General features: G+C 39.3%; 1 protein-coding gene across 1 annotated transcript; it reads right to left on the bottom strand.

Moving 5' to 3' along the window:
- Window positions 1–3438: 3438 nt before the first annotated feature.
- Window positions 3439–83551, bottom strand: BEGAIN (brain enriched guanylate kinase associated). The gene is given in 7 exon segments (XM_065636424.1): window positions 3439–5119; window positions 8327–8410; window positions 11887–11994; window positions 58150–58216; window positions 64481–64642; window positions 77621–77713; window positions 83502–83551. Coding segments are annotated over 7 exon segments (1932 nt in total). The 3' UTR covers window positions 3439–3751.
- Between the last annotated feature and the right edge of the window lie 38345 nt (window positions 83552–121896).

The raw sequence follows: 121896 nt of genomic DNA, 5'->3' as shown, positions 1-121896 counted from the left end.
TACAAACCCCTTCAGATGTCACTTGGAAAAGTGAGGTTTTGTGCCAGTGTGGAGGCACTTTGGCATTTTTATAATGTTTAAGAGAAAACTGGGCATTTATGTCATTGGGAAAAGGTATTTCAAGGCAAATTCTCAGTCAGTGGAGTGGAGGGGTCTGTGGCATATTTCTTTGTCTGAAGATCTGTTGTTTTGCATTTTTGGAGTCGCTTGTTGCTAAATGAACCCAAGAGTAGTGTCAAGTTCATCAAACCACACCTGTTTGAATGAAATACAAGTAAGCTGTTCTGAGGACAATGTTTCAGGTGCTGCCTTCCATCAGAAATGTCCTACAGAAGGTAAGAGCTCTGAGGAATACCACAGCAGACAGGCCTACCACTCCTTTCACCTGGGTCAAACTAGATCTTCTCCTTCTGAACAAGGTATTATTGATTTGCTTTCTCTCTACTACTTTGTCTATTTCTAACCAGGTTCAACCTCCTAAAAGCTCCATGACTATTAAATCTCTACTTGGGCCAAACATGTTATCTGGAGGCCCAGCAGAGCCCTTCTAAATTCACAGCACACAACGGTGAGTCTGGACACAACAAACGAAGAAAGGTAGTCACTTTTAAATATCACCAATGACACACTCCAAAAATCTTCTCCATGAAAGGATTCTTTGGATGATTTTCTCCCACTGTGAAAACTGAAGGTATGCAAAAGATTAAAACACTACAAGGAAAATGTAAATCTATAGTGAAAACACTTAATGTATTTCTAGTCTTATGTCAAAACAATCAGAACAGAACATGCCAAAAAAGAAGGAATATCTTATTATAATCTTTCAAAGGTCTTTTTGTTTTGAAAAATTAAACCAAACCATAGCTAAACTTGTAAACCTGAGAAGATTTTTGTGATTTTTTTTTTCTCATGTTCATAGAATTTTTGCAAATTTACTGTCAGTTTTTCTGATTAGGGAGAAATTAAAATTGAAGTTGAATAACTTTTCTAGCCATTTTGATTGATTCAGTTGAAATTCATTACAGGGCCACATATTGTTGCATAAAAGGATTTATTACAGAAAAACACTGCGAAGTGATAAGCTATATTTCAAGGAAAACCGCGTACTAATTCCATGTAAAGGCTGGTTTCGATCTGCATATCAGTGCACATAAACTAGGAAAAAAAGTCAAGTGAAGCATAGAAGCTGAATTTGAAACTGCAGTGGTATGAAAGAATATAATAGAACAGGATATTAAATAATCAGACATATAATATCTAGTAGAAACTTAATTTTGTGTAATTGCCAAAATAGCAGTTTAGTGTCAAATAATGAATGGTATTATAAAAGGGTTAGTCTGATACTGTGTTCTAGTTCATAAAAGTAATGATTTATTGTTCCACAGCTTACATGTTTTCTTAGGTTAGATAACAGTTAATTTTAACTTCTTGCATACAAATCCTTGTATTCATTGATCAAAGAAGTGAATGTCCTGCCTTAGAGATAGTCTAAGTTTTATATACCTGAATGAGTGAACAGTGAGATTTTTTTTGCTTCTGCTTTCTATCTTAGTGTTTTGGAGGTGAAATAACAACTTTTTTGGATCTCCAAGTCTATTTACTGCAGATCAGATTCTGCCATAAGAAGCATTTGGCCTTGGGGAACTTTATTCCATGTGGTTTCTATGGACTTAATGGAATTATTTGTGGCATGACCTGCCACTCACACTCTCTGTGAGCAAGTACGGGAGCATAAAAGCACAAGGTGTGTTACAGCTTTTGTACTGAAATAAGCCTCACTTTAGAGTTATGTTGTGCCTTATCTGTGTGATATTATTACCTAGCATTATTTTCCACAGTGTCAGTAGAGATCTCAGAGGTGCTGTAGGGACTGGATGCCAGATCTTCTAAACAGCGCAGCAAGTGCTTACACACATCCATTATGGTCAAATTTTTATATTATCCATGAAGAATACAGAAAGCAGTAGGAACTGTTGATATCAAATGCACTGAATCTTGATTTAAGATACTTATGTGGGAAATAAGCAGTTCTGTATTCCTGCTTCACAGTTACTTACCAGGTACTTATCAATTACTTACCAATTTTCTTTCATAGAATCAGCAGAAAATATATGGGGTTTTTTTAATAGATATTGAATGGTAGGTTATTATTTTAGCTTTATAAGGAACTATTTTAGACAGCCACAGTGATCTCACTGATTACTACCACATATTGAGCTAAATAAGGTCTTGCCCTATGCATGAGCTGGTAAGAGTCGATATTTCAAGTATAGAATACACGTACAATGAACATGACTTAAAATAATTGTTAAATATTTATTACTGTATTCTGCTTGTCACCAAGTAGCAATACTGAAGCCAGGAAGAAAATCCACAGGATTCTCCTTCTCTTTTTTGTTTTTCTCCTTTTGCTCATTCCTTTCTGCTGCTGTCCAAGTTGTGTACTCCTTAGAGGTGACATGGTGAGAAATAGAAAATTCTGTGGTGGAAATGCAAAAACTACAGGTAAAACTACAGCTCCTCAGAGCCAGAGGAGACATTCCATTAGGCTACAGAAGGCCCAATTTACCTTAAGTTTTAGAAAAATCTCTTTGTTAGAAATACCAAGCTACATATGAAAAAAGGCAGCTGTACAAGGTAGCAGCCCTAAAGACCTAAAAGATTGTGTCAAGTATGTATGAAATAGAGGAGGAGGTTAAGTCACAAGTTTTCAGTTTTCTGTGTGCAGAGCCCTGCTTAGTGAATTCAGACTTCTTGATAAAAAGCTTGTTTTCCCTGTTTACTTTCCCCAGGCTGATGAGAAGCAGTCCTTCCACATCCAGGGTTGTGGACTGAGAGCCAGTGCTCTGGAGCTTACAGAGAAAGAGAGGCTCCTTTAGAAAAAAATCTAAACCAGGAGCTTTACACATTAACTTCCGCTGGACTGATGCCACCCAGAGCAATGCCATGTTCTATTAACCAGAGTGTATTTTAATGAAGGAAAAAACCCCAAACCAATACAACAAACCCCAAACCAAATATATCCACTGGTGTATTTTATTAAGTAATGCAAAATACAGTATTAATTATGACACTGCATGCATTTTAGACAATATAAATGCAAGCCTACAGAAAATGTGACAAAGAAACCCTCAATTACTTTTGAGGTAGTATACAAGGAAAAATAGGAAAGCAGAAACACAGTGGATTAAAAGAACAAAATATTAGTATCACTTTGTGCATACATTAGTCACTCATAAATACATTTGTATGAAATAATTTAAGATACAATTCCATTCTTGTTAAAAAATATACTTATTCAAATTCACCATTCTTTTTTGTTTTGTTTTCACATGACATTTTATGGTATTTTATCGGGTGGATTTATTTTTTATCACCGCCGTCATGATTTTACCCTCTTCCTCCAAGAGTTTAGGCACAGATGGCCTCATGCACAAAAATAAATAAGAAAGCTGCTTGAGGGGAAAAGAGTTCTGCTCAAATAGCTTAGGATAGTCTAATAAATACCATTTTGTTTATAAAAATATTTCAGGTTTATAAAAGAGGGGAGGGGACAGTCTCCCATGTGGAAAGGATGTTAAGTGAAAAGTGCTGTATAACATTTTTGAAGAGATTTTTTTTAAACATATAGTACCATTATGAATATATATTTTATAATAATCCTGTTTCTTAGAACCTTATTGTTCACCAGAAGTATCAAATGCTGTTTGCTTCCTTTTGTTTGTTGTCTTATTGCCGTTTTGGAAGATGCCTAGTTCAGAAGGGTTCCGTATAATTGTGCTTTTGTAAGGCTGTCCTTCCGACTCAAACCAGTACTCCCAGTCCGTTGAAACTGCTGCTGTTTGCTGTGCATACCTGAATGGCTTCCTTGCTCCATGGAAGACTGGTGGATTTCTGAAGCCTCCACTGAACTCTGGTTGAGGGACTCTGCTGAGCTGTTGGGGCTCACGTCCACGTATTCTCTTTTCAATACCGGGCTATTTTCGATGTTTTTGCTACTGCATAACTGGACGGTGATCCTTTCATTTTTTTGGTCTCTTGATTCTTTTGTTTTGTAAGTGGGCAATTTGTCCTGTTTACAGCTAGTGCTGATGTCAATATTCAGACCACTGTCTGTTCTCAGGAAGCAAGAATCCACAAGTCTGCTTTGGCAGATATCGTCTCCTTCTGAGCAGCTATCTGCTTTGTAACTAGCATAGATGGGGCTTGTGCAACTGTCTCCCTTCTTAATTGGGCTGCTGTAGTACTGCTCCGAAAAGCTACAGGGCGACAGCCTACCAGTGTTCCTATAAGAGTATGCACCAATGTCCTCCACGCTCAATTGCCTCCATCGCCCAGGCAAGTCTTCTTCTGACAGGTGGGTGCCCCTGCATTCATTCCTCATTTTCTGATTTGCTAAAGCCTGCTGTGGTGTTATGGCTGAGAAATGAAAAGGTTCGTTCGCATAAGGAGACAGAGTCCTAGTAAAAGTGGGCGAGTTCTCATTGTCATCAGCAAGCTCCATGTGCTGTGCAGGTTTGGACTTGGCAAACCTAGGACTTCCCTGATGCTCGTAACCTGCAGGTGACTTTCTTTCAAACAGTTCGTCTCGGCTGCTCATGTAGATCGCTTGCTGAGAGGCTGTCAGAGTGTTGGCTTGGGCGTTCTCCTTCTCCTCGGAGGTGACGCTGAAGCTGGAATAGGAGCTGGAGGTTGGCAGAGAGGTAATGTACTCTGGGAAGGCTTCATGAGAGAAGCTGGAATGGAAACCGTCTTCTTCGACGGTGCTGTCTGTGGAGTTCTGAGACCTCAGGAATCCCACATCTTTCACCTGTGTGTCCACACTCTGTCTCCTCTCCCTCCTCCTCTCCTCTGGGCAGTAAAGGGCAGTGTCACTGCAGTAGATGTCTGACTTGTACTGGGGCCTTTGTCCAAGTTTTCCAGTAGAGTCCTGAAAATCCCTTGTAGATGGGCTCGACAAGTGTGAAGACAAGCTGTTCGGATCTGGTTTTTCCAGTACTTTGGCAATGACACAAGTGGGTATGGTATCAGCGTATGATGTGTGGCACAAGGGGACAGAAAGGCTGCAGCCATGTTTTTCCAGATGGATGCTGACTCTTTCCTGAAAGTCGGATGGCAGCTGTAACATAAAGAGATGGCAAAGGGGACAGGAAAAAGGAGTGAACAACAGTGCTGGTGTCTGCTTGGGCCTATACAACATCGATAGATGAGTGCTCTTTACAGTATATAGCTCACTATACATGGTTCTTTGACTAATGTGGTGGCCACCATCTTTGTGCATTTCTGAAAACAAATGTAATCAAATTACTTTCACTTATTAACATTTGGAAATCTTCATCTTCTTCCCCTCATGAAAAACATTGTGAAATTGAAATGTTTCCTGCCAAGTTAATTCAGGTTGGATAGGAATCATGTAAAGAATGTATTAAACAACAATTTTAAAAAGGCAGGTAGGGAATTACAGCCTACAGCAACACTTTCCAGACTGTATGCATATATCTGATTTGCAGTTGGAGTGGAGGTGTGCAGAGGTCTCTGCTAAGGTGAGGAAAGAGGAGGAAGATATCACATCTATTCTGTTCTTCTTTTGCCTTTTTTTGAGCTCATCTTGCCTCCAACCTGGTGCCAAATTGGCTCCTGCCCTCAAGCATTGCATTTGATAAACAATGCTCTTTGAAGAGGCAGGAAAATTGGATTCACTGACACTTAAAGCCATGGTACTGACTGCTACGACAGGAGCTTTCCTGTGCTGGGTAAGACCAAATCAATCTGACTGCCTTGCCCCAGTACTCGGACACTGCTTGTCAGATCACCCATCTATATAAGCCTCAACATCTTCCTTTCCAGCAGCTGCTAGCTGACTGCTTTTCTGGTTTCTTACTACACTGACAGAAACAAGAGCTGAAACCTGAATATACATTATGATTCCTGGGGCAAACTATTCTGAATTAATCAATAAGTCTGTTATGCATCATAACTCGTATAGTTTTTGGAGAAAGTCAGGATCAGGTCTGTGGACAGTGGTTCCACCTGCCGTTCTGTCATGTGGACCAGAAGAGACTGAGACCCTGCGTTCCTCGTTGTAGCTCAAAATCCTGGTAGGTGATGCCTAGGCAGGTTTCGCCAGGCATGCTTGCCTGTCCAGTATTATCTGCCTTGCTCTTTTGGATCTCTATTGATGATCAGACAGGGATATGAGAGAGTGCTGCATGGTGGCTGTCTCTCAGTATTTCTTGCTGGAAATCAAGAGAACTCATATTTGCACTAGGTTTTGAGTTTGTGACTGTGATAAGTCTTTTGATAGTGACGTTGATCTACACTACTTAGGAGTTTTGCCCTTAAATGCTTGGCTGAACTCTGATTTACTGCGCACTTGTGTTTTATAACTAGAAATCACTTTCCTCTTTACCAAATATTCGGTGGTTACCCTTATAACCCTAATGGCCCACTCCCTCCTTTGTTTCTCTAGAGAGAGAACCCAACAAATACTGAAATGGTGTCCTCCTGTCACTGTTTCAAGAAAGAGAAATTTAAGATGCCTACTCCTTGTAATGATCTTACATTGTATAAGGTTTGGAGCTCCTCTTTTAGCTTCTTTGGGAAGTTTTTAAAATGGGTTTAGCCCCCCAACTCAATGTATTCAAAATATGGCATGTTTTGAAATGGCACTATTAATGTGAAATAGGATGAATGTTTTTTTAACCAACAGACCTTCCAGGATATTTTGGATTAATCATTGTGTTGTTAATGAGCTCATATGTCTTCCATTGGAAATAAAGAGTGTGATATTGCCAGTCTGCTGGCAGACAGCAATATTAGTCATAGTAGGTACAGATGCAGTGAAGATTGAATAAACAGGTTGTAAAATAGGGCTGCTGTAAATTGCCACAGAAATGAGGAAAAAAATACAGTTCATTTAATATGAAACTGCTGTATGGGGCAGCTATTATTTTAGTATCCTGTAACACTACTGTTTGATTTATTTTTTATACATTATTTAGATTATGAAATGTGTTAAGAAAAAGAACATTATTTTTTGGGTATTGCACTGGAAACTGGGAATTACTATAATGATATTGCTGTCACATTACTGTATTGTACTATAGTTTAGGCTTTTGGATAATCTACAATACTTTGTCAGGCAATATTTGCATTTGTAAGGAATTTATTTGCTGTGACAGCACATTCATACTTGCTAAATTAATAAATACTTGGACTTAAGAGTGGAGGCCTTGCCTATTCAATTGAGTGTATGACAGGCTGAGAAATGGTGGGGAGATCCCACAGTTGTGATAGTTTTCTACAAGTGAACCACTACTTTTGAGGTCCTAATTCTTGCTAACAGATAGGGTGCTTTCAAGTGTCAGTAAAGTCCTGCTAACTCCTGGATATGAATTGCTAAGCAAAGTCAGTTATTAGGAAAAAAATAACATGACCAGGATAATGGTTAGTTTGGAAGTTCTGTCTCAGTTCCAGAAAATCATTGCCCTTTTGACAGAACTTTTGCTCTATCCTTATTTACCAAAGTTGTTTAGTGCTCTGGAGCAGTCTACTGGCTCAGAAATGGTTTATACATTCGACATTCAATTTTGCATTATTCCACCACAGAATTGCACAAGAGAGACCATTTTGGGGGGACATTAACCTGATGGGATTAATAAAGGGAAGACTTTTATCTGTGACCTTCAACAAAGCAATACACATGAGGAAGGTGCTATTGCTTTGTGTAGGGCTTGCATCCCTAAAGACGGTCTTGTTCACTGAGATAATATTTGCCTCCCCTTCAAGGAGTCTGTTCTCAAGCCCAGTTTCCTTGGAAGCGAGGACTACTAATTAAAGTCTACACCTTGGAAATCAATCATTCAGTGCTCTGGTTGCTTTAGAGAAAGATATTTGTTCTGTCAGTCCATTTTAAAATTCAGGTTTAGAAATTAGCTGGACTGGAAAATAGCTTCAGGAGGAAAATTGATTATATCAGAATCTCTGATGCCTGTAGATTGTCATTTCCCTACTCTCACCCCCCCGCTTGCCCCCTGCATTTTGCAGTCTAGTGTTCTCAACACTTTGGTTTTGCTAAAATGTTTTTCATGTGATCAGGGCAGGCCCATTCTACCGGACAGCCTAGGTTCTGAGGAAGAGTGTACCTTCCAGTTCCATCACTTGCTGTGGTTTTGTCAGCACAGAGCACCAGCAAATGCACAAGCCCAAGGGTGGGTGGAATCTAAGCCTTAAGGGCAAACAAGTTCTGGAATTGATACATGTAAAATAACCTGTTTTCCATAAAATATTTATTTATTTGAATATTCACCAAGTTCAGTCACATTACCTCCGAAAGCTTATGTGCCCTGTCGTAATTCTTGCTGCATTGGAGCAACTGAGCAGCTAAATTGCAGTCCTTCCTATAGAGCTCCTAGAAAAACAAAAAATAGCCTGTTTTTTAAAGTCTGCAAGTAGCTTGTGGCTTTCAGCCGTTGTTTCATGCCTGAGCAATCTTTCAAAAATTGACTTTGGGGAAATTTGGAGCATACTTCAACTTTTAAATACATTAAGATTCTGTGTTTCTTGCACAGTCCTGAGATGTTTGCCCCTCTTACTCCTTGAGAGCAGACAAAATTACTAAAAAGAGAATTGTGAGAACTGTTACTACAGAACAGTAATCTGAATTTCAAAAGATGGATACTTACCATTAGGAACTGGACTTTGTATTGTTAACATGCATGGCTCTATGAAGGCTAAAATAAATCTGATCTTTTAAACAAAAAGAAAATGTAAGAACAGACAACTTTTACTGAATTTTATCCAGATCAGCACTAAGACACTACTTTAGAAAATGCTTAAATAGTTTTATGAGACTGTGGGAGAAATTCATTGCAGAAATACACATTGTATTGTTTTTTAAAAAGATGGCCTTCGTCTTATGAAACTTTCTTGCTGGTTCCTGGCTCCTTTCATGTCTTGCAGAATGCAGCTACACAAACATATTAAATCTCACTGCAAATATTTGATACTGCAGAACAGGGTATTTTTACTGAGTAAGGAATTACCATGAGTATTCCACACAGGGAAAAAGAGAATTTAAACAAGCCTCTTATACTATTTTTGTATTGAATGGCTCCCACAGCCTATTTAATGGGAAAATTCAGTACATAGATTTGCCCTTCAGCTAAAGTTAATTTAGCACACATGACTATAACTGTATCCTTCAACCAGTATCTTTGGGTCCCTGGAGGTAAGAGTTGTATGTTGCTTCTAATCAAGGTGCCATTAAAAACCAAGTTGGCTTCAGAAGTTGACTCTATGGGTGGGCATAGATAAGACAGACAAAGCACAAAGGTACTATGGACACGAGGCTGGGTTAACCTGCAAAAATTAGAAAATGCTTATAGAAAAAAGGTGTTGAATACTGAAATGATTTGAATTTTCTTTGGTGCTAGTATTTTAATTTTATCATATGCAGATTTTTACTGTTCTACTTGTTCTTTGCAGAACTGATAAAGAAATTTTCTATGAAAAGGAAAGGTGGAAATTCTCCTTGTTTCAAACACAATTTTAAACCTATTCTGTAATAACAGATACAATGAGATATTCCTGGGAGTCTGTGAGGCATGAAGGTAGTAAAAGTGTTTTTTCTATGATCATTAGTTCATTGTATCTTCATATTCAAGGGTCTTTAGATACTCTTTTGTCTGTGTGTGTCTATATGAGCTTTTATACATGCCACTTCTGCCTTAAATGTACTGGGGAGATACATTCATTTATGCAGGTCTTAGAATTTATATTTGTACACACTATTTTTATTCCTGAAAACAGGTGCAAACAGTAGGAATCCAATAATTTAGAAGCAAAATCTGTTGCATGTGCAAGTGATTCTGACATGTTACATGCACATTAAACACATAATATATTGCTGCACAATATACAGCACAAACAAGTACTCCAAGTTCCATATGGCATTAACAGGCACACAAAAAATTAAATCACTCCAAAATCTAATCCTTTCTTCAAAAGCTGTGAGGCTCTGTTTCTGTGAAGCAGTTGTCATGGAGAGCACAAAAAGTATTTCTGGCACTTTATTTTTAGCAGCTTTAAAAATTGCAACAGAAAAATTATATGTGGGTTGAATGTACCGTGTGTACTTTGCCCTCAACATGCTGGGACATGCCATGGGACTGGGGTGACTTTCTGTCCTTTAATGTTTATCAGAATGGAAACTAGCCATATCTGTGGCAACTAGAAAAATAATTGGCAATTAATGCCAAAAGTGTTCTTCATAGTCTAAGACATGTTTTTGCATCAAAATAATCATTTTACATATCTGTCAGAAGAAGAAGGGGAAATATAATCAAAAGAAGAAATATTGTCAAGACAAAAACCTGTTCTCCCCATGTAGGATTCTTCAGTTTAACACTGTCTCTACTTATTAGGCATAATATTATTTTTTTTCATAGTTCTTTATTTTAGAATTCAGAATTTAACCTTTAACTCGTCATGCTGCACAACTAAGGGTAGAATTTTGTTTCTGAATCAACCTTGATTATGAAGAAGTGGTACTGTTATTTGAGGCTTCTCGACTGTACTCTAATGTTCAGTGTAGTTCAGAATAAATCTTGAAAGAAAAATACTCTGTAGTTCAGTCCAGTCTAAGCTGCCTTTTAAAAGCTATGATTATTGAAAACACTTCTTCAAATCTAGGCTCAGTCCTGACTCAGAGAAGTAGTGTAAATGCATGAATACTTGTTGGGAGAGTGTTACAATATTTTCCCTTCCATTTTAAGCCTGAAATAACTCCACTGATTTCAGACGAATTATTCTGGATTTATACCTGTGTTTCTAAAACCTAAATTTAGTCCACTTCATTTGCCAGGTTCCTTTAGTTACAGCTATTAGAGTTATGAACTAACCATTGTTTCAGCACAATTTCTATAAAAAATAAATGGCCAGATTGTGAACTCTTTGTTTCCGCTGGAAAGCTATTAATCACATAGGCACAATTCACATCAACAGTCATATTAATGGGATCAAATGCTCCCTGCCATGATTAAGAGTTCATATGAAATATGGGAAGATCAAATGTAAGATGCTGAAAAATAAGTGCTAAGAGAAACATGTCTTCTGTAGATGAATTTTATATTAGGTGTCTAAGGAATGGCACAATCATGAACTAAATGCCTGCAGTGTTCCTTTCTTTGCTGTCTGTTTTAGGTTTGTTCCTGGAAGGTTTTCATGAGCTGGATTGCCAGCTGCAGTGTACGTACCAGTTTTCAGCAGTGTTTAATGAGATGCAGAGTGACAATTGCCAGAGATGTTCCCTGTTTTGTTCTACACAGAAATCGTTATATTGTTACACATGAACCACAGCTGGGAAAAACCTGGCTCCTGATTCCCGAATAATTGGAGTGACCAGGTTGGGTTAATTGTGTCTTCTGCTAGTAGAACTCACTTGTGCTGAGTATCCCATTTCCAGAGGAACTGCAGGAAATGTCAGGCTCTACCCTGTACCTAAAATCCTTATGATGAATCCTCACCCCATACATGTGTCCACGCAATAGCTCTGAGCATGTACTTCCACCAGTTTGCTCTACTACACTGGAACCAATGGCAAAATCAATGTGGCAATATTGCCATTTCTTGGAATATTGTTTTCATCTGTTTTAGGTTAGACGTAAGGAAAAAAATATTAGTGAAAAACCTCACCACAACACCATATCATAAAGAGAACTGAATTTACAAAATTATGTGAACAATCAAACATGAATTTTAGCTGTCAAGGTGACAAGTTACATTTTACATAAACAATAAGAAATTATTCTATAGTTTCCTGGAAAGTGCATGGCCTAATTTATTTCTGAATATAATCTCAAGACGTATCCATAATTAAATACTTACATTGTCTTCTGACAACTTATCTATTGTCACCTTGGCCTCTATTAAGTGATTATTGAGTGCAATTATTTCATGGCTCAAAGCCCGTTTTTCCTCTTCGTAACGTTGACCCTGTATAGAAAATGGAGTAGTCAGTATTTTTGCTGCTGTCAGAATATTTCAGAAAAAGGTCCAAAGGTTGATGTCATTCTCAAATCCAGGGAAAAGCACAACAGATTAATATATTTTTTTTCTATTTTTGCTATTTTCTATCAGTAGATTCGGCAACGTATTTCGAAAATGTGGAGGTCAAATCGAACTCACGTTAGAAACCTTCACAAGTCTTTAGCTAGTCCATGCAAAAATGTTAGCTTGAGCATCAGCTATTCCTTATTCACTACAGGGCAGGTTTCTAACCTGGAATCGACTTGGGCTGCTCTTGGCTTTTGCCTGAAGAATATTTCACTTATGCCATTAGCTCCCATTCTCGTAAGCGAAAAAGAACGATACTTAAAAAGGAAAGTAGCTGCGTTCGAACCAATTTCATTTTGGTGGTTGACTGTTCTGGCTGCTTTAAAAACCCTGAATGAGGTTGTTCATTTCTCAAGATGAATGTTTGCCTGATTGCAGGGTTAACGCTCATTAGCAGAGTGTGACCCACTGTGGGATAACAGGAAAATAGTCTTCAAAATTCTCACTGCCCGCTAATTTAATCTTGTTACCAGTAGGCTGTAACTCTGCATTATTAACACAAAGAAATCAGTGTAAAAAGAAAAGTGCCACTGGCCCTTCACGTACTGTGTTCCATTTTCGTGTTGCAGTGTATATTGCACCACCTCATATATCAAAAATTGGTTTGTAGCATTTATAACCCTCTCTCCAGTCTTATATTAGTATTAAAAAGTATGATAGCTTCTGAATGCTCTAGCTGAGATCAAGGCATCTTCCTTGTGCTCAGAACTGTACATGACCAGGTAATGAGAAGGTCTGAGAATTATCTGAAGGGATATTTTAGAAAGCAGCGTTGCAGTAGGAACAGAAAGTAGGGTAAACTTTAATACACATCTGTTTTGTTTGCAAACTCATTCCAGTGACAAATTCACAAACTCACTTCCCATTCTAAAATTGTGAGAGTCATTTGTGAAGGACTTTCTCCAGCAGGATGATTGTATTAGCTACTGAAATTTCCCAAATGCCATATTGCCAGGGTCACACAAAAATCTTCCATCAACACACAGTCAGCACTGTCAGCTAATTGACAGCAATGGGAGTTGTGTGTTTTGAAGTCCAAATGAATATCAAGGTTAATTATCCAGCTGCAAAACACCAGGCTATATTAAGGAAGGGTGATTAAATTGAAAGTGGCAACTCTCATCCCACGTTGCTATTTAAAGAAAAACACCTTCTCAAATGGTCTAAGCAAACCCGTGGCTTGCTTTAAACAGTGCAGATATGATTAAGGTGTCTTTGTGAAGGTCTGGACTGGCCTGTTTTAATGTCAGCTTTTCTACGGGCCATCTGTTCCCTGCTGTTGCAAGACCTCTGTTCTGACAGCCCAGCTCTGGTTCAGGCTTGACACCTCTCCCGTCCTGGTTCCCACTGATCAGGTCCTCCTCCCAGCTGCCTGGAGACTATATCATGGAAAGCCAAAGCGTAGTTTTGAGAGCTTCCAAGAGCTCCAACCTCACTGATCTTAGGGGCTGTGTTTTTTAATTAGGTGGATCGATGTGGTTTTATATGAGGCCTTTAACTTGCATTGATTTTATTGTGAACTAAAAAAACTAGGCAATTTGTAAACCTCCTGTACATCTGTGCACCTCTAGAAATCTGTCTCCTTTGAGAGTATGACTGAAGATTACATTTTCAAAGGTATTTAGCTGTGTAATGAGGTAGACAAGTGCTATATTGGGATCTCCAGCTACCTAAGTACCTGAGAAAGATGTGTCCCCTCAATTTGCCAAGTCATTTCATGCTTCCATAGGGTCTAGGCCCACTGAGCACAGACTTATTCTTCCAAATAACCATTTATGTTGAACAATTTATTAATCCTTGTATGAAAATCTGTTGTCAATGCCAGGGCAGCTGATTCGTAGGAAGCCCTTTTGCTCTCTCTCTGATTTCAATAAGTGTTGCTCTTGCCTAACTAAATTGAACTTGGCTCAATATATTCTATAGTTCAGGAAGATCACCTGATCAAGGATTTATAGTCTTCAGCGTAGAAAGTAGCTCATAAAAGGACATCAGATTCAGGCTTTGGAAGCAGTATTTTCCATTGCAGAGTAATGCTGAATCTCACAGAATTATGCTTTCATTTTATTTCAGTTACTGATGACTTTTGGGCTGATGTTTCGCAGGCTTTTTACCTGACCAACTCTGACTTCAACAAATATTGTCCACCAGTAGATGCTGGCATCTTTCTCTTGAAATCGCTGCTGTTGACATGAGCAAAAAGTCTGTCACACTGTGACAAAATGAGAGAGCCTAAGGGTGGACAGGAACCTGAAAGATTTTGACATATTGACCACATACTATGTGTCCATCTTACAAAGTTCAGGGCCTCAGCCAGATGTTATTGTGGTCCAGTGGCGGCAGCAACAGAGCAGAGGCTTAATCCTGACATCACTCTAGGGAAAATGGTGCAGCCGGAAGAGAGAGCATTGTAGTGCTGGATCACTGAATTAAAAGCGTTGCTGGTTACTAGGGACTGCAACTTTGAGCCCTCCAGTTGCACTTGGACAATCATATTTTCAGCTTTGGGTACAAAAGACAGAAGGGGATGAATCGAGGACAGAAATAATGATATCAATGCTATGACTGCAAGTTACAAATAGAAATGCTTATTTTATTTAAACTACTTTTGAACGGACCTCTCCATGGTTACTGGATTTTAGGTGTTTGGTCCTCCTGCTCTTCCATAAGGCCGGTGACCTCACATGTCTCCTTTTGACATTGATTTCTGCTCTGCAGGTGCTGACAAATTGTCTCTCAAATGCTGTTATTGATATGCCAATAGCTTGCAGCTGGGCTGAAGGCTCCTAAAGTCCACTCCAAAATGCCATAGCTATAGCCTGCAATGGACTGAGCTTCTGGTGGATCTTTGTTCAGAAGTCTTTGTTGAGTCAGCTCAGTGTATTTTGCCCCTGCCCTCTTGCCCAGTACAGAGCAAGCCTAAAAGAATGCAGCTCCTTAGTGTCTGACTAACTTGACAGAACTGCAGTCATGTGCCCATGTCTGAGTCAGATCAAATCATACTGCGGGTGACTTCAGCAGTGTACAGCACTGATATTGATGTTGGGAGAACCAAGCATTTGGAGCCCTTGCTCCTACCCGGGATTTGACATGAGCCTCATTGCTGCCTTCTCGGATCTGATGAAGGAATTGAGTATCTGCTCTTCACAATGTGATCAAATTTTATATCTGTATCTATATCTATATATATATCTCTATATATGTATATAAGATATTGCCTCTGCCTAGAACCTTGTTTTTCTTATACTTGGTATCTATCACAGTGACAATATCCATTATACCTTCACAGATCCATAAAAATATCAGGTGTGACTTTCAAAAGTGTTCGGTATCATCTAGTCCCTGCACCAGTTATTTGTGGTTTAAGTGGGCTGAAAAGGGTTTTGGTAGGTGGGTATAGCATGAAATAATTAGCAGATCAGTGTGATTTGGAAAGTTACAAAAGCCGGACGAAAAGGTCTGCTTTTCTTGTGTATTAGTGGATCCACAAAGGTTCCTGCTCTAGTACTTCAGCAGAAATGGAGCAGCCTAAAAGTTGGCTGTCTCTCTGGTCATGTTTCAGTCTCCACTCAATGCTTTCCAGCAACTGGAGAGTGTCCTACTGTAAAGCAGTGTCAGACTATTAGTCATGGCTAGGATGATTACTGTCATCTCTGCTGTCCTGTGGGAGCCTTCACTAAAGGTCTTTTGAAATCAGTCTCAATTTTGCAAATGAGCAGTGCTTGTCTATGTAAATGTCAGCCTTTTCAAACATGGCAAAGTAGATCTGTTCTTTATGTTCCTGTATGGAACATTTCAATAGATGGCATGTAAATGCTAGTGTGAGAATCATACAGTGGTAGTAGCGACCATCAAGGCAGGCCAGCAGTGTTCCATGGGAAACACCCCTGAATGACAAACAGAAAGAGAGACTTGTTCTGTTACAAATGTCACCAAAGTGGCAGTGGTATCCCACCTTGAATGCCTGGACAGCGGTTTACTGCAAGGTCTTTTGATGTGGAATACAGGCAGAACTTTGTTCCCTTTTTTCTTTAATACTGTGCTTGTTCAGAAGGAATATAGCACTTCCACAGGAGAAATTCCCTACCTTTTTGGTTGAGTGTAACACTATTAACTCAGTACTTTTCTCACAGAGCACCAGTCATGATCTTTTCATTGCAGATATTGATAGGTGCTGTAAGGTACCTGCTAAGTAACTGCAATGTGTTTACTGTTGTTCTGTGGATGGTAGTTGGCAAAGAAGTGCTTGTGGGAGCATACTTTCAAAACAAAGTCTGTATATTTTTAGGTGGTATTTTATAATCTCATTGAAATCATCCTATGAAGGATAAAATAATAACTGAAGATGACACAAAACTGGGAGGAGTAGCTAGTACACCAAAGAGTTGTTCTGCCACCCAGAGGGACCTCTACAGGATGGAGAAATGGGCTGAAGTTCAACAAAGAGAAGTGTGAGATCCTGCACCTGGGGAGGAAGAACACCGTGCACCAGTATAGGCTAGGGGCCACATAATTGGAAAGCAGCTTTGCAGAAAATGACTTGGAGGTCCTCGTGGACTCCAAGTTGAACATGAGCCAGCAATGTGCCCTTATGGCAAAGAAGGTAACAAGAGCTGTGCTGGGAAGTGTTACCAGCAAGTTGAAGGAGGTGGTCCTTCCCCTCTATTCAATATTGGGAAGGTCACATCTGGAACATTGTGTCCAGTTACGAGATAGATATAGACATACTAGAGACAGAGTCCAAAAAATGTCTGGGAAGATTATTAAGGAATTGGAGAATCTCTCATGAGAAAAAGCTGAGAGAGCTGGGACTGTTTAGACTGGAGAAGAGAAGGCTCTGGTGGGACATCATCAATGTATATAAATATCTGAAGGGAAGGTGAAAAGAAGAGAGAGCCAGGCTCTTTTCAGTGCTGCCCAGTGACAGGACAAGAGGTAATGGGCACAAACTGAAACATAAATGGTGAGATCTCAACATCAGGAAACACTTTTACTGTGAGAGTGACTGAGCACTTGAAAAGGTTGCCCAAAAATGTTGTGGAGTTTCCATCCTTGGAGATACTCAAAAGCTGCCTGGACATGGTCCTGGGCAACCTGCTCTAGGCACCTGAGCATGGGTGTTGGACCAGATGACCTCCAAAGGTCCCTTCAAACCTCAACCATCCTGCAGTTCTGTGATATCTGTAACTGATTATGACTACCACACTTCACTTAACTGCTGTGATAACTGGTAAGTGGCATTTGGGGTTGTTATTATATAGGGTATTTTAAAATCCTTCTATTAGCAAACATGTCTGCCATGGATGTTCTGCAAAGATGACAATATATAATTAATACAGGTCCTGATAAAATAGGTCCTGATAAAACACGAAAAAGGTATGCATTGGATATGGTATAAGTTCATTTATGTTTCTCCCTGGTATTCCGTCAAGACTTCAGACAGACCTCAAGTTATATTTGATGCATGTGAACGCCTGTCTTTTGGAGTCAGTGAAGCATTGCCTAATTATTAGTGAAAATTACACTAAGAATGGAGGATGAGGGTGTGTTATCTATCACAAAGAAAAGGCACCCAGATGCTCCATGCATTCTCAATGACAGTACTTCAACAATGAGTGAGGATGAATTTGTTTTATAGCATCTGTCACTGCATATCTTATATCCTCATGAGAAATACGTAAAATAGTCATCCCTTGTGGAACTGAATGTTGTGAAAGTATGCAATAGTCTCTCCCACAAGGTGTGGATACTTTTAACTGTTGCAGAGAGTAATAACGTAGCTTAGTTCAAGCTTATGTGAACTCTTCTTCCCACCCAAGTGTGTCATGGTCCCTGCTGAGCAAGACACAGGTTTGACATACAGTGACTGAACCAAGGGACCTCTTAGCTTGCTGGTGGAGTCTTAAATAGATACCAGGGTGGTGGAGGGGATGACTAGGCCAGGGGCATATCTAACAATGTAAAGAAAACAAGAATGAGAAAACTTGTGGTGGAAACAAGACCTTTTTTCTATTGTAACTCTTAAAGTTAACAGTTCTTCTATTTACAGTACTTCCCTATAGACCATATGCATAACATATGTTTTATCAATTGGCTCATAAAAAAGCAAAATATGGTTTAGATTTGCAGATATCACTGGGTATTCTCTGCAGTAATTCATGATTTTAAGCATTACCGCATGTTAGTTTCTGCTCTGCAGATCTTCACGTTGTTATGACAAATTATGCGTTTGTGTCTGTGCATGTTTATGGATGCTTTGGAGCTATGTGAGTTTTTCTGACAGTTTAGAGCCTCGCTATGGATATCTCCTACTCACACTTGCTTGCACCCATGGGCAGAAACTGTAATAAAACCAGTGAACTGACAGGATGAGAACAAGAAGTAAGAATAATGAAAGACATTTCAATGAATAATGAAACTGTATCAACTGATACCAGGTCATGACATGATCCTTGGGGTGCAGGATTTTATTCTGATCATTGCCTAAGAGCATTATTCAGTACGTATTTAATTTTTGGATTTACTTCTTTGTATAACAGTCTTATTTTCGTTTAACAGCAAAATGAGTATCCAAAGGAGCTCTTCACTTAGAGACTCACTGGCCCCACAAGTCTGTTAAGAATGTGCATCTTTACAAGTAACTAGAGAAAAAGAGTCAAATGTTTAGCTAATCTGTTAGGTAATTCTTTGTCAAGTTGCAAACAAATCTGCAGGAACCTATAGGGATGTACGTAGAATCTGTGGCAGTACCCTGGTTGCACTCGGTGATGCACCATTGTCTCATCTTTGCTTCTCACTGTGGTAATCCCCAGGACACCCATCCTTGTCGCAACACCTCTTCATAATGCTATAGGCCCTGGCTTTCAGGAATGATATTACATTACCATAAAGAGTAACAGTTAATTAATTTTATTTATTCTATGGTATGTTAGATATTTATTTAAAGGGATTTTCTGTTTCCCAGCTGCTGGTATGTTAGATATTTATTTAAAGGGATTTTCTGTTTCCCAGCTGCCAAGGGCACAGGCAAGGCTGCATTCTTCTGAGACAAATGTATGGCATTAAGGTTTTAAAATGCTCACTTTTCTGAGGCCTTACCTACTCCAAAAACTTATATCATGTTGGAGTTCTCCCACATAAAGACAATAGTGGCAAGACCATTATTCCAGTGCGACAGGCCTTTCTTATGATGAACACATGGGATAAAAGGAAGTGACAGTTGTATGAGCCGTGGGTTGGCTCAGGAAGAGACTTGATTATCTGCTCTTGCCATGGCTTAAGTTTTTTGCATTTTCTAACTTTATCTAGGAATTCATCAAAATAATTTAAAAGAGTTATGTGGTAATAGTGAAATGAAAGCAATATAGGCTTCAACTGAACTACTGGTAAGAAGCGAAATGTTTTGCAAAAAGAAAAAGAAGTTAGGTCAATAAGTAGCAAAGTAGAAATACCATTACTTCACGGCACACTAGGTGGGTTTGTCAGGCTTGCAGCTTGAAACTGTCATTCTAATGACTGATGGTTTAATGCTGAAATTTTCTAGCCGTGTAGGTTTGTCTCTGGAAATGAAGAAATTAGTGGAGAGAGGATATTGCTTAGAGTCTACTTAAATGGACTGGGAAGGGAAAGTTTCATTAATTTCTCTGAGTAAAGCAGTAAAATGGCCTAGGAAGGAAAATGTGGAATTGCAAAATTTGGAATCTCAAAATTTGGAATCTTATATTAGTGCACAATAATTTCAGATCTTTGTAATGTGCAAGTGAATTCTAATTAGAGTTGACTACTTAAGCAAGGGCGATTTCCCAACCAAACAACAAAACTAAGGTTAGACTATTTACAGTACTTTGCTCTTTAATACTTTGTTCTGCTCTAGGAATTTTTAAATACACATTTCCTGTCACCTCTTGACTTTTTTTTTCTAATAATTAGTTGTGTAGAAGAAAAATGAAACTCCCCTCCCCTTCCCTCTGTAATTGCTGTCTTAAAATAACTATTTAGCTAGATGCCCTCTCTTGGGAGTTAAGATATTTGTGTCTCAGAAATGTTTGCTCTGATTTATCACGCTCCTGTGGCAAGGCTGACTTTTCCTCTCTAGGTACATATTAGAACTCAAGTGTACAAGATCTGTTCTTGCAGCAGAGACTTGTGCTGAGCCAGATTTGTGCCCAAGCCCTGCCCAGTGGTGCCTGGCCAGCCCGGAACCAGCCACAGCAGCTCTGCTCTCCCTGCAGTGCTTGTCACGGTAGGAGCCCTGGTATTACTCTTATTGCTGTATTATTGTCATTCTGCCTCCTGACCACCCCAGCTCACATCTAGGGCTCTTCCTCTTCTTGAAATGAATCCTTAAAAACATGTCCACATCCAATGTGTATGCCTTTATATTCTGCTCTTTTCATCTGTTAAATCTAATATACATTGAAACATCAACTGGGATATTGATTGTAAAGATTTTGTAAGCTGGCTGCAAAATTGAGGGTGTAGTACAGGGAATAAGCACAATGCACTTGTGTGTTTTCTGTGTGAATCAGTCCATCCTTTTTTATTAAAAATATGTATATATATCTGCTATTTACTCTGTAAAATCTCATGTTGGGTAAAGCTGCTTAAGGTTTGGTGGTTTCCCCACACCTCAAAGCAACCCCAGCTCCTTGAGAACATTACGAGAAAATCCCTATAAGCTCTTTTCAAGTCAGATCAGGGGAAGTTCATTAAAGTAAAATATTCTGTTCAAATATCCAACCCTTCAGACTCTGCTAAATTGTGTATTTTTGGCAGCATCCCAATTCAAACTGCTATAACCAAGTACAATGACTATATTAAATAACTAGTGCCAAAAGGTAAAAAAAAAAAAAAAAAAAAATCATTACATAAATTGCTTAAACAAAGAGAGAATTTTACTTCCAGTCCTCCTAATATGTTACTCAAGTCTCCTCTGCCTCCTAACGCAGCCCTCTGCAGAGCTGTTTTGGTGGTTGCTGTTGTAGTGCTTTTTTATATGGGCTTAATTGTAACTCTTTGGAATTGCTGAGAAAGCCTGGGTGGAGGGACAGGCAGGAGTGTGCTGGAGAGCTGGAGTGAAGTTTGCTGTGTGGTTGTGGTCACATGAGGCTTTGCAATAATAGATATAGTCACACTTGACCCTTATATGACGGCCACTGTTTCTGCTGACTAGTGTTCGAGGAGTAAACTCTCCCGGTATAAGGAAAAGCTGCAGAATGGATGTCTCAGAGTACTGGTTAAGCTTTACTATAAAGGAAGTGCAACATTTCCTCCCCATCTGACTGCTGAGATCAAATCCAAAGAAAATAAAACACAGATATATCTTTATGAAAGGATTTGCTCCTACAAGCAGATAGGAAGCTCGCTGCTGTATGCTCCTTACATCGCTAGTGAGAGTGGTCACTTAAACTGTTGTCTCTGGAGTTTGTACAGATAGAATCATAGAACCATTTTGGTTAGAATCTGCCTTTTGGTCAAGAGAAATGTCATAACCTTTCTTCCGTGTCAGAAGATGATTGCTATATGGGTCGACTGTCTTACTTGAATCAGCTCTACTCTTCTCTGTGCCATTTCAGAGCTATTCTGGAATTTCATTTGTCTTCTTAACTGCTCTGCATTATGCTGTAACTTCACAGTCTTTTTTTTCAGGGGTGAATCTGGTTTAAGAGACCTTTGCTGACACACAGCAGTCCATGGCCCCATCAGCTGTGTTGGCACAACTTCGTTGCCATCCTGAAAGCCTGGCAGGTGAAAAATAAGCCCTTAAAATGGAAAAAATCCTTTGTTTGGGAAAGAGGTCTTTTAAGCTGTCTTTGCCATAAAAGAAAGTGTACACGGATTCAATACCCTCAGTATTTCTTCGTGGCGTTCAGAAATCTGGCTCCCAGTCTAAATATTTTCTGGTATCTCAAGATTCAGTTTCTTTGACCCTAGAGCTTTGCAAAAATTTGAACACTGTGATTTCTTGATGCCATTTATCATAGCTATTAATATATCTCCTAATAATATTAAGTCTTTAAGGTATTATTTTCACAGCAGCTTATAAATATTAATATCCTCTTCAGCAGAGGCTAAGGCAGACCTTCCCTTATTTATATGTCTAGAGTGGTGTTGTCCAAGTCTAAGCCAGTCACTTTCCTGCCTTCCTTCAATCAGCATAGAGATTTCTTCAAAGCATGAAATTCCTGATTGTATAGTGGTTTTTTGAGCATTATTGGAGAAACAGTTCTCCAACAGTGCCTGCTTCTTTCCACTGGCTAATTGAGATGCTGAGGATATAAATGCTTCAGACATCTACATGCTAAAGAGATATTTAGCTTTTAGATGCCTAAAACTAGGTAAAATGAAGCTTATTTTAAGCAACTAGCTCAATGTCATACAAATAATTTTCGGCATAGGCAAGGACTGAATCCGTGTCTCTCAAGATGTAAATCCTGTAATTCATGAGAAGCTCACTTGTCTGGGTCTGTAAGTGTCCCTAGGGAAGAGGAGCATGAAGGGATTTTGCAAATAGCTGAGACAGGCTTTCAGTAAGTTGATTGCGAATGGCCTATTGCCAGTTTTGATGGGAAAACCTCAAGAAATGGACAATATGCTACTTCCCTGGGTAACAAGACCTCTGTGCCTCTGCATTTGCAAACATTTTTCCCCATTTGAATAGGTCTGGTTCCTGACTGTAGTCATCATTCTTCTTTTGTCTGATTAAAAAGCTCTCTGATATTTAGCATTTTCTCCCTGTGAAGAAATGTATTTGAGTCAGTTGCTTTTCTTTGCTACACTAAACAAGTGATCTCCCTGAGTCTCTTGCTGAGGCAATTTCTTTACTTCTCAGTCTTACTTTTTAAGTTGTCAGCCAGCTTGAGTGATTTTCCACACCCTTTTAAAAAATGTGAATATCAGAACTTCATCCACTGTACTCAAACTGGATTTTCCCTTGTCTGAAACTCTGGCAAAATCATCATTCTAGTCTATTCACTTTTTCCATGGCTATAAAAATACTATGTTTGTCGTCTTTGTCATGGCACGCTGCTGGGAGCTCATGTTGAATTGTGCAGTCAGTGTGACTTTCAGAGTCACTGACCTTTCCTGAGTTACTCTTTTCCAGATTACGGCCCCCACCCTCCACTTCCCACTCCCTGTTTTTTTGATACGATCTGCAAAGTATCTCTGTAGATTTTATGCTTCTAGTTGTCTGTGGGAAAAGATATTTTGATTGAATGGGCACTCATCACCAGTTAACAATGTTACTAGCCCTTTTATCTCATTTTATCAGCAATAATTTTATGTTTACTTTTAGGACACTGTTGAAAACAGTGATTAATGCTGAGAACTGTACCGGTCACTGAGCGGTCCTGATCCAGCCCTCTGAAAAGACTCTTTTATAATGGAAATACTCCGGTGTCTACTACTTTTTTGAGATGGCTTTCAGTCACTTTGCAACTCATCTACTAACTGCTTTGGATACTTTACCACTGTGGCTTTTTAATCAGAATCCTATGAAGGGACACATGCCATGTCTTACTATCCAAGTATCTGTACTTGATTGCCTTTGCTACAGAAACCATGGTTTATTTAAAAATTTTTCATAAAAATGTGTTGACTTCCATTATTTATACTCCTGTGATTTAATTTTCCAGTAACTGACCTTCATGAACAACCATTTTGTTTTGTACAACTTCTATTTACCTCATTCTATGCTTGAGCTCTTGGATGTTGGTGCAGATGAGAATTTTTTTCAACCTCTCAGCATTATCCCGACATTCAGAGACTTATTTAAAATAAACATCAGCTAAACTTTAGTATGTGCTTTTAATTTAGCTTGGAGCTGGAAGTTCTTTTAGGACTCTTAGGTGGAAGTTTATGTAGGCTGCTGGTTTTTGTATTTAATAAGACATATTGGTCAACATCGTCTGTAGTTTCCATTGAATTTGGAAGTTGGATTGCCAACAATAGTAAAAAATTTTCTGGCTTAAAGCAAAATGTGGCACAAGAGCTCTGCCTCCTGCTAACAACAATTCAGTGAAGAGGGAAAGATGCTCTTGTGTTTTTTGGCCCACGTGATAAGGCAAGGACTTGAAATGGCATGAAATGCCCCAGTTACGTGAGATGGAGATGTTTTCCAGCACAGGCAGTCTGAGATATAGGCTTTGCAAAGCTGATGTAAGAAGCACATGACAGATACACTATAGTGAGGAGGGAGCTGCTTCATATTTAGACAACTCAGGGACACAGAGACAAGGTGGGAGGACTTTACTTAGCATTATTGTCCCTGAGCTTTGAGGTAGCCCAGCAGCAGAAGCGTTTAGTATATCTCTGGGTGCTACACCAACTGATTTTGAAAAACTCTTCTGCAAAGCATCGGAAACTCTGTCTGTAATGAACCTTTCAGTTCAACCTTAACACACTTGATTTATTTTTTTAACTGTGCTATTTGTTGAGTGACATTGCTTTGAAAGTTAATTACTGCTTATAACTATTTCATTTACTTTCAGACGCAGCTCTCTGGGAAAAACTGAAACCAAAACCCAATACTCAAAGCCAAACCAAAATACAAAACTTCCTGGTAAACAGACAATGTTAAAATGAATTGGTTTTAATTCGCACTTTTAGTATTTTTTTCACCTTCTCTAAGGGGTGATCCTTCAGTCATGGATGCTGAAATCATTTAACAGCTACTTCCTTCCTGCCAAGTGAAAACAAAAGGCCCTAGGAACCTGGCATGTAAAATATTGTCTGGCATTTAGAAGATTAGAACTTAGGAAGAAACATTATGGGGACACTCTTTTTAATCATAAAGTCTGGGAAAGAATGGAAAATATTTGTCAGAGAATACTGCCACAAAATTAAAGGTTGTAGGCCAGACCCAAAGGCATTGCTTTGGAAAAGTCCATATCCTTCTCCTCCTGTTGCTTGCCTTCTGATTCCTTCCACTCTCCATCTCACTGTTGTTAAAAAGTATTCCTAGGAACATAGTTTTAAATTCAGGAAACTTTTCATCTCATTAGTAAGACTTTGTCTTCAACTTTTGTTTTACTACTTTTGTTTATTACTTGGTTTACTGGCTTTTGTTTTCCTTTTATTTCCACATCATTCTGTTTGAAAGTGTCCTCCACACAATGTGGTACATTGCATTTACTAGTCATCTTCAGAACTGAAATCTAATTTACTGGTCTTTTTCTAAGGCTTCCTGTCATAACATTTTGTGTTTTAGGAGTAGATACATAATTTGCTTTTCAGCTATTGAGGTCTGTTTATGTGGAAGGACACTAAAGATGATTCTTATTAGTGATAAGAAATTTATATCAAGTTGTTAGACAAATTCTCTGATTGCCAAAACGGCTCTTTTATCCTAATTTCTAGCTATAGCTTTGAATCTTAACAAACAATCTTTCCATTTTGAGAAGAGAATGAGAGAATGAATACTCTTCCCATGCATTAATATATTTGAGGTGATTAAGACACTAACCTTCAGACAACCTGACTGCTGAAAACTAATGTTGGATGCCCATGCACTAGTCTCAAGGTTTAGCAGAAGACACAGGTGTCATTCTTAGAGGGGAGAAGGTCAAGCACATTCTGCATCAAAACTTGTTTAAATTCCCTTCTCTAACCTGCTGTGCTAGAGAAAAGTATTGGTGTGCTCCAGAATATAGCTCTAGTAAATGGCTTTAAGTCATCAGAAAAACTAAAGCTTGGCTTCCTCTCAATTTACTTGCTATAGCTCTAGGAAAAAAAAATCTAATATAGATATTTTAAAATATGTTAAAGTAGAATTTAATTCAGGCAAGTAGGAGGAAAAAACCCAACTTTCATTGCAGGAAATGGGAGATCTATACTATTTAAACTTCATCAGAGCCTAACTGCTCGTGGTGATAAAACTAGGCACTATTGGAAGGTACAGAAACACTTCCTACCAGTCTCACATGATTTCAAAGTCCATATTTTCCAGCAGATTAGATACAGAAGGTTGATTCTAAGCAATGTCCTAGTTGCTATTTGATTGCTAACAAAAATGCAACATAAGAGCTGGCATGAGGTGCCATGTAAGGTTTTAGATTCTCTAGATCTGTCTTGTGTGAAAATGCAGGCATTCATAAATAATTTAGCGAACCCAGTCAAAGCAGCATATTTTTTTAATAGGCTTTCTAGGCCAGAAAGAAGACCACTGTGATCAGCTCATCTGATCCATCTAGTTCATGCCATAAACATTTCAATCAGGAAATCCTGTTTTTGAAAAATCCATTTTTTTTTTCTCTATTGTTGAGTACCTGCCTGAAGATCCTGCAGAAAGGTGGCCAACATTTCATGAGATGCTTCTTGCCTAGTTGAAGAAGGCTGAGTCCATACATGTCCCCAGTGTGCCCCATTGCAGTAAGAACCACCCTCAAAGTGGCTCACTGCTCCACATAGTTGAAGGTCAGTACCAGATCAGCACTTTGAGTTTGGCACTTTGTGAAAGCTTTGAGCTGTGGCAGGCTGCTCTGAACGGCCATATGAATCTGTCCAGTCTTCCCTGTGAAACCCTCAGGAGGGCTCACCCCAGATCAGCTTCAGTGAGAAGAAAGGCTGCATTGAATAAGGCCTAGAATCAGGTCGTTGACATGAGGGTGATTGGGAGTGTGAGGACTGTAGGAGAGATCAAAGGGAAAAATGAAAGTCAAACAGTGAGATCTTTGAACTCTACAACATGTTAATTGTCACTATGTATCACTGTCAAGTGACCACAGACCGGTTAGAAGTTTAGAATTGAAAACCTGAATGTATACTTTATAGGAACAAAAGCTCCTGAATTATGCAGCAGCCTAAAGTGTTCCTACTACACGTGACTCAGCTTCTCTATGCATTATTTAGAGAGTCCTATGATATCAGTCTGCCGCTATGTAGCTGCAATCTCTACCACCCATTTTCACTGTCATTTTTTTTACAAATCCCTAACTCTGATTGCAATCATTGGAAACAGTCCTACTAATGGACTTCTGCAGTATGCACTCATCTTCATCCAGCTTTGTGGCTGTCTCCAGCACCACTTTAAATATATAGTAGAACTGATGGTGACTCCTTTCTAATTTTGCAGAATGAAAGCTGGAATCATATTTGCATTTTTAGTCTAAGAAAAGGCTTCAAGAATTTATAAGCTCTGTGCTAGGGGATTATCTGGAAGATGTGGAGCAGCATAAGAACAGTAGGTTAAGATACTCAAGTCCTCTGTGAATAGGAATGAAGAGGTGGAAACAGCACCTTGCAAATGTTTAAACTACCTGTGAAGATAGAGCAGTATACCTTGACTCAGGTTGGCATTTTAATGTTAATGTGATGCAGACGCAGGAAAAAAGCTTGAGTTATTATTTCTTTCCAAGTTTCAATCAGAAAATCACTGACCAGAAACCACACATCTTGTACAACTTCAACAACTTCTGCATGTCTTGAAGATGTGTATTTCTTTTGTTGTTGTTGTAGTTGTGGTGTTGCTTAAATATAGTGGCCTGAACATTTAAAAATATTAAGGGATTTCCTCTAAGGTTCATTTTCCATTGTTCATATGTTGCTAAAAAATTTTCTTCAAATTATTACTAAAAAAGGTCTCTTCTGCATTTCAAAACACAAAGGACAAAACAGAACTTTAAAATAGAATTTGCTTTCCAGGCTTAAAACTGTAAAGCATTACTGTGCTCATAATACAAGTGAGATGCACAACATTTCTTTTAAAAGAGGATTACATATACAATAATCTCATCGGGAAATACTGTGGTGTCAAAACAGAGTTGATGAGAGAACCATCATACTTATGAGGATGAACAGGAATTTCCAAATTAAAGAACCAAGTGTGTGTGTGTGTACAATCCATCCAGCCTGAACCTTTTCATGTTGCTGATGTTAATTTCTCTCCTCTCCCCAATCTCGTTTTTAAAGGCACTTTTCAATTCTTCTGAAAGTGGGGGAAAAAATATGATTGCTTGTTTCCGTAGTGATTACAGAGGCAGACACTTCTTGACTACTGGGAAGAACTGCTGGATAAGAGTCAGAACTGAAAATAAGAGTCAGAATAGAAAATGTGTTTATTTTTTAGCTCTTCAATTACGTGCAATAATACTTCTCGATGACAATTACTATCAGGACCCATTCTCAAAGTTACTCTAAGTTACTTTATATATTAACCTGTGCAGGACTCTGAAAGTCTAACTATGAAAAACCAAGGGTTAACAATTACTGAATATGCTCCTGCTCCCTCAGGTTGAGCACAAAGGAACTTTAGTGATTAAATCTGGAAAATGAATGGCCTGAGAGTGCTGAGGAGCTACTTAATTCTCCTACCTTCAAATGCCTCCTGAGATCAGAATAAGTGAAATGTATTTTACCCTTTAGGAAAAATTAAAAATAATGTCAATTATCACAGTAATACTGGAAGAAAAACATGCAGGTGCCATATGGTGTTACAGCATATGCAAGCACTGCAAGGATGATCACTCACTGAAATGAACAGAAATTTTCTGCTGGGATGTTATTGCATTACCTAGTATTGCAGTAGTGCCTGGGAGACTTATTCATGGACCAGGATCCCAGTCAACAGCAAAATGCCATGCAGAGGAGAAAAATGAAGAGATCTCAACATCAGCAGGATCATTGTAGGTCTCAACTGCCTAAACATATCTGAGCTAAATCTCATGTTCTTGAATAAAGGAGCCTAGTTTTGTTTGTTAAAAGAACCCTTTAAGACTCATGCTATTCCATCTGCATCATCACTTTGTATTCATTCTTAAAAGATGACTCTTGCCCAAGACACACAATTCTCAATCTTCTTCAGCTGGTAGAAAATCTGGCAGGTTTCAAATATGTCATCTAATATACACACATTTTCTATAAACAATGCTCAAAGAGTGATGGATGGGGGCTGCTGCCTTGCACAGGCAATGCTGCCACAGAGATGCTGATGATCATCTAAAAATGTGGTTACATGGTGGTATTCAGAAGAATAGAAATTACCTTTTATATTCTATTTTAGGTACTGTTTCTACGTTTTTGTCTGGATATAATAGTTCTATATAAAAATAGAGTATGTTGGTAAGTCCTTCACTTTCTCTGTCCCCACTACCTCCTCTTTGCAAACAACCACCCCTGTCACTTTTGCATTAGCCAGACTGCAGCCAGATGGCTTGCAGCTGACTCCCTGACTTCTGTGAACTATCAAGGAAACAAGGACCTTTTTCTTCTGGCCTAGATTATTTTGGTTGTAAACCCCTGGTAGCCTTTATTTTCATTTATGGCACAAAACATGGCCCCTGAAAGAGTATATGATAAGAAAGAAAATTCGTCATCTGCTGAAGAGTAAACACATTCAAGTAGGTGTATCCAAGGAGAGTAGCCCTATCACTGCAGGCCTCTTCTGAAAATTTGGCCTTTTTTTCTGTGAGGCATGAAGGGCTTTGAAAATCTGGCGCTACACATATAAATGCATTGAATACAGAGCAACGCTGAGAAAATGCTCTGTTCATAACCAGGAATGCTTGAGGCCAAAGGTGCATTTGACCCTGTGAGTTGATGAGTCCCACTCCTTGCTATGGCAGGCAGCTGTGCTGTAAATCCTGACTGTAAAGTGATCACACTTCAGCATCAATGTAACTAAGCAGTGGAGATGCCCCTAATAAAAGTTGTTCTAGTCCTCTGGGGTTGTGCAACCTTTGTCTAATATCCAGCCTAAATTTATTAATGGCTAGTGTCTATCCATTTGTTATTGTAGCAGCAGTGTCCTTTAGTTTAAATAGCTTTTAGCCTCTGCCAAGTTTATAGAAACTTAGACTGATAAGTTTATAGAAAGCAGCCAAAATCCCCACAACTTTATTCTCTTAGGGTAAACAAGCCAGCATCTTTTACTCTCATTTCAGATGAGAAAGTCTTCATTTTCTTGATTATTGTAGTCTTGCTACAGACTGAATTAATCTTCCAGGCATCTGGGTGCCCAGGACTGCGTATTAGATTCCAGATGGCCTCATCATGGCCTGGTTCTCTAAAAATGCCCCACAAGGGACATCTCAAACCAAATTATTTTTACAGCTATGATTGACTAATCAAACCAGAATATTCTTTCTTTCTGGCAGCTCCAGTGGGCGATTCCTAATTTATAACAGATTTTTTGCACTAGTTTGAGGGCATAGCTTTGTCCTGCCTATGGGTGGGGGGCATGTACCTGAGCACACTGTTGTAGCTCATGTACTCAGTGGAGTAACACAGCCAATTCCTCCAGGAGACTGGTTCATGTTCTAACTGATGCTGGAAGTGCTTGTCTTTCCCTGTTGACTATAAAAGGAACACAGGAACTCCATGTTCCTAAATTGGGTTACTTAGTAGGGTGGGCTGAATCTGGCCAAAGATGTGCAGCACACACCTTTTAGTGTGTGCTACAAAATTTCGTCTTGTTCCTATGACTCAGGGGCATCCATTCTCTTGTATGCTTCCCAGTTGCCACCCTGGCAGCACAATTGCTGGGACTAATGTAGGACAACTGATCACTGATTGTAGAAAGGCCTTATACTGGCTTTCTCTGACCATAAAATGGCATGCTTCATTCCCTAGAATGTCAGTGGTTCAGCTGCCTTTTCCCCTAGCAAGATCATGTCCTGCTGCTCTGTGGTAATTTTCTATTTTATATCTGAATTTGTATGAGTTACTCTTTTTGCTTTGCTCCACGTGTCTGCTTCACTTCTTTTTGGGCTGTCCTAAGCACCAAATTCTCCACTCTCCTTTTAGATAGCTTCTTTTTTCTTGTCCCACTACTATTTACACAGACAAAGTTCCTTTTACTATATATTTTACTTTCCCTTGTGAAGTCCAGTTCACCTTGAGTTTTGGCATTTGTGACTTCATTTCTACGCTTCACGGCATACAAGTTTCTCCTTCCATGCCTTTCAGATGCTCTCTTTATTAAAAAATATTACCTGGGAGGCAAGTCCTCATTCAGCTAATCCCAGAACTGCTGTATACAATTTCCCCCTCTAATTTTCAATGCATAATCCCGTATCTTTGATTTCAAGAGCATTCCGGTCTTTTTCACATTCTAAGTTCTTGAATTATTTAGTCCATTTAAACAGTTCTTTTACTTCCTCTGAATTCTGTTAGTCCAGAGAAATATTCATCTTACTTTTTCTGAATTATTCTGTAAAATCTAAAGTCAGAGCTGCACATGCAAATCTGACATTACTCTGTCTCTAATGTATTTCTCAACAAAGTGTTTTTCTAAACATTAATTCTTTAATGGCAACCATTTGAGTGTTCCTGCAAGCTAGCAGTAGTTGAACTTCTCAAATTACCTTTACTTAGTGCGGATTATATCCCATTTACAACTGCGTGGACCTTTTCTGTGCACTGATCTCATGGTGCCATTGTAGTGACTAAGCAATCTCCTTTAATTGCACGCTGTGCTCTGTGTAGAAAGCACCATCAATAGACATTCTGATAAAAATTAGTACCAAATAAGGAAGAAAAGAAATGAACTTGTGTTCTGTCACACTTCTAACATAACTGTGGCTGTAGCTGTTCCCATGACAATCAGTGAACTAGTTTCAACCTAACCAGTACCCCACATTTCTATTTACTGGATTTTAGTTACTTTTTCTATTTTTGGGGGAGAATTATAAAAGAAAACACTTATGAAAGCTGTTCTTGCAGGCCATTCACATCACTATGGGATGAACAACTTCTCAACTTTTCCTCTAAGTTTATAAATATGGCTCAAAGTTATCTCTCTTAGCTTTGTGGGGAGGGAATGAAATAAAAAATTGGTACTCTTTACCCAGATCTCAGCCATCTAACTGGCTCACTTTCAAGCAGATTAAACTTATTGCATTGTAATTGTAAAGTGCATAACAGCAAAAGACCTTAGAAAAATTAGTGATTCATGTGTTAGATTTACAGTGCTATCCACAGCAAATAACTATTGCAGTTCCATTATTTCTTACAATTTCTTACCCAATTAAGCCCATTCCTTAGGCATATCTGTTTGTTCTAATACACCAGAGACTGAGCAGAGGATCTTTAAAACTCCAGATTTGAGCTAAAAATCCTCCTGGACAGGTAAGGCCTGGAGCAGACTGGTGACATACAGCACATGCTGACCACTGTGCTCGTCTAAAATAAAACATGGGTTAAGGACGCTGGTCAACAGGTTCTTTGGTTGACAGTTTGATTTCTCTAGTGTGCTCAACCATGTCTCCTCTCCTCTCCTCTCCTCTCCTCACCTCTCCTCTCCACTGGAATTAAAGCTAGCACCTTGGAGATCCATTTCTGATCATCCAGACAAACTTCGGTGAGATGTGTTTGATTTCTTTCACAGTCTGTATCTTGGGATGTTTGGCTTAAGATAATTTTAGCTCCTTGAACTGTGTTAAAGCAGGGCTGGGATTTCAACTATCCTTGTAGGAACTAATTAATAGGTCATAAACATGTCACTGGAAGAAAATATTTACCCTAAATTTTGAAAAGAAAGTAAATGTGGAGATTTTTTTCATCCTCATAGGAGGGAAAAACTCTGCTACAACACCAGTTCTGTGTACCTTTTAATTAGGTTATTTAATCAAGATGCTTTTGATCTGAACATTATTGTTCTGTATTGCAGTCTGGAGGGACTGATCAGTCTGAGATTCAGCTTCCCATAGATAACCAGCAGCACTTTGTTCCAACTACCTGGAAAAGCACTGCCTTAGAACATGGGGATTAATCTTGACTGTGTATTTCCGTTTCATTTCAATTATTTAACTGTTTGCTCACTGGAAAAGAAAATAAAACTTTACTGCCATTCTGAAAGGCTTTTATGTAGGCACCTGTGCATTTCAAGCACTTGGTAACTTATGTAGAATATAGGCTGGTGATTTAAATGGGAATAGCACTGGGAAAAGCTGAACAAATAAAATGGAACTAGTTCATTCATCATTTTAATAGCATTTAGCTTGCCTCATAAAGAAAGTGGCAGCTTTTATTGCTCACACAAGGACTTATGTCACTATTAAAGAACAATGCTTCAGCTACTTCTGCTCTAAACTGCAGTGTGAAAAACCCCAGTGGACTGAATTCTATTTATTACTTAGCACCTAAACAACAATTGCAATATTTAAAACCTGGTGGTAGGGAGAAGAATAATACCTTAAACAAAAACATTTGTCTCAGCATGTTGAGATGTTAAATGTTTCCAGATTCAAATCTGTTGATTTTTACGACTTCATGTTGCATTAACACAGCAGAGTGTAGTAGGATTAAAGCTTCATTGAAACATCACTTTGCTTTAAAAAGCTTAGGTGGTACTATTCTCAGTCACTGTAGAGAAATCTTGCTAGATACACTCCAATCTCTTCCTATGCCTGCCACTGATTTTTACCCAATTTTTGCATTCAAAGTTTTAAAGAAAAGTCTGTCACCACTAACAAAACATTTTGGACCCCACGGATTCAGGACTTGTGCTGCAAAAGTGATGGATAAGGGAGAGAACTGAACTTTAGTTTTGGCCAAAAACGTCATTTCAGAAGTGTTCCCTCCAGAGAACCGAAGAGTAGATAGCTCCTGCACGCTTCTGTTTTGTGAAATGGGATCCCTGGGCTTCTGATGTATTCTGTAGTCTATTTTTGCTCTGAATCACTGCTGTATCTCATGGGAACAGTTGTTCATTCAAAACAGATGGTGCATAGAAGTCAGTGAGACTAGGACCCAAATGACAAATTCCTGAGACACTTTGGTGCCATTTCTGACACAGAGTGTTCAGTTGAGTTTGCAGTCACAAGCTGAACACCTTTTGATTACTTTCTAAATGAAAAGCTGAAATTTGACCTTAAAAATTTGACACTGTCTGAGAAAAAAATCCAGCATCATCATTTTAGAGATGAAACATCAGACTGGGTAAATTTCCACCGAAAAAGAGTTAAAACAAAACTCTTCTACCAGCCTTATAGAAGCCCTTCTAGGCTTTTACTCTCTGTTTCTACTAAGCTAAAGTTATCCACTCCCACAGAGAGCATTGTGGCTGTCTGTCTGCCCTGGATGTTTCTAAATTATATGCAAACTCTGATCATTCTTTACCTTTACACATTTACTCTTTTACACCTTTACTGCTTTACGCCTTCACACCTTTGCTCATGTATTCCCCCCTTGCAAACAGTTGGGGATAGATTCTGACAGAATGCTGAGCCTCTCGGTATGAATAGGCTAGCAATTTGCTACTGGGCTAGGTAGAAAAAGATGGAGCAGGAAAAGTTGTGAGAGGTGGATATAAAAATATCCTGGTAAGGTATCTAACTAAGAAGGAATGAAACAGAAGCTGTTTAATTTTCATGATTTACCCTTCTGGCCTATATGTTGCATCAGCTTGCATTTCCCAAGTTAAATATTATATTGAGACCAATAAAAGGTCTAAACAACAGAAGAATTGTACTAGTGAGGCCAGAGGTGCATCTACCCTATTACCTGTCTGAGAGCAGAGGTGCCCAGAGAAGTCTGTAGGGACAGAACAAGCATAGAGTCATAATTTCTCAGAATATCCTCCCAGCCTCTGTTAATTTGCAATTTAAGGGCTTCTTTACTTACAGGTTATACTATATGAAAATAGTATTGTCTTATAACTTCCTTAATCCAGATGTGATTTCATCATCCATAATATCCTGTGGCAGGAAGACTGACTGTTTAACTAGGTGATGTGTGGATAAGTGTCTCCCCTTTTTGTTTTGAATCAGTCACTTTCTCCTGTCACTTGATGGCCTCTGGTTCTTTTATCGACTGTGATGAGAAATCATGCCTGTTTACTTTTTCCTTGCTCTTCCATTGCTTTTTAGGTGTTTTTTCTGGGATCTTCCTCTCTCTGCTGTTTCTTTTACAAGCCAAAGGGTCCTGTCTGTGTATTTGTACTTTGCATGAAACATGCTCCATAATAGTCTCATCTTGTTGCTCTTTGCTGTATTTTTTCCATTTCTCCTATATAATTTTTGAGATGGAGAAACCTAAGCTGCATACAATAGTCAGCTTATGGATGCACCATTGACTTGTACTATGGCATGATGATGTTTCTGTTCTTTTCTTTAATCCTTTATAATAGAATCACAGAATCATAGGATTGTTTCAGTTGGAAGAGACCCTCAGGATCATCAAGTCCAACCATAACCTAATTCTAACACTAAACCATGTCCCTAAGAACCTCATCTAAACCCTTTTAAACACCTGCAGGGATGGTGACTCCACCACTTCCCTGGGCAGCCTGTTCCAGTGCCTGATAACCCTTTTGATGAAGAATTTTTTTCCTAATAACCAATCTAAACCTCCTCTGGTGCAACTTGAGGCTGTTTGCTCTTGTGCTGTCACTTGTGACTTGGGAGAAGAGATCAACACCCTCCATGCTACACACACCTTTCAGGTAATTGTAGAGAGTGATAAGGTCTCCCCTCAGCCTCCTTTTCTCCAGACTAAACAGCCCCTGTTCCCTCAACTGCTCCTCATAAGACTTGTGCTCCAGACCCCTCACCAGCTTCATCACCTTCCTCTGCACTCTCTCTAGTACCTCAATATCTTTCTTATGATGAGGGGCCCAAAACCGAACACAGTATTCAAAGTGGGGGCTCACCAGTGCTGAGTACACTGGCATGATCACTTCCCTAGTCCTGCTGGCCACACTATTCCTGATACAAGCCAGGATGCCGTTGGCCTTTTTGGCCACGTGGGCACACTGCTGGCTCATACTCAGCTGGCTATCAACCAACACCCCCAGATCCTTTTCTGCTGGGCAGCTTTCCAGCCACTCTTCCGCAAGCCTGTAGCGCTGCTTGGGGTTGTTATGACCCAAGTGCAGAACCTAGCACCTCATACAATTGGCCTCAGCCCAACAATCCAGCTGGTCCAGATCCCTCTGTATGGCCTTCCTACTCTTGAGCAGAAAAACGCTCCCACCCAATTTGTTGTTGCCTGTAAATTTACTAAGGGTGCACTCAATCCCCTCATCCAGATTATTGATAAAGAGATTAAATAGAATTGGCCCCCAATACTGAGCCCTGGGGAACACCACTCATGACTGGCCGCCAACTGGATTTGTGTCTGTTCATCACAAGTTTTTGGGCCTGGTCATCCAGCCAGTTCTTTATCCATCGCAGAGTACACCCATCCAGGCCATGAGCTGCCAGCTTCTCCAGGAGAATGCTGTGGGATATGGTGTCAAAGGCTTTACTCAAGTCTAAGTACACAACATCCACAGCCTTTCCCTCATCTACTAGGTGGGTCACCTTGTCGTAGAAAGAGCCCAGGTGGGTCAAACAGGACCTGCCTTTCATAAACCCATGTTGACTGGGCCTGATTACATGGTTTTCTTGTATGTGCCGTGTGATGCCACTCAGGGTGATCTGCTCCAGGACCTTCCCTGGCACTAAGGTTAGATTGACAGGTCTGTAGTTCCCCAGATCCTTCTTCCGGCCCTTCTTGTAGATGAGCATCATGTTAGCCAACTTCCAGTCAACTGGGACCTCCCCAGTTAGCCAAGATTGCTGACAGATAATGGAAAGTGGCTTAGTGATCACCTCTGCCAGTTTCCTCAGCACCCTTGGATGTATCCCATCTGGCCCCAGATGGGATAATATACAGAAAATATATAGAATAGATTTAAAATGGTGTTTTATTAGAAGTATCTATTATAACTAAACCCCCTGAGTGGTAATAGCTAGTTCTGAATCTTTTAGGGCATGTGTGAGGTTGGAACTGGATTTCCAACACACTGTCAGCCACTCTGCTCAGAAATCCTTCTGCAGATTGTCACAATCTCCTTTTACCCTCACTGCCTTCAGAGAATGCTCTCATTGCACTGGCCATCTTCCTTTTACAGGACATCTCTAAACATGCACAAGCCTAAGATCAGATCTGCCCCTCATTTTGATTCATTGACAAAATGGACCACTTACATTTACTTTTCCAACTTTTACTATCTTTTAATAGTAGGAAAATACTAATTTATATCCAGCATTATCAGTTATACCATAATTTAAATATAACCACTTGTCTTCTGTACCTTTTCTACATGTAAAATGTTTAAGGTACAGCAAGTTTATAACAATAACAACTTCGATGCCTTTTTTTCTGGTTGCCAGAATACAATCACTACAAGGAACACACCTTGATTTCCACATCATGTATTTCTAGTGCAGGCAATTAGAAATAATGCGTGTGAAGATATGAATCTGGAGTTGGCTGGTTTGCTTAGACATATAATCATTGTTCCCCTTCCCCTACCCTCATTCTTTTTATTTTGGAGAAGTTTTATCTTTAGCTGCTGAAGACAAGTTGAAGAGAAAAGGCTATGACATTGCTCCTGGATCCACCAGTCATTTGCTTGGTATCCCATTCTGATTAAGTACGTGCACTGCCAACTCGAAGGCTTTAATTTTCATGTTTTCCTTAGTATTTGGTTGGAGAAGAAGTGGGAATAATTGGCTGTAATAATGGACTGCTCATGCCTGCAAAGTAAAATGAACACATTCATGGGCTCACTTCCTTCTGCTGCTGTTGCAGACTGTTTTATTCAAACTGATTTGCAGTGGAAGCTTATCTCTAGGTTCTGGCTGTGAGAGGATAAGTAAATAAGCTCAAGTAATTAGAGTAATGCTCATGCAGGTGCAAAGAGCCTGCACAAAGCTCTATTTACTCTTGCCTTCAAGCCCCTTTAATCATCATTGCAGAGCTTAAGTTGTATATGAGGCTTTTGTGTGGTGTATTTCTCACATGGAATATTTGAGTGCTTCTATTTCACTATGGAAATCCTCAGCCCTAGAGACGTATCTGGTATCAAAATATCTCTGAGCATCTTCTCAGTCCTTGATGGAATAAGCCACTTCAGTAATGAGTGGACAAGCTGTAGACTCCAAGGTCATTCAAAGGTTTATAGTTCTGCTTAGTGGCACTGTAAAAAATAATAATAATTCTGATCTATATAATTATGCAAAAAGTAGGTATAGGTGGCAAATGTAAAATGATGGGAATCAAAGACTTCTGAAAAACTTCAGCACTACCTTGGTAATTATCTACATATCTAATGAAGTATAAACCCCTATGGAAATCAATATGCTACTGGGATTGTCTTTTCTGTAATTTAATATTTTGTATAATTTTTTTTCTTTGGTAATGAAGTTTCCTTTTGCTTTCTTGCCCTGCCACTACTTTAAAATTGAGCAGTTAAAACTGTATTGCAAGGATTTTTTAAAAAAGCTTTATTCATGTTACTGAAATTCACAAGAATTACTTATTTCTTTCTCTTGTTGTGCATCCCAAAATATTAAAGGGCAAAGTGAGTGATTTATCTATTTAGGTTTATATTAGTGCTGGCCTTAAGGGGATAATTTCATGCAGAAAGTCTAGAATATTTTCTGCAGCAAAGCTCTTGCTTTAAGGGCAGAAAAACTACAAGGCTGTTGAATTGATGTTTCTGTTCTCTGGTAAACTACAACAGAAGAGCAATTTTACCCCATTTATTAAGAAAAGCTTTAAGTATAAGCAAATATTTGAGCATGTGTGTTTTATTTTTGGATTAAGGATATGTAAAATTGACTGAGTCATAGATTTTAGGATTTAAAGATAATATTAAATCAGCTAATATAATCTCATGTATAAATTAGTTCATTGAATTCCAGTCTTACACTAAGGCACATAAATATGTGCTGGCTGAGGAACATCTATAATGTATGCAAATTTTGTGGTACCTCCTGTCAAAATAATCCTTGGGTTCTTGTGTGTATTTTTTTTTCTTCCATCAATGTATGTTTGATCTCAGACACAGAACTTGAATTAGCTGAAAATTTTAGGCATTTATCGTTATCCTTGGTCAGTTATCAGACTTTGCACTCATCTGCTACCACATCTCTCATCAGTTCTACTCTCCTGTGGAAGACTCTGCATATCTGTTTTTCTGTTGGTGTTTTCTACTCCCAGGCTGACAGGATAACACATTTTCTCCCTGCCAGGATATTAGAGGGAGGATAGGGAAGAACACTGTTAGAAAGGGATCTGCAACTGCCATCAAGACAGTCTTTTTATTCACCCTTTTTCTTTGGGAACAAGAGACCAGTCTCAAATCTGACTGACAAAACTGGTCTAAGCATCTCACTGAGGTAGGTCAAATGGGGACTTGGAAGAACTGTAGATGATGTGGTAGAAACAGGCAAGGAGGTCAGTGGGGATCCACACAGGAGTCTTAGGTTCCTGCCTTCTTTCCCCCATTCCTCTGGATTACAGGACTTTTCTCACCACCATGTAGCTGACAATCCCTACCATTTCCCACAGAAACAGCCATGGTCTCCCTCCTTCCTCCACAGACTACTAGGGGAGGAAAAGGAAGATGGAGGAGGGGAAGGCCAGGACCTGCTGTGAAGGAAGAAAGATAAAGGCTGAAAAGGGGAAGAGAAAGGAATTTGTGGAGAGTGCTTGCGAGTAAGGCTTTCTGATTCTGGTACTACAAGGAGCAGCAGGGACATTATGGCTACTTCAGAGATATATTCACTACTGTCACATGTCCTACCCAAGTCGTACCATAAATGTGTGACCTCCATGTGCCATTCTGTTTCCTGTGCTTGTGCTCCCTTCCTAAGCCAGAAAACTTCAAAATTTTTGTAGACAGCAGGACTTCAGGTTTGCTAATTTTGCAGTCAGTGGAACAATTTCCAGTCATTTTGACGATTCATTTTTACTGTGTCCATTTTCCTTTTCCTTCTTATATCAGTATTACTTATCCGTAACTTCCTTCTGTTCCCTATGCAGAACATATCTGGCACCTTTACATCAGTTTTAACTTCTTGTTTGTTTGCCACGCAATCATTTTTTTCTCTGACATTTATGTCTACTCTTCAAAGTCTATCAAGTTCCAAATCTGCCCAAATCTATCCTGTTCCAAATCTATCACCTCCCAAGCCCATTCTATCCTCCTTTTTATTGGGGAAAAGGTACAACATACACCTGAAAGCCATGTGTCTCTCATACACGTTTCTGTTGTAACTCTAGCTGTTCTTCTCTGAATTAACTGTCATTCTGTTCTGCCAGTTCACTAATTCTGCTTCTATGGGTAGAGGCTTTCAGCATTGTCTGGGTTGCTGTATGTACATGACAGAATAAAATGTATACTTTTGTGTATCAATGAATGTAATGGGATGCAGATATAAAGAACACCAATAACAGCACCTCACTGGTAGCTGGTTCTACATTCAGGCCATGAGTAATATCGAATCATTCAATACTTGCTTGAAGAGATACAGAAGGCATCTGCTACAAGGACTGAAGGATGGTAACTACTGGCCTAAGTTATTAGCCTTTTCGGTAGAGCCTTAGTAGGTTTGTACTCAATGGGTTAATGTATTTGCCCACTTACATGTTCAGTTAACCTGACAACTGAAATATAAGATTTACTTTTCCTTTATTTTGTCTTTTGTACAAATATGTTTAAATTATCTTCTTTTTTCATAGTGCAAATGTAAGGTGTTTTTTCAATTATCATGAAGAAATTAATCTTGTAGACACCTGCTACTTACTCTTTTGAATTATTTGACTTCTACACTTGTTTGTCAAAAAAGTAAAAAATTATATGTTAAACCCATCAGCTATTGTTGAAAAACAAATTGGAGAGTTGTGAGGTTGGCAAATGCAAAAAACTGTCCTTTTCCATCTTTGCCATTTTCCATCATTATGGCAAAGCAGGTGTCTCAGTTTCAGCCTTAAACCTAGAAGATTTCTGCAAGCACACAGCCAGTCACTTATGAGTAATGATTATTATGCTTAAGAAAAAGGTGAAGGTTTTGTACATAACACGTTTAACAGACGCTTAAGTATGGCATCATCTAGTTGAAAAGTACTAAGTTGTAATTTTTCTTTGTGAGCGTACAGCAGCTGATGAGGACTTCTTTGGGAAGGAAATCTGATGGACACTGGGAAAGGTAGAAGATACTTGGGAGAAATAAACCTAGAGTCCATGGAGGTGACAGGACAACCATGCATGGAAACTGATGAGTGAGGCTATGGTTCTTCAGATCCAGTTAAGGACTTTACCATTCAACACCCACACTTTGATATCAGGAAGTACTTTGAAAACTAGCACCTCCTTAAGACATATCCTTTCTCTGGAATGCACTCTCTAGCCCCTATTTATGGGAAAAATGCTGCTGACGTCACATGCAGTATAGCAGAAGTCTCAGACCGGATTTAAGCGAAATAACATTAAAAGCCCCATGAAGTGCAAATTAATTGGAAAGAGTTTAAGTGGGATCACCAGTTTATTGGGATATCTCCCAAGGAACTTATTTAGTCTAATGAGAATGGATGGCAGTATCTGCTGATTAACTGGAAGAGTGTTAACATATGTTGAGCTTAATGGGGAGGGCTCCAGCAAATTTTGAAGTGTGTTCAAGGTTTTTCCTAGCTCAGAAGGGTAAGGTCTGCTTTTCTGTTACTATTGTCAGAAGATAATTGATTTCGGAATTAATCTCATGCAGACTGTTTTGCATACAAACTCTTCCTTCCACCAGCAGATTCCCCAGCTGCGGTATAATAAGGGAAATATATATTTTTGAAAAGTCAGACCATCTGTCTTCCTACAATAAATATAATTAGAGATAGCTATAAGGTACCTTAGCAGAGGAGGAAAAGCAATTCCGCTGTCGATGGACAAAGCAGGCAAGACAGGACTGACAGATGCTTGTGATATTTTAACAGCTATGTTCCTAGACTTTCTACTCTGTCTGCCTCAATTGGGTGCTAAAAAATATTTCTGCTCTTATCACTTCAAGAACTTATTGTTATATTTATCTAATCTGCTTAGCTTTACAGAGTTGCTGAAACCACACCTTGATCATGTATAAAATTTTGCCTTCAAAGTTCCTTTAAATGCCATGTCCAAGATGTATCTCCAATATTTCTTGCTCGTACTAACTTTACATATTCTTTTCCTGTGAAACAATCTGTGTTCCTCTAAAATTCTTGGCATCCCAATTTAATATAATTCAGAATTCTTTATGCAGTGTATGCTGTAATAAGATGTGCCTTAACATCTGTTGATGTTGCCATTTGGTTATCCTTAATTGCTGTATAAAGTCTCTTAAGTAGAGAGCTTTTAGTTCAAGTTTAAAACTCTCTACTGTTACAACTATGTCCTGCCAACAAGATTTTAATTTAAGACCTCGCTCTGTTTAACTTGACTCATGCTTAAATAGTTATACTGCTGAATTTTAATTCTTTGTCCTGTACGCAGGGATTCAGAACAGAAAAGTTTGAGTGCAACAATAATACAAATTATTGATATCAAAGTTGCCCAACTTCTTAATGCAATGTTAATGTTTTCTATAAAATTGTCAGTTAATTTGTCTATTGTGGTATTAAATCAACCTGGCTGCCAGAGCCAAGCTGTGCATAGGTTAGCTGCACAATTATTAAACACATTAAATTAGAAGATACGAACAAAGAGCATTTTGCCTTCCTCCTGGCACCTTTCACTTTGTGCAGGTATTTGAATGTATTTCAGGAGTTCTAGGAGAAAATTTGTGAAAACAGGTTATTCTTCAGGGCCCCATTTTACTATAAATACAGTAGTTTATACCACCATTCTGCTCCTTCTTAATTTCTGCTGTCAATTCCTGTTATGTCTTTCTGCTTCACAATCTATTACATTCTTCCTGTGTGAGACCAGACTTCCCACTGACAAAGTGTGATCATGGAGAAACAATTCCTCTTTTCTCTCTCACCATCATCTTCCAACCATCAGCCTGTTCCCATTAAGGCTTTCAATCATCTGAAGACTTCTTAGATTCAGATCCCTGCTCTCCCCACTCAAAGCTTTTTTCCCCATCAGAGATATTCAACTCTCTCCTCAGCGCACTGTAAGCATGATTTCTTTACTTTTGTGCCCACACTGTCCTGTCTAGGACAATATCCAGTCCTGTTCTGTAACTGGGCACTTAGGGAGGGCACTTGTGCACCTCATGCTCTATTTTCATCTTTCTTCTACACAGGTGATTCTTCTTTATGCATTACCAGAACAAATATACAGCATATATTTCTAATCTAGGGGGAATATGAAAATAAGAAGTGGTTGAACTTTGAAAGGATTTATAGACTCTTTGAGCCTATACAAACAAGCTGTACTATCACCCCCCCGCTAAAAAACAAAACAAAACAAAACAAACAAACCAAACAGCAAAAACCAATAACCCCCTGCCAAGAGCCTCCCAGCCTACTGTTTTCTGCAGCAGCTGTATGCCAATAAAAACAGTTTATACTCCAGGAGTGGCGTGGGGTGGAGCTGTGTGTTTTGAATAGGAAATCATAGATCTCATCACAAGGCAGTGTTCATCCAATTACTGAGTCACTTTCAACATAAAATGCTGCAGCTAAGAGTTGACTTTGATACCTATATCTGTTCCCCAGAGTTTTGCAATTGAATTCTATGGATGCAAGGTTATGCTTAAAAATAACTACTGCATTTATACTATGAAACCTATTTTGACATTATTAAATCTGATCTTGTCACCCTTCCTTTTCAGGTGAATACTTGCTTGAAACTCAATTTATAGTGTAATGGCACAAATGGAAAGTCCCAAGAAAGTCAATAATTTAGAAAACAGAGTCAGGAATTGTGGTCTCTCCTTATTGCATTACCAAGTTTTCACATCATGAGCAAGAACTTCCCATCCTGCAGAATCAAAAATCTCTGCAGAATTACTTAGGCCACCTGTTGTTGATGCAGGAGGAGGGAACAGAGTCTGAGTAGGATGGAGAAAGGTGAGTGGACCCACTGCAAAATCATCACGCAGTGTAAGACTACAGTAACTCTCTTCAAAACCCAACATTCTGCTGCAAATCTGAGCCGACTTTAGTGTGTTTGGCAGAAGAAGATGAGAGCAGGTGGAGAGGCTCAGAAAATTTGTAAGAGGATCTTTGTATAAATGACCTTCTTCTGAGGCTTTCTCCAACAGTTGAAATCTTAGGAGAGGATGATCTAAGCCCTTAGAGTTTATCAGATTTTGATTTAAAAACCCACAGGCTTTTAAGCTACAGGGACACCCTTCAGGTTGTGCAAAGCCTTTGTTCACTTCAAGTTAAATCTGATCTCCCGTTTATAATGAATAAAGCTTTTATAACTCCCAGGCCTTAGTAAAGGAACTGTTTTGTTTTAAAAAGCACTGTCGGAAAAACAGGAACAGGTAAGCCAGGAAAGAGCAAAATATGAGATGTTGTACCCTGCTAAACATAGAATGATATTTAGGGGTGCTACTTGTACAGTCATCTCTACAAGACCACACCCCCTCACCCAAACATACTACCAAGCACCTATTGCCATTGAACTTAGAGAATCATACCTGGAATATGAGCATAATTTTTAGATACTGGATGTGAAAAGAAAACCATCTGAAAACCACCTAATCATAAATGCCCTAGCACTGGGTAGCTATCTGTTAATTCTCTTAGCTTAATAGAGCACAGTAAATATGAAAAGCATATTTAGAAAAGGAACTATGCTTTAGACCAGCGGTGTCAAACTCATTTTCACAGAGGGCTACATCAGCCTCACGGTTGCCTTCAAAGGGCATAATTTTAGGACTGTATAAATGTAACATTTACATATATATATGTAACTAACATTTATATATAATATATATAACATAAAACATATATAACATTTATATATGATATATAACATATTACATTTGGCCCTTTGAAGACAACCACGAGGCTGATGTGGCCCCCAGTGAAAATGAGTTTGGCACCCCTGCTTTAGACCCATGAGGACAGCTCTGCCAACTTAAATAATGATTCCTGAATTGCTTCTAATACTTGTGTCCAAAGGGTGTTTGTGCCTGTGTGTTTCAACACCTGTATTAAGATGTCACAGTCATGTTGTTGAGGTGTTTCTATCTCTTATTCAACTATGTAGGAGCCTGAGGACTAGCTGAGCCCTTATACCTAATTAATAAGCTAAAAGGAAGTGACATGAAGCACACGTTTTGTCTTAAGTTCCAACTACTGCTTCCTTGTATTAACTTTATTGAAAATATAGTAGGTGAACAGCAGTGAAGCTCTTAGGAAAAAAAGTAATAAGACCTCCAGTTCACTGCTCATTGCATTTCCATTTTTTATATAATGGCATGTTAGTTTTCTTTCAGTCTTCTGAAAATTCTCCATGGTTCTTAGTAATACATATTTAAACCTAAAATGTATGTTTTATATGGTCATTAAAAAATGTGAAACTGTGATTATAAAGAGTTGCTAAGTTAAAACCAACCATTTTTAGTTTTCTGTATTTACTATCATACTCACTGTTAAAATACAGAATATTTTGTCACCTCATGATATAAAAATATCTTATTTTCCTAAACACAAAGAGCTCATTGACTTCTCCTCCATTACAGTACTAAACCCAACGTACTCTCTGACATTCCTAGTAGGTAAAATATGAAAGTCGTTTAAATTTCTTCTAGATATATGAACTTCAGCTGCATTATTATACCTAGTATCTTAGAAATTTTTATCCTGTATCTTTGTGCTTCCTTTATCTATTCTCTATATTTCAGGGCTGTAACTACTATTGACTGCTATTAGTTCTTCTTTCTACTTCCTACTTGTACAGTTTCCATTTTATGTAGCAATTTTTACTTCTTCTCTTAAAGTTTTTTTAGTCATAGTTTGCTTCTCTTTTATTCCTAAATGTGAGATGTTTTTGGCAAAACAATCTGAATGGTGATAGGTAAGTGTTCAAAATATTTTCTACCAGTTGGTTTGCCTCAAAATAAGGATAAATTTTGTAAGTTTCACTTCCCCTCCCCCCCACCCCAAATATATATATGTCATTGGTTTGGAAGTTATTCTGTGTACAGATATTAAATGCAATAAATTCATTATCTCTTACCCTTAAGCTACAACTCATTTTAGTTCACAGATGAGTCCCTGTATTTACCATAATGAAGGTGAAGAGACAATTTCTTCGTGTTTAATGCAACATTTTCATAATCAGGCAACTGTCATTATAACTTTTTAAATTATAGTTTTATATTATATATCTATATATATAATATTATCTATTTATATATAATTCTGACGAGCTCTGTACTGGCTGTAAGTGACCATCAGCATAGGTCATTAAAGGTAAAGATGACAGCATTTTTTTCCGCTGTGTGGTACAAATAGCTGATTATATTATATTGCACAACTCATTGCAGTGTGATGGTCTGTAGCAGGCACAGACCAGCATGTGATCTGCCTCTGCCTTTTATTAATAATTCAGGAATATTCAAGACTCCTATTTTAGAGCTGCCAGGCACAATGCAGAGTGCCATTCCCAAGCTCTGCAATTCACTTATCTATCCCAAACAAGCTGACTTAACCATTTCAGTCGCACAAGTCTTCTCCATGAGCTCCAGCTAAAGTCTGGCATGCATGCATACACATTGTTTCCGCTTCTTCTGGTTTATTGGTAGATTCTTTGTGCTGGCATATAGGCATCTAGCGAGTCTCTTTTCATAATCCTTGGTGACTGGATTGGTTTTATCCTCGACTCTTTGATTTATGGCAAATGAGAATACTTTATTTTTTCCTTTCCATCCCCGCCCCCCCCCCCCTTTTTTTTAATGTTATTTAGGTTGATGCCTGGGTGGTACAGCTCACCAGTTCCACAGACAGTACTTTCCTGTTAGCTTTAGCAAAGTACAGCTAGACCAAACAGCTTCTTTTCCTCATAGCAGATGGATTGGTACTTCAAAGAGCCCAAATCCTCCACCTCAAGCCACATGCTGAGTTAGCAATTCTCTTCCTGGGCATTCTGCTTTTTATCTTGTTTTATTTGTAGAAGAGGAAGGTTCTCTGAGCAGGAGTGATATGGATGGCTCCTGTCTTTCAGCATTCTACTGGGAACTCTTCTTTTGGAGACAACAAAGCTAGCTGGCATTAGCTCCTGTGGCGAAAATACCGATAGCATTCCTCATTCTAATCTCTGAGCCTTTAGAATTGCATTAAATCAGCTTAAGTAAGAGTAAATGCAGTCAAAACGTTGGAAGAAGCAGGCAGATCCATGCTTCTTTAGCTCTCTCTTCCAAAAGGGCTTCTGGCCTGTATGTCTTCTTTCTCATAGAATATATGATACTCTTTCATCTCTGGCTATTTACCCAGAAGACAAATTCCTGGAAGTTATGCAATGGAAAGCTGGGCAAGACCATGTAGTGAGGGTTTATAAAAATCTCATTGCAGCAGATAAAACCAATTACCTGTGTCACCATGGAGTAAAATAAACCTTGTTCAAACGAATTTTCTCCTTGTGATGTTATATTTACTGAGCTCCTGTGTCACTGTAATGGGGAACCTTGAGATGTAGATACATCAATATAACAGTATGAAAATTCACAGAGGAACAGAGCAGGTACTGGAGAGGCATCTAACAGGGAGATGACTCTCCAGTCACACTGGGAAGGGGGGACAGCTGCTTTCCTTGGCACAGAGCATTGCACTGGGCTGTTGGCATCACTCCTGCCTAGAGACTATTTCCCTCACCAGTCCACTCTAGGAAGAAACATGTAGCTGAGTTCAAAAGTTCTGCTTTCTGTGACCTGCTGGCAGTATCCAATGCAGGCGTCTCTCCTGCTCATAGGGTGGTCTTGTCCCAGGACTCCAGCCAAGGACCAAGGTGTCACTACTCCTGGGATGGCTCCAAGGGAGGGTTTTGCTCACTCAGCTTCCTCACGTCAATGCCATAAAGACAGACGTTTTGAGCTTTACATGTGGAAATCTCAGCACAGCAGTTTGACACAGCTGTAGTTTGCACTCTCTACATTTTCTTACTGGGCTTTTTTTGGAGATCTAACAAAACTGAATTCTTCCTTGGAACACCTCTCATTAGCATCTTGAGCTGTGTATTGGATAGCTGTAGCCCATTAGAAGAAATTAAATCTATATTAATAAGATAGATTTAATAATTGGTAACCTAGACATCTCTGATAGCCTTTAATCTCCTTTCCTGACATCCTGTGTAGAAATTAAAGTTTTACTTTAAGTGATGTCCTTTGTCTATGTATGTGCTAAATTCTTTGATATCTCTCTGTATCCATACTGGAAATTTGAAAGAAAAATTGCTAAAATATTTAAGAAGGAAAGTATAGAAATTTTGGAAGAAACCTTAAAGTATCGGGTAATTTGAGACAAAACCAAATTGTATTGTATTGTGCTCTCTTCAATGAGTCTTGCAACACAGAAAAGTGCACTTTATGACAAAATAGAATATGTTACTAGTTTAATATTATCCAACACTGGAACAAACTTCATTGAGCTTACTACAGCTGGTGCCTAAAGATCCATTCAGTAAATTATGCTTTCAAAACTGCATTGAGAGACTTTGGCTAATTTTATTAGAGGTTTTAATTCTGATTCTCTGTCTAGTAGTTGAGTAACTGTAAAAGAACTATTTATTAATTTAAAGCTCATACAGCTGATTGATGCATGCTAATGCATTTTAGATTTAATAATCACATCTTACTTAATTGAATTGTATTTGCTCAGACAGAGCATATAATTAAATCAAGCCTTTTCTAATCCTCCTCATGCCAGATTATTCTATGGTACTTTGGGGAAGAGAATAGTCAAAAGTATGCATTTAGTTAATTTAAGCTCATTGAAAAAAATCCAGTCACATCATGAATGTTTGGGATATTAACCACTTTCTAAAATAAAGACATGTATATTTCCATACATGATCTACAATAATTAATAAGTGTATAGAGGCAGCAAGACTGAAAATATGGCTAAGAATGAAATGGTTTAAAGAAAATCCAGCAAAATTATACAACAGATAGTGAAATCCACATACCACATGACCAGCAAGCAATTTCATACAATTGCTTTCAAGTACCTTAATGGAGAAGGAAAGGGTACCGTTGCTCATGAACATTCACTTCCTTTTACCTGCTTCTTACTATTTTGTCTGATGATGCAGAACTCAACAAGGCTATCAGAAAGAAGACACAGAAAACAAAGCCAGGACATAGCTGAGAAATCACAGAAGAATTAGAAAATGCTTTACTGAGGCACTCCGATGTGCTTGTATATGCCTGGTCAGTTGTTTCCAAGATGCAAGTCTGGGACCAAGCGGATTCCAAGGCATGAAGAATTAAAAAAAAAAAAGCTTGAATGAGAGGGAAAAGTCATTACAGGTTGGGGATGGAATTCAGGAAGAAAAACCAAGGGAAAGACAAGCCAAGGGAAGGACAAACCAAGAAAAAAAATTGTCAGGAAAGAGATTTATCTGTCAGCTGAAATTTTTATAATCCACTGTTCTCCTCTACTAGAAGAGTTGCAAGAGGAGGAAGGAGTTTATGCATGCAGAGGTTTAGCTTTTTAACGCTTTTCTCTGATTGGTGTGGATTTTTTGATAGAAGAAAAATGCAAGAACAATATTCTTAGTGGGATGTTCAAGCTTGGCATTGTCTTCTTTTAATGACAGACCAGAGGAACTGAATATATAAATGTGCTACCAATGCATCTTCTGTGTCCCTAACACTTAAAAAAATATTCTGCAAAATAGACCTATGGAAATGAGCAGCATCTTTTTCTCTGATAAATGATGTATTGCCTCAAGTCTAAATTACTGACCTGATCTAATTTGTCCATCAGAGTTAAATTACAGAATTTATCCTCTTTAATAAACAACACTGGTTGCGGGTTAAAAAATGACCTGCAGCAGAATCTGATTTCTCTTCTTGATTTCCAAAGAGTATAATGTTATTAAAGACAACATCGTGGGGTTATAGTGTGTTGTCTGAGGATTTTGATCTCATGCTCTCTGGCATTTCACTTGAAGAATGGTTTGCTCTTAATATCATATTCAACTTTGTCCTAGCAAAGGTCTTTTAAAGACTTGTTTCCTTGACGACCCCATGTCACAGGCTTGAAATGTAATTCCATAGCAGTAACAGCAAAAAAAAAAAAAAAAAAAAAAATCAACACTGATGTATAATTAACAACTTATCACAGAAAGAATTCTGGTTAGTGAAATACTGTCAAGGTGCTGCTTGTGAAATAAAGGCATGTTTTGCTCTGCAAGTGATTTATAAAGCATATGCAGGATGATTATTTGTCTTCCCAGTACAAAACAGTACTAGTGTTGGTCTTCAATGCTTCTTCCTGGGGGCAAACATGCATTGACTGAGGTCAATAGGGATATTGCCTTTCTGAGCAGGGTACATCAGTTCATACAACTTATCTCTGACAGCTGTAGTTGTTTGCCCCTTACGTGAAATAAGGCCAACTTTCACAGCATACAGTGTGTAAAAGGACATTATAATAAAAATTGCTGACATCTGCACCTCCTGCTAAAGGTCTTCATGTCACAGAGTCATCTGGAAATATTCCCGAGGTTTCCAGTTCAATGAACACCCTGCATCTTACATGAGCTCAGGGTAAAGGCACCTGTTACCTGTTATCTAGCTCTTTTGGAACGGGAACTTGAGCAGTAAAATTCAGTTGTAAACAGGGATACTTCACCTAAATTCAATGACTGCAAACAAGCATGGACCTAGGCTGGGGAAACGTCCTGTCATTCCTCATCTGGGTTCTACTCGGATATACTCTTTGATATAAAATATGGATGAACAGGGTAACAACGCACATGCTGATTTCTCCTCTAAGCATGAATTAACTGACAGCTCATCTTTTTCAAGAGTTCAGGACTTTACTTCAGGCACTAGATATCTCCTGTGGCAAAAAGTTTCTTGCTAGTTTATAACTGTTTTACCCTGCTGACTTAGGACCAGTTCTTCAGGAAACCAGAAGATCTGCTGTTTATAACTGAACATAATCAGTTTGTTGCCTAACTCCGCTGACAGCAGGACCAACTTGTTGGGAGGCAGAGGGGTGATTTTATTTTTCATCACCTTCCTTTGTCTTCCAGCATTGCAATTATGCTTGAAAAGAAATATCTTACATATCAGCTTATTAAAAACCTTTCTAAGCTGGCCAGTCAGCTTCACAGTCTGTGCTCTTTCTGCTAGAAATACAGATGAAGTTGACAAAATGTGCTTATAGTCTTTCTGTGTACCTATTTTCTCCCACATTTCACATCAGTGACACACCTTGCCAGGGTAGAGTCCTGCTGGATAATAAAATGCTAAATAAATTATAGCTGGAGGGAAAAGAGATGGTGTTGATTGATGCTAATTCCCTGAAGTCGATGTAATAGTATCTTCTGAGGCTGTGTTAGTGACAGTACACTGAAATAAGAAATGTTTGTTTCTGGGGGAAAAAGGAAAAGAAAAAAAAAGTAAAAGATTACATATTACATCCCTAGAGAGCAAAGACGACTCTGCTGGAGGTACATGCCACTTTTGACAACAAAATTAACCAAAGAGCTTACGATTTTGATGATCCTGCACACCTGTAGTACTGTTCTGTGAGCATAAAGTATCCAATTAGAACGAGAAAATATACAAATAAATCTTTCTCCATCCCTCTTTTCATTTTCTCTAAAAATAATTCGTTCTCTTCTTGTGTTAATTGATTACACATTCCCTCCTGTACCAACAAAACTATATGGTTTTGGGTTCTGTAGTATATAGCTATACTATTTGCAAAAGGCAATTTTCTTTATTTAGAAATAAAATAGATTATAGAGAGAAATTACAGAACCCCCTGCTTTAGGGACCTGGACTAAATGGACCAATACTCTGCTTATTTGTGCTTTTTTTATCTCCCTTTTTTTTTTTTTTTTTTTTTTTTTTACCAGTGATTTTCTATTTATTTTGTAAACAAGAAATAAGTAACTGACATAACATATTAGATCCAAGAGAACCTAAGTAGGAAGTCCTTCGATCATTTCTGTTGGCAGGGAATATGGATAGAGAAGAACTAGGAGTTATTTGGAAATTTGGTCCTTGCTTCTTGATGACCTTGGTCAAAACACTTTGCTCTTCTGTCATGTTTTCCATGTTCATAGATGACACCAGCTTTTGTGAAGGACTTTGAGTTGTGGAGGGCGTGTTATACAACACTTTTTCAGGCTTATTGATACTTGTTCTTGCTTTCCCTTTCTTTGTGGTGCTTACAAGGAAGGCATAGGTCAAAGATACCCACATTATTTCCAGCTACTTTGTAAACAGCAGCTTTTTCTATTTGTAGCTGGTCAAGATGGTAGCCCTGGAGGGTGTCCTGAGAGGCAGAGACCGAACCATGCAGATCACAATGAAAAAAATGATCAAAAACCTCAGGTATCAGAAATGCATTCCAGTGGCCAAGAGATAAGACACATTCTGAGAAGGAAAGATGTCTGGAGTTCTATCATCATGCAACAGAGAGGATGCTGGAAGTGAGGAGTGTCCATTGTAACTTTACATCTTCCTTAGGCTGCTGGTACTTGTGGAAAATGTCCTACTAAGAGGGAGAAACAAAGCAGAAGCTTTCCCATGGCTTTTGAAATAAAGAAAGTAGATTCCAGAACAGTGTCTTCTGATGTCATATTTATTAACAACAATTAGGAAGAAGCTGAACTGCCTTACCATGCTTTGGGGAAGAAAGATTGCCCTGCCAGCCACATAACATTGGAATAACAATGGGAAATGAATCTCTATGCAGAGAGAGAGAGAGGACTGACGATGTCTTAAAGCCTCCGTGTACTTCTGTGCTTGTGCGATGTGGAGTCCTGCTCCCAGCTAACCCAGGAGGATGCATTTATTCGACTGCAAAACTGATGGATCTATTCAGTCTGAACCTGTGTGTGGGTTTAAAAGGCTGGTCTTATTGCCTATTTGGCAATATTTTTTTACCTGCAAAATGAGTGTGAAAAGAGTTAGTGAGAGATGGAAATCTTTAGTTCAAAATGCCTGTAAGTATAAAAAGATGAAACCTAAAGGCCTCTTCGAAATGCATTTTTTCAACTGCTATTTTAGTAAATGGTTTCTGTAGCATTTACAGCCATTTCCTTCCTTAGAAATGTTGTTTTGCAGTTGTTTTAGTCCACAAAACACAGACCTTCTCTGGCTTCTCTCTTAACTAACTAACCAGTATAAATTTCTCTTGAAATTCACAGCTGTCTTCACTGAATGTGAGCAAATGAGCCTGTCAGGTTGAGCTGACTCTCAACTTTTCTTGTCTTTGGGATGCAAATCCTTTTAAGTATATTTAGGTCATCTCTATTTGATTTTCATGGGGCATACAGTAGGATGGGGAAGCAAGTTTTTCTTCATAAAGGAGAGAAAATGAAAAAGATGTGCTTGAAATCACTCTGTTCAAAGTCACTGTCAAAGTCATCATCCTCCATGCAGGAATCTATACATGCTGGGCTTCTGCTTTCCTTAGGTTTGTGTCTGAAATAGGCTTTTTCTCTGTTGCCTTCATCTTTCACTTATGATTTAAACCATATTGGGGGGTGACTGGGAGGTGTCATGGGAGACTCAGGTGCAATCAAATGACTAGTTTAAACTCCAAAGCCAAAGCACTGGGCTGACCTTGTTAGATGCTTCTAATGCCTCAGTTAAATTCATCGTCAGTTTCCTCACCGCTTTCCATATTCTTTACCTTCCTGGCCTGGACAGCATTACAAATTACATTCCCCTGACACAAAGTCTCTGACCACCACTTAAAATTGCTCAGTTCATACTTAATTCATTTTTGGATTTCCCCAGCTGGAGATGCTTGGGTATATATTATAGCCAGCAGACTGGAAAGCCCCAGTTATTCAGGAGCTGGATAAATAACTCTTAATAATATAGAGCATAAAGTATTTGCTGTACCTCTTAGTCCTCCTCTGGCTCGCAGGCAGAAGACGACACAGGATAAAAATCAGTGCAGTGCTCATATAGTGCAGCATTTCACACCTGATCATCCTTAACACAAATCCCTCTTTAGTGCCTGTTTATATAATAATTTCTTCCAACCTTATGGCTGAGTCACACCCCCCAGCCTGCCTTAAAGTAAACTTAAAATCAAGCATTGATGTGATATAACAGTATTAATCTTGACAGGTGATAAAATGTATAGCGCACTGTGTGCAGAGAGACAACGTTGGCTCTGCAGAGCGGGGAACCAAAGCCCCAGGGGCTGGGGCTGTGCTGGGGAGCCTGGCAGGGCTGGGGGACCTGCTGCCCAGCACCTCCTGCACCGCAGAGCATAGAAGTCCAGTCACGTCCCTGATGTCTGACAGCATTCAGTATTGCCTGTACTGCCGAAAGGTCCTGAACTGGCCCTGATAGAGAAGAAAGCAATTTCCTTCCTTAAAGACAGTAACCAAACCCAACAGGACCAGGGATGACGCTTGGAAGAACCAGAGGTTTCGGTTCAGCAGCAGGCTTGAGGGAGATGTCTTGGTAGACTGAGGGATGTGTATAAGTAAGGGTTTACAAGTGTGTGCACTGATTTATCTGGTGGTTCCCCTGCTCATCAGAGGGCTCTGTTCCTTACCACAGGGCTGTCACCTTCCCTGTCCACTTCCACTGTTGCCAGTGTATGCTTGTATTAGGTGCCGACAGCATACATTTTAGACCGAGCAGAGGTTTCTGTTCTGGCCTCTTGAAGAACCTTGCATAAGGGAGCTTATATCATCAAGTAATATGTCTGTCAAACTGTTATTTTCTAGTTACAAAAGACACATTTTTAGGGTGTTTCTGGGGAATATAGTCTCATGAGCTCTTTGCAGCTGGATTTCTGAGATCAGGTTTTCAAGAACATTCAAAATGCAGATGGAGGAGGAGAAATGGGTGCGATTTTCACTAGCAGTTAGGTTTATTAAGCAGCTATTATTAGGTATCTAATAGTTCTTCCCAGATGTAGATACCATTAAAAATCTGGCTTATGGCTTTAAAGCTAAAGTTACAGAACCAACTGAAAAAAAAAGCCTTAAAACTTAAGCAGCATTTTAAAAAAATATGGCTTAATTCCAGTGAGGATTGAAAGTGTGATACAGCTGGTCTGATTTCCTATAATAATATGTACTTGGGATGACTTGCATAATCTACTTATACCTGCTGTTCGTGAACAACAAGACCATGGCAGAGCACTCTCAGGAAACTCAGACCAGTGCCAGGGAAAACAAAGACTACTGGTGACAACTGGAACTAGATATTATAAAAAGTTCTTTAATTGAGCAGCCCTGTGATGGAATTGCAGTGCAAAATTAAAGGACTCTGCTTAATCTTTTCCCACATCTTAATGGAAAAAAAAATAAAAAGTTTAATTATTTAAGAAGAGAGCCTGTATATTCCCCCGCTTCACCAGTGCTTACAAGACCAAACGAATCTCTGTTTAAAGACCCCGACCGTGGTAAGAAATGGAGTTTATGAGTAGTGACAGCAGAATTTTAGTTCTGTGTTATCTGTGTCTCTACACTGTCATGTGTTTAGTCTTGCCCAGTTTAATACAGCAAACTCTCCACTGATTTCAGGATTGCATTCTTTAGCTCTTAGCCAACACAGACACTGTAGTTTATATTTTATATTTTTATTCTAAGTTCTGATGTGATAGAGTTTTCAATTGGATATGATTTGCTGTGATCAGAAGTATGCTTTCAAATATTTTTAAATATTTTATAGATTAGCACTCAAAAGGAAGCAGAGCATAGAAGAAAAATAACTGCTACTTCAGCTTCTTTTCTGTGACTGCTAATGAATTAATGATTATCTTTTACATCCCTTATACCGATAGCAGGCATGAAAGGCTTTAACATTCAGGATACCCAAAAACATTAAAGAGGGAAGCCAAGGTAGAGTCCTAGATTAGTGTTGTTGGAGTGGGGACAGTCACTGTGAGAGGGGGAGTTAGGGGTCACCTGTAAGGGAAGGGAGAAAGTCATCTCCTGGGAGCATCCCCCTGCAGGCAGGGGGAGTGAGAGACCAGTGCCCTGAGGGTCTTCTTTTCTCTACTCGTTGCATTTGGACACATCAAACGGTCAAAACTTCTTTAAGAATCTGTGTGTATATATGTGTGTGTGTATACATTCAAATGTGTTTGTATAGAGGGGTGGGGTAGGGGAGAGAGGGAGAAAGTAAATACATAGTTTATATATTTGGATTTGTATAAAGGTAGAGAAATAAAAAGGCTCTTCATTTTGGAATGACAGACTGACTGAATTAGACAAAAAAAACCAAACCCACAGTTGTTCTTCCTAAGCAGGAAAGGGAGAGAAAGGTATCCAACAACCCAGTCCACTATAAGCTATTAATTAACCAGACAATCTATTATTTAATCCAACTTTCTCTGAAGTCTTGAGGGTTTTTTGACTGCCCCAAAAATCAAGTGGTTTGACTTATCTAAATCAAATATGGTACTATTTTCCCCATCTTTTTGTTTTTAATAGAGTTTCCATTCGACATTTTTTGGTTTTGTTTTGTGTCTTCAGTTTCGGTGCTTCAGTAGGCAAAGCAGCCTGGAGTTAAGTGGTGTACTGAGCCTGGTTGATCTTCTTCAAGCCTCTAAAGCTACCTTCAGTGACTGTCATGCTAATGGAAAAAAGAAAGGTACAGTGCTCCATGGAACCAGTCTTCTTTCTTTCCGTGCTATGCTCTGAAATCTTTGCTCATTGTCTTAAGCGCATGATGAAACATCAGTTTAAAAATTCTTTGCTTTGATCTGAAATACCTAATAAAAAATCATGGATTTTTTGGAGTCCCTCTTTCTATGTTTCTAAATTTTTTTATTATTTTACCTGCCAGAATTCCTCTACTTTGTTTATCTTTTGTAGCACATATGTAATAAATATTAGGCCACAGATGGAGATAAAATCCCAAAGTGATTTTTGTAAAAGGAAAGAGTGAAACAAAGTAAGAATGGAGAAAAAAAACCCCAACATTAGGTCAAATGCTATTTATGCTTGTACAGTGTTTATATTTATGAACAAATATCAACTATAACCTGGTTGTAACTTTGCCCTGTTGTTAGCCAGTTACAAAAGCATCAGTATTTTATTCATTGTCAGCTATTTAAACAGTCTCCTGATATAAAAACAATGACATTTTCAAAGATTTGTTTTCTGTTTCTTACTAAAGGCTGGTGTCCCTCCAGTGTGTTGCTGTAGTCCCTATTTACTCTCAGAGCACAATAATCTGTTCCCTTCATTCCAGGCTGCCTACCCATGAAAATGCTACATATGAGACTTGTGTAAGTTGTAGGCTTATGCTGACATCCTTATAGCTGTGTGTCAGGACTCTGCCCAGACCCATAAACTGTGTATTGATCTTGTGCTTGCTAGGGCTGTGCCAGAGATGGGGCTGAGCAGGATGAAGACCAGGGAACAACTGACCTTACTGAGCCAGGAGAGGGGGAATCAGCTCAGGCTGTGCTCAGGACCTGGAGATCTTCTGAAGTTCAATACTGTTGTTCTTTCCTTTTTAAACATTACCCTCACCTTTCTCTGTAAATTTTCATTTTCTCCTAACAGTGAGTGTGATGTCCCAGCAGCATTAGCAATGAACCAGGGCACTAAAGGCACTGCCATTTCTTTTTAACATAAAAATATTTTGAATGAATGGTGCTGTGTCTTGTAATTTTAGTCCTGGATGTGGAGCTCATGAATGGTGCAGTGATTTCCTCAGTCACTAATTGGGTTGTGACAGTGACATTAACATTGTGGTTGCAGACACATTAGATTGGAAATTAATACGCTGAGACTGATAGTTATGACAGTATATAAAAGACAGACCATCCATGCTCTATTGAATCACTTAATAAAAGCTGAGTGAAAAGTGTCTAAGGAACATGAGAAAACCTTGGATTACCTTATTTAAATTTGTTACTTAATGAAAACATAAATATTTAAAACCCATGAAGTTATTAACTAAATTAACCAGAATTATTTTAAAGGTACAATTTACTCAGCCAGATCATCAGCCAATGCAATCTCCATTTAAATTGATGGAGCCGTGTTGTCATACACAGCTTGAGCTTTAGATCATGATATTGATAAAGTCATATATCTTTTTTAAGCTTACTGCATTTGGAGCATGAGGGTTTTTTTTTGTTACAGCTACATATGCATTTGTCCCATGAATTAAGAACCATAAAAACACACAATATTTTAAAAAAAGTTCACTTATGATAACTTACCATTCTGTAAAGTTTATCCTCCAGATCCTGATTAATTCTTTGTAAGGCTAGGTAATTGTTTTGTATCCTAAAACAAAGATGATATCATGTAATTGACTGTATTGTTTTTCGTGTTGTTTTTTCACCTGCAATTTTCACATCAGTACAAAACCTTGGTTTGCACTACTTGAAATCTATTTTACCTCCTGTTGCCATTCAGTGAAATGTAATTACCACCTACCTCCTAAGCAAAACTTTGTTGTCATGCCTGCTTACTATATTTAGCGGCCAACGCCATTAGGAAGTGAAAATATGTTTGCCATTTGGCATTTGTGTGCAGACATGCATAGCAGCATGAGAACTTACACAAAGAGATTGTATCTTCACATCAGGCTCAGGAATAATATGTCAGAGAGGAAGCCTGAGCTGTATGCTTAGAGAGTACAGAAAAAGGTTTACAGACCTCTCTTAATACGGAGAACTGCAGCAGAAACATAATGCAAAAGCAACATGTAGGCATTGCTACATGACTTAGAAGAGAATATTCCTTCCTTTGACAGAAGCTCAAGGAATAGTTTGTTCTCAAGAGCTAAACACATCCTCTCTCTTTAGGAAATACTTCTAGATAGCTTAGCCTGAAAAATTTGGGTATTTATTTTTATCAGCACTGGGGGATTGAATGGATTATCAAAATGAGACTTCCCTGCTTATTCCAGAGCAATACACCAAAGAAAAGTTTCAATCTGTACATCTGTAGGTTGCTTTGTATTGTAATGAGCAAGCTGCACAGCCTGTGAGAAAAATATCACTATTTTGGTGGTAGTTGTGCCTTTCTCTTCACAGAAGGTAAGGAGGGTACACATCACCTCAACAGGATGTATAACAAGTTTAAAGCAAATTTCAGAAGTTCAGCTGTGAAAAGTTTGTCTAAACACATCTATGATAGTACTGGGAATCTCAGGTCAATAGGTGAAAGTATTTTCAGTGGTCAGTTGATTTGAGGTAGTGTGCAAGTGCGTTCACCGTCAGAGTGAATTCAGATGTAATACACATTCATTCAGCAGACAGCTGCTTCCTCCGAGAAGCCTGGATCTGGGAGTAGTTTCCATGGTGATCAGGAAGGGACTGGGATTACAGAAGTCTCTTTGGTTTATCGTACGGTTAGGAGCGGCTGTTGAAATCAGAACTAAGACCTGCATTTGAACTATGCCGTGGCTGCGAATCGAGAGGTCCAGCCCACCCCTTCACCACAGTGAAGTGTCTCTCCCTGCTTCTGTTGCCATGGAGATTTTCTTTCCAGTTAAATGATCAAAACTCTCTGTTCGTGGGCAGGCCAGTGGCTCACGGTGCCCCTCATGAGGTTTGCAGAGTTCCTGTTGGGCATCCCAGTAATACCATAACATCTGCCTCTTGGACCTGTTAGGAGAGGTCTGTGCCAAGTACAGCTGCTCAGTGGGCATAAATAATGATATCCCCACAGGTAAAACTCCCCATGGCACCGAGGCTCAGCCCAGATTCAGGGCAGCCATTTCAAATGGGCATTACAAACCTGTGGGAAGTTTGTGTCATGTACATTTTACAGAGCTGCTGAACAGAGGAGATTTCCTCCCTGTAAGGAGGATCTACAGTGAAGAGTGTTTGCTCGGGTGGTGAGCCAAATGGGCTAAAAATCTTTCAGACATGTACTAACCTACAGGTTGGTCATTCCTCACCAGTTGTCACAGTGATGTTGTGTAAATGTCCAGGTGACTTAAAGGATTGACTGAAGTTTATGGATTGTCCATGCTCCTGTTAGATGCAGCATTTACCGCTAAGCCTCTGTATAGACATTTATTTGTGCAGCTCTAGCTATACTTCGGATTTTCACAGTTATTTAGCCAGAGTCAACATAACAGAGAGGAATCTTAGGCTACCCTGTACCCAGCTTTTCAGGGCAAAGGAGAAGGAAGAGATGGTCTTGATAAACCAGTGGGAGCAAGGAGACTTAAACTGGTTTTGCATGTAAACAGCTACTCAGCACTAGCATAGTTATGTTTTCCAGGTAAGGCTGCATGCCATGGTGCAGGGAACACGTATTTAGAAAATTAAGATAAGGCCTGCTGTCTGAGAGCAGAATTGCCCCAGTATCTTCTCTGTCATGGTCTACAGTTTTTCTCTAGTAAACCAAAATAGAACAGCTCAAACATGCTTTGTACCCAGGCAGCTCATGGCTCAACTAGAGGTGGTAAGAAACTGATGTAAACTTTTAGCACCTGCAGCCTCCTAAAAGTTTGCATGGGTCCAAAAGAATCTGCATAAATTCTTGAAAGAAAAGGGAAAAAAATTATTAGATTGGGGCTTTTCTAGCTCAGGGGTCTCTGTACTCCAGTCTGTTCTGCAGTGTAGACCTATGTGGAGAGCTCAAGGGTGACCCTGAAGGTTCCCTTTCCACAGGTTTAAGATCATTAATAAAAACTGCAGTAATTTCTACTTGGATATCTGGCTTACGATGGTCTCAATGCGTCACTGGGTTTGCTCCTCAGCTTCTGTTGACATTTTTTCTCTTGATACGGATGACTGGAAGGTTGGTTGCCATTAATATAATTGCTCTTGGATGGCAACAGTTCCATGTCATAGGTGGTAGAGGATTTTTGCAAGAGCTTATCACAATCTGCTTCTCTGCTTTTAACTTCTTTTGTCTTTGCCCATCAAATTTCCCTCTGTTGCATGTTTAGGAGTAGGCAGCCCACAAACCCTAGTTCTCTAACACATTCATTTTGCACTCAAAAAGATGGACCACCTCCCAGAAAAATCAAATCCAATCTAAACAAAAAATCCACAGTAAGTAGGAAGCTGAGCTTCAAAAAATGTTTCTATTGAGAGTATTATGCAAAGGTAGTCAAAGTAAGCACAAACACGTGCACACATACACAAACACATACACATGCACATATAAGCATAAAACCCAAACTGGAAATCCACTGTGCCAAAAGAAGTGTCAGCAAATGTAGGTGGCAAGGAGAGAAATGGACCCAGCAATATAGGAAAGTGTTAACGGTATAAAAGAGGAACAGAGGAATCAAAGCAGTCTTTGGGCAACACTGCAAAATAAAGGAGGAGTAGGGAAAATTATTCCAATTTGAAAATGACTAGATGAGCAAATACTAACTTAACTCTGTTTGCAGGAAAAATACACCCAGATAGCCAGAAGGTTGCGAAGTATGAAATATTTTAATGTTGTAGATCTGGTGTCTTTGTAAATAAAGCAGAGAGCAGGTCAACTTCACTACCCTGTGAAACTGCTGTGAGAATAAACTCATGTGAATCAATAGCTTCTTATAAAATCTGATGGCTTTTTGTGTTGTTCATATTATTAGGTGACACCCATATGCCTCTAGGTACATATATGTGCATGGAAGTTTAGATTCTTGACCAAATTAGGGCCTAATTAAAACTACTCTGACCATACTGTGGAGACAAAACACAACACACTCCTCTCAGAGACTGCGCATCACCACTGCAGAGGAAGCCTGCAAAAGCCTCTGCTTCCACTCAGTCTCGAGCCCTCGTAAGGCCATGAGATATATCTGAAGTAAAACACAGGCTTGGGCTGACTTTCTCTAAAGAAGATTATTTTACCCAGAGTGCAGTTTAGCTCTGAGGCTGTTAAAATAGAAACTTCTTGTTCAAAAAACTTTTTCCCTCTCGGTTATCACAAGTTACACCAATTCCTTTAAGAAAACAAGAGTGTTTCCCCTGCCATTCATTCCAAAGCTAACAGAGCTACAGGATTCCTGTTCAGAACACCCCTTCAGTCTGTGAAATGTTTCCCTTTTAGCGAAACAATTATGTGTGGGGGCTAGTCTCAGTGCTACATATATGCTTGTATGGGTTTATTTCTTGTGTCTTAAAATAACTCTACTCTCTGGTAAAAGGTAGGATGGGGATCTTGCCAGGTTGTTACCTAGGGCAGAATCTCAAGGAGGAAACACAGCATGAACTTTGGTTCCAAGACTGATTTTTTTTTTTTTTTAAATTTTATCTTTAAAAAGCCATGCTGATCACATCAGATAGGGAATCAATGTGAGGTATATGAAATCCCCAATCTCTTTTCAGTCACTTTTCAAAGTCTGCTATGCTTAATAGTTAATATTTTCAAGCCTACTCAAGACTGCCCTGCTTTTGCTCCCATTGGGAAAAAGAAAAAGGCCACCTCTAGATGTTTGTAGAGAGGTCTAAAACTTGACCATGAAGCCACATAACTGGCCTCCTTGCTTGGGTAAGAGAGGCCTAGCAGTAACACAGGTAATTCTGGATGAATTAAGACAATAAAGGCTTTCAGAAAGGGGTAGAAAAGGATGGTCATTCAGCCTCTCAGAAAAATTCTGCATTTTACAGTAATGGAAATTTAATTACAGAAATGTTCTCTAGTATGCAAGTGGGATCTTGTTACACAAGGCTTGTTTATTGAGAGAGGAGGAGGGCGAATTTATTTCCCTGTGCAGTGAATGAAGCAAGACACACGTTATTGACACTAATTTTAGTTCCTTGTTTTTCTCACAATGATTTTCCTCTGTGACATGTTGCTGACACACTTTTGGATGACAGTATTTTTTCAGACATTATCCTTCTCCAGGTTGAGAAATCTAGTTCAACTTGCAGTATGCCTTGCTATTCTCAATAGAAACATTTTTAAAGCTCACCTTGTAAAATATTTTGGGCTTCCAATATCATATGTCTTCAGGGGAGTAATCACCTGCCTGAAACATAATTTTTAATATAAGTTTTCTTCACAATATGATACAATGTTCCATTAGAATATCGGAAAGTCAGTTCTACGAATCTGATGCTTGTGTACGAGTATTAGACTTTGCCATGAACAAAGAAAGACTGCGTGGCCTGAGTTTTGAAGGGTGCTTAACTCATCAGTGCCCAATGAAGCTGATAAAAGGTTTCCTCCTGACTAGGAAGCCCCTTTGTTTTAACACAAGTGGATGGTCAGCCCCTCTGCTAAATATGAAACAAGACTTATATCAGCCATGCCTAAAATAACATTTCAGGAGAAAAGAGTACCAGCGTTCCCTGTCTTTAAAGCTGAATTATGTTGGAACACAACCATATCAAGAGTGAAGTTACTTCCAGTAGCTCCACTCTAAGTGAAGTGATAGGAAAAATTTTGTCGTCAAGAAAACAACACGGAGAATCTTCAGGCTGCTATTGATACATGTGTATAGATTTCAAGATCATCATGACATCGTCTTATTTTAGCCTTTTTTTAAGAAGCCTCCCTAAATAGGGAAGCATTTAAGTTATGAAACCACACTGGGATGTATCCTAATTTGAGGTTTTACAGCCTCTTTCTGTTTAAAATTTTCATAAAACGATTTGGTTGACTCAGTTTGTCAGGAGTTTTTGGCTTTTTTTTTTTTGTTGTCTGCAAAGAATGAAAAATATTTCTTTGGGTATAGCCCTGGAATGATTTATTCTGAATTTCATTTTGACTCATCCAATAAACTAAATCAAACAGTTTGATTATCTACATCAGTTTAGGAAAGTCCTCACAAGACATGCAAATACATTCCTGCATAAATGGATAATTCCAGGTTCAGAAGTTTTGAAAACAAGTGAAAAAAATCATATTAAGAATCACTGATAAATTTAAACCTAGATTACAGACCATTTTGATCAGGGCCAGGAATGTCAGGAGCGCATGCTTATTATAATTTGTCATTAACATTAACTGGGACCCTGATTTGCAATAGCACTGTACGACAGCTTCAACAATTTTAAGTCACAGGTTTTCAGTATAATTCTATTCTACTTGGGACTGAAAAGCAAATTATTTGCTATAGCATAATGTGAAATGTCGTAACACTATGGGAATTAAACAGTCTCAGCTTTGAGAGATGGAAGGTGAAATTCGATTCTCTTATATCGGTGCAATGGTAACAACAGAAAATATGCAGCCAAATGCACTAAAACAATATAGCTATATATATATATGGTATAAGCATATACATTTAGCATGTTTATAACCTTTGTATGAATAACACAACATGGCACTAACCGACATGTATGTTTACACACAAATGATACTACATATGCACCTATGTACATATATTTCTATTTGCGTGTTTACTTTCAATACAGTCACATCTTACATATCACACGTAAATAACTTCCTGTTGTAGGTAACATATATTCAGATAAGTGAAATATATATGCTCAACGTGAAAACACAATATGTAATCCACAAATAATTAATGATGTATGTTTGAGACTATAAGCTTACATTTTTACTTACATATGTCTTTAATACAGCCCCTTGTAAATTCCTAACAACTCTGTATATTTCAAAAAGTTAGTCACTAACCTTCTCAGTTTTTCAGTTACTTTTTCAAGTTCTTCCTGAGCACGTCTCAGTTCTATTTCAAGGTACTGACGTGTAGAATCAAATTCCGTTTCAAGCATTTCCAGCTTATGGGTAGTGTACGATAGACGCTTTCGTAATTCCCCCTTCTGTTCTTGCAAAGTGCTGGAAAAACAAAGACCACAGCTGTAGAATTTAGCTGCTCCCGAAAAGCTTTTTATGATCCACTCTTTGACCAATTCCATACAGTATAGGTTGGCATTAAGCCAGAGAAGTGTGCTTAATAACTTGTTTACTGCATTTTGAAAATCTTCTGATTTAGACAGTTGACTATCTTCCCATCTGTCCTTTCTAGCACATTCATTGCTAATATCTCATTATCCATAATGGAATATTTTGTGAAAGAATCCTCATTAAAATACAAAATACAGTCTAGAGTTTGATTTCACATAGGACTTTCCATTTAGAGTTATCTTAAAATACTATGACTGAAGTAGCATGTATCAGTAGAGCAGTAACTCTAAATAAACTGTGCAAAAATATTTCCTTGCCAATAATCCAAGTTATAATATGTTTTGTGGAGAAAGAAAATGTCTTATTTGATTCGGCTTCCACCCCTATTCCTTGCCATAGAGCTGCTAGAAATGTTATTGTTCAGCATTTAATCCTGAGAATGGTAATCAATTTTATAGTAATTTTAAAGTTATAACTCTTTTCCCATTTTCCCACTTATTTGGGAACAAAGACTTCCTAGTCCCAGGTTTCACCCCTAATTTTTCGCAGTATGTTTGTTAATAAAGAAGTTATGCCCTGCTGGTAAGCTAGCTTCAGTTACACTCCTTGACAAAACAAAGCACTAGACACAGAATTTGGAGAGTTTTTCACTTTGTTGTTTTCTCTTCATTTTAGAGATTAAATAAGATAGCATAAAGCCAGGAGATCCAAGCAAAAATTTTATCATGAAAGTCAAAGTGCCACCTGCACCCAAATAGTCCCTCTGGGTTTGCATTAACGAACCTGGGCATCCTTCCCCTGCTTTACTGGAGCTTGACTGCGTGATTTCAGGTGAGCCAGTCTGCTCTCGCCTCAGTTCTTGTCTGCACAATGGAGATAATTTATCCTTGTCTATTTAGTAAAGCTCCTCTCTCTTCTAGCATGTTTGCCACTTGCACAGCAGGACAGGTTTCCAGTCAGAGCTGGTGTCACTGGAGGTGACTGTAACTTGGTTCAGATACTGTATTGGTTCACATACAGTACTGAGATGGTTTCTTGGTTTCAGGTGGGAGCTCTGAGGCTCTACAGAATTGGAGTCTGCCATCACCTGGAGATAAAAGTGCTACCATGTGATGCATTGTGAATTGCCTTGCTTGTTTTTAATAATATGATAAAAATAATTCTTCCTAAAAGAATGGCAAATCTTTATTCCCTTTGATGTTAAATGAGCATGGCCTTCAGCTTCAGTAGAATGATGTTTTGAGTCTACAATTAGACAAGGGACATGGGAACAACATGCTATTCTTCAAGAAACACTTATCTGAGCTGGCTGTAGTGTCTGTGGTGATAGGAACTTCAGTAAATTCATGCAAAAGTTTTACAATTGCTGCTTATTTGATCCATGCAGCTTAGATCTAGGAAACAGTCTAATGTTTTGCCAACACTGTGCTCTATTTCAATCACACATATTGCGTGGCTACAGTTACACTTAGATTACCGCTTTTAGTTACGTTATCTTAAAATAATATATTCTAATTCAGACATTGAATGCAGCTCCAGTTAATGCAATCATTTAGATTTTATATTTCACAGGATAAAACCCCAGAATTTTCTAGGGAAATGAGAATCTGGACCCATGCTGCTCATTTCTGCATATCCTCATTCATGATGTTACCACATCACACCACCTTTCACCTGATCTGCTTGCTCTGCTTCTGGCCTGTTCTTGCTACTCATCTGGGGAAAGAAGAGCGGTCAGTTTTCCTTCCTGTAGTCTGGTAACTTGTATTTTCTTGTGTGAAGGGGGAGTTACAGTGTCAAAACTGTTTAGATGGAACAAGATTTGATCTCAAGTCTTCTGCTGCTTTAAAAATCTAACCACTAGGGTTTGTACAAATAGTAGACAGTAGGTCTTCCGGCTATGTTTTTAGATAAAAATACCTGGGCTGCTGCTCTGTGCTGGGCAAGTGCAATTAATGAAAACTAAGTCAGATTGAAGGAGGTTACAACCACCTGCTGCACTGGGGAGTTCTGGCCACAGGCAGAGTTTGACCTCTGGGAGAAAGAGGGGTTCTAGAGGTACAAATATAAAGTGAATGACAAGGAGAAAAGGAAGGAAGGAAGGAGGGAAGGAAGGAAGGAAGGAAGGAAATGGATTATCTTTCTCTGAAGACCTTCCCCTTACTGTTAGCTTCCAGTGGCATCACAAAATGCCATGCCTGAATTCTCTTTCCTTATGCTGTGTTCTATTTCTTGTTCTAGAAGTCTGTGTTTTTCATAAGGAGTGCTTAATTTTATTGTGTACCCTTGCAAATTTGGTAGTGGTAATTTAGACGGCATTGAAAGGAGGGACAAAATAAGAAGTCAAAAAGTCATGAAAGTCATTTAGCATTTTTCCTTTTCTCCAAAGCAACAAACTCCACAAACGAGCTCATTTTTGTTTCTGATTGTCACGTACCAGTTAATTGGAAAAGTTCACTGCACCAGTTAATTACAAAAGTTAATGTTGGTAAATCAATATACTTTAATTCATAATTTGTCTTCCTTGGCTAGTCATCCCTCATGGTTCTTTATTATAATGTATATATAATAAATAATTTATATATATTCAGCAAAAATATGTATTTATATATATGTATATACATGTATATATATTAATTTAGTTTAAAGACTAAGAAAATCATTCAATGGAAAAAGTACAGCTGGGAGAAAGGAGAGGATGATTTGCAGCTAAAAAATAGTCTTGGGAAAGCTGGTAGTGCTATGTCTCAGAAAACAGCAATCGTACATTCTATGGACTTTCTGAAACTCTGACAGCTGGGAGGATTGAGGAATTATCAGACGGGATTAAAAATCCTGCGGAGCAGGACATTTTCTATGAGTGGTTCTCTGTTTCTTCTAATGATCTCCGAAGTCCTGCTCTCATGACAACCAGCAGCTTGAAAGTCATTTCCCATCTCGCTTCATTAAAGTATTTCTCTAAAAACAAGGACAGTAAGTACAATATTAAATATTTAGACTGGTGTAAAAAGAACCTCTCGAGGGAATCTACTTTAAAGTTTATTAAAAACAGGTCTTCGGACCTTCCAAAGAATTACTTTCACCAGTTAGCCCTGTTTATACTTATAAAAATATAGAATAGATATGAAAACATATATTGGTGCAGAAATTTGTGCTCACAAACATTGTAATGCTACTAGTAGTTGCCAGTTTTGAATTCTGGAGTTGCTCCCTACCAGGGATCTTGAAGCCCTCTTCCCTCAGGCTGTGCTGCTACAGAGAGACACCAAGCTTCACTTGAATCCTGTTGATGGAGTTGATCCTCAGCAGCAATTCAGAGGCCATTCAGGGGAGATATTATCAGGTGGGAGTTAGCACTATTCAGGCTCTACATTTCCTGAAGAAAAGCAGTCTATTTTACAGCAGATGGCTGTGCAGGAAGATTCAAGTAGCATCAAATACTCTTCCTACTTTCCTGGTGTAGAAGTTTTACCACCCGAGCTTGCACAAAAGTTGAAACAAAGAGATGTTTGCGTTCCTGGTGTCATCTCTCCCTCTCCAATAGACCTCTGTCCACAAAGGGTAGTGAGTGGCCAAAAGGAATATTTTTTTTTCTAGATGTTCCCACCAGTCTGCACTTTAAGCTGGGCGTCAGTCCACTCTGCACAGCTTCAGCCCCAGGGAAGGGTGTGCAGGGTACAGTGGAGACCAACAATGTGTGCCTATCCCAGCCTGCAACCGTCGGTCAGGATTCATCTGTAGTGCTGGCTGGAGAAGCTCCAGGTGAACATATTTTCACCAGAATATTTCAGGCAAAGCTAAGATGCTGTGTGGCAACAATTCTATTCTGAGGAAGGTGCGCTGGAAAACAAGCAGGTTTTCATTGTGCCTGTCTGATCTTCTGCCAGCTCATCTGCCTGGTAGATGGCCTGATGACAGAGGAGTGCTGTCATGCAAAACTGGGGCAGTTCAGCTGCCGGGAAGTCAGAAGACTTGTAGAGCTTTTTACCCTCAGACAGCCCACAAAGATGCTGCCCCCTGAGCTTTTACTCCCTAAGAGTTGATGTCTGTGGGGCTGCCCCATCTGTGGAGCATCCTGGAAACCCCGTGTCTCCAGCTCTGACTGCTTCGGCAGCACTTTCACATCTGCCTGACACCTGTAGGTGGTTGTGCAATGTTGTTTAAAACTGGAGCAAACCCATTTTTTGAACTATTGAAATTCTCCCTGAATGGACTGATTACACTCCTTCCCACAGCTCTAGGAGTGAGTGAAACAAAACATGATTAATGGTGTTAGGAGGGAAATTAGCAGTGAAAGGAATACAAAACAAGGTCAAGATAAATGCCCATGACAAATACACTGAAAAAAAAAATATCGAAGGTTCTCGGTTCCAGGTAGTGAAACAGAAGTTTCAATACAGCTATGAAATCCTAAGTCAAACCAATTGTATTTTGTGGGTAAATATCTTGTCTTGGGAGAAGGAAACCCCTGGACTGGGGTTTGGGGCTTTGAGTCTTGTACCTGGATTTGCCAAATGTGTCTGGTGTTATACGGGACAGGTGAGTTAAGGCAAGACTGACCTGACCAGAAGCAGATGTCAAAGCTATTGGTCAGCTCTGGCTCCCATTCTGAGTGAGTTGTGATGGGCAGGCACTATCAGGATGAGACTAATCTGACCTATTTTAGAAGCCTACTTTTAGATGAGGTGACGCAAGTCTGGAAGTACCCATTTCTGTTAATTACAAAGGGAATCTAGGCAAGTAGCTCAGACATAGACAACCACATCTCATCCGATAACTCCCCCTCTTCCTGACTCAGTACTGTGTGTATGAGATGAGGTAATCGTAATCTCTTTCTTGTCTGCTTAGATTGCGTGGAGGCCCTCAAAAAAGAACTACTAAATGTTTTTAAAGTGTTTATCAGGTCTGTTTCATGTCTCAGTTGTGTCACATTCTAAAAAAAGGCTTCATGCAATCTGGAATTTGGGAGCACTGAGGGAAATTTTTAAAGCACTCTGGAACAGAATTTCAAAAAGCACCTTTTCTTCTTCCACGCTGTGGGTTTTTTATGTAGGGCAAAGTCATAAACAGTCAGCCCTGCACAGATGTTTGCTGCGAAGGAGTCTAAAGAGCAGGAGAGAGTCTGTGGGAAGGGCCAAGGCACCGCCTGTGAGCCCAGCCATGCTGTACCATCTTAGACCACTGACGACAGCCAGGAGCAGCAACCTGGTGGGCAGGCAGAGAACATGGGGCCATATTTGTGCACTTGGTTTTCTGGAAATGCTTTTGTAACAGCGTGAGGCTGCTGTGGACCTCTGTGAAGGGATGGCCTGTTTGGCTCAAGGGGAGCAAACAGACAAGTCTCTATTTTGTTTCTGGTCTTTGAATGGAGTCTATCATCACAGAGATGAGGGCAGTCAGGCAGGTGGGAGGCAAGGCCCTGGGAGACCTCTGCCCAACAGGTGGCTCACACCCCAGAGAGCAGCAAGCTGGGACAGAGAGCTCTGGGGATGTTCATAGCTAGCAGAGATGTCAACAGGTCCTTGGTGCCACTGCATTGCTATTCAACGGAGCTGGGCTGCATTGCCAACTTGATCTTGGGGCTACCATAGAATTTTGGCTTCAGCAGTTCCTGCTGATCCATGGCTGGTGGTCTGGATTACTCAGGACCTTTTATTCCAGCATGGCTCTGCTGCTGGTCACAGGGTCATGGTAGATCTGTGTGCTGCCCAGGGTAGAAAGGCAAGAAAGGCACCAAGACCTTGGCCTAGGAGTAGTAGCTTTGAGATGATAGTTGTGTCATTGAATCTGATCCCTCAACAATTGTTTTTAGATTTATAGTTGTTGGGAAATGGAGCTCAAGCATTTTACAAGTGTTTCTAGATTAATGAAAGATCTTTAATGAGGCAGTAATTGGATTTCTGTGTTAATCAGATTTTGATTATGTGTTACATGCTCAGGGTCACTGTTTCAAAAGGGTAATGTCAAAACTATCTTCCTTGTCTGCAGTTTTTGTGCCTAACCTTGTGCTTGCTCCATCTGATTAGGAGGGGGAGGTGATCAACTACAAAGTCTAGATCCAGATTCCGAGAATCTAACTGCAGACTTGAAATTAGTTTTACTGGGGAAAGATTGTGTTGCTGCAGCACAGACCTAGAACCCAGTGTATGAATCCCAATGTTCTTGTGGTCTTTATTCAGAAGCTTCATTTGGACCCAAACAAATGTGTATTCGACTTCTGCAGTAGGCATTTTCCCATAATTCAGGCTCACACGCACTTTGTTCTGCTCACCTATTTTTCTGCAAATTTTCACAAAGTTGTGTCAGGTTTTCTGTCACTACAATGCATCCACCAAGTATCTCCATTCCTTTCAAAGAATTTTGTTAAATATTTGAAACTTTGGAGTATTAATAGTTTGCCTGACAAATTGCATGCAGATGTTTCCTTCCTATAGATGTATATGTAGACACACATACATGTATAGATAGATAACTTTTGGACTATTTTTTTTCCCCCACAAGTATTAAACCACTCAAATTTTCTTTCTAGTATTCATTTTCAAAATAAAGAACATGAAGCTGCTTTGGGATTATTAGAGAGAGGGTCTGTACATATGTTTCAGAACGAATGTGTGGGTGATCCAAATCTGGAGCTCAGATACTTTCCAGATGACTGATGGACACATAAAACAAGTAACTGAGTTCTTTTCTTAGGTTTCAGGAATTCTGGCAGAATTTAAACCAGAGAAGAAGGATGATTTATCAGAAATATTAAAGTGAATCATGTGGAAGGGAGGTGGGGAAAAATGAAAGAAAATGTGTTTAGCAGTTAAAGTCCTTAGTGCTGTGGGACAAATCCTTAGCATTAGAGCCTATTTACAGCACCTGAAGAGCTGATACAACTATGTTAAAACAGAAGCATCACTGAATTTTGGAAGGCAGTTTTTTTTCACCTAGGATGTGGGTATATGACTGTTGCATAATTTAGACAATTGAAAATTCATACCAGGCAAGAGATATTATGTGGTGTGTGTAAACTGTGCTGAGCTTATTTGTAAGAGGTAGAAAAGAGAGATCTCTCTTAAAAATAAAACTGAATTATTTTTGGTTATATTGACCTGACAGTGTTTCATTGCATAAGGGGTGACTTCTATAACAAGTATCTAAAGCCCACAGACACATCTATCCAACAAGAGAATTCAATATTAACCATAATATGAGGCGATTAAGATATAAAAATTCAGTTACACATTAACATGTAGAAAACCCTTAGAGGATCAGCTGTCAGCATTGAGTTGTCTTCGGTGAATGCCATTATCGTCAGTGGAATGTGGTAAGATTTTTGAAATATGCTCATAATAAAGTCATCCACGTTTTCCTTTATTTAAAGGCACTATCCATAACCTAAGGTTCTGAATAGATTGAATGGAAATACCATTAATAAAATTCTGGCTTTCAGAAATAGACACTAAAGGTGTTTTTGATTATTTCAAATGAAGTTTCTTCAGCAGGCAATTGTGATTCCTTCAGTGTGCTGAAAACTGCAAAGGGCAAATGAAAATGAACAGCGAGAATCCAGACTTGCGTCTATGGAGCACATTACTGTGTAGAGCACTAAGGAATCCAGGATGCAGAGCACCCCATGAGGAGGGAAGAACGTGGCCTTACAAACTGGGATGTGCACCATCCACCATGCACAGCTTGCACCGAGACTGGAGATCTGAGCCAGCCCTCTCAAGACTGATTTAATACTTCTGCTAACTTGGTTTGGCTCTGAAGTCTTAAAAATATGTTTCTGTTTCCTATCAAGCAGATGGCTGCTTTTGCTTACGAGCCACTTTTGAGGTTAAATACCTGAGTATAGTCAGGCTGGCTGTATGTGAGAAATGAATACAGTGCACGGCAAAAAAGCAAGAGCCTTGTGCTCAAATTCAAAGGTGACTAGGGCAGAGTGAAACAGTGGAAGCAGCAGAAGCCATTACAATCTCTGCCTTCATCCAGGCTGTCTCCTAGTGTCACTATTAGATTCTCCCCAAAGTCTGAGGGACTGATTGATTTCAGCACTGGTAGGTAGACTCTTAGAGTCAGTGGCTTAAATGTAAACTGTTAGGTTCAGTAAGTGATCATACAGAATTTTGAATAAAGACTGTCCCTGTTCAAGTTTTTCCCTCTGTGTTGCTAGAAAATGAAGGGATGAACAGGTGGAAAATAAGGTTGCAAGAGAAGGAAAAAAAGCGTGCAATTCAAGGGGGAATATGTGTTTTACGACTCATTCTCTAGAGGCAGGAAGAGTATGTTTGTTTTCTTATGACCAATGAGGACTTTGTTTGTGTTCATGCCGTACTCCAGATTGTCCACGTTGTCCAAAATTGTCTAGTGCTCTGGACCACATCTGAAATGAGGCAGCTGGTGATGGTAAGAGAGAAGGGAGTTAAATTCTAACATGGTAACCTTCAGTCATCATTTTCCAAGAGACCAGAGACATAACCACCCTGACAATTACAAGGGATGAAGGGATCTTCACAATGCTTACTGCCCAGACTCTACTCTTGACAAGACCCTGGAAGAAGGTTCGTCTCTGTAAGAGCTGCTATTTTTTGGCTTTCCAAAGGCTGATATTGTTTGCATAAAATATTTGGCCAGAAGAAATGGTGAGCTAAAATGTAGAGTTGCAGGGTATGAAAAGATAAGAAAAGCAGGAGAAAGGGCCGACTGCAACAAATTCTTTTTGCTGTGACAAAGGCTGTTGGGGGGGCTGCTTCCCACAGAAAGTGATTTGAAGCTATTGAACAGACCTTGCCTGCTTTTTAATGTCTGGCAGAGTCCTAGAAGTCTGCACTGCTTCTCACTAGGGAATCCAGACTACTAAGCAGTGATGAGAAAGGAGAGAAAAAAACCAGGAGTGAGGTACTGAGAAATGGAGGTAGCAAAATTAGAGGCAGACTTCAATTTATGATTTGGAAGCCAAAGAGATCTGTCCAGGCAATTGAGCAAGCAGCCTTTGGTTGCAGCAGCTCTCCTTACAGCTTTGGGTGGCCATCTTCTAGATTGCTTTGGTTTGTAGTCACTGGTAAGCACTCCCTCTGGAAATTACTGAAAGCAGCTTGACATATCAGCTCACAAACTTATAAAGTTATATTTTAATTCTGCTATTAAACTTTTCTCACTTTTGTTTTTGTCTGTTTACTTTCTTGATTCATCTGGATCAAACTGTGCTGGAACAGGAATATGGTTCCTCCTGAATTGTGCTTTTTATTTGTCATAGGACATGTAATGAGAATGGGTGAAACCCACTGTCCAGAAGCAAGCTGAAATTAATATTTCTGTTAAAGGACTGAGGCTGGAGGCAGGGTAGAGGAGTACTATAGAAATGTGCTTTAGTAGTAGGGAAATAATTTTGTTCCTGTTTCATTTGCTGTAAAGCACCTACTCATAAGTTGATGCACAGAGGTTATCACCTCTATTCTCACCTTAGCTATTTCCTTCCTTTCCCAATCCCTTTCTCTTTCTTCTGATTTGAAATTCATCTGTGTCTGGCTCAAGGGACTCATTTTGTTTGGCTGGCTTAGCACTTCCCATCAAAAAGGTTATGCTTAGTACTTGAAAAAATTAAATATACTCTTTTAGCTCTGGGACCAGTTAGACAGAATTACTACTGAGACTGGGGGGAGGAGGAACTGCAGATGCCACTGCTTTTTTCCTTTATAAGCAATGAATATTACATGCTTTGGGCAAATTACTGAATTTGCTTTTTAATTATATGTGGTCATGGTTGTGTTCTGATCCTCTTTTGTGACAGAAGACATACAAGGCAGAAGCTCATGTTGTATCTCTAACTTGAATCCATAGGTGCTTGCCTTTAAAAAAGCATCAATATTTGCCTGGTATTATTACTGAAGACTATAGGAGAGAATGGTGCTATGGCTTAGAGTGAGACACACCATTGACCTCACAGACACTGCTATTGGTGCAGTTCTACTGCAGTCTCTGCTTTTTATGACTTAGTTGCCCCCTTACACACAGCTGTGTGACACTAATGAAGCAACATGCACAGAAGTTGCAAAGTTTTCTGGTAGTAGAATAAATTATCAGTTTGTTAATAGAAGCAAACAATTAAATAAATTAATAAATTAATTTCAATACACTGATTAAATAATACACCTTAGCCTGGACACACCCAAATTCTCAGCTGTGCACATGTAATTCAGATTTGGAGGGAAACTATTACTACACAGACTCATGCATAGGGAATTGAACAGGAACAATGTAAGTTACTGGCAGTTATCTGAATGAAGTTATTTTGCCTGAATATTTCAAGATATTTTTAGTTTTCCTACAATAACAAATTATCCCAAGTTCTTTGATCAACTTGATGTTACAGCAAAATATGGGAAGGAAAAAAAAGAGAAAGGAATTGCCATCTGTCACCTTCGGTTAATTATTTCTAGCCCTACCTTGTTTTATACACTGCAGCACACTATTTTAGGACTTGTTAACTGAGAAGTCTTCTACTCTGCAAGAGTATAAATGAGTTCACCACCAGCAAGTTCCCCACGGCTCAGCATATTGTGCCATCATTTCATACAACCTTCCTCCCAACCTAATGTCATGATTTATTAGTTCAGTCGAGTCTATTTCGTCCTGCTCCCTCGGCTGAACTGGCTTTTCAGTGTAAGACTGTTTTCTTGACTTTTTTTGTGGGTGTATGGGGAAGGGGAGGGAACAGGACTGCATTCCTCCAGACTCCTGTTAGCAGTCAAGCATCTTGGCATTAGCTCTTCTGTAGTTTTTGGAGTTAGATAGTAAACGAAGGAGCTCTCTGCAAGTGTGGAGAGACCAAACCAGGCAGCAGGCATCCTTCTGAAAAGATGCTTGTGCTATTCGTGATAAAAGCAATAAGTAGGGTGCTGCTTCAGAGGGGACCCAGGAACGCTTCGCTTCCACCTACCTTGTGGATGTCGTACCCCAAAGAATCACGAAGAGTGAGAAAGCAGCTTTGTATCCTACAAACTTACTCCAAATTTTCTCTTGTGCCCTGAGATATGTATTACCTAAACACGTAACACATTTTTTTGCCTTATAACTGAAATACTTTAGCATTCTGGGTGAATTCAGATGATTTTTTTTTTTTCTTTCTTGCTGAAATTTTTGTTACTTTCTTATTATTTTTTTAAAGGTTAAGCTGCATCAGGTTGGATAAAATAGAATCTATCCTCATTTTATAAGTGCTGACAGTTGTCAAACTCACTATCTTTCATTTTCATAAACAAATGTCTTTTTGTTTAGTACCATCAGCAAGCTGATGCTTTTCAATACAATTGGAAAGCAAGTTTCCAGATAAACTTTAAAGTCCAAATGTTCTGAAACAGTTTGATTAAGATTTGAGTTAATAAACAGGAAAGAAACAAGCAAGATTTCAGGAAATACTAAAATTTCTCTATAAAAATTAAGATCCTTTTGAGATTTTTAAAACGAAGAGCGGGAACTGAAATCTTTAAATGGCTGTTTATTTATTTTATGAAATGGCTAAATAGCCTGAGCTAACATTTTAAGCTTTGGTATACTTGCAGATAAACTGTGGTATTGTCATCCATAAGAGTAAGCTTTTTTTCTTTTAAAAGTAAGAACTACAAGTGGACAGCGATGGTAGGAAAGAGATTTTTTTGAGAAAGCCCTACAGAAGAGCTGCTAAATATCATCCCAAACCCCTGAGCTTTCCCACAGGCATCCATTTAAAAACACCACGTAAAATCAAACTCAGTGATTACACTGTGGCTCTGTGAATTTGTTCTGATAAAGAAAGACTTCCAAATATTTAATCAAATTGGAATCGAGGTCAAACATTTTGAAAAACAGTTTTACATGCCCTGATCATTTTTCACTTCACTGGTGATCTCCTGGTTTTAACAAAGACAAGCAACAGAACAAAGTAATTTTTTGCATCAAGCTCGTCTAAACCTGGGTAAGAGCAGAGTGCTCGTGCAGAGCCCCAGGGGTTTGAAAAACAGGAATTCGAATCACTTTTCCAATATTTTTTTTTCTTTTTTTCATTCCACAGAGTATAAACTATGCCAAAAAATACAAAGAGAATCTCACTTATGTCTTTACTACACTAGCAGCACTCTTAAGATGAAAATTCACACTCATTATTCAAAGAAAATCAATAGACTGTAAGAAGAAAATCTAAAGCTTACCCTGTCTTTATTTTTTTATCTAATTAATTTCTTACATTGAAATATATTTCAATATTTCATATGTCATTGAAAACTATAGGATCAGTGAATGACATTTCTTCTACATAGCTGTCACTTGAAATAAACCAAGCAACAAAGAACAAAGAGTAAATTCAGAAGAAAAGTAAAAAAGAATCAAAGCAAAATATGGAAAAATGAGTAATTAGTTAAACGTATACTATGTACAGCATAGGAATGCACAGTAGAATCAGTCACAACTCTTCCACCCTTTCAGTGTCTCTGTATCTATAGAATTGAAAAAAATCCTTCCTTCAGGAGGCCGAAGATTAATGCAAACCTGATAAAGGAGAGAGACTATACACATACCAGCGATTAGGAAAGGTGGATTAACTGCCCAGATAACAGTGGTATCAACAATTAAACTCAATGTATCTGCATTATAAGAACTACTCCATCAGAAAAAAATATTAACTGATAGTAAGCAGCTGTGGATTTTGCATCTTCTTAAACAGCTTTCTGTTTTTATGCACATTAATAATAACTATTAAAGGCTTGGCTGAGGCAAACATCTAGAGGACTATAACAAACAGATCTGCTGTCGATCCTCCAGTTCAGAAAACATAACACAACTGAATGATGAGAGACTACAGACTGATGTGAAGAAATGAAACATTTTTACAGACATCAGAAAGTTAGAAAGAAAGCATAACTTCACAAAACATCACTTATTATTTACCTGTCCCAGAGAGTAGGTGAAGATTTTGCGAGCCTGCCCTGGAGAATTCTAGGTTGCCATAGGCAGGTTGGCACCCAGGAATTTCGTACCCTGCAGCATGAATAGAGGATAAACCATGGCTAGGTGTGGCTCATAAGACATACGAGTGAAAACCTAGCTAGATTTGCTGCATATTAGTAGGCTACGGCATAATTTGGTACTAATTATTATTCAGGATATCTTACTTTACAGCAGTATTAGAACTACAAAACAATGTGATGTTACAGCACACACGTTTAGTGGTTTTCTTGTATGACTATTGTAGGTCAGAATAAGCATTTATAATTGACCTTAAAATAGTTGTAAATGGGTGCTACTCCATCTATCTTAAAAAGCATTTGCTCTTAAGATTTATGAATCAAGCCCTTATATTTTTGCATTGTAAAAACATCAGACTAAACAAATTTATGCTTCATTGAATGAAGGTCAGCAAAATTCCTTCTGAGCACCATAGTGAGAACGTGTTTAACAGTTTTAATTAAATCTGGGCTGAAGTTCAAGTTCCACATACCAGGTTCCACGCACATTTACCAGCAGCAGAACAATAGCTGCAAGTATTTGCTGGAAATGAAAAACATAAAGAGAAACAACCTGAACTAGCAATATAAGCTATGAATAATGCACAGCAAAAGCAGATCGAGAGCCCAGGAGAAGGCCAACAAGGCAGGCAAATTAGCAATAAGAACTGTTGCCCAACATTAGCATCAAGCAACGCTGGTAAGTTTCAAAACACCCTGTTCAGTCCTTAGTCAAGCAAGTTGTCACTCAAGTCAAAGGTGTTTTTTCCTGAGTAAAATCTGAGTAAGGACTGCAGTATTTTGTCACACAGAATTCCTCATACAGTACTGCTGTGTTCCCTTGCAATAACAGAAGTGCAACATAATGTGCCTTGAAGGATAAACTTAATAAAAGATCAGTTTTTCCTCACTCAAGCACGTTCATATTTATGAACCGGAATTTTTGAATAAGCTTTCCCTGTGGTCAGTGTTTGCTGTACATGCAGAAAATCCTGCCTTCTAGTATTCGTCATCAATTGCAGGTGGGTACTGCAAAGTAGGGACCTTTTGTACTGTGAACACATCTTTACATACAGGGAAACATTTCAGGTGGAATTGTTGTACTACAGAGAGCAGCAGAGAATCTCAGTGTTTGTGGAAAAGGAGAACTCTGCTGAGTTTCTTGCAACTCTGGGATCAACCTCACAGCAATAATTACTGACAGCAAGATGATGCCCTTTGAGGCATTCTCAGGAAAAGCACTAAGTGAATTCCAGCACGGTACTCTAGTTGTACCACTGAGTTGTTCATTGAATACAGAGGGAACATTTAAGTATCTTTTAATTGCCATACCAGACTTGGCTTAAGTATGTGAAGACATCCAGGGTTGACAGAAAAAATGAGATGGCCCAAGGTCTAGGTGTTGTCATCACTTGAATTTATAGCAATATTACCTTTAAAATCAAAGTGGAGGTGAGAATAAATCTCTGTAATCTATAATGCCTCGGTATTGTTGGTTCTTCAGTGAACTCTCAGTACTACTTTGGATTATGTATCTCTCACAGCTGATATTGTCAAACTGCAAATCTCATAATCAATACATATGTACTTATTTAATGTATACCAGGTCATATCAGGTCTTTGAAATCTTAATTTTGAACAAAATTGGAAAATTCAGCCACATGTTTTTCCAGAACCAGTGGGGATTTTTCAAACCAGTGCATATTGCATATTTCTCTGCACTTCACTGAGAAACCCTCCATAGTAGTTTTCTAATGAAGTAACGAAACTTGCAAATTTTGAAACAGATGAAATGAAAACACTGTCTGGCTTTTCAGGCCCAAAAAACTAGTTAAATTTGGCATCTTGGAGTAAAGAAGCCAATTCAGCAGGGCCAAATCTCTGCTGTCTTCAGATCCATCACCAGCTCTCTTCCATCTTAATCTAACCTATCTCATACCTTTTACTGATACATAATGAATAGCTTTGCCATAGATAATCTTGAAAAAATGTTTTAAGGCTACGAGGTTTTGAGATGTTTTGACAGAGAGGAGAGGGGTGTGAATTCCACTTCAATGGTTTGCTCAGTGTTTTTCCTGACATCTTTTCAGTAGTAAGTCCCATGTAATTGCTCCATAAATGAGCTAATACAGAGGAAAGCTCTCTGCTCTAAATGTGGTGGGTCTTTCAAAAACTCCCCAAAGGGATTTAATAACATTCTGTCTCAGTTAATCAGTGTCAGTTGTAGTCAGTCTAATCACATTCTCATGTGCAAGGTTGAAAATTAATTAGTAACTGTAAGATTTATTTATTTGCCTGATATACAATCACAAAAATTAATTTGTCAGCTTCTATAATTTACATGGGATATTGTTTTATCATTGGCAAATCAGAAATCAGTAAGACACATATATTTTTCTCTAAAGCAATTGTAAATTTTAGAGGAAACAAAATGGAAGATGCTTCCAGGTCTGATACTGTGTTCTTTCCTTTCTGAAACAGCAGTTATAAGAAACTTGTAAGTACTGAAAATAATAAAAAAGCATTTTTAAAAATAATATTGTATAGTCACAGTATGCAAATTGTAGTTTACTAATGACAAAATATTTCAGATTATCAATTTTTAGAGACTTTTTATTACACTGCAGCATGATAAATTGACTCATTTTCCTCTTCTTTCTACAGAGCTTCCCTTATCCCTCATTGATGTGATTGAGACAGACTCCAGTGTCAAGTGAGGTTTGAATTTGGGCATACTGCCGTAATAGCCTGTGTTTCCTTGTCTTGTCCTAGAAGATGCAGTATGTTACTTCAAATACTGTCTGTGGCTCATCTGACAGTAATCATAGAAGATGCTTACAGACTACAGCCAATTTGAAAAATAAAAAACAGGTGGATTTCTCAGTGAAACATGATCAACTCTTTATTTCACTGTCTAGAGAAGAACAACTAACAGTTAATCAGTTTTGGGGACAGATGGTGATGGATCCACTGTGTCTGGAATAGACTCATACAGACTGCTTTGTCTATTTCAGAAATAATGTTATGAGAAAAGTAAATACAACGTCCATTATGCCCATTTCATAGGTGGTAAAATTTTTAGCATCTGATGTGTATAAAACCCTCTGGTTTCTGTCTGTTCTTCAAAAACACTGCTCTTTTTAAGCTAGAATATACATGGTTATTTTATAAGGGCTAATACAAACCTTAATGATTTTTCTGAAATAATGTGTTTTTCAGAAATTACAGAATTTCATGGTTGCTCCACTTGCAAGTGGAGGGCTTAGTGTAGCCACCCCAAAATCTTACATCTGTTAAAGGAAGAAGGTCTTTCTGTACAGCAGGAAAGAATGAGTCCTGGTCTGATTTTAACTTAAACTCAGTTGTCTTTAAGACCCGAAAGGGATTTGAAAGTCACCCTTAAACTGGGTTGTGCTATTATGATCGTTGTACTTGCCCAATTTAGCCCTATTTTACCCCAGTATGAAGAAGTTAAGCAAAAGAACTTCTATATTTGCTTCTATGAACACCATGCAGCTATTTTAAGGGCTTTTATAAACACTAATGACTCCAGATGAAACATTGACAGAGCAAGCTGGAAGAAGCGCAGGGACACCTTGGAACATACTGTCACGACTCTACCTCCGCATCCCGACCTCATTGAAGAAGCACGTGGCAGTGATGCTGATTTAGCATCACAGACTTGCAAGACACTATCAGCTGCACTTGCTACCTACTTTCCTACCAGTCATGCCAATGTAGGTAACTGACTGACATCTCCACAGAACAAAGGCTGGAGCTAATAAAAATGACAAACAATCCATCTTCTGTGAGGGGGTGGCAGTTCTGTTCCTGCAGTTACCCAGAACTGCCTATGACCATAGCTTTAAATAATGTAAAAGTGCTGCAGGAACTGCAACAATATACCTTAACGATTATTTTAAATATAATTCCCTAATTGAAAAACAGGGTCCTATGGCACCCTGCATCCCTGCAGTACTGGGACTTGACCAGTAACCCCACAGTGCAGACACAGATGCTAACAGAGTACCTGTGAATATAACGAGGCTGGGAATGTCCATTGAGCAGAAAAGGGAGGAAGACGAGGACACTTATTATCAACAAAGCTAATACCTATTTTCTGACAGTACAGGAATACAGAGATGCTGCTCTGCCAGCTGAGTTTAACACATTTTAGAAGAGAGTGTTTCACTGGCAAAAGGCCTCCTGGCTTGGGAACCTCAGTATCTTTCTAACCAGGTACAAAAATCCACCCTTTTTCCTCATCCCATTTCTTGTTTTGTTTTGTTTTGTTTTGTTTTTTCCCATTCTTCTGACAAACTCCTGCCTTGTCTTTATCTCCAGCTTTTCCCATCTCTGCAATCCCTATCTAATACGTTTCTGCTATGACCACTGGCTCCTCCATCAGCTGCTGCAATGCTGAAGGTAAAAGACCACTTCCATGTCCCCTCTTGGAAACCAGACACTACAGCAAGCTTCATCTGCCAGGAAGAATTAGGGAGGAAATCTTCAGTCTTGAAGCTCTGGGACCAAGAACACTTAACTGATAGAACTTATGTGAGATTTGGTTGCCAAACTGATATGTGTCTGTTAACCAGGCATGATGTCTTTTATTCAGACACTTTTGAAGTGTGCAACTTTGAATGTTTATAAAAATGTCATAGCACAAATTCTTGACTATTTCAAAAATGTCACTATTTTCAGAAAACCTATGTGGTAAATATTATACAAAACCTTTAGAGTTAAACTTCTGTGCTCAGATTATAAATATATGAATGAATAATTATCACTGTATTGGACATGTTGACAGAGAAGTTGTGGTGGGATTGGAACTACCTGCAGTGTCTGATTTTGTTTGTTGCGGCCTTCAAATATGTGTGTAGACAAAAAACAATTTAAGTTTTGTTCAGACACAAGGCAGTTGGCTCAGTCCAGGTCTATCAACAAAATGTAAAGATTTATGACTATATGAATTAACGAACTTTCTGTTCTCAAAATGTTGTTGCCATCCCCTCTGTGAACAATGCCACAGAAGACAACATGAGCTAACCAGTTTTACATAAATTTCTAATAATTATCAACTGCTTTAAGCTCTCTCTACATTTTTCCAGAATTTTGCTAACTTGATTGTATTAACTGAATACTCTAGTTTGCATGACTGTGTGAAGCTTTGCAAGCTTGACAATCACTTCTCTTGGTATTGCTGTGGTATTTTATTATGGCTATATGACTTCATATTTTGTCAGTCTTTAAATGCATGAAATATACTAGCTGATTTGAAATTTAACAGCTGGCTGAGCACTATTTTACTGATGATTAGATTTGGGGGAAGAGAAACAGGTGCAGAAACACTCCCTCCTGCAACTACAGAAAAATATGATAGGAATTAGTCATTCAGTATCTGCATGGAAATAATCACAAATTGTTAATAATATTTCATTCTGAGTCTCCTACTTGGGAAGCTGATCATCTGCATATTGTGAAAAGCATTAGATAGCTTTATTGTCTTGCAGCTTATAAACTATTGCTATAGAATAAACACAGTCACACTTTTCAGGATTATAGATCACCTTTGTAATATAATTCAGTGACAGCTGATGGTTTGCATAATGCTTAAAAGTGTTTTGTTATTTTCTGTGAGAAGCAATAGCCATAAACACATTATATAGGTGCCAAAATGTACCTGTTGTCTGCAGACATTTCCCATTGGAACTATACTTGCTTATGTGATTTATATGTCTCGGGATGTTTCAGCATTAGTAATGGCCCTCCAATGCTGTCAGTGATAACATCCAGCTGCTTCTCTGAGGCATAATTTGATGCTGAGTTTTTGTATAGTGGCAGAACTCAGTTTTCATGAGGAATGGTTGTCCATACGCAGGAAAAGAAATATCAAACTGACCTAAGGTCTGTCCTTCCCTCAATTTCCCCTGGGCTCTTTTCTTCAACTAGCTGAATAAGTGTTGTTTCTAATGTAATTAGGCCATCATGAATCATTTCAATTCTCTCCTGCACCCCACCACTATTTTTTCTCTATCATAAATGCTTTGCTCCAGTGTCCCAGCAGCAGATTCTTTTTTCATCCTTTGTCATGGTTTGACTTCAGGCAGTCTTCACACAGCTCCAGCTGCCCTGAGTGCACTTTACAAAGCTTTGTTTCAACATGGAGAACGTTATGGGGTAGCTGGCAGTACATGTCGGGACAAGAAGACTTCTGTGTCCAGAAGTGAATTTTTATCAGTCTTAATGAGATAAATTTGGAAAGATGTTGTGGTTTCCTAATATGGAAATAAGGACTATAGATGCTTAAGATATCACCTGCATAAATTAGCAGTACATTAAAAGCTGTCTTCTAAATTGTTTATTATCAGTGTAATTCTCTCATTTTCTCATTTTTCCACAAGTCTTGCTTGGAGCCTCTAAGTTTGGGAACTTTGGATAATCACTGATTTTATCATCTAGGAATGGACCATGTAAGATGCCTTTTCTAAATATATGGATGCCTTTACTGCAAACATCAGCTGTGCTTATATTTATATTTCATACCTTTTCCAAAATCTGGTATGATGTTTTAAAGTAGGTATGTGAATGTGTGAATAAAAGCATACTGAATATAGAGTAGAATTAAGTTGACTGAGAATAGCAGCTCTTTTGTGCAAAGACTGGTCTGTCCTTGCATGCTTCCAGCAATCCATGCCTGGTGCCTCCAGAGAATCTGAAAGAACTAGTAATTGCAAGACCTTCCTTTTAAAACGGCGCTTGGTTTACATGGCAAGTAGAATAAAGCTAACATTTAAGACTGAAATATGCTCCTTTCGCTCTGAACAGATATCCTAAATCATATCTGATAGCTTAATAACTTTTATTTACTCACAGAATACATAGGTTAAAGGTCTGTTTACTAAGCACCTCCAGTAAACTATAGGGTGAGGTGTTTCAGCAAGAGAGGGAAGTGCCTGCATGCCAGAGCAAGGGCAGTGATGTCTCTCTGGGAATGCTGTGCAGAATCCCAGTCATCCGTTTTCAAGAGAGGCATTCAATCTCCAAGAGATGGCTTTTTCTGAGACTTAAGCGGCATCTTAGAAAGCAAACTCAAAAGCGAAGCTGGTTCAGATCAGTCCAAGAAAAAAAAGGCTGAACGGGGATGTGGCTGCCGTTTTAAACATAACAGGGAGAGGGAAAAAATTATTTCCTCTGAAGAAAAACATTGGCTTAAGAACAAGTGAGCAGAACTGATTATGACCACACTTCTGGAAATCAGAAGACTTTTAAAGATGGAACAACATTATTCTGGAACAGCCTTCCTATAAGAACAGCTCCACCACTTAGAAGGTGGAGCATGTGGTTGCCTGTAAATGCAGATAACTGTTTCAAAATGTCTGTGTCTTTTACTAAATTTCTTTTTCACAACAAGACTATTGTCAATAGATTTATTCTAACAGTGGATCTCAGTCCTTTCAAATCTTACTCCCTTCAGTGCTCAGTGACATTGAAGTAAAGTGGTACTTGTGGGAGAGCGGAACCAGGCACCAGCTCAGTTCTGCCAGTGACAGGACTCAGAAACGGAAAAAATCTCATAGACAAAGCCAGTGCTGAGTTCTACTTTCCAGAACCTGATGCAGCTAATGAATTTGTCTTTTGATCTCTGCTGGCAATCCATTTATCAGTCCAACACTTTCACATGCTTACAATACCAATGCACTGCAACAGAGCAGTTGTATTTTCAATTGAGAATACTATGATTACAAAGATAATATCTAGAGAAACATTCCCAGGAGATGCTTCCAGGCAGCTTAAAATCAATAGAAATGATGAGTATTTTACATCTCTTCAGACTGCGCTTCTGGTTTGTCTGTATACCGTTATCTTTTACCCTGAAGAGAATAAGTGCTTTCTCTGTGGACAGATATTTACGTTCCTTTTGCTGAGAATATTAAGCACTGAGTGATCTGCTTCAGATATTTGTTCACTGGAGAGTTGGTAAATATGCATGTAAACAACTGCCCTAGAGTATAATCTGAGCTATTTTTGTGTTATAGTTTGGTAGGTTAGAAGAAGGAATTAATTAAAAAGAAAGAGACTAGATTTCAGTTCACAAATTGTTTTTCTTCTTCTGTCTGCCCAGAAACGTAGTCGAGTCCCCGCTCCTGTCTTCCACCACATGTTTATATTATTTTTGTTACATTCTGCTCTTAGTGAAGAAGGTATTCATCACTGACTGTACCTCTGATGAAATAATTCAGTGGAATTGCCTGGGCTGATAGGCATGGAATTTATCCCTTGTATATCCACACTGATTTTCTCAGTCCATCTTGCACTCTGTGGGGCTATTTGAAATTGATTCCTTCTAGTTTTATGTGTTTTCCATTATAAAGGACAGATTCTCTGTTGTCTTAGGGTATCCTACGTTCATTTTGAAGACACTCATCCATGCCAGGCACTGTTACATTGGACTCTCGGGTTTGACAAATAAACAATATGGCTCCCAATGTAGAGAAAATCAGTTCACTTCTCTGTCACTCAGCTTGCTTTCCTGCCCTTTTCCCTTCTCATCCATTTAAAGTAAGAGTTCATTGAGGGAGGGCAATTCTCTTAGGATTTTGGGAGAATAGCATGCAGTATAACGAATCCTTATCTCATGATGGGACTTCAAGGGATGCAGTTAAAAGAAAAAGAAAGAAAGATCCTGGTGGGATCACTTGAGTGGAGGGTCTTTTGAGAAATCAAGAAAAAGCCTAGAAAGAACAATATCCAGGTGATGGAAGTCCTTGACATATATTAAAACCCCCCCAATATTCTCAGATTTGTTTGGAATTAAATTTCAGATTAGCTAATGGGAAGATCTGGAAATTATTTCGTTATCCTGAATACCATTTTAAACCAGACAAATTTAACTAAAAGGTTGAATCCAGGACAACACAGGAAACAGAACAGGCTCAGAGGTAAAGAAAATGCAGAATTTCACCACCTCACAGATGAGTGCTACCAGGGGAGGGGGCAGCACTGGGATGAAGAAGCAGGCATTGTGCTCCTGCTTGTGTCAGAGCAAGGGGCCATGACAGCTGCTTCTGCAAGAGGGATGAGCAAGAGTTTTTAGCCTACTCACACCATCCTTTCCCTTGGCAGTAGCAGTGGCAGGTCTATGATAGACACAAAACAGGCAGCTGCCCCAGCAACTTCATACTCTGTCGATGTCTAGAGCTGGCTCTGCAAATCCCATTCTATTTATTTCAGGGCTTGAGCCGTATACTATACCTGGTGTAAGGACCATTCTATACTTTGAAAGTGCTTTGGGGGAAAAAAAATAGTGCTGCAAAAAAAATTGCCAGGTATGAGCAATCAGAGCACAATTAAATCTATTATGAATGGTATGAATTATCTCCTTAAAAATATTAGCTGTTGTGGAACTTGTCTTATTTAGCAATTAAACAATGTATATGTTCAGGTGAGTCTTATTACTGCTTAGCTAACTCCTGTCATATGCTTCTTTTGCCAGAACTGGCTGTGTTGCAGAAAACAGTCTTCATCCAGATGTACATCAGTGAGTCATGGGCACAAGATTGCTTTTTTCAGTAAAGTCTAACTATGATAACAGCAAACTAATGGATACTTTGAAAGAACTAGAGAGATATAAATCATAGAATCATAGGGTAGTCTGGGTTGGAAGAGACCTTCCAAGGTTACCTAGTCCAACCCCCCTGCAATGAGCAGGGACATCTTCAACCAGATCAGGTTGCTCAGAGCCCTGTGCAGCCTGGCCTTGACTGTTTCCAGGGACAGGGCATCTACCACCCCTCTGGGCAACCCGTTCCAATATTTTACCACCCTCATTGTAAAAAATTTCTTCCTCATGTCCAGCCTGAATCCTCCCTCTTTTAGTTTCAAACCATTACCCCTTGCCCTGTCTTAATATGCCCTTCTAAAAAGTCTATCCCCATCTTTCTTATAGGCTCTTTTAAGTACTGAAAGGCTGCATTAAGGTCTCCCTGGAGCCTTCTCTTCTTCAGCATAACAACCCCTACTCTGTCAGCCTGTCAAATGCAGGATGTAGAATGGTGAGAAGTCAATGACATGGAATACAGCTCTCAAAGTGAGAACATCGAGGATTAAAGGTGAGACAGGCTCTGAAGTAGTACTTGGCTGAAGTGCAGGTATTTCTATCAAGAGGTGAACGCAGAAAGGTTATTTTCTCCAATCACTCTCATAGACACCTACATTTGGGATTCTGGAGTGCCATGGGAGGTTGGACAGATGCCTAGCTGCATGGAGCCAAGCAGCTGAGCTCCCCAGCACTGCTGTGACTCCTCTGCAGGGCAAGTGGTACAGGTCCATGGAGAAGCTTGACCCATTCACAGTGCTTCAAACCCACCTAACCCATTGGGAAGGGCAGTACAGAGTTAGCACAGAGCCCAGCAGCTGTGAACTCTTTTTTTAAGAACACAGTGGTGACAGTGTATATCACACACCTTTGGTAATTTGAGCAGGGAGCACTGATTTGTTTCAATTTGAGAGACGTCAGTCCTGGTTCTACTTTTTCTCAGGGTATACCCTTGCTGGGTGGCTATCGGCAGAGATCTCTATGCCTTCCATTGAAATCTGGCACTGGGTAACCAGGAATACAAAGTCATGAACTTAGCAAGAAAGAAAAAAAAAAAGAAATTGGTTCTGTAGCTCTTATTTCCTTGACTGTATGGTATTTCTCTCTTTCTTCAGCTATTTAAGTACTCAGGGCTCCTTATTCAGGTGGTTTGAAAGTCCCCTCTGGACCCAGGGGTCTCTTCTTGAAGCAATGCAATGCCTGTATTTTGTGCCCAGAATATGATTAGGCTCAGATACCAGAAGAGCAAGTATGCATGACTTTAGGTGCTGTATGCTAATGCTAACTTGGCTGTGCAAATAGTTGTAATCTAATACATTCTCTGGGATTTGGCTGCAAAGTGCAACTGATAGCTAATTGGGCCTGAGGTTTGTAACAGTGTTAATTTGTTATGGCACAAACATGGAAACCAGAAGGTCTGATATGGTAGCTGATCCCCTCAAACAAAACAAAAACTTGTACAAGAAGCCAAGGAGGCAGAATTTCCAGCATGATAGTGGGGCCAAGACTTGTGGAAACCTGTTTCCTACTTGTGCAATCTTTATTGGCCGTAAGCAATTAGAATCAAATTCCCATCTCAGCCAAAGAATAGCATTCGAATACTCCCTAATGTATACTGAGGCTCTGTGCCAGTCTTTCAGGAGTTGGAAGAGTATCATGTGGTCCATATAACTGAATCTTTTAGGCATGCAGAGGTCAAGTGAGCCTGTTAATACCAGACTGTACTCTCTTCACTCTCATGTAATTCTGCATCCTCTAACTTTCCCATAGGCTCTGATAAAAGGTTCCTCCTTTGCCAGAAATGTGCTACTGTTCAATAGCTGAGTAATGGGTTTTGTCTCTTTGCAAAATACAAGCTTCAGGCTCCTGCCAGTTCCAGACCAGAGCTGCAGCTTCTTGGCTCCTGCAAGCACAGAAGGTATTGGGTTAAACCAGGATAGACCAAAGGTTTGTCTCTAGGTGAAACTTTTCTTGACTTCTGAACTGGGGAAATCATCATACCTGATAAACGGACATGACAACATAGCTAATGAAAATCACAGGGAATGGGTAGCTCTTAATTAAGAGGTAAGCAGTCCTCCCCCACCCCAATCAAATGACCTAAATGGTTGGTGTTTGCAGAAGCTGATGACTACTTAATAATGTTATATTCTCCAAGGGACTCCTAGGAATGTGAAAGGAAGTGTTTGGGAGAGAAAAAAGCACTAAATAAGTTGAATGACAGTATGGCCATATTTAAGGCAGCTCAGGTGTGAAAACAGTAAGTCCTCAATTATCAGGTAGTTAATTCAGAACAGTTTGGGTTTTCTTTTTGTTATGACATGTTCTCTTTATTTATAGAAAGAGAATTTTGGGAGCTGAAGGGTTATCTCCACTCAGCTCCATTGGTCTTGCTTGTAGGTTGCTTATTCCTAACATCCCTATGATTTCCTCTGCATAATGAACACCGAAGTGTATAAAATTAAGAGAGATTTAACTTTCCCATGTCCTTGGATTGCATAGATACAGCACAAGATCACAGAAAGGACAGAAATCTTGGTTCTGCCTGAGCAGTAGCTATTATGCAGGAAGGGTGACAACCTATCACCAGAGGCTGCTCTGACTCACTGTTAACCACTGCACCATTGCAACTGGTGAACATCCGAGCTTTTGGTATTAGATTCAGAATCTTTTACAACGTATTTTTCTCTATTTCTCTGCCTCTGAGCATAGATAAACAGTGCATCTCTTTGGTTATTCCAGCAGCACTTTATCTCAATCTATCCATCCTCTTTTGGAAAGAAGCTTCTGAAGGCTTAGGCTTGATGTTGACAGCTGTTGAGCAATCTTCTTGAATACTTACAGGAGAATCCAGTTACAGTCTTTATGGCTTTTTCTGACAGAACTTCTTCTGCCTGACCCTATTCCTCCTTTGCAAAGTGTATTTCAGCATCATCTCTGAACTTTCTACTGGCAACTAACTCTTTGCTGAGAAATGACATCCTTTCACGGTCTAACGCCCAGTGTCTTGTTCCTGTCTTGTTTTCATGTAATCTTCTCTGAACAGCTCCAGACATCTTGGCATACTCACAATCTGTGTTTCTTGGCCTCTTTCTGATAAGACTTAGAGTCCCCCTGCTCCCTACGGACCTTTGAATGAACGAAGTGGTATGGGAATGCAAAAATCCTACTCTTTCTCCTTTGCTGTGTTCAAGTGCAAGAGGAATGGCAGCTCCTGCACTTCTGGGACTATAGACATGTTGACCTGTTTGGACAGCAACCCTGGTGGAAGGGTATGGCCCCAGCCCTGTCGTCTGCCTGTATCACTGGCCAATATCTGGGAGAGCATCATGGGAGTTGAGCAATGAAGCTCCACAATTCCTTTCTCATAAGACTTGTCTTAAAGGCACATTTTGACATTTTGGGATTAATTCCTGTCCTGGTGGAGTTAATGTTGAAGGGCCAGTGGGAATTTTTATATGAGCTGCTTTGATTTCTTGTGAGTTTTTTGAACTATGGTCCAAAGCTGTGGCCAAAGTTAACTCTTAACACTTGTATCTCATTATATGACAAGAGCTTTACATTCCTTGGTAGATTGTCTACTTACAGATTATGTATTTATAACCTGGCAGAGCCATGAGCAGCTACTTTCTAACTCTTGAAGACTAATCCAGGTAGATGATCAGCTCTATCACCTCATATTAATCAGACTTAAGTTAGCAAAAAACCCTACATGTTAGAATGCTCTGATATTTGACCCCTTTTCAATGCTTTTCTTCTCAAAATATTCCAGAAACATTTCAAACAAACTATTTATCTTGGACAGTTAGGCTGAGATAAGGCTACAGAAATGTGAAACTAAAGGAGAAAAAGGAAAACTTTAACATTAGCTAGTGATGCACTCAGTTAGCTATGCAGATTTCTGGTTTATGGCTTGAGTTAAAATTAATTACTAGAGTATCAGTAGCAAGTATGGGAATAGCTCACTAAAATAAAATTGTATTTTACACACATTGAAGAAAGTTGTGTGATCATTTCAACCTTTGCTAAATACTTCATTAAGCATTATGGAAAATAAAATTTTATTTCCATTTGTAAGGGGTTTACATACTGGTGTGAAAAGGCTGTTCATTTCAGACAAGTCTTGCTCTCTGATTAACTCCTACGAGTAGGATAAAAGTATGGATACATTTTTCTGTCTTCACACCACTGATGTTTAATTTCAGGTTCTTTCCAACTCTGCACCTTTTTAGAGGACAGTAATTTGCTGAAGGAATTCTTAGCAAGCTGATGTCAATCTGATTACAATTAACAATACATTCCATTTCCATTTCCCTCCCTCAAATGAGGTACAATTTAGAAAAATGGATTTAAATAAACTGAGGTCTCTCCAGTTTTCTATAAATAAAAGGTTCATTCTTTTATGGTAAGCAGTAATTTTTTGTATGCATCCCAGCACTTTCCTGTTCATTTGGACCTGACAAGGTAAATGAGTAATAAAAATGAAACAGGAAAGGTGGATGCAAAGAAAATGCAGTTGTCTGGATTTATTGAGCGCACTTGATGGTGTTGAAATTATTTTTTCTTAATTTATAGCCATTCGTTCTGTTCAGACCAGCTAGTGTATGTCAAACACCACATAAATGAATATAGAAAAAAACCTTTCTTATGTGTTAATGGAAATGATGTACTGCAAAATGACTGTGTCTACTGCAGCATGGAATAATAGATACTGAACAACTTGTTCTCTTTTCTGTAAAGTGAATTTAAATATAAATATGAAATATAACAGCTTTTAGTTACTACTAATTCAGGAGGTGGAAACACGTGATTAGTCCCACTAAAGATGAATAAGGAGCAGGCAGGTGAACCACCACAAGTGTTGGAGAGGTGGCACACAAGCCAGGTGTGTCAGGGTATACTCCCAGCAGCACATACGGCCACCAAATCATCATATTCTGATGGTAGCGATGGGCCATAGGAGTGCTTTGCTGAAAGGCTTTGACCTCCAGATTACCTGGTGCAGGTGGGCTGTGAGGACTGATCTCAAGGGAAGGACACTCGCTCCCAGCATCGCCTCCCTCTAGCATTTGCTGAGGACCATCTGAAAAGTTCTTGAGAGAAACCACTAGGATTTGGGAAGGCTGCAGAAAGAGGTGCCTGATGCACAGCTCCTGAGAAGGCTATCAGCAGCCTACAGGGTGTGTTGCTCCAGATGAACTGTGATGTGGAAAGGTCTGAGGAATCCTCATTTGAGAGCACAGACTGAAGCAGAAAGGTTAAAGGATGGGCGACAAGATATGGGAACAGAAAAAAAGCACACACTCCTTTCTCCACCAATTTGCAAGGTATGTGTGCCTCCTTGTACACCACAGCTGAGGTTTTTGTTGCCTGGGGCAGCCGTAGCCTCACCTGCCCTTTGCAATGTGGGAAACGAGCAGTGAGTAAGCTCCATCAGTCACTCCACCCCTCCTAAAGCAGAGACCTCTACCCTTGTGGAGCCTGACATAACCAGTAAAATCCAAACCCAAGGTCCCCTGCAGAGAAACCTTAGGCTGAACTGTCAGCTCACAGGACTGATGTTATTGAACCCATAGTAACGTGTACCAGGTAAGCTTCTGGCTAATGATATTTCATGCTGTCTTAAAAATAAGGATTATGTTTTGCCTTTAGGTTTTGTTCCTCATCCTTTTTATTTAGTGTGACTGGGAATACTTAGAAAAATCTGAGGTAGAGATATTTTAAGTATCAGTAGTCTTGGAACAATAACTCTACAGTGAGGCATCATTGCTATGAAATACCTCAGTATGCTAATTTAGATGAAAATTTGTGTGTGAATTTGAGTGCTTAAGGTTAGTGCTGTGTGCAGAATGTAAAAATCTGTAAAAATCTGTGCTTTAGATACTGAATTGCTGATGGCAGATAGAAAAGACTTCTCTTGTAAATGTCAGACACAAAGGTTTTAATCAAGTAATGCCCTTTGCTGGAATTCCAGTTTCCACACCGCCCCCGCCCCCCCCGCCACTTTTCACTCTTCATGGAAGCTATGTTTGTGTCACACAGTCAGTGAGGAAACCTCTGTATTGAAGAAGACAGATGCAGTATTGGTGTTTCTCTGCTGTGGCCCTGAAGCACTTTGGGCGTATGCAAATTCTAAGTGAGCTAAATGAAACACTTTCAGACATGCACTGTAGTGAACAGGCTGCAAGCACAATCTTTAGGCCAATTTACCACTTGTGTGTTGGCCAGTGAATAAGTACATTGCTGCTATTAAAAATGACTACAGCACGAGGTGTCTACCTATGTTTCAAACATAGGAATAGTTTATAGTCACTATAGTTTCTCTCTGACAGTATAGCAGAGTATGCTTCATTTTTTTATTTCGCAAACCATATAAAATATCACAGGCAGTATTTGCAGAATGCAAGTGGATTGCTTAGTTTTTTCCAGTATCTACCATCTTGGTAAACATAAGGCTTTGAAACTTCAGAACTAATCCAAGGAAGGGAAATATTAGGACCCCAGATTATGAGTACCTTCTGGCCTGTTTTACATGAATGAGGCACAGCAATAGATGTCTAATGGACACTCAGTAGTGAATTAGATGGGTACAGCTGCCAATGCTAAAGGTAAATGGATTATTGCTGTAATCTCCCTCTCCCTTATTGTTTGGGGTAAAGAAAGATCGTGCTTGAAAGTCTATCAGATCTGCCTTTTAGTGTGTAGTATGGGTAGACGTTTGTGATACAGTTTATCTCCCTCTGTGCTAGATTATCTGTCATTCGATGCTGTTTGGCTGCTGCACCTTATCCATTTTTCTCTTCCTTCAGCGTCTTACCTAATCAAATCTCAGACAATCTCAGCAGAAAACAAGGCACAAAGAAACAGTTGAAGAAAGTTTTCACAAATTTTACAGTAATACAAGACTGAAATAAGGCCACAGGGATGTGTTCCTTGCTACAGTGTTCTATAATCTGCTTCATCAACTGACCAGAATTTTTCTTAAAATTCATTGTTTTAGCCTTTATCCCCATCTTTATGGTTACAAATAGTCTTTCAGCAGCAAGAATAAATGCATGCCTGCTCAGTTCATGCTCATTTGTTTTTATACCTGTGCTGCCCCATAACTTAAAGCATTCATCTCCCTCTCTGCTTGTTCATACTTTTTGTCAGCTTATAAAGAACAAGATGGGATGGGGGGAGGAGGCAGCAGCCAGAAAAATTACTCAGGAATAAGTGAGGTTTAACAAGGAATCTCCAGGTAGTTGAGGTGTTTAATGAATTTGGAGACTGACCTTTTCCTTTGTCTTCCTGTTAGTGTTGGCTTAAGCCAGTTATATCCACAGATTTGTGAGATTTGGCTCTGTGAAAAAGGAATCGCAGAAGTCTCAAAGCCCAGTGTCAGAGGCAGGGTGGGAGCAAAGACCTTCCTGCCCCTGAATTCTCTGTGCAGTGCTGATGTGCCCCTTCCCGCAGGCATCTATGGTTTTGCAATGGGGAGGTGGCTGTGAAATGAAAAGGGTTTCATCGGAAATCATTCCTCTGAAACAGTAACATGTGCCCTGCATAACAAGGCTGCATGCTCCCCCAGAAGAGAAGAATCCATGCCTTGGCCTAAGCTAAGTCACTTCCAAGGCAGAACTGCCTCTGTGGCAGAAATGCAGGTGTCATAAATGTCAAATCACTGGAAGATTTGTATTTTGCTGTGTCATTTGTAGCACAGGCTACAACTATTTTTTTGTTGTTGTTCAGGTAATACATCTTGGCTGCGGAGCTGATAAGGAGAGTCTGAGATTTATTTTTATTTTTTTACCTTGCAGATACTTTCTGTGTGACTTAATCCCCTCTAGTCCTAAGAAAAAGCTTTGATCTTCTCATGAATTCTCATGAGCTGTACAGAATAATCTCAAATTTTGATGTTGTGACCTTCCTTAACACTAAGTTCTCTGCTTTTGCTGGTCAATCAAAGTCCTCTGGGGCAGGTTCAAAATTCTGTCAGTGGATGGCTATACTCGTTTGCCCTGTGTGTTCCCATTGACTGCTGGACTCAGTGACTTTCCTTCCTAGTGATGCCTGTGATTTTTTTTTTTGCAGGCTGCTCTCTGATCTTCATTATGGCTTGTTTTTAATACCATACTCGGTTCTCTGGCAGGTGTTTTTATAGTGTTATAACTAAGGAACCTCCTCTCTTCTTGTAGGCTGAATCCAGTACTCGGGTGTTCACAGACTGAAAATGTTGTTCAACATTGTGTGTTGGGAGAACAGCATTTTTGTGAGGTCACAGAGTGAACAGGGATCTCAATTAAACAAAAAATCAAAATAAAGACTTATTTCAGGCTGCTTTGGAGTAAGTATGCTGGCCGAGGTTATGGGATCTTGAGAAGCGATTTTGAAGATTTCCTCACAATACTAAATTAATATAGGTTACTGCAAGATCTTTTTTAGGAAGAGATTGAAGCCTCTGGCTTTCCAAGTAGGTGCTTGTAAAATGATATCCATATGAAAAACTTACAGTGAGAAGAGGGTAAGAAGGCACAGTGATGGACAGGCTGATTACACTACACTGGAAGATCTATTGATTGCACAGTGCATCCAGTTCAGCATGTTTAATCACTTTCCACTTTACATAGGCTGCTTTATAGCCCTGAGTTGGCATGGTTCTTGCCTGCACATGTGGGTAATGGAATAAAAGTAAAGGGCTCCGAGGGATTCTTGAACTTGAGGAAACATTATGTACTACAAGTAATAATCTGTTCTGGATAGGTATGTACAGTTTGGTATCATACTTCTTTTTAATTGTTATTTTATTTTGCAGTAGCAAGCACTTAAAAACTGTCCCTGGAACCACACTGTTCACATCCCTGTTGTAAAACATGACTGTCATCTATCTATTAGTAGTAAGGGCAGTGCCTCAGCAGCGCTAGCAGAGGTAATTGGAAAAGGTGTCTGTGTTAACATGAAGAATGCCACTATTTGGTTCAAAGCAAAAACGATTTTATACAACTGCATGCCACACATTAGTTTTCTCACTAGCTCTGAGCTGTTGCTAATCTATGTATTTGCAGCATACCTATTACTGCAATATTTAGACATTTTCAGATTTGGTGTTTAGAAGCTTTTGATGTTTACTTAACTAATTGGAGAAAATACAGACTATCCACTTCAAAAATGAAAGAGCAAAAATTAATCGAAGAGTAACCACGTTATTCTGCAATACTGGATCAACTAAGTTAAAATGGAGTTCCACGCTAAGATTAATTATGTTCTGTGCTTCCCGTTGAGTAATTATGTTCAATAAAAATCACTTCATACAATTCAGTACAAGCTGCCATTTCAGCGAATATTTAGTGGTGTGTAACGGGCTGAGATTCGCACCCTGATGTGTTTTATGCAAGGGACTTCCACAGGTCTGTTCCATTTAGTCTCTGAGAAAGGAATTCTGCATGTTCATGGAAAACATGGGGCCTGGCTTTTTGGGAGCAGTGGTATAACAAATGTGCTCAACAGCGGTGGTTTTTGGGCAGCTGGAAAAGCACTTCTCCCTGGGCAGTGGCTCTCATGTGGAGGTTTTTTTCCTCTCCCATGTAAGTGCATCCTGAGGAAGTAAGTGTGATTAGGAACTGGGAAGCACACTGGGAACGGTCTGGGAGAGATGGTGGCGTCAGGGATGGGATAGGAGGGTTCTTGATAGGCACTGTGGTGAGCAGGAGCAAGGGGAATTTCTGACTTTCAGAAGCTTCTTGGGCATTTACTGTTGTGACCATTTCCCATACTTGGTTGGCATAGAGGGACAGAAAGTAGCCTACTCTCCAAACTGTCTGTCTGGAGCAGCCTCTACTCTGAGGCTCCAAGTTTGTTCCTGTCACCTGTTCTCTAGCTCATTCCTTGCTATTTTTTCTAAGGTCCTCCAGATGAGAAATCGGTCCTCAAACTGGATCAGATAATATATTCCATTATCCTGGACACTCATACTCCATCTTAAGTACCTGCTTTCCCACAGCTGCATTTGTAGGGACACTCTCATGACATTTTTCCTCAATGGACAGGTATTGAATCAAAAAAAGATTCATGAAGGTTTTTCTACATATTTCTAAATGTATCACCCTTTAATTAGCATAAGATGGATGAAAGAGTCATCAAGCACTGGAACAGGCTGCCCAGGGAAGTGGTTGAGTCATCATCCCTGGAGGTATTTGAAAGACGTGTAGACATGGCACTTAGGGACATGGTGCATTGGTGGACTTGGCAGTGCTAAGTTTAGAGCTGGACTCAATCTTATGGGTCTTTTGCTTTTTGCTTTGAGTACTCTGAAAAACAAGCAGGCAGTGGTTTTAGCCAGCAAACCACTGGCCAAGAAGCGATCTGCTCTCCCTGCAGATCTCTTCAGTTACGGTGATGCTCAGTGAGGAGTGCAATAGAAGTATTAGGAGTCCTGCCAGAATACATCCAAACAGACTGCATTCAATTGTGTAATAACTTTGTATAATTGCTTTTGTTAAGCAACCCATATTCAAACATCTCGAGTGACTAAAACTTTTCTATAGATGTTTTGGTATTTACTTACCAGGTTTATACTCCGGCTCTTGGCTATATTCTTGCATTGTATTGACTTCAATAGGGCTCTAGTTACATTGCCAATGTCAGACTTTTGGCTCTTTATCTTTACAATAATGAAGAGGAACTTCATCAGGTAAAACAGCACGCCATATTTCGTGCATGAGCATAAGGATACACAAAAATCTAATATTGGTATGGACAGACATGGAATCAGTCACCTAACCAACCACAGCTATAAGAATAAATATGATGTGTACATCTACGCATGAGAAGTGAGTGTGTGTGTTCATATCTGCCTACCTCTGCTCACAGCTTAAAATTCTAAAGGAAAACAGGGAATTTGCCACAGTCATTTCTGGATAGAAATGCTTTGTCTCTTTCTGGCAAATGCTTTTCTTTAAGTGAAATAGAGTTGCAAAACCACATAATTATAACTGATTGAGCTTGATGTTTATCAGAAATTACTCTGCTGGATGGCATCTTTCACAAGGCCGGGGGAAGTAAATGTTAATGTCCTTAAATCGAACCATGTAAAAGAAAAACTACTGAAAAACAATACATCTGCAGTTAATACAGATGTTGCCCTTGAAACTCCAATTTCCTCCAATGGGAGTTCCAATGTAGAAAGGACCTGGGACTCGGGGTACATAGAATCACAGAAGAAAATAGACTGGAAGTGTTTCTGGAGATGACCTGGTCCAACATCTTGTTTAAGGCAGATTCAGTCAGATCAGGATGCTTAGGGGCTTTTCCAGTCAAATTTTGAACATTGTCAAGGATGGAGATTTGAAAAACCTCTCTAAGCAGTCTACATGACCTTTTCTCTCCTCTGTTGTCTAGTCTCAGGCTATTGCCAAAGGCAGAATTAAATCTGACCAAAATTCACACGAAGAAAAAATATTCAATCTAAAGAAAAACAAAAACAAACTGAAGCCAGAGGTCCCACAAAATTTTCTAGTAACTGCTATGAACATCACTAGTGAAAACTGGTGAAGAGAGGGGACAATTTGATAGCAAATTGCTGAATGTATTAGAGAATTTCAGACTTTCAGGACTGCTTTGTAATTTCTAGTGGAAAGTTTTGTGGGGCTAATTTTTGCTTAGCCTTGAGTGTAGACTTAGAATCATAGAATAGTCTGGGTTGGAAGGGACATTTAAAGGTCATCTAGTTCAACCCCTCTGCAATGAGCAGGGACATCTTCACTCCGATCAGGTTGCTCAGAGTCCCATCCAGCCCGGCCTTGAATGTTTCCAGGGATGGGACATCCACCACCTCTCTGGGCAACCTGTGCCAGTGTCTCACCACCCACATTGTAAAGAAATTCTTCCTTATATCTAGCCTGAATCTCCCATCTTTTAGTTTAAAACCATTACCCCTTGTCATGTTGTAACAGGCCCTACTAAAATGTCTGTCACCATCTTTCTTATAAGCCCCCTTCAACTATGGAAAGGCCACAATAAGGTCTCCCTGGAGCCTTCTCTTCTCCAGCCTGAACAAACACAACCCTCTCAGCCTTTCTTAACAGGAGAGGTGTTCCATCTCTCTGATCATTTTTGTGGCCTCCTTTGGACCTGCTCCAACAGGACATGCTCAACTGATGACTAAATGAGCAGACTCAACCTTCCAGAGTAATTTATCTAGTCTTTAGCTTGCTTCTTGCTTTCTCCTCTGACAATCTGAACAGTTTCTGCAAGGCTTACAGCCCTTTGTCCCTACTGAGGGAAGGGTGTCAGCTTTCCTATCATGGGACCTCAGTGCAGGTGGTCCTCCCATTGCGTGAAAGAGATGGTTGCTGGGATCTGACTATGCAGGCATTGAGAAGAGCACTACTGGAAGGGGAATCAGAAAAAAATCCCTGTATGCTTGTCTTTTCAGTACCATTAAGAGCTGCTGCATAGTGAAAGGCTGGACTTCCCTACTTTTTCAGTTCATGAAATAAATACACTGGATTAAAGAGGAGGCATATCTGTAGTATGCAGTAGACGATCCAGTTTTGTTCTTGTGCTTTAGCATCACCACTGATACTGGAGGAATGGTTGAGAAGACAATATTTCTGCCAGTTGTGTGCTTTTTAGCTAACTCTGCCCACTACAGCTGTAGCATTTATTCATTCTCATTTCAACCTTGTCTCCTTGGATATCTGTTTAATTGGATGCATGACACCTTCTCTGCTAGAGCAAAATGCCACAAGCAGACAAGGTATTCACTTGTGAGGAAAAGCAGCCTGATTTACAATGTACCCAAGCCTGATGTTTGAATAGATGCAGAGCTAAGACTGTTTCTCTCTTGGAAACCACAAGAAGTGAGGAGTGTCTGTCTGGGAGTCGCAGACAAGGAAGGCAGGTGAATGCCTTAGTAAGCATAGCCAAAAGCTGCAATTGCAGGAAGGAGACCTGGAGTTCGAGGTTCCCATTGCTGAACAAAGGGGCTGGGTGCTTTCATGGGCTGGTTGGTGGCTGTGAACTTGGAACTGTCACCCGTAGGCTCTTAGCTGCTGGGCTAGGGGAGCTGCAGTTGCTAAGCTTATTCATGTAAATGCTGAATCTTTTGTTTTAAATTACATGCTTAAAATGCCCATTTGTTCCCATTTGAATATACTCCATTCAAACTTGCCAAGATTTATGTTCTAAAATGGGAACTGATGTCCCATTCTTTACAATCACTGTATTAGCACTCAGATAGTCTTGCTACCCAGCTGGAGAGTCCTTTGAACAATCAGAGCACCTAAATATGGGAGATCCATATCAAGAGTGCAGTTTAGAATGCAGAACTTAAAGTCCAAACAGTACTTCTGAGAATGGGAGCAGAAGATACAAATATCAAAAAAAGTCAAACGCACTGTTTCTTTCCAAGTCAAAACAATTGAATAACATCAAATGTAAAGAACTACACAGAAAGTACTGCAATACATATTTATCTAACGAAGACTGAAATAACTTGTGAACTTTCTATGACATAGCATCAAATAGCAAATGTTAACTCATTATGCAATGACTGTTCTGCAGATATGAATCTTCCTCTGGTGTATTACTAATCAATAAACTCCTATGTTCTACTTGTACCTGCTGTATTTGAATTAGATAACCACTTTGTGGGGGTGCCTCAGTTTTCTATATGCTTAATTCATGTTGTCCTTTTAGTCTGGGAAAGAGCTTTCCACCATCCCCATTTTACAGACGAAAACTGAGGCCTGAAAAAGTTAAAGGTCAGATCCATACAGTTGTTCGAATCTTGAATCTCCTCTGAGATGTTTGCAGTATCTATTTGCGTTTTGGTGGTTTTTGAGCGGTAAGTAAATGTCTTAAATTTGTCTGTTTCAAGAATTTTCTTGCAAAGATGTTTCCAGCTTGGGTACAAAATTCCCTCTTACTAAACGGCCCTCTTGGTTTCTTTAACCTTTGCCTTTCGCACCCGTAAGGAGGAGGCTGTGTGGCTTGGTGCATCCTATGACATCAGCAGCTTTCTGCCATCAGCCGCTGCTGCACTCCTGCTCCTCCCGCCTGGGTGCAGCGTGCGTCACCCTCAGTGACCGGGCAGCAAAAATCCCTCAGGTTTTCCCACTTGACCAAAACCTCTCTTTGCTTTGTTACATCCCTCTAAATGCCTCCTCTAGTGGTCTGTGCAAGAAGAAAAGGACCTAAAAGTCTTTTTGATTGATATCTCAATCTGTCTTTTGATTTCTCCTGCTGCCTGTTTCGCCCAGCTTCTGTCACTGATAATTTGCTTTTAAATGTAATGGATAAGCTTTCGAACCATCCATCTCCTTCTTTAACCACAGCTTCTCTCAGTGCATTAATGACTGAAAAGTTACATTTTCATTTAATGTGAATTTGCAAAGAAACCTTTAGATAATAGGCAGTTCTAATATTCTGACATTGCTGAAGCTATTAGAAGAACAAATCAAAAGAAAATTCTCCTGCTGCTGCCTGCACAAAATGCAGAGAAGGATAAGGCAGGGGCCTCAATGTTGTGATGCTGCACAACAGTAATTGCCATAAACTAAAAAGGGCATAAAAATAGTAGTTGGTCTTCTCTCTCTGAAGCTGTGAAATGTCAGGAAGAGGAGGGGGGAAACCCACTACTGAAACTGAAGTCATGTTAATTGCCCTCATCTCACATTATGTTTTTTATTCCTTATTGGCTGACCTTTTTTAATGCACAAGAAAACATCAGAATAAATCAAAGACATGACATGTAGAAACTGCAATACCTATTTTGATCTGAACACAATTGATTCCACTCACAGTAGTGGTGGATTTAGCTCTTAAAGCTACTTCTAGTAGTACTTTTCTTGCAAGAATGTATGCAGTGGTGCTTATCCAGTATCCCTAAGAGATATTAAGAGCCTGTACCTGTGCAATGAGTAGCACTGATCTTGTGGGGATTATTTATATTTAAGGACAACTCTTTGTATCTGGATCCTTGCTCATAAGTGGTCTATGCTACCATGCTGTGGAGAGGAAATAGTACTGGGGAAAAAAAAACCAAACAGCCACAAAGAAGTTTTGAAATAATTTGTGAAACAGTGAAGAAGCAAGCAGTACCACGAACATTTTGATTTGTCTGAGGGACGTTGTGTTTTGGAACTTGTCCCTTCTTCTTGGCTGAATGAAACTACTCATTTCAGAAATTGTTATTCTGCTCCTGGAGCAACAACTTTGTCCTCTTGCTCTGTGTTCTCTGCCCTCTTCATCTTAAGGCAAGTAACTTGCATCTGCTCTTTTGGCTTTGACAGAAGACCCTCAAAGGACTTGGAGAAGTCACTCAACCATTCTCAATCTCACCTTTAAGAAGGCAATAATGCCTGCAGGAGCCACAGAGGGTTTCTGAGACTTGGTTGACATCTAGAAGTGCAAAGGTTCCTCTGTTGGCCAAACAAACCTATACAGTGCAGGAGCAGAAAGTAATTTCAGATTTCTCTCTCTCTCTCTGCTGTGCTTCTGTTCTTTGTTCAATGACGGGCAGGCAAAAATGGCATGTTTTATATTTCCTTTACATTACAACTCCAATACAACTTTTACAATTTTAATGCTTTGCATGCTGATCTAGTGTGTGTGGTTTTGTTTTGTTTTGTTTTTCTGTGACTGATATTCAAGTACTTTAATGATTACTCGCATCACTTTCATTATGCAGGTAAACAATGTGTCTACCTTTACAGTGCAGATAACATTGTACAGCTGAAAAGGCTCCAGAGTCATTAGTAACTTGACCTTCCTGTCTGATTTGTACTTACGAATCTAATAATAAATAATCACATGTGGAAGAGTCAATAGAGAAATAGTGTAGCATACTTCTTTTAGTACACTAATTCAGCAGAATAAACCACAAGAAGCATTTCAGTAATTTACTATAGTAAGTGCTCTCAGCAGCTTCTCTATTTCAGCTGTTTGGTGCTCCAGCATGAAGATAATTATCTTGGTCATTAGTTATATTGTTATTTAATAGTCCCCAGACAATACTCTATTTTTTGAAGAAACAGGCCTTTCCTTCTGTATCTTCCTCCCCATTACAAAAAATGTTTATCTATGAATCTTTCCCCTTGCCAAATATTTTTTTTTTCTTTCTGTTTACTATTTTCTCCAAAAAGATCCTAGTTATGGAAAGACATCTTCTGCTTAGCAGCTGCCTCGATAGAGCCACAAGAGACTCCCTCTTCTTGCATTTCTCTGAGGTAGCCACAGGAACTGCTCCTGAACAAGCAGGGCTGGGAAGGGAGCGCAGCTGAGCGGGGAGCAGCAGTCAACAGCAATGTGGACTGAGACCACAGAACTGTCCCCTAAAACCTGTGTTTCTCCTCATTTGGGCTTCTAGGGAAATAGGTAAAGTGAAAATGTTGATGAAATGGACTGTCATTGACGAGAATAGTGAACCTCAGTCTCTGAAGTTTGATGAAAATTAAACTTTGTTAGGGTTGCATAACACTAGGCAGAGGCTTTTCAACTGTTCCTGGAGTAACAGTGGCAAAAACCAACAGTCCAAGGGTGGAAACCAGGATGAGAAAGAATAACTACCTCCTGGGAGGACCTGAGCTTTGGTAGCTTAAATAAGAGATTCAACTCCCAAAAACTGCTGGAGTAGAAAATGTCTGGAGCTGACATTGTGCCGACCTAAGTCACCATTTAGGGATGAGAAGGGGTGAAGCTGTTGATGGAGCATCTCTCCAGAAGGTGAAGAGGTGGAAAACACCTCAGGAAAAGACACAAAGCTAGGGAGAGGTGGGAAAAAATTGAGACTTTTGAATTTGAGTGTAGGTGGTTATGACCTCAATAAAAAGAAACTTCTCCCAGAGTCACCATCTCTCTCAAAGTGATTTTTATTCCTCTGGTTTAAGAGGAATAGACTGTCATCCCTCTTTTTTTTCTGTCTTGCATCAGTCCCTCTGTGGTACTATTTCTTACCACCTTAGCAGGAAACAGCTTGTTTGCATATAGTTCTTTTAATAAACAACGTAGCTTCTAGTTTATTTAATGTCTCGAGATTTTGTGCTTTCTGCATAGTGGCCTTGTTGCAGTTGTCCTTTCAAACAACTCTGGTTCTAAGATGCCAAGATTTTCTCTCTATCTTTTTGATTGCATAGAAGATGGTCTCTTTTTTTTTTTTTTTTTTTTTTAGTTCGGTTAGTGACTCAAACTCCACAAAGTACCATTCCTACTTCTCACCAGCTGGTGGTCCATATGCCGCTGCATCGCTGCTCTTGTAAATACAAGTTAGAAGTCATGTTCACAGATCAGACTTTTGATGGTTAATATGACAATATGTTAAAATGTCAAATGACGCAGAATGAGTGAGTTGAGAGTGGGGAGAAGAAAGCAGTATTCTGCACATTTATAAAACTTCCCTTCTGAGGGGTTCCCAGTGGTTTGCAGACATCAGGGGATTTCTGCAAGTCTGACAGGGTCAGTACAGGGCTGGGATTTGGGATCCACAGCATCATAAGAGAAGCATCTGTGAGAAGCAGTGGCTACCAGGTTCTCAGTGCTGTCTACCAACATGTTTAAGCTCTAAATTAGGAACAAAAAATACAGTCTGGCATATTGCCCATGAAAGATTGCCAGCTTCTAGCTGAAACTCTTCAATACCCTAGAAAGGGTGGTAAGTGTTCCCCTGAGGAGATGGAAGCTTGTGACTTATATAGTGCTCAAGAAAAAAAAAAAAAAAAAAGGGAAAGGAAAGGAAGAAAATCCTTTGAACTTTGGAAGTTCTTCAGAGAGAATCCTAACGGCTGTGGCTGAAGCCTGTGTCTGTAGAGCAGATCCTTAAACCTCAGTCTATGTTTTCAACTCAGTAATGGCAGCACCTTCACTACCTGCATTTCAAGTAGATGTACAATCTCTGATCCATTATACTTCCACTTCCCATTGCCTAATTGCCCTTAATTTCAGCAATCAGGGCATGACTCTGCAAGCCAATGCCCTAATTTCTAGTGCTGAAGAAAATATTCAGGTTAAGAATAGAAAATGCAACTAATAGCTTTCTGCAAAAAAGCTGCCACTAGTAAAGGGATAACAGTTTCTGTTGGTTTTACTGATTCTGCTGTTAGTAAGAATGTGTTCTGCCATTGTGAAAGTTGTAGTTAACTAGTCTCCAGTTCACTGGCTCATAGGATAGGTATAAAGAAACAACTTCTAAGTGGATTTGAAAAACCTTGAATAGCTTAATAGATTTGTGCTATGAATCCATGCTGTAGATGTACACCGGCTATAGTTCCAATTAATGCAGTCTTGTAGCAGGTAACACTCTAGATACAAGTGACAGGAGTATCATGTGAGTACTTTGTTCTTCACATGAGTGTAAAATAGTATAAATAACATTGCCTTTTTGATAAAAGAATATGTTGCTTTTTCGAGTCACTTTCTGATTTCATTAATCACTCTGCAAGTCTGTAGCTAACTGTTTTCAGCTTCTGTGTGGTCTGTGCAAACCAACACATAATGTAACTAATCTATGCATAATGAGGTAGATAACACTCAAAAAGGAGTTGCAGTTCTGGGAAAAATTGGAGTCCTCCAAGGATGTGGTAATGGATTCATTCAGTTACTTAGAATTCAGCATGCAACCGTATCTATGCCTATTTATATCTTAAGATGCTTTCCCAATGTTGCGTATATAGACATGATGAATAAGGAGATGGGATGGTCTACAAATCCAGGCTGGCAATTTAATCAGAACTGTCTGGTCTGCATGCCATGATAATTAGTAGTTCAGTGCTAAAGGAAACTTAAGATGAAAATCCTGGTTAAGTTTGTTCTTACTGTGCAATAGGATCTGAAGAACTCTTCAGGGGATGGCGATAAGCATGCAAAACAACCGGAAGACCACAATAGAGAAATCTAGTCCATATTGTGTTACCAGCAAAGTATTTTCCAATCAAAACCTTAACTGAAACCTTCCATGTTCCTTGAATCCAAGCAACATGTAGCTGTTGTTGCTTATCTGCTACATGTTTCTAGGTTATAATGAAAGTTGTTGTCCACAGTGGATAATGAAAGGGTTATAACTACATTAAAACCAAATGCTTTTAGAGGAGAACAAATGTTCTTCAAAGCAAAGTATATTTAAGCAAAACTGGCTAGATTAACATTGCTTCTCTCAAATCTCTCCCAAAGCACTGTGTGCTGGAATTAATGGGACATCTCTCTCACAGATATTTTCTTTTACATTTGGATGATATTCAGTCCTGGTTTGTAAAGAAAACCCTTCAGAAGCTCACAGCATGTGAAATCCATCAGCTCTAGTAACTGAATCTGCTAAGGCTCTGTCTGATTACAAAGCATAACAAAGTTAAAGGAAAGCAAGTTGAAGTCTACAGTCACCGTAAAAATCTGCGTCAGCAGCTTTGTCAATGTGGAGGGAAAAAAAAAAATTATTGTTGTCAGAAGTTACCTGTTATCTAGAACTTTTTGCATCATATTAAGTAGACAAGACAGCTTTACTCCTTTAAACCAACATTTGTTAGCAGACTACCTGTTTAGTGCTACAATTTCCTGTACTTTTAATTTCTCAGGAAAAAAAACCAAAAACCAAAAAACAAAAACCAACAAAACAACTTCATGACTTTTGGGTTGTGCTCCCCGCTGTAGATTGAGGAGGAGGGAAGGGGCTGGGGGGGAGGGGATGTTGCTTTATTATGATACAGTGTAGGTCAGCTAAATTTGGCTCAAAGAAACTCCTGTCAGCCTTGTCTATCTGACTCACTTCTTCCCTCTCCTGCCCATATGCTCTATTGCCAGAGCTACCCCTGGAGTTATATGAAGGGCTAATTAACCTTTCCCATGGAAAAGCCAAGACTCTGGAATTTGGTCCTTCCTTCACATAGGACTGGAGAGGACTGTGTATCTGTGTATCTCCTAAATCTTTTCTGCCCTTGATTCCTCCAGTAGTAAAAGAGTAAAAGAACATTTGATATAAAGACAAGACACAAACTGGTGGCATCTTGTGAAGAAATAAAACAGGACCTAAGAAACATGAAAACATGCTTCAGGGGACTCCACAACCGGGAATGTTATTTCAGCAAGGGGTCTCCCAAAGCTACCACAGCTATTCCAGCTGCAGGGCAAGGGTACCGCTTTGCCTTCCACAAGTGGTCAAATGGAACCAAAGTGAATGACAGGACTTTCTGTCAGCCTTCTTTACTCCTCACTCCACCTTCACCCCAAGCTCCAGAGCAAAGACTGGTATCAACAGGCTATCCTAGACTACTTTTCAAAGCATGGGCTGAAAGTCTACTTGGAAGCCTGCCTCTCATGCCAGTTGCACTTGGTAGCATTAATACAGTAAGGACAGGGGTAATCCAGGAAGATTTTTCTCTTCCTAAAGGCTTGTGAGGGGTCAGAAAAGAAGCGGAACTGCTGAGGCTCAGATTTGGCAGGGTTGCACTGCTGATGTGAGTTGAGAAACCAGAAGCTTCCCTGCACGGCCCTGTCTGGCACTCTGTTTGCAGGACTGCAAGAAAATGGCAGAGTGGGCCTGCTGATGTGCAGATTTGGACACAAATAAGCCAGGCCACTCATGCACCCCTTTTAGCATGAGTCTGTCTATGAATTCAGCACTGGAAAGGAGTAGGACAGGAGGACAGTCTGGACTTGTGTAAAAACTTCTTGTTCTTTTGACTAGAACAATCACATTTTTCTGTGTTGAGCTATGCTGTTGTTTTCCAAGTAATTTACTTAAATATCATTGCTGCTCTTTCACAACTCTGCTTGCATTGCTTCGGGCTAGTTTGCTAGGTTTCTCATTTTTATCCAGCCTTCAGAGTATTTGACTTGCTTGATCTTTCACTCTTTAATTGTTTGTCTTTCATCAATCTATATCAGAATGCAAATACAAATTAAAGCGTCACAAGCTATTCACAAGCTGAGAGTCAAAACCAAGCATACAATTTATCTTGAATTCAAATAGAACTGTTGCAGTGTTATAGATTGTTTGTATGCAGTCTAAAAATATTTATTTCCCTATACAAAGCAGCACTTTCCCCATCATGAAGGATGTGCCTCTGTCTGTGAATGTACTTTGTTACTAGTTCCCCACTGAGTTCTTAAGAATATTGGGTAGAGCTGCAAAACATTTATTTTTCAGACACTCATGGATTTGCATTAAGTCTTGGAATATATTTGGTACATGTCGGTCTGGGCTGTTTCTGATCAGCTGCTTGGAAATACTACTTCCTTGTTACAGGATAGAGATGGGATTCATACCAAGAGAGAATAATAGCTCGAAGGTCAAGTGACCCAGCAGTTATAAACTTAGTTAAATATGCAGGTGCAAAGTCATTTGCCATGCATTTAGTGCTACTTAAATGTCATTTCAAGCACCTACATCTGTAGGAATTATTGGCAGTAAAACCAATTATACAGATATATAGACAATTTCTATCTGTAGATACAGGTGAAGCACTGAAAACTGTATTAATTTGTGCAGTATCTTGGTTAAGCCGGCAACCCTGAGTGAAATGGCAGCACAAAGATTTAACACTTTGAAAATAGAAAAGCACAGAAAAGAGGAGTGCTGATTGCTTATCTCTTCAAATAGCTACTGCAAGAATGAGCTCTTGGGTGATGTTGAGGGAAAAGATTAAGTTGCCATTCGTTACTGGGAATTCCAGTACAGTTCTTGGAAGGACTTAAAAATAGAGCAGCTCCTTAAGCTGATCTTCTTGTCAAAAGGACAGTTATAGGTAACAGAAACATAAAATGAGCTCATTTGTTTGACCTGATCTGTGTAGAAGCTTCAAAGTTAAGGAAGGCCCTCTGCTCTGACATGGATATGAAACTTGGTCTTGTTGAAGAGAGCGCAGCAATTTGGAGCTGTCGAGTCATTGGAGCTTCTTGTGATCATGAGGGTCTTTGTACCACAGCAGGGACTCCCCAAAGAGCTCAGTGGCTTCTAGAACAAGTTTGAAGCTGCTCTTTTCTTCTAGGACACCCTTATCTTCCTCCTTCTCTTTTAGAGATGGGTAAAATCAAGAATAAGTGGTCAAAATTTGCATTTTGCTCTGAGTAGCTGAAAGGGCATTTGTGTAGTCACGAGTCGTGATGTCCCAGTATGTCATATAAGTTGGTCAACTGCTGCTTTGTTGCCTCTATGCCACGATATTCCTTTCAAACACTATTTGCCCTCCTAGATGCAAGTCTGCTGCATGAGGTGTGTGTATGTTCTCTCACACACAGTTTCTCAGTTGTGGTTTTGCTGATACTGTGACAGTTGGGCAAGTTCAGGATAAAAGCTAGATTTCTCAATTATTTTCAAAGATTTGCAAATGTGTGTTTGAAGAAAGTCATGCTCTAAGAGGCAATGTAACTGACTGTGAAATGGAGTCCTTTTTTATCCCAGTATAAACGTTACTAGAAACCAAGCAATGAGCAATGAGACTGTGCACTGTTCAATGAGGTGGATCCTATTACACCTGGATGAGTTGAATAATAAGAGTTGTGCAGTTCACATGAGCAGTAGGATGGTCACACACATGAGAGAAATCTAGCAAGGAGTTACAGGCATTATGATACCGCTATCCCATTTGAGGGCTCTGTAAATTATACGACCCTTGTATTCACGAATTCCAAAAAGCATGATTATAGCTCACTATCTACTGTCTATTTTTCAGCACATCATACTTCACGCTAAGCTGGCTCTAAACCGTCACTAAAACATTAAGGCAATTCATCCCTTTCGTTTTTTTTAATGTGAAAACCTTCACAGTTTTGGTATATTTCAGATGTCTTTGACTTTTAAACAACATTGAATCAATTGTGGTGATACGGAGTTTTTATTTGAATGCATTCTGAAGTCATATGTGTGTAAATCAAGAATTGATTGATAAATTAAATTGCCTAAGACATGCCAGCTGTAGTGGAGCTGGCAATTGCAAAAGCCTATAATAAAGTGTTGCAGACAAGTTATCTCCTTCCTTTCGTCAGTCTATGCACTGTAACAGCAGCAAGCATTCAAATTGTACTTGATTTCACCACAGAGCACACTCAAGTGTGGTTCACCAACAGTACTGCCCTTGAACCATCTGGGGTTTGCTGCTTGGAACCTCTTATACTCTCCAGCTTATAAGATGTTTTGTTACTGCTGCAGTCATTGCTGCTGTTTGCTTCGTAAGTCACTGTTTTCACTGTTCAGCACACATCCCCTGATAGCTTTGCTCAGAGCACTTACATAAACTGAAGTCTAGTTGCTGTTAGCAATATAAGGGATGCAGAGACCATCCAATTTTCCCACCTTTGAATCTTCTGACCATTAAGCATCATTGCATCTTTGTGGGGGGGGGGCGGGAGGGGAAACAAAAACCCACCAAAACAGGAAAAAAAAACCCCAAACCTGTTCTGGAAGCTCTACTCCCCGTGCTACAAAGCTTTTGAACTAATCAGAAGCATTACAAGCAATGACTTTTTTTTTTTTTCCTCTTTTCTTAAGTATTCGTCCAAAATGCCTCCTCCTTTATTTTTTTTTTTTCCTGAGCAGCTCATACTATTGCTCAGTGATGCACTTTGCCTTGCAAGAAAGGGTTAGGCAGAGCACTATTTGTACGCTCGGTATCACCTAGGTCCAGCCTCTTCCCCATGACTCACTGCAGCTCCAGTTGATGGCATGGCTCATCTCCTCCTACCTACTTCCTTGGTCTCTTCAGATGTTTGCTCAGCTTCCACTTATCCCTGCAGGCCACTTTACACAGCTATACCCGGTTTCATTCAACTTGAATCTATTCTGCTCTCTGTTCCTGTCATATTTCTTGTTTGCCGAATGCTTTTACTCTACTCAGTATTTACCTAGAGCTAAAAGATATTATAACACAACACTTGTTACAGCAGGTGACTGGAGATGATTCTTTCCATATCAGCATCACTGCCTTTTGGATCATTCTTCCAAGCAGCATAGAGCAGTTCAGGGTACAGGGCTGTAGGGAAACAGAATAGTAACCCCCCCGCCTCGGCTAGGTAGTGTTAATTTGACTGACTAGCCTGGGTAAAAGTCGTAGTGGAAATAGTGGAAATTAAGTGTGATGGACTTCAATATAAGCTACACAAGCATATTGTGCCCTTGTTAGCAATAACAAAATTCTCAGAGGTGCTAGTATAGGTAGATCAGTGTCGCTCTGTGCCCCCCATCCCAGGTCCAGGGCTACAGTTCCCATGGGGGCTGTGAATATATACTTGTGTATACATTGCTCCCATTGCTATGACTGACAACCACCGAAACTAAAGCTGAGTGGAGTGTCTGGGGAGAGGAAAGCGTGGTTTAGCTGTGCTGCAGTCACACCTTGGATACCAGAGTGAACAAACCAGATGTGATGAAAGCAGCACTGCAGGGCTGTCGCTGCTGCTGGGGCTGTTTGGGAAATGAAAACATGTTGCAAAGAAGATAAAAATGAAAACCTTCTTTACCTGTTTGAATATAAGCAGATAGCTCTCTTTTCCTTTTTTTCTTCCTTCTTTCAAAATGGACCCAACATTCACCCAGCTAGGTGACTTTTCTACCACAACCTCTAATGACCCCAAACTCTTAGCCCTTTCATGCCAGCATTTCTCTCTGCTCTGTTTCTTCTGAACTTGTCCCATGCCATCTCTTTGCCTGCGTCCTGAGCTGGAGTTTGAAGTCCCAGCATAAGCGAGAGCCTGCAGACATTGCTGAGCAGATGCTGGAGCTGCTGCTTGCGCAGCCCTACTGCTGTCCTGCGGCTTTATGCCTCTGTACAAGGCAGCAGCTCCCAATGTTTTAGCTGTGGATGTGAAGATAAGATCTAGGGTAAAGTAAACCATGTTTGTTGGTTAACTTTCTGGAAAAAAATCCTCTCTTTTTGTTCAAATAACTATGGTAAAATTAATGTAGATACAGGATGAGAGAAGGAACAAGGACAAGGTGGGGATGGCAGGAAATTGCAGTGTGTTCATTAGCATGTGAAGAGGGCTAAATTTATATCAAGTGCAGGGAAGGCAGCATGATCTAGTGGGCATTTAGGAAGGTATTCACATTTTCAGTAAACTGCCACAAAAGCTTTTCTTTAGGACTGCATGTGCCTCTGACGTTCCTTTTGAAGAGACTGCTATTCCTTCCTTACGGCAAATGAACTCAAACATGCTTGAGAAAAGTCCAAGTCTGAAAATTCAAGAGACTTGGATCGAGCTGCTGACTTACTACCAGCTGTGTATGCAAAACAAAACACTTCATTTTCCTATGCTCTGAAGCAAGGACTACCATGAAAGATGTTGTCTCACAGGTTCCTTGACACATGGATCACTTTTACCAGAGATCCATGGATGATTAGTAAAGTACTACTAAAGATGCCACCAAAATAATGTAATCCTCAGTTGGGGGATACTATGGTTACATTGCAAAGTAGAAAGTCAACCTCCTTGCAGGCACTAATTATGTGAGCCTGGCAGGTGATGTTGGTGGTCATGTGTCCTGTTTTGTGTACCTTTAGATAAACGGTTCTGCCTACTGTGGATCTTGAAAGCTTAGAACTAAAGATATTGATTTATAGAGTTTCTGAATTGTCACTGAAATTTTAGGAATGTATTTTAAAAGAGAAAAAGCTGCTATTGAATGATATCTATCACTTTAACTGGTATTTCCTGCCAAGTGGGATATTTTTCACTGTAAGGAACGCTGAAAATCTGGTCAATATTTGTGTACAAAAATATATCTGGAGGTCTGTTATGCCAAACATTACAACATTTTCACCTGAAAGGTTGGATGTTACAACCTTTATTTCAAGCAGGATTAAAAGGAAGCAAGAAAAAGCTACCAGGAATTTGTACAGGAGTTGTGGTGGAATTGGTCTTTCATTTGCACATCTAGCCATGCTATGGATTTAATTTGACTTAAAAGAGCAGTTTCCAGAGTACTCGCAATTTTGTGTGCCAGCCACCACAGATTTGCAAGGCCTTAGACTTGGAAGGCATGTGCATCTCTTGAATATATGCATCAAAGATAGCACATTGCTAAGAGTCAAAATAAGATAGTATAGGTATATTTGAAATTTACTTAACTAAGATTTTCAGTCCTCGTTTAAACATGAAAAAGAATCAGATCCAAAAAACTATATTTAAAAGGTTGTAGCCAGAAGTAATTAATGTTTAAAGTGACTGTATAACCATACACAGCCAACCTACATAACTGCAGATCCTCAAGAGATTTGTGATTAGTAGTTAGTCTTACTTCCTGCCTAATATATTGGTACCTTGAGATGTTATAAACACTATGTACTGCTAAGAATTGTTCACAGTGTGAACACTTCATTGCAGTAACCGATTCTTCTAGTTGAAGTTTTAGCACAAAATAGCACGTTTCCACATCGAGAGGAAGTCATCCCTGTGTCAGGCTTAATACTGATAACCTCCCACCTCTGATTCCTATTGCTCCTTTCACCTCTAATGCTGTCGTGGAAAGCCCCTGCTGAAAAGGGCAGGATGTGACATTGCAGGTCACAACGGCTTCTTGGTCCGTGAGCGGAATTATTACTGCATTACGTGAGATGAATTGCATCTTTCCAGCTAGATTCTGAGTGAAGGAATGTAACAGCAAGAGGTGTATTGGTTTGCTGCACCATTTGTTGCACTGCCCTTCTTCAATGAATTTGGGACTAAATAAAGCATGGGTCATCAGTGGATCAGTTTTGCAGGCTCCTGTATTTGCCCCTCTGTCTGAATGAGCCTGCCTACCCCAGTCCTTGGGGATGCCCCAGATGCACTGGGTTGGACAATGTGCAAAGCTCACTCTAAGGCTTCTAGAGCTGCCTTTTTAAAATGTTTGACCCTGTGGGCTCCCAAGGACTGTCAGTGTGGAGCAACTCCTCTGAAAAGTGTGATTCTCTGCACCTGTTCTTCACATTTGAAAGGCACATCTTGAAGTGCACCGTGGAATGAAAACCTGGATTTCTCTAACCCTGAGAGTTTTAACCTACACCTGGCTGTGTAGGTTGTTCTGTGGGTATCCACCTTGCTTCACCTGTTTCTCCAACAAGGATTTGGTTTCTTTCCTTTTTGCTAATTCCGGAGCCCCTTCTCCCTCTGTTGCAGTAGGCTTGTAGCCTCTGTGCACCCCAGCTCCACAACTGGCATGGGCTCATGCTCTAGTCCTCAGGCCAACACTACCCCAGCTGATGTGGGATGGAACATCTTCAGCTGGTTGCAAAGAGAGAGTGTGGAAGGAGCTGGGCTCAGGGGATAGGGCAGAACATATTCAAGTATCACGTGGGAATGGCTTTTCTTGTGATATTACGTTGGTTTCTACACATAACAAAAATAACTCTTTCCTCCTGGCCTGCCCTTTTCCCTCTTGCTTTTTCTTCCTTCCCTCAGCTTCAGGCTATCTATCTTCATGGTCTCTCTGAAGACACTGTGCTTAAAAGACAAAGCAATCTGTTTTTTACCTCGGTGCTAGACTTGGATAGGGTTAGGAAAAATCTAATTCTCTCGGGTCTGTGGGTTCACAGATCATTTAAAATAATGACTCCAGATTTGATTACTGTTTCCTTAAACTGCTGAGGGTTCTGTCAGTTTGCAACCAAGATGATGACTACAGACAGGGAGCCTGGAAGAGTTTGGGGCGGAGCAGCACAGCTCCTGCCAGAGGTCCCCTAGCCCCACTCACTGCTCCCCTCAGGAGCGCAGGGGGCCCTGCACTGGCCCTGCACTGGCTTGGGTGATTGGGACAAATGGCTATCAGAAGCAGTTTTTACAGACAAGAATTGTAAACAGAAAACTTCATTAACAAACTCCTGACACAGGCTGGCCCTTCTCTGGTTGGAGTTAATAGCAGGGCAGTGTGGGCTTTCCCATCTGTACAGTGCTCAAGAAGCACTGAGGTAAGGACTGTTGCATGCTTGACAAGCTGCAAAAACAGGGTGCTAGGAAAATGGAGCTTTATGGTTATTTACTCTTGTCATAGCATATTCTTTCCTTTTCAATACATTCGTGAGCTCATTCTCCTTGGCTCTGCAGCCCATGACTGCAAATGTGGCAAGAGCCCGTCTGCTAAAAGCAGCAGTCAAGGCACATTCAGGAACATATTACAAGTATTGTATTGAATTTCTGCACACATGCTTATCAAGCAAACATGTACATATGTATTTGCTTGCAACTTCTAAGAGAGTAATTCATTACATGAGCATGCATACATCATAGGTGATCTTGTTTGGAATTTTTACTAAACTCAGGATCACATACCAGGTGCTTTCTCAGCCATTACTCAGGAAAAACTCACAGCTTTAACATTATTGTGCTTATATCCACACAAACCCATAATATCTTTCATAGGGTTTCTTTTTCAGATGAAAAGTTTTAAGACTTTCATCACAATGAGACAGTACAAAAAATGTACAACTGAAGCACTTTATAAATAAATTTGATCAGAAACTTTTGGACATGCATCATCAAGTTCACTGTAAGAGACTTGACCTTCTTCTCCTTCTTGAATGAAAAAGAGGATTTGGTTTACAGCCCAGAATTCATTAAACACTCCGTCAAATCTCTGTTCTTTCATATTGCCACTACTTCCGCAGCTGTTTCCAGAATTTTAGAACTCTTCTGCATTTCTAATAACTCAGGGTAGCCATTCCAAACTCAAGGAATCTAAGAAGTTGTGCTTGGACAATAGTTGTCACTAGCCAAAGTCACCAGGTTCAGAGAAGGAATTTGGGCTTGTCCAATAAAACCAGGTAAGAGCATAGCCAGAGTTTTGGGTTATTAAAATAAGTTCCGTAAAATATTTAAAGGGTAGTAAAAAGTTCAGCATTTCTCTATCACTTTGATAATACCTGGGGATTTTATTAGCAGACAGAATTTTTTTTTTATTTTATTTTTTTTTTAAATGGGATACAATGCTTTCTTCTTTCTTTTTCTTTCTTAACAACATACACAAAAGCAATATCCCCCAAAGCAGACTTGCACTCGGACATGAGATGGAAAAGTTATGTTTATAAAAGCCATCTCCTTTTGCTTAAAGCAGAGAGATGTGCTGAGAAACTAGTACAGTATGACAACATTTTAAACACAGAGGAGACAAGATTTATCTGGCTGGTATACAATATAAAACAAAAATCGAACACCAGTGTTACAGCATTATATTGAAACAAACCACAGTAATTAGATGCTTTGAAGTCAATCCTATATTTTCTTCAGCTTTTTCATGAATTATTGATCCACTTTCCTCATTAAATGGAATGGCAGGCTCTTGCAGTAAATGGACAAGTGACTACAACATTCATATAATCAAATATCCTTTGCATCCGGCAATAAAACACATTTATGTGTAAAACATCCTTTCTGAATTGACATCCTTGCAAAATAGATTTACTAGAATAACCACATTCCTTTTCTTTTGTCTCTAAAACACAGCTTCCCTTGCATCATCATGCAATCCTGTATTTTACACTGATCGTATTAAGCAAAATATTTTCCGAGAGCCTGTATCGTCCATTGTGCAACAGAACATTTCTTCTTGATAATGAGATGTAAATAAACGTCTCCCTTACCTTATTTTCTCCATCTCTGCTGCAGAGGCCTACAAGAAATCAAATAATAGGAGCAAGTGAATGAAAAAAAACATTCACTCTGCGGATTTATGCATAGTTAAGGCTTTCCAAATGGTTTTCGACAAGTGTCTACAAAGCGACGGTAAGTGAACCCCACATCTGCATTAGCCAAAAATAACATTGACAGATGAACTGGGGAATAATGCAGCACGCTGCAGGAGCACTGTATACCCACGAGCCATGGGCAACAGAATGACTCAGTTGTAGCGCTGAGGCAGAAAATGGGGAGGGAAAGAAAAGGAAAAAAAAAAAAAAAGAGCGAGCAGCAGCGAGTAACAGGTTATTGTGCCTCCTGGGTTTCAAAGGAAAAGTTGAAATGCGGAGCTCCCCTCGGCAGGGTGGGCATGGCAGCGGGGCGCTGCTGGCTGGGGAACGGCGGTGACTTCATCACATGTGCGTTTTGAGTTCAATTCATCATCTTTCTCAGAGCCCGGCAGATGGAAAGGACACAAGCTCGCCTCCTTAGTGGGAGTTTCGAGTAATCAAATTACTTTCCTCAAGTAATACACTATCTTGACAATTAGCATCTCAATACATGGAGGCTTTCTGTTAACTCTTTCACTGCTCCGTACCCGGGCGGCAGCTGACAACTCTGATAACACCGCAGGTCCCGCTGCCTGCCGCTGTGGCCGGGCTCCCATTGATCCTCTGACAGCACCTCCGTACCCCTGCAGCCCTGAATCTTTACATCCCAGCAGAGCCGTAGGTGGTCATTTCATTAATCTGCCTCGTTTCTTTTTACTGTACAGATGCTGTAAATCCCTACTTATCCATAGCATGGAGACTCATTAATCTCTCTGACATATATCAAAAGCATAGTCTTGTTAACCCTTTGGATTCTTGTTCATCATTATCTTCTGTAGATCCTTAATAACTGCTTCCATTTCATTTTATCACACCACTGGCACAGAATCTCATCAATCCTCCTGGTTCTGCTTTTTGGTAACTAAGGAATGGGCACTCACAGCCATCCTGCGATCTCTAGAGCCAGATAAATTCTAGCATCACAGAATCTCTTATTTATACTGAAGGTATTGCCCCTTAATCATGAACACTTTAAACCTTATTGATTAATGGCTAGCAATCATATTTGAGTATGAAATGAATCGAAGATTAAAAATAGGGAAATGTAAATTTAATCAGTTAACCAGTAGGAAATCTGTCAAACTCCCTAATAAAACATCCTAAATGACAAATTATTGGTTCTTCATTGGGTCACTCATCTTCCTTTCTTCCCATTTACTTTTGATTTGTCTATTAGATAAGTTATCAGTCAGACTGGTGTTTGCATGATAGTTTCTGATGACATGCATTAAGGATTTTAGGCATTCACCATAATTTTGTATGCAAAAAGCCAGCTGCAGGAAAAGCCCTCCTTAGCTTTCCAGTAATGGATGTAATATATGTCTTACATAGTCCCTGCACGTCTGTTGGAAGCACAAACTTGCCTGTGTTAAATCCCAGATTTTGAGATTAAAAATCAAACCTAGAGACCCATAGTTTCTTTCTCTAATTTGTATCCATCCATTGAATCCATGTGTATTCTGTAGCATTCAGGAAATAATTTAAACATTGCTGACCAGAAAATGAATCACAGGGCCTTTGTCTCTAGGCATGGGAAGCTACTGGCAGCCTCATGGGCTTGCCAGTCTAGTTTTCTGGAGACGAACTGTCAAAAACTGTCCTAATTGTAATGCTCCTGTAATTTTGGTGAGGCTGCACATAGTTTTCTCCAGGGCCACTCACTATTTCTTTGCCTTGAACTGTGACAGTAACTCATGAAAACAAAATACTTAGAATATCTGATTTCAGTGCTTCTATGATGGCACTATCTACAGAGATAAGGGAAAGCTCCCTGGCCTTGCTTTTTCCTTATGCTTTGAATATTATTATATTCATGGGGTCAGGGTGGGGGTTGTTTTGTGTGATTAAAGCACAGTATGGAGAAGAGGAGCTGTAGGCTGGTTTTCTGGCTACACTCCTCGGTGAACGCAGATGAGTCATTGGCTGCCAATCCTGACAGGAAATTAGTGGGGAAAAAGAAGCACAGTAAATGCCTGACACCAAAACAAACAAGAAAGATGAACTGAACTTCAGTTACTTCTGTATGAAGTCTTCACCCTTTTCTGGTTTTGTTTGGGTTTTGTTTGTTTATTGGTTTGGTTTTTGGGTTTTGTTTGGTTTGGTTTGGTTGGTTTTGTTTGGGTTTTTTACCCGCTTGTTTTGTGTAACATGGCCAATTTTCCTTTGGACCATCAGGGATGTTGTCCTCTGCCTTTCCCTGACAGGCTGTGCAGCGAGGAGAGGGCTCCTCTCTGATGTGGGAGCAATGGATTCAGCTCAGTCCTCCTCAAGGAGGACCACGCTCTGACCCAGGTCAGAGCCCTTTCTAGGCTGCAGAATTGCAATGCTCAGTTGTTTCTTTTGATGGGGATCTACTTTCAGTAAATAAATAGAGGCAGATGAAAGGACTAGAGCCTAGGTGTTTTTCAGGGAAATGTCCTAGCTTTAAGGTTAGAGAGTCAACTGAGCATATAAGAACTTGAGATGTTGAAAACAAAGATAAGAGAACCTGCAGAAACATAGATTTCATCACAAATATATATTTTTTTGCTTTCTGGCTAATTGTGCTCCTTAAGAAGGTTCTATTTTTCATCCTTTACTTTTTCCTATTTTCTTCTTCTTCCCTTTTATTTTTTTTCTTCATTTCTTCCCCCCCCCCCCCAAAAAAAAAAAAAGCCTTAGCAACTTAAAATAATGTTAAAAGTCTGTGGTTTTCTGAAACAGCTCTGTTTTTACAAGGTGAAGTTTTTACTAAGGCAGAATTGCTATTTCCTAGCCAGATCCTTGCCATTGATATACCCTGTGGCAATTTAGAGGCTACATCATCCTCCTACTGCTCTCTGAATGCTCTTACCTAAATATCCTACTGAATTGATTTTAAAATATATTCTAAACAGCTCTGAATTGGCCACTTTTAGAACCAATCTTGTCCTGAAAGTCTTGTGGGACTTATTTCAAGCAGAAAAACTGAAGTAAAGGTTGGTATGAGAATATCCTTTATGGTATGTCATTTATAAGTTGCTGCTTGCTAGTGAGTTGATTTATTTCAAGTGCTTCTTGATCCCTGAACTGAGCTGTTTGATTGAAGCTGCGTGATTTTTTTAATAAAATATTCTTAATTAAGATCAGTAATTAACTTTAATTACAAAAATAACAGATATGATTTAAATAACTTTTTTTTCAACAAAATAACATAATCATCATAGAATACCAGGTTGGAAAGGACCACAAGGATCATCTGGTCCAACCTTTCTTGGCAAAAGCAGTCTTGACAAGATGGCCTAGCACTCTGTCTACCTGAATCCTAAAAATGCCCAGTGTTGAGGAATCCACCACTTCCCTGGGGAGATTATTCCAATGGCTAATTGTTCTCATCATGAAAAATTAGTGTGACTAAAGAATTTATTTAATCAGCCTAAAAATAAAAATTTTTGCTTTTAACAAAAACGTCAGGTCCAATAGTTCAATAACCTGCATTTCCACATACAGTTTCCTACTTAGAATACTGCAACTTGTTTGAAGATTTTCCTTTTTACAGAAGTACCTGGTGTGGAAACTTTGCCTGGAAGCACTTTCAGGCAATGCCTAAGAGTACTGGTAGAAACTTGACTTGTTTCCAAGTAGTTGAAGAAAGCAAGTGTAAAACAGAACAACTGACAAGATCCTCCTTTTCTGGAAGTGCTGAGCATTTGAAAGTCCATTTTGGAGGAGGTATTCAAAAGGCAAATCAGTTGGCTCTTTTTTGAATCATCCCCCCCTACTGTCTGCTTATGGTAGATTGCAAGTTGATATTCTTTGATATCCTTTGAGCACAAAGTAATTTGCTGGCTTGAATGAAAGAAGGGATGCTGTTAATGGAAACTCCAGGAAATTTTACTGTGACTTTTTTTCTCTTTAGAATATAGTTACTGTTTCAGTCAGTATGAAACCTTCTCAGTTGTTTTCAAATCAGCAGAGTGATGAAAAATACTGTGATCCTCTAATTTTTTATCTCCCCATGTTTGATTAATGAGTCAACCTCAAGAAAATGGCAGAACATTCTTAGTCACTGCCATACATAAAACTTAATAGACTAATGCAATTCTTTGATTTTACTTTGTTATATGATCAGCGTTTATAGTGTTGATTATTGAACCAAAACCTTTTTAAATAAAATAAAAAGTTATGCTGATAGTCTGTCTATCACTGCTGTCACTATGTGAATTGAGCATTGGTAAAATACTGTGTTTGTGATTTATTTCCTTTATTGTATTTTCACTTTCTGGAGGACAAGCAATGATGAGATTTCAGATCTTCCAGATGTCTAATGAAATCTTCCCAATATACGTATGAAAAAGGTGGAATACTCTGGAGGTCACATATTTATTTATTTATTTATTTCTTCTTTTTGTTGTTTGGCTGGAAAAGGATGTTTCATTTTAGAGGGAGGGACAGGACCCAGAGCCTAGCTCAGTGCTCACCAGTCTTCCCATTGCGTTCAGTAGACTTTGGATTGAAATGTGGATAGTTGTTACCAAATGTATAAGAAGAGTAGCAAGAAGTTACTGCTGCTCATTTAGTCTGAGTGTTATTACTCTGACTTCTTCTGTGATGAGAGCTATAAATGAGAGTTCACTCATTACTAAAGATGTCTGGACTGCTGGCACATTTGTAAACTGCCGCATGTTTTTAACCACAAATATTTTGTTCAACATTTCTTTTGTGCTCACAGTTGTAGTAAAGTTGTATTGATAGGAACCACTGTGGCCATTTTATTTATTTAATTTTTATCTATGGGGTACAAGAGTAAAATATTTGATTTAATAAAATTTACAGACTACATAATTTGATAAGATTAATCTTTAATTAGATTCTTAATCAATTTTTAGAGATTTCTTTGTATAGGCTTTAAAGTACCACTCTGCCTGAAGAAAGACTAAAAATTTATCTATAGAAACTTTAATAGAACTGGAGGAAGGATGTGGCTGCATTTGATTTGACTTAATG

The sequence above is a fragment of the Caloenas nicobarica genome, chromosome 5 (assembly GCF_036013445.1).
Source record: "Caloenas nicobarica isolate bCalNic1 chromosome 5, bCalNic1.hap1, whole genome shotgun sequence".
NCBI classification, from domain to species: Eukaryota; Metazoa; Chordata; class Aves; order Columbiformes; family Columbidae; genus Caloenas; species Caloenas nicobarica.
This window is presented reverse-complemented; position numbering and strand designations above follow the sequence as displayed.